Source organism: Cinclus cinclus, chromosome 23 (genome assembly GCF_963662255.1).
Source record: "Cinclus cinclus chromosome 23, bCinCin1.1, whole genome shotgun sequence".
NCBI classification, from domain to species: domain Eukaryota; kingdom Metazoa; phylum Chordata; class Aves; order Passeriformes; family Cinclidae; genus Cinclus; species Cinclus cinclus.
Genome location: NC_085068.1, coordinates 6537539 through 6658985, shown reverse-complemented (window position 1 = coordinate 6658985; position 121447 = coordinate 6537539). Strand labels below are relative to the sequence as shown.

General features: G+C 42.1%; 3 protein-coding genes across 5 annotated transcripts in view; all 3 read left to right on the top strand.

Moving 5' to 3' along the window:
* Nucleotides 1-2932: 2932 nt before the first annotated feature.
* GABRD (gamma-aminobutyric acid type A receptor subunit delta) lies at nt 2933-15855 on the top strand. The gene is made up of 9 exons (XM_062507540.1): nt 2933-3000; nt 9751-9863; nt 10417-10484; nt 10842-11062; nt 11858-11940; nt 13263-13400; nt 14310-14465; nt 15034-15245; nt 15556-15855. The coding sequence occupies exons 1-9, from the start codon at nt 2933-2935 to the stop codon at nt 15853-15855; spliced, it is 1359 nt and encodes a 452-aa protein (XP_062363524.1).
* An 11307-nt stretch (nt 15856-27162) lies between these two features.
* PRKCZ (protein kinase C zeta) lies at nt 27163-66975 on the top strand. Of its 2 annotated transcripts, none has more exons than XM_062507796.1 (18): nt 27163-27334; nt 30894-31015; nt 32864-32953; nt 33310-33360; nt 45863-45948; nt 48735-48866; nt 50034-50094; nt 50278-50330; nt 52350-52538; nt 54974-55071; nt 58028-58114; nt 58749-58884; nt 59361-59448; nt 59891-60010; nt 60494-60573; nt 61122-61211; nt 64025-64140; nt 64352-66975. In XM_062507796.1, exons 1-18 carry the CDS (start codon nt 27264-27266, stop codon nt 64437-64439), a joined length of 1758 nt encoding a protein of 585 aa, XP_062363780.1. In that variant the 5' UTR covers nt 27163-27263; the 3' UTR covers nt 64440-66975. The 2 variants fall into 2 exon arrangements, with proteins under 2 accessions (XP_062363780.1, XP_062363779.1); XM_062507795.1 differs by having other exon boundaries at nt 27164-27334; nt 50013-50094.
* Nucleotides 66976-102795: 35820 nt separating this feature from the next.
* SKI (SKI proto-oncogene) overlaps nt 102796-121447 on the top strand; it is a 94347-nt gene continuing 75695 nt past the window's right edge. The window contains exons 1-2 of one of the 2 annotated variants that reach the window (XM_062507760.1): nt 102796-103707; nt 104278-104279. In XM_062507760.1, the coding sequence (XP_062363744.1) occupies nt 102796-103707; nt 104278-104279 (914 nt within the window). The remainder of the gene's footprint in view (nt 103708-104277; nt 104280-121447) is intronic. The other variant, XM_062507761.1, reaches the window with a different exon arrangement.

Sequence of the window (121447 nt, the reverse complement as noted above, 5' to 3'; positions counted from 1 at the left end):
AAGGACCCTGCTGAGCCCCACGTGCCTGGTCAGAGCGTGGGATGGAGATTTCCATGGAAGCTGGTGTCTGGTCAGAGCATGGGATGGACACTTCCATGGAAGCTGGTGCCTGGTCAGAGCGTGGGATGGACACTTCCATGGAAGCTGGTGCCTGATCAGAGCATGGGATGGACATTTCCATGGAAGCTGGTGCCTGGTCAGAGCATGGGATGGACACTTCCATGGAAGCTGATGCCTGGTCAGAGCATGGGATGGACACTTCCATGGAAGCTGGTGCCTGGTCAGAGCATGGGATGGACACTTCCATGGAAGCTGATGCCTGGTCAGAGCGTGGGATGGACATTTCCATGGAAGCTGGTGCCTGCAGCCACAGGGGTTAAGGAGAAGCAGCAGCCTGTTAGAGTGAAAAAAAGGCTTAGCAAACACTGAGTATCATGGACCATCTTTTAAAGACTATTTGACGGTTCCCAGCCAGTAGCTAAAGCTAAAGGAAAGCTTTAATTATTTTCAGGAGGATTAGATGAGAATGATTTGGAGAGCTTATTTTGTTTTGTTTTGATGCTTTAATGGCGATTTTAATAGTTTCTTAATCTATGTCTTAGCAATTTTAATCTGTCATTGACTGTAATGAGTTTGGGATATTTAGCTAGAACTGTAGGAAATTAAATGTATTGTTGATCTTTATTATTTTATCTCCTCTCATCAATTTTATCTTCTTCCCTTTGGCAATAAGAGTTATTTCTTTTGAGTGGGCTGTGCATATATGTGTGTGTATATATAGATGTACCAGTCTACTTTAAAAGTAAAACCAACTAAATCCAAGGATGAATGACCAAACATTTGCTCTTTTTCTTTATAATAAAAGGACATATTCAAGGCCCTTGTAGATAAAATATAACTCGTTCATCTGAGAGAACATTTACATGTCTTTTAGGATTGCCATTGCACTTTTACTTGTGTCATTGGTCACTTTGGTAGCAAGGTCTGTCCTTTCAGAACATGTGTTACTATGGTGTGCTTATATCAACCCACAAATGCACACATGAAACACTCATATGTGTCATCCACACATAAAATCCATTCAGACACAATCTGAATGTACAAAGTGCCTCTGTGGATTTTTTGGCTATTTTTACACATACGTGCTGAAGACATGGAAAACTGTTCTTTTTTACTAGTAAAATAGGTGACAGCTGTCCAGTCAGAGGAGAGCAGCACCGAGGAATTCTCAGCATAGGTGTGTAGCCCACTGGACCATCAGCCTTAAGAGTAGCAAAAATATGAAAATATCACAACTGAAAATATCCCAAAAGGTGTGAATATGTTCTGCTATTTGGAGAGACAAAAATCATTCTCTTCCGTGTGCCACCAGGCAAATTCCATTAAAAACCTTTTAGTTTACCTCCTAAACAAAAAAAATTAATGTAATAATTCAACTCCTTGAGTTAAAAGTTGTGTCTTTTACTCCTTTTTGGATGTTAGCTGCAGGATTGCCATTGAAAGAGGCAGAGGGAGGAAAAGATCAGAAAGAAAATAATCCCTTACATCATTGTCACAGGTTTATGACATGCTTGTTTGTTGTATTACATTTGTGTGTGTATTGTGTACATCTGTTCTCCTGGATCTCACGGGGCTGTTATTCCCCTCACCCACCACCCCTCAGTAGCCATTTGAAATGTTGGTACTAAATAACAATGCAGAACTAAGAAGACAAAAAGACGAATCCAACATTTTACTCCCTGTGTCTCCGTTCATTACCTTAAGGTACCTGCACAATCATTTTTGTTTTATGATATTATTTCTTGAAAATGTCTCCTTTACACTGTTTCCTTTGTGGGTTGGTTTTAAAATTGTCATTCGAGATTGAACAGCACCAAAAAACCGAGGAGGCGGAGGAGGAGAGAAGGAAAGAGCGAATATGGAGGAGAAAACCGAGTTTGACCTGCAAGTCAAGATGCACCCCAGGTCCCGAGGATCCCCGTGGCCGGGTCCCCGCTGCCCCCGCGCCTGGCGGGGGTCCCGGGAGTTCGCGAGCCACAAGAGGTGGAAGCTGGACGATGGCAGCCCGAGCAGCCCGGGATGGAGCAGTGAACTGCTCCGAGCGTTTCACTGTAGAGAAGCCCCTCAGGAGCCCGAGAGCGGCGAGGCAGAAGTTTGTGTTGCGGGCTCTGCCCCTCTCGGTGGTACCGCCGGGCCGGGACAGCGCGCAGGCAGCGGAGAGGCGGCATTTCCCTGGGCATGGTCCCCGGCTCCATCGGCGCTCAGCTCGGAGCGATGCTGGAAGCCGGGCTGCAGCTGCGGTGCCCGGGTGCCGCCGGGATTTACCGGGAGCTCGGGGGGGGCGGCGGGGGGCGGCGGTGCCTGCGGTTCACATGCCCCGTGCGGAGCGGGCACAGCGGCTCCGCGCCCCCGAGCGCCCCGGGACCGGCCGCCCCTGCCCTCGGCTCGGGCTGCAGCTCCTCCTGCTCCTCCCCGGCACGATGCGCGCAGGACATTAGTGGCTCCGGAGCACTTTGAGTTGCTCCCACCCCGCTCCGTGGGATTAATCTATCCTTTTGGAGGTTATTTTCGGCAATCAGCCTCGCAGGCGGGCAGAGCGGCCGGAGGAAGAGCCCGCGGCAGGGGAGGGATGCGGGAGCAGGGCAGCGGAGCCGGGCGGGACTGAGCCACCCGCAGAGGAGAGGAGGAGAGGGAAGGAGAAGAGAGGAGAGCAGAGGAGAGCTGCCCTGCTCCCGTGCCGGGCTGCCTGCATGGCTCCCGGGCATTGTGGAGATTGTGGGGGCTGCTGCTGCTGAGCAACCATCCATCGCTTTAAACTCAGCCTCAACTTAGCGCAGCAGGCAAGAATGGCAAAGCCACTGGAGCTCTGGAGCTGCCAGGAGAGCCAGGGAACCTGGGTTTTGGTCGCTGCTGTCTAATAAATGGGAGTAAAATGGAATTTCTTACCTGGGTTTTTCCTGCCTTGATTCTACTGTGCATCCAACAGCACAGGTGTATCAGGTAAGAAAACATCTTATCATTCTTTCTTAGGCTGGCTGGCCTCAGGCAGCCGTTCTCTCGGTGTGGCTGGAGTGAGTGATGCCAGCTCTGGTGGGGCTCCCACTTTTGCCCAGGGATGTTTTCGGCACTTACGGGCCACGACTGCTTTGAGTGAGTGCTCAGGAGAAAAAGGGTCCTTGACTGAAGAGTTTCTTTAATGTGCCTCATCTGTTTCAGTTTTTTCTTTTTTCATTCCCTAGCTGAGAATGCACTTCTGTCAGTTGAGCAGCAGTTTCTTGGTTTAGTCAGGGGCTGTGTTTTTAACAGGATGCTGCTGGAAGCCTTTTCCTGAGGGCACTTACTTTAAATTGGGGGCAATCATTTTTGTAAGGCATGCAATGTCCCAGCTCAGCCTCAGCCCCTCCAGCAGCTCTGCAGGGGCCTGCTTGAACCTGAAACTCTTCCATAAACCTCAGCACAACCAGTGGGGTGTGAGCTGAATAGCTTTGCTTAGGGCCTCTGTAGGTACCTTTAAAACCCCAAAATACAACCATCCCTTTCTAATGCATTCATCAAGTCTCCTCAACTTGGATTAGCAGGAAGAGACTGTCAGAGACCTTAGGGGAAAAAGTGTTTGGAGAACGCAAACCATTTATTAAAATAATAAATTTTAAATAAAGATATATATTTGCAGCTCTCAGTCACATTCCCTCCGAAGGTGTTAGCTAGGCAACCAGCAATGGTCTCAGTATATTCTTATTCTCCCCAGATCTGGAGGCTGGATGTGGAGAAAGCTTTGCCATGATTACGCAATGAAAATAGAGGGGGGTGTAAAAAAGAACTTGCTGCATGTACGAACATGCCTACACCCCCCAGAGCAGGGGTGGTTGTGGCATTAAAGGGGTCTTGCATCTTCTGCTTCACAGACATCCTTAATAGCTTCAGAGGAGTGGAAGAGGCAAAGTGAGGACTGTAGTAAAACATAACATTGTTGTTACAGGTTTTAGAATTAATCAGGGACAGCTGATTTTTTTCACTGGGAAGGAAAAGAATCTTGCTTAGAGAAAGTGTCAAGTCAACTGCTCTTAGTCAGGATTGACAGAATGATTTCTCCTCTGACCTTGAATCTGTTATCCAGGGTCAGATCCTGACATCCTCAGACTCTGAAGCAATCCAGTGTTACACTGAAGGCAGAGGAAACACTGTTTATTACCTAAGGGCATCCAGATCTTCCCCAGCATTTCAATGATCCCATTTCTCCCTCTACAACTGGGCTACGATTGAAGCTGTGGGTTGAAAAGTGATGTTGGAGTACATAAGACCAAAACAAGAGAATTTTAAGGAAGAGTCAGTCTTCTCAGCCTCCATCTCCAAGGTCTGCTCCTAGGCACAGCAACTGCCAGGATATGTGTTTGTTGGATACAGTATTTATTTTATTATTAATTACCTAATTGACTTTCTTTCTCCAGTTACACAATAGTGATGAATTGTTTGGTAGGAATACATCTACTCATGGCAGACTCAGACAAGGCAAATTCTAACTTCTGAAATTCCAACTGTTCAGGTTGTAGTTTTCCAAATATCTCAAAGTGTGAGACATTCCATGGTCATCTGTTTGGATTCAGTATTTAAAGTGGCTAGGGCAGGACACTGTTTAATCTTGTAAAAAGGGAGTAACCTCGCTTGCATGTGTACTTTGGATCTGTTAAACAGAACTACAGTGAAATTTTATCCTTGCATTAGTAAAAATATTTTTGGTACAAGATGCTTTTATGAATAGCAGCATATTAATGGGCAAAACTGCCAATGACTTCATTTTAAAGCTCTGATTTTGTTTTCTAAATGCAGTGTGATTTGAAATTTTGATGATAGAGGCCATCCAACACCCCTAAATTCTCGCTCCTGAGTTCTGTGCAGTGTATATTGGAAAAGAACATATTTCAAAACGGAAGAATATTTTGGTGATTTCAAATTCACCAGTAAGACAAAAGAGACAAAAGTGAAAACAGTGTTGTGGTTTGGCAGAGGAGGGAAGTGGGGGATATATGCATGCTGCTTCCTCAGAGCATTTCTGAATACCTTCCAGGGTGCTTTAGCCATGTGTGAAGCAATTTCCCTGTCATGTGTGTTATTTGACTGAAGTGAATGAGCCAAATTCAACCTAAGTCAGCACATTTTTGTCAGGTAAACATTTTTTTAAAAATTAATGGTTTTTGGTCTGCTTAAGACAGCGATTAGTGGCAAGGAATTTGGCATTTAAATGTTTGACAGGCATTTGGGACAAAGACTGTGGCTTCCACTATTTTAACAGGGTTTGAGATACTGTGGATGCTGCAATAATAAATGTGCCACAGTGAATGAGATCATCTGCAGAAAGACACTTGGGGAAATATTTCTTCATCTGCATGGGGAAAGAGCACTTCTGAGAGGAGTTTTGGGGTGTGTGTCTGTACTTTGTAATTCCTCACTGAAAGAGGTTTTAATTCTCTAATTAAAATAGGTGTATATTTTATATTTAAGTTTCCACTCTCTTAAGTGACTTTTATACTCTTGCATTTAATTGTCATTCTGCTGCGTGTCTCCCTGTGTGTCTTTTACTTCTATTTGTGGAAAGAGAGCAGCTTTAACACGTGAATGTATGCAAAGAGTGGTCCCTTTTCTGTAGCTTAAAACTGCCAGAGAGGCTTTGATGTTCTAAAGGTTGCCATGAATTAAGCCTAATGCTTTTTCAATTACATTTCAAAATACAAAACATATTTACAGTGAGCTTCCCTCAGAGTGAGGAATGGCAGATGGGAAGGATATACATATTGCTCTGGATAATCCTGGAGTTTGGCAGAGGTCAGATTGTTCACTGACCTTGCAGGATATTCCTTGTCTTTTTCCCAAGGAAAGGTTTTCTTCAGTGGTGGTGATATCAGGGACATCTGTCCCAAATGCTTATCAAAATGAAGTTTATTGATCCCAGTCCTCCAGTCAAATTGCTTTTTCCATCTACTAGGTTAAAAGATTAATAAAACAACGATGTTACAATCCCCAAGAGAATCAGTTTAGCAGATCTAAAGAAGAAACAGAAGATGCAAAAAGTTATTTTCTGCATCTTACTGCTCTGTGAATTTTTCAGAAGATCAGTGCACCCTCCTGACCAGTGTGGCCTCAAATCAGTGTTTCACTGGCCACTGACTTAAAGATTCTGAGCTTTTTTGCACTGATCCCAGAGATTTGGCACTGCTGGGCAAAAATGAAATTGCTAATACTATCCCTTGCTCAGCTGCTGGTGTGCTCTCATTCACATGGAACTTACAGATTGCCTCTTGCTTTGGTGTGATTTAAATACCAGATATTTTCTACTAATATTGAACTTCTAGCAAGTGTTTTCAAGGAGTGTTCTGGAAGAGAGCAAAGACATGCTAATGCCTCAGTTGTCTGACAAGCCCTTTAAAGATGTGCTGTCCAAATTGATTGATGTTTCTCCCCCAGCTCACTCCACATTAGTAGGACACCCTGGTCCTGCAGCAGCTGGGAGGGAGATGTCAGCTTGGTTAGGAAGGATTTTGGGATATGTGTACTTTTGATTCTAGAACTGCTAGTACTTAGCTCTGAAAGAGATATTTCTTTGCTCTGTCATGTGACATTCATCGCTTGGAGTTGCTTTCCCTAACCTGTATCAATATTAGGGAAGGAGGAACTCCACAGGCTGGTGCAGTTTACCCATGGGGGTTTCCTTTCCCTTTGTCTATGCAGGAGAGCTCACTATTGCTTTCATGGCTTGGACAGAAGTAATCCATTTTCAATGAGTTCAGCTGAAGTTCTCCAATGCTCCAGATATGGACAAATGCAAATATATTCTCAAAAATATCTACTTGAAATGAGATGCATACAGAGTCAGAGTGTGGATCATTCTTCTTCAGCTTTAGAGTTGGGAATGACTTCCAGAGGGACAGAAGTCCCCAGGACTGTTTCCACTCAGCCAGCGAGGCCCTGTACTCTGGCCTGGTGCAAACCACAGAGAAGCTTTTCAGGAGCTCTTTTACCCCTTGGATTTGACAAATCAATACCTTGATTTCACAAAGTCCTTTTTCTTACTGAAACAAGCTTTACAGCAGCTTACATTGGGAAGTGAAGTTGCTGAATCAACTAATGATAGTTACCTTTCTTTTCATCCTTACTGCTTACCCTATGAAAAGTTAATCCCTTCCAATGCATCTTTTCTATGCTGGTCTTCCTTTTTCAGGTACAACAATGAATAATATTTTAGGCCATATATAATCCCAACTGCTAATCAAGGATGAAGGAAATTCTCCCACCATCCTTCTTGTAACTTTAAAGCACTGGATGTGATGTGCAGAAGTCTAGAGGAATGACTCAAAGGAGTTATCATCACATGGTAAATCGAGCCATAAAATTATTTCAGCTGTAATATTTTAATAAGCCTCCTGGTATTAAGTGCATATAGCTCCACTAACTCCAGCACATTTGTTACACTGATGATCTGACCCTAAGGCTTTATTAATAATAGAAACAAGATTTATTTTAATTGTGTCATGGATATTTAAGTAAAACTCCCTCTAGATTGTAATCTGCTTAAAACACATGGCAGGTTATAGCCCTCAGTCTTTAACCCAACTCTCATCATTTTAACTTCCTTTGAGCTCCATGGCTTTCCTTAATGCCATTAAAAAAGAATTCTGACACAGGAGAACAGCTGTACTCCAAGTGCTTTGTAAAAACAGGATCAGGCACATGAGATACATCACTCCAGTGCTGTCACCTCTGACTTGAATTCTGTTTTCAAAACACTTTACTGAACTTGGCTGCTGTTTTAGCAACAGAAGCTGAAAAGCATCACCTTCTATTGAGAAGGCAAAGAGATTTTAGGCAGATGTATTCATTCAAGTGTACTGTTGTTATTTACTCTGATTAGGAAAAGACATTGAGTACCATTCTTTACATGCAAAAGGATCTCTGACATTTTATGTATTAGAAACACCTTTCCATGTCTATGGCTGAGGCTTGTGAGTTACAAATAAATATGTCTTTAAACAAACTTATTATAAAGCAAAATTTCACTAAAGTAAATAATGATGGTTGGATGATTGAAAGACCAGCAGTCTGATAGAAAGAAGCGTTGATATAGTTGATGAGACCCAACAAAGAAGGAAAAAACCTCTGTCAACGTTGGTTATAAATCTTCAAAGCCCTTGTCTAAATCAATTATGTTATTCCAATTTATGAAGCTGAAAACATGTCTTGGAGTGTTTCAAGATCCTTCCTCAGAAGAGATAGAGGGACCTGAGAAATAGCTGGGATAGTAATTTGAGATGAGCACACAACAGTGTGCTCAGGGCAAGGAAATCTTACAAATGCAGTTTAACACAACACTTTGCTGGGAACTAACAAAGCTGCACTTGGAGCAGTGTCCCTGTGCTGAGAGGTCACAGAAGAATTGACAGGTCTGCTAATGCAAGTCTTTAGTGTCTCTGCTGCTCAAAACTTAGATTTACACATTGTAATCCCAGAACTCCTTCCTTATATAATTGTGTCCAGACAAGAATTTTAAGACCTGGGCAATCAAAGGTTTTCCTTTCAGTCTCCTGTGAAAAGAGTTGGTTATTGTAGGATACTCTGCTCCTGTGCTGGCAATAATTGCTTGTGCTAAGCTGAATGCCCAGGCTGGCACATTTTGGAGAGAAAAACCATGTGCTTTATGTGGGTCAATGTCACATGAACACTCTGAGAAAGTTATGTAAGTTATATACCAAGGCAGAACATATTTGTGGTGTATTACACTGAAGCCTTCCATGAATCTTTAACAATTTCTCTCCTGTTACAAGTCTTAGGTACCTGTCCAATGCCACATTTATAGCTGGGATCAGTGGAAGATGCTAAACCAGTGCTCAGGCAGCTTTGATCCAGTACTTGCATTCAGTTACGGGCCCTCTCAAACCACTGGCAATCCTTCTCTTTGCAAATGGTGGTGGCAGATGTTTTCTCAGCCCTGCCAATCACAGTGCAGCAAGAGGAGCAATATGAGCAGGCACAGATCTTCAACTGGAGCCTGCCAGGTTTCCCAGATAATGAAGACAACACGACCTTTCCTTTGTTTGTAAGAGACGGTGGAAAATCCACATCACTGCTTTTCCAGGGCCGGGGGGCTGCAAATGGCTACCAAACCCTGGGCTAAAATCTTCAAGGAGCATCACTGGCCTGGCAAGAAAAGGCACCTGAGAGAGGGAGCCTGATTGCTGGGATGGGCTGTGCCATGAGCACTAATCCCACAGCAACACATCTTCTCCCAACCAAAACCTGCTGCTTGCTATCCAAATTCCAGATGTGCAGTTTTTCCTGTTTTCCTGTCACATTTGACAGTGCACCAGCCTTCTTGATCTCAGCTGTTCCACAGTAAGAAGTTGTCACAGCTGCATTTCAGTGTTCACAGATGCATTTTAGGCAGTATACAAAGTATCTTAATTTCCCTCATGCTTTTTCTAAGTTTCTAAATCTATTTTTTCTACTTTTTTTTTTTAAGAAAGAAAGAAAGAAACTTTAAAAAGTATGTGCTTATACTTAAAGATGCTACAGTCTTGCCTGAAATTTATTTTGATTTAAACAGGAATATCTGAAATGGTTTTCCTACCAATAAAAATCTCCAGCATAGCTGATTCTGCTGTAGGTGGTCTCTGGTGTAAAATAAGTTAATAACTTCCATTTTCTGTCATTCTTCTGTTTGTAAACACGGGAAATTTTAAGATACTTATTCTCTTTACCCAGAGCTATGAGCGACATTGGAGATTACGTAGGTTCCAACATTGAAATCTCCTGGTTGCCCAACCTGGATGATTTGATGAAAGGGTATGCACGAAATTTCAGACCTGGAATTGGAGGTGAGACTTGGAGAATAAATAATGTCTCTTTGGTTCTTGCAATCCTTCTGATGTTTATGTGAAATTCATACTTTGAATGATTAAAAAGTTGTGATTATCTTTCACTTGGGTGCTGGAAAAAATAACAATCAACAATTTGCATGATTTTGACAAGAGTTAGACTGTTCAACAGCAACTCAGGCTTCTGATGCAGTTCTTAAATCATTGACATCTAAGTTGAAGGAATTTTGTATTTCATTAAATGGTGATATTTTCTGCATCTGCTTGAAGTCATGCTGTCTTAAGCTAGATAATGTGATTTCCAGAAAGGATTCTATAATTTTCAGTAGTTGTGATTTTATCTTGTGTCCCTTATCACTGAAATGATGTGTGCTGTTGGAAATTGAGGGCACAATCAGTAAAAGAGTTAAAACTCTTGCTTTAAGAATGTACTTTATAATAGAAAACACTTCAGTAAACTCACTCGGTACGAAAGAATTAATAGTCTGGGGTCACTGATATTTTTATAGGTACTATGATGATATAAATCACCCATTCAAACATTTTTTCTCAGGTCCTCCCGTTAACGTTGCTCTGGCAATTGAAGTAGCCAGCATTGACCACATCTCAGAAGTGAACATGGTACAGTATCAGATTTTTTAGTTTTGCTTTAAAAAAGAAAAGGTTCAAAACCAGAAGTTGTATTTGTTGAGCTGTATAAACTGATTTTCTTCATCAAGACCTATGCAATTCTTGCAATGTGTTATATATAACATTGATATTGAATTGCTTTTTCATATCTTGTGCTTGTCCATAGTAGGAACATGTGACTGAAATTCAAATGCTTGGGCAGCTCCCTGGTTGACTAAGTATACAAAAATATGTATTTGCACTGAAAGCAAATGATATATTTCTAGGCTAAGACATGGATTTTTGGCTAAGTTCCAAGACATTATCATTGTCAGCATCACTTCTTAATTAGGATTTCTCTTGTCACAGGAATACACCATGACAGTATTTTTGCACCAGAGCTGGCGAGACGATCGTCTGTCTTACAACCACACCAACGAAACTCTGGGCTTGGACAGCAGGTTTGTGGACAAGCTCTGGTTGCCAGATACTTTCATAGTCAATGCAAAGTCTGCCTGGTTCCATGATGTGACTGTGGAAAACAAACTTATCAGGCTCCAGCCAGATGGAGTCATTTTATACAGCATCAGGTGAGTGACAAACAGTACAAGTGTACTCTGTTATGTGTTAACTTTTTGAACATCTATAATTACTCAGCATTCCTAGGAGGATTTCCTAAAATAATTCTTAGTTAAAAACTGAAGAAAAGCTCCTATCCCCTATCCTTTTCTTTATAAGGAGAAGTCAGGAAGGAGTCTTTGGCAACACTAACACATTGTGCACTGCCCACTCACTGATCATGTCCAGAATGCCCTCGGTGGGAGAGAAGCCTCTCGTGACTTTGGTCACCAGGCAAGGAGGTGCTGAATACAGAGCAAAGATTCTGTTCTCCACTCTCTCACTATTTTCCAAGGGAACTGTGAGCCTGATTTAGGCTCAGCTTCCCCATCTTTCCCACAGACAAAGTAGCATTTCTCACTTTGGAAGAGGGCTGTGGCTGCAACTCAGTAACTATAATGACAGTGAATTGTGTAATGTTCTGAAAAATAATGAATGTACACCTTTGAAACTGTAAGTCCAAAGTCCCCCTTAAGGCATTGCTAGTGATCCTGGGGACAGTGAAAGGGAGGAGACTGAACCAGAAAATTCCTTTTAATCATCATCAGGAGCTTCAGAATCCTCTGACATTAGACGAGTCATTTGACCTTTTTTCAATTCCCTCTGCCTCTGGGTTTCCCACAGACTCAGGCAGCAGCCAGCAGGACTTTGAAAACAATTTCCTTTGCTAGTATTAAGGTTTCAAAGTTTTCCACTCAGCCTTTTGAGTTGTGAGGAAAAGGCTCTGTCTGAATGCAACTAACTGGTGTTCACATTGCTCCCATCAGGATTACCTCAACAGTGGCCTGTGACATGGACCTTTCCAAGTATCCAATGGATGAGCAGGAATGCATGCTGGATTTGGAGAGCTGTAAGGGCTGAGTACCTCTGTGTTTTGTGTAAAGCCTGCACTGAGGTAGCTGAACGTGGCTGGGATGATTCTGCTTTAGTCAGTGGAATGTAAGGGGTGCCTTGGGGTTTAGAGTGAACAGAAATCTCTTCATTCCCTGTGTTGGGCATTAGACTGTGGCCTTTTCTATACCAGTTCAATCCTGGTCCAATCCAGATCTCTAGGGTTTTATTTAGGGATGATGAACAATGTACAGTCCTGCTGACAAATGTCTGGAACTTTGTGCTTCATGTGAAACCTTGTGCAGTTGTTACAGTCACTGGCATTGCTGAGGTTTGTATCAAATCCAGTGAGAACAAGTAGAAAAGCCCACAGGCAAAATGTGATGTTCTATATTTAATTTATGAGAAGATAGGAAAAAGAAAGATTTCCCTGCTTTTAATGAATGCCATTGTGACCAGCCTTCACATAGCTCTTTAACTTGCCTTGGCATTTGTGTATCTGTTATACAGAAATCCATCAGAATACTGCATGGATGGGCTTAATTCATTTGTACTCACAAAGGAGGGTGAATAATGGATTTATAATTTATCCAACTTGTATTTCATCTATGATCAGCATGTAATTCCCATGAGCATTAATACTTCTGAATGAAAATCACCACTGACACAAGCAGGGACCACCCAGTCAGGGAAAATGGATGTGGTTTTTAGATCAAGGAGCTTACAGGTCCTGAGAATTCTAGAGATCTGGGAATAGCAGATCCTGAGCTGATCCCTTGGCCTGTTGATGCAAGTTTCTAGTTTTCTTTTTGTCACTGACTTTGTTTTCTAGGCTGTTAACCACAATACCATTTTATCCTGTCAAAAATAGCAATCTACAGTTTTACTTATGTAATCACCAAATGCAGAAGCAGCAGACAGTACCCTAGCAATTCATTCCCTCTCCCAGAGAATTCTGCAGGGAGTTTTGGTGGGGGTTGAAGGTTTTTAATTGAATTTGAGGGCTTTCATTTCAGTGAAACAAACAGAAATAAAGTCTCTTTAAAGAAATGGATGCTATAGTAGCAAGATGTCAATGAACAGCCAAACTAGGAGAGATTAATTTCCTGTGGATTTGCATATTACATAAATCCTCTCTTTCATATCCCCTCTTTCTGTCATGGCCCTGGTTCCCTGCACCTACCAAAAGCAGAGAGAAGTATCCAGACTGAATCTCAGCATGTTTGAAACACGTCTGGAGGAAATCAGCATAGCAGAGGAATTAGAGAACTTCTACAATGAATTCTCTAAGCTCTGAATTTCTCCCTTGAACTTTGTGTTTATTCAGCTTTCTTTTGGCAGATGGCTACTCTTCAGAGGACATTGTCTACCACTGGTCAGAAAACCAGGAGGAGATCCATGGGCTGGATAAGCTGCAGCTTGCTCAATTCACAATTACCAATTACCAGTTCACAACAGAAATTATGAACTTCAAATCTGGTAACAGAATCTTTCTTCAATTCAGGGACAGTATCTGACTTTTTCCCTCAGAGAGAAACTTCCTCTATCTATAATAGAAAATCCTTCTTCTTAAGTAACTAATTTAAGAACCTGTCAGGTTTCTGATGAGTTTCCTTCATCTTCCACTTGTAACAAGTGCCCTTCTTTGCTGAGCATCCAGGTAGCCAGTGTAGCGTGTTCTGTCCTTTAGCTCTCTTTGCTTGACAAAATACTGCGTGGAGTAGCCAGACAGCACTTGATAAAAAGCACTTGAGGTATAGCTCACACTTTCTTGACCTAATTTGCAACTTCAGAGCAAGAAAAATTTCCATTAGCCCTGATGTCATGAAGCTTATGACGTACAGTCAGAGCAGTCTAATTCTACCCCGTAGAAGTCAGTGGTGTGTATGTCTATCACTGGGCTTATTGCAATGTTTGTACAAGATTGGAGTCATTTCTTTCCTGCTGATTTTTCATCCTCTTTCATGTATTCAGATTCTCATTTATGCTGCACATCTCCTCTAAGCTCTTTTTTGAGTTTGAAATTAACTTGGCCTTTTAAAAAATCTAAATTTAGTATCTGGAGGACTTTCTACAGCAGATGATAAGACAGTACACATTTTGAAGCAATACTGTTATTTGAGAAGACTCATGATTTTATTTTCAGATCTGGCATTGATATGACCTGAGACAAATCATTTGACCTATTCTTAGCTGATGAAAGCTGCAGTACCTCGTGCAGGGTTTATGAAGCATCAATTGAACAGAATTCAAAAAAGCTTTTTGTGACCCTTGTCCAGAAGATGTTAAAGAATGTAGCTCTGTGCCATTACAGGAAATGTCATTTTTAATATCAGTTTAAGTGTAATTCACGCAGCCAGAATCTCTTCTGCCTGCTCTCTTTTCCAGCAGGTCAGTTTCCCAGGCTCAGTCTCCACTTCCACCTTCGACGAAATCGAGGAGTTTACATCATCCAGTCTTATGTCCCTTCCATCCTACTGGTGGCCATGTCGTGGGTGTCCTTCTGGATCAGCCAGTCAGCTGTGCCTGCCAGGGTGTCACTAGGTAAAACAGATGGCTTGGGACTCAGGGGAAGAGAATGCTCAAGTGGTAATTGTGCTCTCTGATAATCCTCATTAAGGTGCGTTTACGACCACTGTGTTTACATTTGCAGAAAGGAGGGTTCTTTGAAAGATTTCTCTCCTGGTTTAATTTCTGTTGTGTTAGCAGGGCAGCTGCCTCAGTAAGGAACAGCAAATAACCACCTAGGGAGGGTTAAAAGCAGTAATGGCTGTGAAAGAAATGAAAGAATTGATTTGAAGGAACTGGGACAGTGACAAAAAAATTGTTCCTGGAGCTTGTGGGCCTGTTTGTCTGACTAAGGGCTGCCAGTCCAGATGTAAAGGTGTTTGAGTTCTGGGTTTTGTTTCTCTTGATCTAGGACAAAACAAGGATAACCTGTTCAAAGCTGCCTTAGTCATAAAAAATGCAGTTTCTTACAAGTTCCCCTGTTTTGAAAAACAGAAGCCACAGTATTGCAGGGCTTTTACTGTGAAAATAATCCTCAGCCTCATATTGATAAATATATTTATACATATTAGTGCATATATTTCTCTCTCATGCTACCCTGCAGGTATCACCACTGTTCTTACCATGACCACATTGATGGTCAGTGCCCGATCCTCACTCCCACGAGCCTCTGCCATCAAGGCACTGGATGTTTACTTCTGGATCTGCTATGTGTTTGTCTTTGCTGCACTGGTGGAATATGCCTTTGCACATTTCAATGCTGACTACATGAAAAAGCAGAAGAACAAGATCAAGGCGAGAAGGCAGAGTGCAGAGGTCAGTAACTGTGATACTTTGCCAAAGCAATCACCCTACTCCATGACTTTTACTACAAATTCTTCCTAGGAAGAAAGGCTTTGAGAATGTTCTTGATGGTGCCTCAGGAATTCAGAGCATGTAAAACCATAAGCAGAATTATAAGTGGTAGAACAGAGTCTTCCATCAGTTCTGCCAAAGCTGGGGCTAAATCTTGTTCACCACATATGGATCCCATGGGTGTTTCACCATGCTGGTACCATGGATAGCTTGGATGAATGACACTGTCCTTGCCCTATCAATTGCCATTATTCTCCTCTTTCCTTTGCAGATCAACGTGAAGAATGCCATTGTTCTGTTTTCCCTCTCCATAGCTGGTGTGAACCAGGAACTGGCTGTTTCCAACAGGCAGCACCGAATTCCCAGAAGTCTGCCTGGATCATATGGCACAATAGAAATAGAAACTGGGGAGACAAAACAGCAGCAGGGAATGAAACTGGACAAAAAGACTGGCCTGAAGGCCCTCTTTAAGCCCATTGATGCTGACACCATTGACATTTATGCCAGAGCTGTGTTCCCAGCAGCCTTTGCAGCAGTCAATGTTATATATTGGGTTGCATACACGATGTAAAGACAACAAAAAAAGGAAAATTATTCCCAAGACCTACAAACTGAACAATACCCACAGGCTAAAAAGCTCTCACTGAAACTGAATTGAGGCACCTCTTCTCAAAATATTTTTCAACGAGTTCAAGACGCTTCCAAAGTCAAGAAGGTCCTACTATGAATTCCTACTTAAAGCAGCAATTTACTGCTGACCTGATTTGATACAGTAAGACTGTATTCTGCCAAACAATTCCAGCTCTTTCTTTCCTGTAATACCATGAGACAACTTTTCATATGTACATATTTGTAGCAAAAATTTAAATCTTAAATGACCGTGGTTTTCCTCTACTTCGAGGGTTGATCAGTAATGAAGATTTGGCTTTTCACACTCAGATGATTTCCTTTTTATTTGTACTGAAAGAGCTCATTCCTCACTTCTGCACGAGTGGTCTTCTGCATCTGTAGGCTGATTAGGTTTAAAAGTAGTGCTAAAGATGGAGGTTTTAATCAGACAAATCTCATGAAAAAAGCAAAAGGGAATAGAGGGGAGTGGAGGTTTTTTCTTAAAATATTATTTGTCTTGGATAAAGTATTGAAAAATTTCAATGCTCTTAGTCACAGCATGAAATAAAATATACTACATAAAATTCTACTGAATTGTTAATAATGACTGTATTACATTTCAGATCTAAGCTAATGAAAGTTTAAACACCCTAATACAGAAATATTTATTCTTTTAATAGGCCTCAAAATAGGTAAAATTATTTAGAACCACAGAGAAATCTCAGGCTTCCTGTGTTGGATTAGGAAAAATTTGAAAGGTGCTTGATAATGGAGGAAGTCAGACTCTATTTGCAGGAAGGACTTTAGAATTTGTTCTGTTAATTTTCATTGATAATCTACCATGTATGCCTCTGAAAATATCAATTTTTGAATCTGTCCCTAAATAGCTGAGGGAAGTTAAAAAAAAAAAATCATCATAACTCTTTTTTAAGTTACTCGGTTGCTTTGGATATTTTTGCTGTTTTTATTCAGAGGTTGACCTAATCTCTTAGGCCTCTTCGCTTTCATTATTCAGAAGTGAAATTTATGGGTCCTCATACACACTGCTTAATTCAGGATTAGATCTCTCACCCAGCTCATGCAAAATAACACTTTGTTCTGTAAATAATCTCAGTGAGTTCAGCAAGTGAACACAGTACTCACAACAAACTAGTTTCACAATTATTCTTTAAAACATCCACAGCAAATATATTGGAATATGGATTAAAACAACTGAAATATTGTTTGTGTAGGAAGCCAATGTAAGACACTACAAAAGCGAAATTTATTTTGAGGGTATTGTTGCCTTGAAAGTGAGAGGTTGTTTTAAAAATAGAGACCGACACAAAAGAAAAGATGAAATGAGAGAGAGGGAAAGAAGGAAGCAAAGCAAGAAGCTGAAAGCTGCAGTGGAAAGGAGCATGGAGAGAGACTAAGCCAGAAGCTGTAGGTGAGAGAAGAGTTTTGCTGGCATTTAAGATGGGGCTCTTGGACATGTGGCTGACAATTAATAGTTGCAATAAGGGTGAAAGGAGGATTTCATCCTGGTGGAACATGCACATTCCTTCTGCCTTAACTCAGTTCTGATTTATGGTTTGATTTCATATAACCAGCACTGAAGATAAAACATTTTAGCACTGATTTATAACTTAGAATAAGATTTGTTCAATATCAGTGAAGTAAGAGAATGTTTTGAAGAAAAAAATAAAGATCTTGAACTGGGATGTAATAGAAAATATGCTCCACTGTAGGTCTTAGGTTCACCTCAATCTTTAGTTTCTGTTATCATGGAAAAGCTATCAGCCAACAGAGTGCTGGAAAACCCCAATTACATCAAGTTGTGATTGTTCCACAAAGCCCTCACCAACCTGACCTTTCACTGAGACACCTGGATTCTGCTCCCACATCTCACCACTGACCTGCTGGGGAATATCAGTCACGACCTTCCACTGCATCGTCTGAAAAATTGCTATAATGGTTTCTTTCCTATATCTTTGAGTTTTACAGAAGAAAAGGCCTTCAGGAGAGGCAGGAGCTCTTACCCTCCAGCTAGGTAAGTGCATTCAACTGGTACTTGGTACCAGTACTATTTACTATAGTTTCTGAGACTCACAAGCTGAATTAAGGCAAAGTATCACTCAAATCTCCCCTTACCCAGAGAGCCAATGAAAATCTGCATCTCCTTCAATATATCCAGGTGATCAAGCTTCTTTTCTTTTCCTCCTGTTTCTCCTCTTTCTAATTTATTTTTCGCATAGTTTGTTCCTGATGTTGATGGAATGCTACATTTCAGAAATACACTATTTTTTTCCCTAAGTGTGTTTTTTTGTCATAATCACTTACTTTCCAAGGGAACTTAACCTCTTCTGTCTTCTTCTGAATCAATCCTACTTCTTTATATAATGATTCAATGCAGAGTGGAATAAAAGCAGCAGAAGCATGACATTACAATGCCTTTATCTTACTAAGCTGCTGCTCTTTCCATGATCCATTGCCACAAAAATACCTCATCCTTTAGAAAGACCGCAGTGCCACCGCCTTCTCTGTTACACTTGCAAAAATCAGAAATAATCTTCAGTTTAAATTCAGATTAAGTTCTCCTGGGAAAGCAAAATCCAGCCTTTTTGTTTCCCACTGGTTTGTCCAGCTATTAGTTTATTATGTAGCCTGTCAATGTCAGTAGCTTGTGCTAAGAGTGAAATTATTGACTAAACCCAGCTGAAGGAATATTCACAGCAAGTTCCTGAGGAATGCAAATCATTAGAAAGTAATCCATGATTTTGGAATTAAAGTTATTAAAGACTAGAGAAGGAAGCACGGCCCTAGTCCCTCTAGTGAGCAATGTCTGGTTATTGAGAGTATTTAGCAAGAAGGTGGCTGCAGATATTATAAAGGCAATGTCTAATCTAATTACTTCAGCAGTAGTAGTTTGTAATTGTGCACCTGACATAACTCCTTACACTGCAGCCAACTGACTGATCACATGGGGTTATTGGACAAAATTAGTTGCTTCTCCATCTGGGAGAGAGTCACAGGCTGCATGTCCTGCTGACTGCTCCAGAAGATTTATTCAGTGATTTTTTTTCTCCAGTTTGACTGCAGATCTTCAAGGTGCACAGCTCAGTGTAACTGATCAAAGTCAAAGGTGGCAGCAATCTCCTCAAAAATACCCCAAAGCCAGAATGCCAGATTACCTACAGTGATGTAGACAGAAGCCTAAATAAAAGGCAAAAAATATCCTGAGACGGTTGCAGGGAGTCAGAAAAGTACCCTAGGAGCACACATATGGCACCGTGTCCATCCCAGAACAAGAGGATCTGAGGGAAGAACAGGAATTTCACCTGCTGTTGATGCATTTGCATGAGTAGCACAAGACAAAACACCTCCATCAACAAGAGGGAGATTTTCTTAAATTGGTTTCCAGAGCCAGAAACAGAAAATTCAGATGCCATTCAAACTTTCTAGGAGACATTTCAGTACAGGAGGGTGAATTTATTGGAGTTCTGCATAGATTTGAATCTTCTATATTTTTGTCTGTGGTTCACTTCTTTTTTTTTTTTTATTTGAAATCATTGTATTTAAAAATCCCCAGACATTATTACTTTAGACCTATTAACATCTAAAGACAATTTCCTATTCAACTCTAATTTCATGATGCCTTTAATAAAGTGAAATAAGCCAGATTTAATGTCAATTGAATGCTGACTTTGGATGGGTTGTACTAGTGCCATAAAAAAAAAGTATGTGACAGATGAGAAGGCACTTTTTCTGTGCTGCACCTGAAAGCATTTGTGTTCCTTTCAGCAATTTATAGTACTGCTCTACGGACTGGCGTGTCTGTGAGAAAAAGAGTGGGATATGTGTTAATGTAATCATTCTAAATGTGAAGTGTTAATAAAATGTAGATATACAGAAATTGGAACTCCTATAAACGGACAAAATAGGCATTCCAGCTATTGAACTGGAAGATAAAATGCATTAGAAGGAAAATCAGAATGACTCTGGAGATTTCAGCCCGTAATGACATCCCGCCTTTTCAGTGCCCAAGGGTTTGCAAAACTCTCCTTTGGCCTTGACAACAGAAGAGAAAGTGCCATTGTGTGTTCATGAGAGCTTTCTGGGGGGCACTTATGCACACTGCTGTACTGATATGAAAAAATAGCTACTGCTGCCTCACGAGGTTGAAAAGAATCAGAAAGCACAAGATGAAGAAGAGCAAGATACTGCATTTTTTTGAAAGTAATGCTGGCATTAATAGTGACAGCACTATGAAGAGGTTAAAAACCAGAAATGTCTGTTCTGTTTCTGGGTAAAACTGAAAGCATTTATCCCAGTTAAAACATCAGTTTTTAACTGGTTTGCTAATCCAATAGACAATGTAGCGAAACCAATTTAGCTCAATGAGGCTTCTGCTGTTGAGACAACAAAACACTTAATACGATTGCTCTGATTTTAAATACTCCCAGTGATTACCCTGGAAAAGCACTTCTCGTTAGGAGCAAAACAGCACCCTGTGTATTTGTCTCTGAAGCAGAACAGATGACAAAAAGCTTATTGAAAGTTTCTGAGAATATTTTTGCTTAAGAAAAAAATCTGAAGCAACTTCCTCCTGCCCTGTTTATTACAGCAGCTTAAACCACTTGCCATGGTTGAAAGCCTGTCTGATATTAAAATAACATTGTGTACAATATATGTTACAAACATAAAGATTCTTCCTGATGAAAACTGATTGCAAATTTGGCAATGAATATGATTTTTTGGATGGATTTGGTAGATAGATGAGAAAGGCATTGTGTCTTAAGTATAATTAATTTGAGGATCTAAGCCCCTCATTACATAATGCATCAGGAATCTGCTCTCTTCTTATACCAGCTTTGTGCCACAGCTATTTCTTTTACTAAGTTCTGCACAGTAAAAACAAATCTGAGAAGACAGTCAAGCCCAGACTGTCAGAAAATATAGCATGAACAGAACTAATCAGATGTTATTGGGAGCTCACTGTTCCATGAAAAGATTGGTCCAAAAAAATAAATCCAAATATCCTGCATTTCTGAGACACTGGAAACCTCTGGAAACTTACCCCTTTCTTTAACTCTTGCAATACCTCGATTTCACTTGATCGTCAGTTCACTTTCCCTTTTTTTTTTTTTTTTTTTTTTTTTTTTTTTTACATTTGGAAAGGGAAAAAGAAGAGGAAATTTTCTTTCTCTTTGGCACAAGAAAACTAGGAAGACTGAAAATCTCAATTGAGAAACCTTCGTATCTTCCAATAATTATTAGATAAAACACAAGAAACTCAACCCTGTGATAATTAAGCAGCACACTCCCCTACAAACACACTTTCTCCCTGTGTCACTCTCTTACACTGCACACTACTGACCCCATACATACAATAGAAAGAAAAAAGATAGTTTAAGTCATGCCTCAAATTCTCCACACTCTTAAAGGAGCTCTTCTTCCTGATTTTGGCCCAAACATCTTTAACACAGTTACTGGGTAATGTAAATTACTAGCAAATCCATGTTGCATTAGTTGTTTGTTGGGTAAGTACTCTCAGTGAGAGCAGCATAAATATCACAAAACTCGATTTTCAATCATAGGGTTACCAAGTGGCGTAGGGAGAACACTTTTCTTTCCACACTAATAAATAATTGGCCAGCTTTGGCCAATTGGAACAGGCAGAGCTAGAAATACCAAACAATATATAGGCCATTGAGCTATTCCAGTATTACAATTACTACAGTCTTAAGATTAAATAAAGACTGAATGATGAAATACAGAGTAATCTGTAAAACATCTGGTATAATGCTCCATCCCGACTGTTCCTCCTTCATTGCTGCATTTCTTCTAGCTTTAAACAAATACAAAATATCTTTTTCTGTACATCTTTAGCTACCTTTTTTACAGATACATTTAAGATTATCCTACCCTCATCTTGGTGGGTGAAACTTTTACATATACTAGCTGGTATGTGCAAACATATAAAGGACAGGAGGTTCTACATTTTCTTTATCAATTACAGTGCACATAGTATTGTAAAATCAAACAAGTTGTTTAAATATCCTGAAAAAGTAAATACAGAAGCACAAAAGTTTGGGTTTAGTGGCTTTTAAAGATGTATAATTTGGGTTACTCATACAATTCTTTCTCCTCCTGGCTAATGAGGTGTCAACAAGAGAGTCAGCTTCTGGTTGCTTCTATCTTATATAAGACAGACAAGTAAGGGAGGTGTTGGCTTAAAATAGTCTTGAAACATTATTCATTTTGTCTATTTTAACACAGACTGGAAAAACACTAATATTCAAGCCAGCAAGAAAATCTACAAAGAATTGCCATGGTGATTTCTGATATTATGTAGACTATCTGCTTTACTCCTGTTTATGTTCAAATATATTAATGCTTTGCCTTATTATTTTTATCCAAACTTTGTGGCATCTGGCCCAAATTCATTTCCAATGCACCCAAGAATTTCACTGCCAGTTATTTCAATGGAAACAATATCCAGTCTCTTCCTTGGCAAAAGGAGAGAGTAAGTAGGCTGGAGAGCAGCCTGTGCATGCTGCTGGTTTGATCTGCTAAAGAGACATTCTATGGGGAGACATTTTTATTCTGAAGTGATACAGAACTGGTTACTCACACTTCACATGCATTTGGAGATGTGAGCTGTCTCTCTCAATTTCTTTGTTGTTTAGTTCATAGTGTGAAAGCATCATTCTAATCCCTATTAAATCTTTAAAACCTTGGAAACTTGAAAGGTCCTAATATAGCTGAAGATTTTGAATCATGAATTCAAGTACTAACAGGATGCCTGTCTTCTGCAGAGGTGAAATTAGTACCGATTGCCCCTTTTTTGCAACAATTGTCTTGAAGAAGTAGCTGTCATAATGATGTTTTCATTGGAGCTTTTGGGAGGGAGGAGATATTGGTCAACCTTGTCAGTACCTTGTACTGACGGCTCAAGCTGTACTTTAGATTAATGCCATCATTAACCCCAAGATATTTTTTTTTCCTTTAAAATTGATTTTTAAAGGACAGTCCTCAACACCCCGAAGCACTAAATTAAAGACATACGACTTGAAAGCACTGTCTGCACAACCGTGATTCCCAGAGACTTGCCTGGGAATCTCTTGCCATCTGCTGGAAACAGGGGGATGTACATCCTGAAAAGAATTGACAAGAGTGACAGGAAATAATGGAGAATATTCAGAAAGCAACACGTGGAGTGCTCAAAACTTTTAGTCAAAAAGACAATTCAAGAAGGAGGTAACATCAGACTCCCAGGCTGCAGCAGTTGGACTACGATAATTAGATTCTTTAATAAATCACATCTTTGCTGCTACAGTTAATCTGTGACATGATTGGATGCTGAGGTTGAATGTAGAATTTCTGAAATGAAATACTTGAAAATAAAAGAAAAACCCTCTTAGCTTTCTATTTCTCAAACAAAATGCTTCAGATCACTGCTCTTAAAAGATCTGATATGAAAAGATTCTAGTATTCATTTTTAAAAGAAATAAAATTTTAGATATCTCATTTACAACTGGAATTAAATTAAATTAAATTACCTGTAAAAGCCTGTCAGATCTTCAAATCTAGATGTAGTAGATAGAAATAGTGCAACCTTTAAGTTGAGGATGGCTTGGTAGAAGAGAAAAGTGCAATGCCTGCCATCTGGAAAAATAAAGGGGGAAAAAGGTCAGGAATACACTCAGGATTTACAGCTTGTTGTGTTTCAAACCAATTACAACCTTGTCAGCTAATGCACAGAGCAGACCCAAGGTCCTCTCCAAAAACTGCCATCTGCCCAGAAGTGGGAAGCATCTATTGAGAAATTCAACTTTTTAAACAGTCTTGTAATTTTAGAAAATACAATCCAACCCAAAACAAGACTTCTAAAACAACAGCACAGATACTAAATGAACAACTACAAAAAACTTCTGTGAGATGTAAAAATATTATGGTTGAGATTTTTTCATCAAGCACTGAAAATGTACCTGAGCTTTTCTCCTTGGTAAGTTGTGCTAGAAGAACAAACAGCAGTAAACCACACAAAACTTCAGATCACAGTTCTGAAGAACCTTTTATCTCCCAATCCAACAGCTCAAGGAGCTGAAGCATTTAATTGACATGACATGGAGATCAAAGTGTACCTTGACCTGAAAGAATTATGTTTGTAGACCTACCTTACATAATACTCTCCATTTTAAGCAGAGAAATTTGGAACACATTAAGATTTAAGGGCCCACTTTGAAACCAAATTAAAAGTTCCCAATAAGAGAAAATTAGCAGTGGACACAAGTAATTCAATTAAAGACTGATAAATGAAGCCATGGAGTGCATTTCTTTGGTCTCAGAGAAAACATCTCGACTGATGGGAATACATTTTCCCACTTTACTGCTTATTAAACTAGTGCCAACTATTATTTATTTGTATTTTGGAAGACTGTAGAAACACCAAAAGAAGTCTCAGAGCTACACTAGTGCAAAAGCCCCACAAAGGTGCTGAGCAAGTGTTGAATGTGCCTGAAAATCCTTGATGTAGGTGTACACATGGAATAGCAGGAGACGAAGGACTGATTATTTTTTTCCATTTCAAAACACAAATTATGACCACTCAACTCCAGGCAGTCAAAAAAAAAAAAAATCTGACAATTGTGGTTAATCTAACTTGTTTTGGTTTATTTTTCGAATGTGGTGGGTTATGTTGACCAATGGTGGATATAAATACATCAAGAAAAGCCCCAAAGCAACCCTTTTGCTTAGATAGCTTATTTGCTTAAGAAAGTTTTAAAATACACAAGGAAACCAGCTGTTTGGGCAGGATGAGCAGCATTTCCACTAGAGGACTCTCTGAGTTCACCATGCCAGTTTTCTGTGAGGAATGCACAGGAGATCCTGATTCAGACACAGAGGATTCACAGTTTGGAAGCAAAATATCAAAGCATCATTAAGGAAATACATCAAAACCCAACTTTATAAAGAGAAGGCCATTAAACATATCACTGGCTGCCTCTTGTGGAACTCTGGTTGCTCCACCACTAATAGATTTTTTTTCTCTCTGGTCTGGCCAGTCTGATATTATTCCCTCTTTATGATCTCAGCTGTGATTTTCCTGCTTTAGCCACTCTGAGCAGTCCCTCCCCGGGCTGGATGCTGGATTGACACTCACAGGACATCACTGCTGGGGCTTCCTGTTGAGATTTCCTGGGAAGCAGCTCTGGGGGAGGCAGGCAGGGCCTGTCCCTTCACACCTGACCTTTATCCCCTCAGCACCTCTCCCCTCAGAACATGTCTCCTCCAACTCTGCCCCCTCACAACTGTCCCCTGTCCCCTCAGGACCTCTCCTCTGCCCCCACATCAGTCCTTCCCCATCTGTCCCCTCACACCAGTCCCCTTCCATCAGTGTCCTGTCACACTTGTCCCCTTCACACCAGTCCCCTCACACATGTCCCCTGTCCCCTCAGCACTGTCTTCTATCCCTCACTCCAGTCCCCTCACACCTGTCCTCCCTTACATATGTCCCCTATCCCCTCACACCTGTTCTCTGTCCCCTCAGCACTGTCCTCTATCCCTCACATCTGTCTTCCCTTACATGTCCCCCAACTCTCCACAGCAATTCCCTGACACTCGTCCCCTCAGCACTGTCCCCTCAGCGCAGTCCCTTCGCACCTGTTCCCTCAGCACTGTCCCCCTCACACCTTTCCCCCCCCACACCTTTCCCCTCAGCACTGTCCCCCTCACACCTTTCCCCTCAGCACTGTCCCCCTCACACCTTTCCCCCCACACCTTTCCCCTCAGCACTGTCCCCCACACCTTTCCCCTCAGCACTGTCCCCCACACCTTTCCCCTCAGCACTATCCCCCTCAGCACTGTCCCCCTCACACCCTTCCCCCCACACCCTTCCCCTCAGCACTGTCCCCCTCACACCTTTCCCCTCAGCACTGTCCCCCACACCTTCCCCCTCATACCTGCCCCCCGCCCGCTCCCTCAGCCGCCTCTCCCTGCAGCGCCGCGCTCCCATTGGCTGCAGGTGTTCCCCGCCGCCCCCCAGCCCGCTCTGATTGGCCAGGACGCTGCCGCTCCCCAGGTAACGGTTCCAGCGCTGCGATTGGCGGCGGAGGCGGTGAGACTCGGGCGGGGATTGGCTCCCCATTGGCTGCGGCTCCCGCCCTCGGGCCGCCATGTTGCCGCGGGCGCGGGGCGCTGAGCCTGGACAGCGGCTGAGGGGCGCCGGGGGCACCTGGACCGGGACTTGAGGGGGCACCTGAGGGACACTGCGGCTCCTCCGCCGCCGCTGCCGCCGCCGCCGCTGTTGCTTTCCGCCGGGGCACCGCCGGCAGCGAGGCAAAGTCCACTTCGAAACTTCCTTGCGGGACTTTGAGCAACTTGCGGCCGCGGAGGTGTAGCCGAGCGCGGCTCAGGGAGCAGCCCCTGCTCCCGCGGAGCCTCGCTGTGTGGGCTGGGACCGCCGCGGTCGGAGCAGGTAGGAGTCTGGACGGTGCCGGTCGGGAGGCCGGGCAGAGCCAGCTCCGTCCGGGGAGGTGCCGCCGCCACCTCGTCCCGAGCGACGGTGTCGCGTCCCGGCCGCTCCCCGCAGGCCGGGGCTGAGGGGGGGACCCCGGGTGGGCGGAAGGGGCCGCGTATTCCCCTGAGCCCCCTGCGAGGGTCGGGTCGAGAGGTCCGAGTTTCCGCTCCCTCGGTACCTGTGGCCCGGCCTGCCCGGACGGCGGGGTTAGGGAGATGTCTGGATACAGGCATTCATGTGTGAGATGGTAATTTGGAATAAACAGGATGTTTGTCAGGCTCCAATCATAAAGGTATTTGCTAAATTGCCCTTCGGAGTTCCCTCTGCTGTTTCTCTTGGGTAAATTTGTAACTGATAGTAATTGACTACAATGTTTTATTTACAGAAAAAAGTATTTTTAGTTACTTGTTTCTTTGAACGAAAAGAGTTAGATGCTGTGTTCATGAATAAGTAAGAACTTCTGTGGAGTATTTCAGCCAGGAGGGAGCTGTTGGATGGGTTTTTAAGAAAACATCCTCAAATGCTTGGGATATTTCTGTAAAGCTGGATTGTACAGGGTATTTTTAACCAAACTTATTTAATTTTTGTGCAGGTCAATGGTCTTACACATTTTCCTTTTGATTTGTTTCTTTTTGTGCTGTTCTATGTAAAGCTATTTGTGTTTCTAAAATTTGACACAACTCATTTGTTTAGCAGTGTATGTATATTCATCAGTGTTCTGCTTTTTTATCTGTGCAGCTGGATTAAGAATCATCTGGAGCAGAAACACATTTCACATGTGAAGGAAGCTCTTCACTTTAGAATCTGTTACCTGTCTTGAATCAACTTATTTGTGCACAATTTTATATAGCTGCTAAATACAGACCATGCCTAGCAGAATGGGCTCAAAAGTTGATCTGAACAAAGACTTCATCAGAGTAAAAACACACTACAACGGGTAAGTCAGTGTGTCCTTTCCTCTGGGTTGTGACCTGTCTATTTTTGAAGCATATTGAGCAGGAGTTGGTGGTCTGACCTAGTGATAGCGTAAACAGGGCATTGGTGGAATTGTAATTAATGTCAGATCAGGCAGGTAAACTTCTGAGCTATTAAAATACCAGTCAGACTCCTGCAGCTTGCTGATCAAGAAGAAAAGTTATTTTATTCTTCTCTCAGGAGGGGAGAAAACATACATAACTGACAAACCAGTGGTTATTGTGGGTTGATGGATTATTGATTCCCATAGTCACAGCCAGGTCTAGATCCATCTCCTGCATCCAGATACAGTTATTACATATTATCCTGTCTGTAATCAGAATGTCATGGTCCTTTATGACTTCGCTCTGTTGTGAGTAGAAACAGGAAGGTTTTATTGCAGCAACATGAAATTTGAATTTTCAGGTGTGTTCAGTCTAATTGGTTTGCTTCCACTCTGAGGATCTTGTAAAATAATGTCACGTTAGTCTCTCTCATCTTCCTTCAAGGCCTGAGTTTAAGGCATTTGAGGAGTTAAATATTTGGCCCAAGTAGATCCTTAAACTTGATTGGAAATATTTAGACTGAACTTGTTGACATTTAATAAGTGTCTTGAGTGATGTTTTCTGATGTTTTACTGCTAAGTAAATGTAGCTGCTACTGTGTAGAAAAATGCTGTTTTGAATTAAATGTGACACAGTTATGAAAGTTACTTCACAAATTTTATTGACAATGAAGTGCTTTCTTTTTAAACTTGCCTACTTACCAGTGCAATGCAGTTTGAGGTCCTGAATTTAGAGTTCCAAAGTAATTGAATTAATGTGGTAATGCAATAGGAGACCTGCCACAGCTCTGTGAGGGAAGGCACTACAAACACCAGTAGAACTGGGTGTAAATAATTTGGGGTGGCTTGCTGGCAGGTAGTGTTGATATAAAGTGAAAGGAGTGTGTCTGTGGAACTTGTCTTGCAGAACTGGGGGAGGTGATAATAATTGTGTCAATGTTAGAAGTCAAGTAATTATTATTGCCATGTTTTACAATTAACTACTGTAGTTTTTCCTGCAACACTACATTCAGTCTTTGCATTAGCTGTGAAGTCTGTATAGGTCAGTTTACAAACAAGAGTTCCAAGCTCTATGAATTTTGTTTTTTTTTTCTGCTGATCAAATTGTGTGAGGTAAAACTGACTTTTTGGCATTGCAGCCTCTACAGCTGATCCTCTCAGTATCTCCATTGCAGTACTGCACTCAGCTTTTGAACAAGTTTGACAGACTGCAGGAAATCATTGATGCTAGGCAACTTCAGAATTAGGGATTGAGTTGTTCAAGTAGCTGCTAAAATTAAAATAATAGTACAGATGCCATATTGAAATCTCTGTTAGAAATCTGAACATGAGGAAGTTTAAAGCATGACTATTGAGTGTATCTCTGGAGCTGAGTATCTCAGGTATTCCTGTTTCTGGGTGTGACAGAGTTCCTAACATAGCACAGCAGAAATCACTGCCAGAATAAATTACAAAAGAAAAACGAAGTAACTGCAATAATGAACCAAGAATTACACAAATTGCCTCTCTAGTTTATACCTGATTACTTGGAATCACTGAAACAGAGTAGTGATGCAGTCTGGTTTGCTGTGTGTTACCTTGGCTCTAAGAGGTGACATGTTTGATCTGTCACTGGAATTATTTCTCTTACTGTAGCTGCTTATGCAGAACTTACTGGTCATTAGCTCTTCATATTACTTTGTAGGGTCCAGGTTGAAATTATTTGTTTTTCAAAGTGTCCTGTGGGATTATTTAGTGTTAAACAAGGGATGGTTTTCACTTCCCTGTGCCCTGATTGCCTGATGTGGCTGTAGAGATGTTAAGATTAAGTACAGTAAATCTCAAAGGAACATGGACATGCAATTCATTAATTTACTTGTAGAGACACATCTATTATAATCGTTTTAACAATTCAAAGCTGATGATAAAGTTGCCAGCTTTATCTGGAATTTATAGTGTGTGTACTAGTGTTTTACAATGCGTTTTCAGTTTTTTAATATTATGTAGCTGCTTGGGAAAGTGTGATTGTCCAGGGTTGCCACATATCTACAGCTGCTTGAATTCATGAGTGGCTTGTGGTGGCAGGGCATTAAATAATGAGCTGCATTTATTGGTGACCTTGTCTTGGGGCAAGGCATTGCACCAGCCCTCAAACATTGCTGTGAGAACCAGTTTGGTCTCTTATTTTCATAAATGCATGGAACATGACTTCTTTGACAGGGAAATGTTCTTAAACTCAACCTCACCTGACAGCTCTCTGTTGTGGATGATATGGATTTACAGGTTGGTAGGCAGCGTAGGTATTTCTTTTGCTGTTGCTGTTATGAAGAATTATTAAGTTGCTGTTCTTTGAGAGCTCTACAAAGTCTAGATTAAAGATACACTTGAAAAGGTAGCAGTGCTTTTAATCTGAATTTGAAACAGTACAGTTCTTTAAGATGATTGTTTTAGAGTTTTGCTTATAGTAATTTTTCTGAGCAAAGGCAAAATGGCAAGTTATTAATGCATATAATTTAAAATGTAAGTTGTGGAGTTTAAGTTCCTTATTTCACTGTAGTGCTATTCAGCTGCTGGCTGAAAGACATAAGTAGGCAGAATATGTTGTATAACTTCTTCTAAGATGACTTGTCACATAGGATGGAAATAGGAAAATTTTCTCAGTCATGTTGGACAGCTTCTGATGTATTTGCTGTATTCAACTAAGAGGAGAAAGAATTACTCATGCCAGTAGCCATTAACTACAAAACAGTTTCCTGATTTTCCTCTGGAAGTTTTTGAAGTTCATTTCCTGTTTCTTTTTGCTCTTGTTTATAATTTATTTCCCAGAGTCAGTTATTAGAAAAATAATTTTTAAATAGTAGAAATAGTGATTTGATTAATCAGATTTGGTTTTGTGACAGGACTTGTGGACTTTCATTATATCAAAAGTTATTGTCACACATTCCTGAGATAATGTATAGTTTACATAGGGAGTTCAGTATGGGGTTCATGGTCTCTAAACACTACAAAGGTAGAGTGCAAGATGCAGAATTTGAGTAAGATTTATCTGAATTTTCCTGTAATTACATCTTTTGAGAATTCACCTAATCAATGCTTCGTCCCAAACAATATAGTGGATGTGAGGAAAAGTCTACAGCTTAAAAGGAATTTGCAATAATTCTATTTATCTCCTGATGGAACAAGCCCCCAAATTAAAAAAAAAAATATTACTAAAGCTTCTGGTTTGTTTTTTAACAGCACTTCAAACGCTGATAATTATAAGGGAGCCTAGCTCACCTGAGTAAACATGCATTAAAGATGAGTAATTAACACATTTATTTCCTCCATAGTGAAGTTTTTTTAAGTTAAGCACTGTGAGGTGTAATCCTGCTGGCATAGTGGGAGCGTTTTATATGAGGAATGCTCATCCTGTATGATTCTGCAGCTTGCTGTCCATAGATGGAACTGTTGGAATATGCAGGTATTTTCTGATAAAAGCTGATGCTTTCATCTTCTGCAGGGACATCCTGATAACAAACTTGGATGCATCAATGAGCTACGCTGAACTCTGTGATGAAGTGCGTGAAATGTGTAACTTGCAACAGGAGCAGCCAATTACCCTCAAGTGGATTGATGATGAAGGTATTGGACTGAAATACTTCTCAGGGTTTGTTGTTCATTGTTGTACAGAGGAGAGGCATTGAGGAACTTGTATGAACAAATAGTCCGTGAAGGTATTTTTTTCCTAAATACTGAACTACAGAACCCTGTCCTGGAGCAGGAAGCTTGGAGAAATAGGGCTCGAGAAATGGGGATTGATTGCAGTAGCTCTTGAATTCACTTCTACAGAAGCACCTTGTCAAAGCCAGGGCCTGCAGAACTAGAAATGAATACAGAAAGGTGGAAAAATACCAAACTGGTTTGGCTAATAGTTGTAATGGTGTGTTTTGGTTTTTTTAATAGCTCTCTTTGCTGATGGTGTTGTTTGAGTGAATGGGATTTCAAAGTACTAACCTTGGAAGGAGGTAGCTGGAGGTAGTCAGAGAGACTCAGCCCTTTTTAAGAGACCAAGGAGTAGTATTAACACATGTAAATTTTACTCTTTATCTTTTGAATACCAAGAAGGATGGGGCAACTGTACCAACCTCGGTTTAATGGTGGTGTAATAAAAAGTAACTTGATCAGAAGGACATGGAAGATAATTACATTGCCTGTGCTTAGCTGGTTGAACTGCATGCCTGCTAATAAAGGAAGATTATTGCAGGGAAGAAGAAAACCCCCTGAGTTTTGAGTTGGAGGATTCTAAGACACGAGCCCTGTTAAGTGTTTTTGTTGGGCTCTCTTTTGCATTGGCTTTTTGAAGCTTACTTAAATTAAAACAAATTTATTTAGTTTCTGTTCTATTAAGTCTTTTGCTCTTATCTTGGCTAAATACATACCTGTACAACCTTTTTCTGATTCCTGGGTCTGAGTTGTTGAGTTTCAGCCAATCTGCTGTGTTGGCTGTCCTCGATCCTCCGGGGTTTTGTGAATTATCCTATTTCTGCATGCAAGTGTTTCCACTTATTGCCACATGGAATTTAAGTTCATTTGACTGATTGCACAAACAGATGTTCTCTTTGAACTAACTAAAAGCAAACAATTGCCGATGGCTTAATGAATAAACAAAAGCTACCAAGAGATGAAGAAAATAGATTTTCTGTTGGGCTTTTATAATGTTTCCTTTTTTTGACAAGATCCAAAAATTTTGAACTATGAATAGCTCACTCATGATAAAATCCCATAAACATATAAGAAATATGTATTGTTGATTTGCAGTACATTATTCTTGCATTATTGCTGCATTTATAGATCATGAACAGCAGTAGCCTTCAAAGAGAGGTAGCTGGGCCCTGGATTCATCATTTTACAAAATAATAATGTTTTTTAAGACTAAGAAATAATAATTTATTATGTGGCTTGACACTGGTGTCATCACTTGGCCTGGATATCATAAGGTCACCTGTCACCCAAGGTGTGCTGCAGGAAGGTGGCTGTTCCACAAAGGGACAGGGGTTCAGAGTGGAACCCTTGCTTCTTTGCTTGCTCTCAGTGCATTGTGATGTACTGTACTTCACGTGTGTCTGCTTAAGTGGATTTATGGATTAATTATCCAGTTTTAACAAAAATAACCCTCCCAAGGTAATGCTGATAATGTGACCCCAGGCAGACAACAAGAAAATTGGGGGATCTTTAAGCATATCTGTTCACTTTTATTTTTTTGTTATCTTATAGGATAATTCTTCTACTCAGTTTTGATAAAATTGGAAGGAATAATTGTGTTGTTCCATTTTGCTTTGATCAAAATGCCAGCTTAATATCAGGTGATTAAAAGAAAGGCAATAGTTGAAGCTGGTACATTTTTTACTAATTGAAATTCATCATTAAATTCTTTAGTGGTAAATTTGCCTGTGTGTTGCTGTTTTTTTTCTTTTTTATTTATTTTGTTAGGTGACCCCTGTACCATCTCATCTCAGATGGAGCTGGAGGAAGCCTTTCGTTTGCATTGTCAGAACAGAAGTGAAGGCCTGATTATTCATGGCAAGTATTGCACACTTCAGGAACCCCTGTGTGTCTTATAATCCCAACAGCTGCTTAAGTGGGAGGTTGGAGTGACTCCCTTTCCTGTCAAGTATCCTGGAGTTTGATGCTGAGAAGAAACTGGAGCTCAAAGCTGAAACTGTGCAGGAGGCTTTGAGTTCAGCACTGCATGAACTCCAATTGTTCATGCTTTACTCCAGGATAAGCTCCTGCCAGTCTGGAACCTAATTTTGATTGCATCTTTTCTTGTGTAGAATTATTTAAAGGATTCCAGAAACTGTCTTTGTGAAAATATGTTAAAGGAAAAAGTATTACTGAGAATCTTTTACCTTAAAAATCTAATGTTTTTGTTTTAGTTTTCCCAAGTATTCCAGAGAAACCCGGCATGCCTTGTCCAGGAGAAGATCGTGAGTACTAAAATCTATCAAATCTATCAAATTCTAGCTAATTTTTTTTTCAGTCACAGGGCAAAGAAACATATTAAAAGATTTTCATAATCTAGTGCTACATATGTGTGTATCTGTTTTCCTCAAAGAATGTAAGATGTTTAACATTTTGTCAACAAAGAAATTGCATAAATCAGTGTTGTAGCAGTGTTTGAATGTTTCTGAGGATTCAAGATGGTTTTTGTAGTTGATACATTCAGAGGAAGAGACAACAGGATTTTAGATGCATATTTGAATGTAGGCCTTTGCTTTTTTTGTTTCTTTTGGTTTTTTTAACTTTCAGGGAAAAGAACTGATGTACTGAAGAGGAAGATAGAGCCATTTTAATAAAGAGGTTATTAATCTGTATAAAAATAATCCTGTGAGAGGTAGATAAACCTCCAGAGGAAGGACACATAATTGATATGGTTTACCTATATTTCAATAGCCTGAACTGCACAGGGATAAAAGGATTAAATAAGTGTATAGTCAGCTCTCATTACAGAGTGATGGCATCAGAACTTTAGTTCATATCTTGGTAAATGTTAGGGAAAGGAATGGGAATAATTGGGTGCCAAAGGTAGCAGATGATGCTTGGCTGCTCACAGGAGTATAAAGAAAAGCTGACTGAAGAATTTGAAGGACCTTTGCTCTTCTCTTTGAGAAATGTAAGGGGAGATAAAATTAATTGCTTATAAGAACAATTATAAGTAAGTAATGCATACTAGGAGAGAAGTACTTGGTTGATGAGGATTTACATTGACAGACTGGCTAAAGATGAGCAGTGTAGTGGTAATAGTTGTGAATGCTATTTTTAATCCGAAATAATGCTAATATGCTGATAATTACTTTACTGACAACTTCTATGAAGATGGAGAGAGGTGAAATAAATACCAAAAAAGTTAAGAGTCCAAATATGATTTTCTACATTTAAACTACAGTAGATGAAAGGTTGACTGTAAAAACCAGGTAAGTTTTCATGTTGACTGGGTTTTAAAATAGTTTTTTAGAAAGGAAAAAAATAAAGTAAATGTGCAACATTAATTTCTCTGGTTTGCTGAACAAGGACAACTCTACTATGATTAGAAGAGTTGAAGAAATTGTCCCTGAGACACCTAATTTAATGAACTCATTAAAGGTGTGGATATTCTAGTAGTAAAGTTTTTTGTGTTAATTTGTTAGCAGTTTTAGTTCTCTCAGGCCATGAGATGAAGTGCAGAAAGCCCAGCTGAGTGTGGCTCAGCTGACCTGGTTATTGTGTCTGTAGGGTATTTCTCCCTGTATGGTTTTACAGGTCACGTTGAATCACACTCAGATTGTTTAAAAAGCCTGTTTAGTTGGATGTGCTTGATAAGGGATCTCTGCTCAGGTTTCTCATTGTTTCATTAATTAATTTGATGCACATTACCCATTGCATCTGTGGGGCCTGCATGGAAATTGGGCCTTGTGTCCTAGGTATAACTATTTTTTTGCAACAGCACTATTAAATCGTATTTAAATTGGAATTTAGCATAGACTGATGCATTTGGTGTTGTGGCTTGTTAGCCAAAGGCCCACAACAAACACCTGCATTGCACTTGAACTGTATGGAAATGTTACTGGTATTGGTAGTAGAGTTTATTTCAAGGACTGTTTATTTTGTCAGGACTGAAATATTGTCCTTGGTTCAGAAAATATTCATCCTGTTTTCAATACTTATTTTGTCTTTATTGCTGTGGTTATATTAATAGGAAATCCTTTTAAGAGTGAGTGTTATGTAATAGATGTATATGTTTTCTGGAGCATCACGTTTGTACTATAAAGGAGCTTATGAGTTTGCCTCAGGTTTTTTCCAGAGACAAATGAACAGTGAAGTAGTTGGTCTATCCAAAAATGAGCTTCTACTTAAATTAACAGTTCTAAATGTGGATTACTGGTTTGTGACAGAACTACAGACAGTTTGAAATGGAGTTTTTAAATAAAACTTTTCAGTTGTGAAATAAGTGCATTTCCAATCTTTCGCTTAGGTGTGTCCATGTTAGGTCATGGAGTGGCTCTTTCCAATAGTTTGTGATCTTCTGAAGTGCAAGTTTGTATTTCTGTAGGATTGTAGGGTTTTTCTTTCCAGCTCCCTCAGAACAAGAGTCCTTTGGAAGAAGAATGCAGGAATACAGACTGGAGGGTTTGCATTTATGTTGAAATTTAACGATAGAGTTGCTGCCTATCCTCACCTTCCTTAAATTGATATGGTTTTGAGATTGTACCAGCCCAGCAAAGCTTGAAATAAAAGCCTGTAATCCATTAATGAAATAAACCACACGACTAATACTTCAATTCCATTTGCATCACTTTAGGAAATTTATTTCTGTGCTTGAAGAACCTTTGTTCTTATATTGATGTGATGCTGTCTGAGAGACAGAATTTGCACAGTCTCCAGCATCTGCACTTGTATTGTCTCTATTCCTTTGCTCCTGGATTTCTGTGCTGTTTATTGGAGCCAGCCCCAGCTCCCAGTGTAAGTGCACAGCTGTGGTTACAAGCGGCTCCTTTCCCTGAGCTAACTGCTGGCAGTGCTGCTGTGAGGTGACAGCGTGGCTGAGACATCTCCCATCCCTTCCCAGACATTGAATGTGACCTCTCCCAGGCATTCTCAGCATCTGCTGGACTGGAGCCTTGGGTGCTTGACCACTGTTTCCTGATAAAGATGGCAGACTTTTAGCCCGGTCTTGCGTTTCACTTTTACTTTTTCAGTAGATGAGCAGTTCCTTTGGAAGTGAATAAAACAAGGTTGTTTCAGAGGCATTTGGTGTGTTCTCTCCTGTGCCCTGAGGTGCCAGCGCTCCTGACAGCGCGTGTGGATCCCAGCAGCTGATTGGCAGCTTTATAACTTAGTTATTGGAGTCTCAGCTTATTTACCCTGACAGATCTTGATCTGATTTATCACTCTTGGTGCTGCAGTGCATTGTGTAACACAACACATCCAGCTGAACAATTCCCATCGATCTGTAGGACTTCCCTAACGGAATTGCTGGGTTTATCAGAGAAATGCTTGTTTTGGTGACATCAGCTCCTTGACATCCATGCCATGTTTTAGTTGTGCCTCAGCTGCTAGCTACAGCCTCTCAAGGGAGCCAGTACCACCCGTGCCTGGATACATGAGGCAGAGATGTGAAAGGGAGAGACGGGGGTAACCAGTCTTCCATTAAATATTTGCTCTTAATGTTCGAGCTGATCCTGCCTATTGTCCTCGGTGTCTAATGGTATTCACGCAGCAGCATCCGTGGGATAAAGGGAAAATGTTTCATTTCATACCTACTACATTGTAAAGAATTACATGCTGAAGAGGCTAAAGAATAAAACCCAGTGAGTAATGCATGCTTTTTCTGTAGATTTTGTGTCATCATTGTGGTTGCTGTTGCGAGCGGCGGGCACTGACGCGGGCTGTGTGTACGTGTGCTGCAGGAGAGAAGAGAACTCAGCATTTTGGTTATGGTACAGTCGCTGTGCCTGCCACCCTCCTTTGCAGCCATGGATTGTTACAAATGCAGAGATTCCTGCTGCCTCTGTGCGTAGGGATATGGCTGAGAGACCTCCTGGAAATGCTGATAAAATTACATTGAAAGGACTCCTGGGGAATGTATTTTAGGAGGAAAGGAACGGAAGAGTGAGTGATGCTGCTGCTGCTAATGCTGGAGATTAATGAAAGAAATGTATCCCAAAAACCCTGACGGTATGTGCTCGGGGCCTGTTTATTGTAGGATTGCTGATGTAAAGGCTAATCATTTAGGAGCATCATTTTCTGAGGCCTTTTTGTTTAATTCTGCTTAGTGGATTGTCATAGATGGCTGTTTTTTAATTGTGAAATACTTGTTTTGAAGTAAGGGTTACTTAGTTTCTAATTTGTTAGAACCAGCTGTGCTAGTTCACTTCTGCTTAACAAATAGATCTGTGTATTTAATATTAAAATTCATCTTGGGTTTGGCTAGCTAGTGCCAGCAAATTTTAGGGTTGTTTTGCTGTTGGCTTCGTTAAATAGAAGAATGCAGACCGGGAAACCTTTAAATCAATTAACAAAAGAGCATGAATATGTTTGTAGTGTTTTAGTACTTATGACATTAGTGTGATAGTTTTTATTATCTAATATTTCTGGCTGATTTTGCTACCTTATTTTTTTTGGCAATGATTACACTGTTGTGCATATTTCCTGTGTTCTTTGTTTATCTGCTCAGTATTTTAGCATTAGGTGTTTGGACTTCATTTTCCCACCAAGCCATCTTTCTTGAAAATTTCATCATAGGCTTGAGTAAAGGTATCTTAGTAACCTAATTGTTGTTGTGGGCTTCTTATTTTGCATACAGATATTTGATTTTGCCTTATGTCCTGCCTGATGCTGCAAAATAGCTTTAAAAGGCTTCTTGCAGGAGTAGTGTGGCCTGTAAATATTTTTCTAGCTCATAAGGCAGGTTTTTCCCTTCATTTGTTACTGTATTGGCAGCAGTGATTAGGTTATTCAGAGCACGTGAACCAATTTAATCCCCCAATGAAGAAAAGAACTATTGCCACCATAGAGACTGTTCTGAAGATGTAGATTGGATTGCACTGGATAATTAGGCAATTTTGAAACTGCTAGTAACCCTCTCCTGGATTTTAGTAATTGAACTGGGGGGAGGGAGGGACTGTACTATTTTAATGTAAGATATTTTTGCTTTGGATTTGAAAATAGCTGTGTCATAGTTTCTCAAGAATACTTGAAATCTCTTCCTCTGTCTTAACTGCACCACGTCTGTATGATATGTGACATTTGAAAAAGACAGATTGTGAGGCAGTATAAGTTATTGAGAGCAGAATTGTAGTTAAAGGTCTGATTTGCTTATAATAATGTCATGATTTTTAATTTTAAATTATCTCAACACTTTTCTTAGCTGTGGAACATCCAATAAAGAATAAAGGGGCTGGACCTCCCTTTTTATAATGCAGGCATAAAATTATGAAGTGCAAGTCTGATTGTGGGATTTGAGATCTGCCCTTAATTAAAGGTATTGGGTGTCTTAGCAGATGTTTGTGTTCCAATTTATAAACTATAGACTAAAAGTACAACAGACTAAGGAATGCATGGGCTGGTTTTTAAGGTGTCATAGCGAATGATGTGTTCTTTTTTCTTTATTCCACTTCCACTCTCCTAGCTCTTACTCAGAATGTAGTATATTAAATGCAGAAGGGATGTCACCTGGTTTCAGAAAGCTTCTCTTTGATGTACTGTCTAGTTCCTCTCTCTGTCTTATGTCTCATATCTGCTTATAAGTTGGAAAATCCACTCTTGATAATCAGGCACTTGGGTAACAAAATGGACAAGGCAGTGATGAAGCTTTTTGATTTTGCTGGAATTAGTGCACGTTTGTGGGCCTGCTAAACCTGAGTTAGGCCTGTGTGTTTCAGTAGCTTGGAAGAGCTGTTTAATACGTAACCTCCTCATTTATACATCTGAGGTTAATTATATATTATTATACTTGGGTTCTGTGTAATCCTTTTGGAAATTAGTTGCTCTGTGCAAGTTATATTTTTTTTTTTTTTTTAATATACTGAACTGAGCCACGGAATTCACAGCAGAGGCCTGCAGGGCAGGTATATGGGCTCTTCCAACATTGATCTCCTGGATTTTGGAGTTGCTGTGAGAAACCAGACTGTGTGTGTGATTGTTTGGAGTGGAGAGCACCAGGAGCAAACCTTGGGAGGCTCTGATAGCAGTTGTCGCCTCTGAGGGCTTGCAGTACAAGTCTGGGTGGTAAATAAAGCAAAAGGCAGCAAACTTGAGGCTTGCTGACAGGGTGGCTCCCAGGAGAGGCACTGGAGAGCCCTGATCACTGTCAGGGAGAGAAGGGTGAGCAGATTGTGCAGTTCATCCTGAAACCACACGGGGAAGGAGCTGCCTCGGGGAGTGGAAAAAGGAAAAACTGATCTTCTCAATAGTGACCAGAAAGTGTCTTATTTGTAACTCGAGTTCTGTTGCTATTTCTTCTGCAGCTGTTAGGGCTTGTCCTTGAATTGTTAGTATGGGACATGTTTAAAAGGAAACCAGAAACTCTTTGAAGGCAGTACTTCAGGATTTTAGGATGGCATTTATTTTTAAAGTAAATTACTACTACTACTAATGCTATTCTGTGCTTCTTCCAATAATTTAGGTTCTCATCCAGTGCTCTTCAGTAAAGCAGTGCAGGTGCCCTGTGACCAGCACAAGACTCCCTGCTCTTTACTTTGTCAACTCTGATAAAAAGTTACCTAACTTTAATTTCAGGTTTATTCCAAGCACATGTTCTGAAAACTTTTGGTAGTTCTGTGATGATCAGCTTCATGTGCAGTAGCACTTGGCAATGCAAGTAGAATTGTCCAGGTAACTCTGAAATGAGTGGGAAAATGGATATATGGGACAGGCCACAACAAGTGGAATGTTTCAATGCAAGGAGACAAGACTAGGACTTCAACTTAGAAAAAGACAATTTATCAAATATGCTAAAATTAATTTTAAAATCATGTTTGGCACAGCATAAGATAAATTAGCTGTTTTCTAAAGGACAAGAAGCTGGGGAAATGGGACTCTTAGAGGGAAATCTTCTAAAATGTTTTGTCATGGATTGGTCACTAGTTAGCATTTTGTTTTTCCTTTGATAGTCTCAATTTATGTGTCATAATTTGCTTTTTAAGATTAAAAAAGTAAGACTCAATGAAAACTAGATCTGGCCAAGTTTTAACTGGTGACACTTGAACAATGTGGATTCAGTTCCTTCTGATCGCTCTCTCACTCAGGCACAAGAATTGAACTTCTCCCCACTTTCGGTTACCCATAGATATGAATTACATGTGCTCAAAGGATGAAAATTTTCTTGAAAATGTATGCTGTCAAGTCTAGGGTAAGACTTCCTGCAAGTCTTAAATCATGCAGACTGCTGCTGAGATACAGCAGAACCAAATTCCTACAGCAAACTTCATTAGGTTGCTCCTCATTTTTGGTTGCTTTCTTCACTGATCCCGGAGTATATAAAAGACAGACTTTCTGTTATCAGGCTTTTATTTATAACAGAAAGTATTGCTTCATGGATGTACTAAGACATAGAGGTTTGTTTAAGAACAAAATAGTGGCCTGGAAGTGGATGCAGATGCTACAGATTGCTTAAATATTCAGAACTTCATTTTGCTTTACTTCTGTCCTAAGTTAGCTAAATTAAAGAAAGAAATAATTTAAATAAGTACCGGCTCAGTACTCTTTCAGCTTGATCAAACATTCTAATGCAGCTCCTGAATGATGCTAATAGAACATTAAATTCACTTTTCATTGCAGTAAATCTTTTAATGAAAGTGGTTTTTATTTTGGGAGAATTAATGATTCAATCATCAAAAGAAGCCTTTGGACTTATTATTAACCATGCAATGCAAGTTTGATTTTGGGGTTCATGTGACCACTGACTTTGTAACCAGAGGAGCCAACTGCACATCATGAAAGGGTGTGAATTGAAAATTACTTACAGGGCTTAGTTAGAGAAGGGAAAATATGAACCTTTTTTCTTTCCTAAACAAAAATGTTAATCACCTTCAGAAGCATGGATCCACCACCAGTTGTCTTCTGGCCCTTCTCATAACATTCTTGCAAATTGGAGCAGCAAATAGAGCAGCATTTGATCCTGTGTCTGGGACAGCCTTGTGAACAGCAGGAGCGTCAGCACAAGAGGCTGAGGAGGGAAGGGCGTGAGCAGGTGGTGATCTCTGATCACAGTGTCTGATCTCTGATGTGCCCAGAGATGCTCAGAACCAGCACATGGTCACTGCTGGGGCAGCAGCCGCTGACTGGACTTAGTGACAATTTCTTGAGTAACTCTTGGTATATTTTGTTATTAAGTACATCAGATAATTTGCACATAAAATCAGACTTGTGAGTCAGAGACTCGCTCCAAATGAGCTGTTAGTGCTGTTGTATTTGTGGCATTGTCTTTGGAGGTGTGACTTCCTCACCTTGCCGGGCCACAGAGCCATTTTAGCAGCAGGATTTGAAGGTGAGCATCCAGGAGCTCAGGCACGAGGGAGCACTGGGGATGTGTGCAGTGCAGGTGGGACTCAGCTGCCCCTTCTAAAGCAGGGGGAAGGATGTTCACCCAGCTGAGCTGCAATAAATCCTGGGTAAATGCTGCTACTCTGTGGGACATTTGTTTCCCTGTTGGTTCTCCACTGATCCTACACTTCCTTGGTCATTGTTGCTGTCTTAACTGTGCTTTTTCTTCACAGAGGTTGATCTGACTTTGTAGTTAATTTTAGTGTCTGTTGGAAAAGAAAAGGATGGGGAGATGGTTTCCAAAGTGCTAATCGGCCTTAAATCAAATTTTAAAAAGCTATCTTCTGGCCATTTAATATTTTGCAATAACTGCAAGAGGTCAAAGCACTTAATACCTCCATATTGTTAAGGATGCTCTTTTCATTTTCCAACTTCAATTGTACATAGCAGCTTATTCATAATAAAAAAAAGAGCCAGTTAACATTCAATGTATGCCTTACAATTGCTTTCTGAGGCATGTTAATAGTTTCAATGTAGCTATTTGTAGGAAATTAAATAACAGATGTTGAGCAATGTACTGTCACAGTGTACTTTAGAATTTAGCGTCCCAAAAAATGTGTTCTACCTTTATATGTAATTTATCAAGTCCAATCTATCTGAAATGCCAGTATCAATTTCCCCCTTGTAATTCATGAGTTGGTTTTGAAAGAATGCTCACTTGTGTGCTCAGCACAACATTAAAAGAACAAAACAAAAACTGGGCGTTCTGGTAGTGTCCAGCTGGCAGGCCGGGTAATTGGCCTGTAAACAAGTTGTATTAATCTCTGAGAAGTGATTTGCAGCAATAGCAAATTACCTCTGTGCTCAGGATAGGAGCAGAATTCATTAGAGCTGCATCACATAAAAGCCAACTTCAGAATTGCATTTGGAAATCCAGATGAAGAGGGAATAATTTCTATGGCCATCTTACTGCCCTTCATTGGTGCAAATCAACTGTGTTGTCATTTGGAAAGTAATAGTACATCCTTCTATTTTTCCCCACTTTTCCAAGTTACTTTTTTCAAGGCAAAATTCTCATCCTTTCTGTGAAGCTCTGCAGGCCTCCTTATGGAATTGGGGAGTATCTTCTGTAGAGAAATTCATTTGAAATTAACACTGAACAGTAGACATTGCTTGTCCATTTATATAAACAGTTAAATTTTGTGTGTTCATGTTTTTCCTTAGAACGTTTTTCTACAATATTTTTTAAAAGATGAGGAAAGAAGCCTGAACCCAGTCCTAGAAAATGTCATTGGAAATTCAATATTAATTCTATATTCAGGGTATCCTGTGCATCACTGTTAGTGATGTAGTTGCACAGTTTGACAACAGAGGGAAGAATTGCACAGCAGCAACAGCCAGTTGTTCCCTGCTGCTTTTTAGATAGAGGCAGCTGTTTAATTTTATTTTGAGTGTTTTTATTTCCCTTGTACTCTTATTTGAAAAAGCCTGCATTTTTTTTCTTTCAATTTTCCAATCTTGGAAGTGGATAAAGTTCTGTTACCTTCATTGTATTCAAAATAGGTATTTGTGTTCCCCAATTAAAAATTATCCCTTCTAAGAGCTTAAAATGTATTTGATTTTTTTTCTCTAAACCTTTTCAAATACAAAATAAGGGTTCAAAATAACTTTTTTTTTGGTTAGGTAATGTCTTGTGTTCAATATTAATCATCAAGAAAAGATTACTTCACTTAATTAGGGGTATATCATCTCCTTCAGCCTGCAAGCAGCCAACTCGAACTCCTTAATGAGTTAACTGATGTGTACTGCGAAATAAATTTAAAAATAGCCCTTTTCATTAAGCTCAGTAATTAAATAATCAGACTTGTGTGGTGGCATTCCTCCTTCTAGGTAGCTGGGATTAATCCTGTAAAAACTTAGTTTAGTTCTTGGTTACCAAGAATCATGGAATCAATTTCTTGTTTCATTCTGAAGTGTTCTAGAAACATGTCCCTGAAAATGTTGTTTGGGTTCATTTTGCCATGTGAAGGGATGAGATGCAAAGTCAGATGAGAGCTTTGTTCACACAACACTGACAATAAATTGTTTCTTAACTTAAAGTATGCAATTGCTGCCATTTTATGAGTCTGATTATGGTTCAAGGTGGTTTCTTTGAGCTGGTAGAGCTCCAGTTGGGACTTGTAGGTGATAATGCTTCAAAATAACAATGATCTTGAAAACCCAAACTGCTTTTTATAGCCTGGCATTATCCTTGGGGGAGTTTCTGGGAGGATGTCCCCTTTCATAAGGTTCCTGCCTGCTCAGTTTTCCAGGGGTTGAGGTCTCTGGGAGTACAACTGTGTGGTGCATCAATCACTTGTCCCAGTTTTAGATCCTCAGTGAACAAGTGTGTTTTATTCTCTCAGAGAAATTTAATCCTAATGTGGAGTAATAATAGAACGTGTGCTATAAAGGTGTGTCTTGCAGGAGTTGCTGTTTTCTCATTTTTTACCTTGGCCCCTTTTGGAGCCAGGGAATAGGGATTGATTTGCCTCTGCACTGAACTACAGCAGTCCTGGGGGTCAATCATAGGGGTTCCTGCTTTTTAAAGCTAGTCTATATTAAGCTTAGTTTTTGTTAGACTGTTGCCTCACAAGTACATCACATAAAACCCTGCCTTTGATTTAATATTTATATCATTAATTAGGGAGGTGACTTGCTCCTCTATTTACAGACTTCATCAGTGCAAGCTGCTCATTGACTTATCATTCACTTAATATTCTTCATGTCAGTGATAAGCTAATGTTCAGCTCACAGATGTATTGCGTTGACTCCATATGGTGCTTTGTCTAATGAATTAATTAACTATTTTGGAAAAAATTCCTTGTGGAGATTCTTTCCTCTTGGTGAAAAGTCACCCTAGAAATGGTGGAAGGGTTTTCCATTGGTGTTTGTGTTTGAGCACATTTTAAAGACTTTGCAGTCATTTTGCCAGGTTCTCATTTTAATTTTCTTTGCACTTGGGAAAAGTTTGCTCTGAATTGACATTTGGCAGTTTTTGAAGAGTTGTTTGAGTCAAATGGCCTTATCCAGTCTACATCTCTGTATCTTTGCCGCTTTTGGTGTGCAGTCTTTTAGCTGCTTTGAGAAGCTGGTTGGTTTTCTTTTCCCAAATTATTAACAATTAATTTAATAGTGCACTATCTGTTTCAAATGCTTGCACGGTAAACATTTGCACATGCAAATAGAAGTAGGTATGAATGTTTGGAGATTTGGCACTGTAGATATGTGGAATCACAGAAACTTCAGTGCTTTCTTTGGAAGGGTAAAAATAGAGAATCTAAAATCAGACCCAGTATTGCAGCCAGTGTTCACACATTGCGCGTCAGTAGCCTGTGAGTTTTGGCTTGCTCAGTATAATGTTAAAATAATTTCTTGACAAAGAAACTTTTTACTACTTGTGTTATCATTTGACACAGACAATGTCTCTCTGTTTTTCTATTAAAGTCTTCGTCTTTGAAGTGTGAATGTTTGAAATTTGAAAGTAACATTAAAGATGAAAATGTAAGATGCTTTTTTATTAATTCCTGAGGATTATAATGTACGGTCTGCTTCATTCTGTCAAAATATCAATTATGAAGTCAGTCAGTGTTAAACCTCCCTGTACCCCACAGTACCCACCTGTACCAGCTCTGGGAAGCTGCTGACCCTGGTGGTGTGCAGGGCTTGGCTGTGTCACCCTTACAGCTGTGAGCAGCTCTAAAAGGGACCCCTGTGGCACAATGCTTGATATTAAATATCAATTCTCTAATTAGCCATTCACACAGAAACTGCTCATCTGCATGTAAACAGCGACAATGAAAGTAACTCAGAGTAGATGCTGGGTTTGGCTTAAACAGATCAAATGATTTCTTCTTATGTTTAGGATATATTAAAATTAATCATGGACCTGCACTAGACCTGCCCGGACAAAAGAACTATTTTGGGTGGTGTTTACTATAAAGGTAAAAAGGAAGTGAAATAATGTAACTCCGCAGACGTGTAACATGTTGAACGTTGCACGTGTGAGGTGTTATCAGTACCGAGCACGTCTCACGCTATCGGTCCCGGCCATCCTTTGTGCGTGTCCGTGGAGGTGGCAGGGCGACAGCAGCAGCGCCATTTCCCCGAGGAGCTGTTCCTTTAACAGCTCTGCCCCTCTCACCTGAGGCAGAGCAGGCACGGAACTGTAACGGGATTATGATCATGTGAAGGAAAAAGAGACAGGGCTGCAGGGAAGGGAGAGGCAGCGCTGAAAGCACATCCTGCCCCAGCCGTCACTCACGGCCGCCTTAAAAAAAAAATAAATCCAAATCCCCAGGGATTGTAGCTGTGCGTTGATATTTAGGAAAGCAAGATTGTTCTGAGTCACAACTTGCTTACCCTGCTGTGCGTGGAGCTGCTGGGCTGCCATGCTGCTGCTTTACACCTTTCTGGTTTCTTCCCTAGAATCCATCTACCGCCGGGGAGCCCGAAGATGGAGGAAGCTGTACCGAGTGAATGGGCATTTGTTTCAAGCCAAACGTTTTAACAGAGTGAGTACTGTTGCATGAAACGTTGGGGTTTGCTCATGTTCTGTGCTCATTGTTCGCCTCAGTCTGTGCTTTTTCTGTGTTGGAGTGTTGGAAAGAAAGGAAAAAGCAGGATGCTTGTTGATGTGACATTTCGTCTCTGCGGTGTTATTGGAGTCATAACGAGCAGGAAAAACTTGGCAGCGTTTGAATTTGAGTTAATACAGGATTGGTGGAAATTATTTATTTTTAAAGTCTCTAAAATGCTTAATTTGTGACTGTTTAAGCTGATACATCCTTGGAGCAGTTTCTCCCCTCTCCATTCCTCCTGTGATTTTGGTTGCTTGTTAGCAAAATCTTTTATCTTCAGAACACTTTGCCATTTGTAAAAGTTACAGCTGCTGCCGTGACCTTTAACTGTTTAGAATCTGGAGTACTATGCAGTCTAAGAATTTTTAAAAATTTAAAAAGATTTTTTTATTGAGCTAAAATACAGCTGCATTTTGAGAGCCTGATTTAATCCCCCTAAGCAAGTGAATGTGGCTTTAAGGCTGAGACACCTCCTTCACTTATCCCATTATTCCTGAGTATTGCAGCATATATACAACTGTACTTGGGGGAATTCCACACAAAACCGAGTGCACTCAGAAGAGTTTCCTTCAGCAGGGACATTTTTTCCTAGGAATTGAAATAAAAGTTTTTTCTAAAATTTCCCACCCCAAAAATCCACTGAAAGAAGGAAAAACCCCTTAAAACTCAGCATTATATCACTAAATATATTCAAGATATCACATCTGAATTATCACGTGAATTTGTATATATGCTACAGGAATTCAATTTTGAAAATTTTACTTTTTATGTTTATTTGCTACATAGTAACAACGTATTTCCTTTGAAACACTATGATGCATACTGCCACATTAACAATCAATAATGTTATAGCTAATATTTTAATTGCAATGAGGTAAATAGTGAATATACACAGATTTTGATACCTCATTAGGACACCTGCATTAGGATGTCACAATCCAAAACAAGACTGCTTTTATACCTGAATACAAATGACATCATACAAAGCCAGAACACAAATCACATCCAGGTGAAGATAGTAAGGAGGTTGACATAAACTGTAAAATGTCATGTTAAAATGGATAAATTAATGAGAAATTATGGTCATGTCTGTATTACTGAATTCAATACGAAATTTTAGTGTTGGTGGGAATTTTAACACTGGAGTATTGCCTTAAGAATTCATTCCTGTTTCAGGGTAACCTTTTGCAACTTTTTCAGATCATAAAGGTAAATGAACACATGCAAAAATTTAAACTTTAATCTTGTTGAACATAACATAAAGGTCTGATATGGCTTTGACTGCATGTATTTTGGGGTGGTATGAAAGGGTTACCTGAATTTCTGATGGAATTTGGGACCTGCCCCTACTTCCAGGGCCTGACAAATTTTATTTAGTCTTAATACTACTGCTGCAAAATCTATAAAAGGATACTGAAGGAAGTCTGGTGGGCCAGGAATTTTGGAAGAGGTGGCAATAGATGTCCCAGGCTTCCTCTCATCAGGCAGTTTTTGGGTTGTTTTTCTTTCCTTTGGGCAGTGCAGTTTGGGTTTCTCCTGATCGAGGAGGACTGGCTGCACAGATGGTGGGGGATGGAATTAAGTCTTGTTTTCCACAGCTACCAAAATACAACAAGAGCAATATAAAAACTTGTTTGAAGAAATGCTCCATTCTTTGATCATTAGTTTTAACTATTCTAGCACTACTAGCAGGGATTTTCAGGAGCTGATTTTTGGGCAGGAGTTTGTGTGACTCACTGCTGCGAGCATCTGCGTGACCGCAGTGGAAGGGGCAGTGCCAGGGAGGAACAGACTGGCACTGTGGCTGTGGCACAGAGCTTTGGGACGTCTGTCTGAGCTGGGGTGGCAGCAGCAGGGCTCCTGTGCAGCTGCAGGGTGATGGGCAATGCCTCAGCCTGCTACAGGAATTACTGGAGAGCATTGGCAGCCAGGGGATAACCAGTGAGTTTTATGTTGGCATTGTGAGGAGGGATCACTGGGCCTGGGTGACTTTTTTGGTGTGGAAGGATCTCAGATTGTTGTTTGGCACTTTGGGTAGAGTGGATAAAGTGACCATAGCAACATAAACTGGAACAATGATTTTAAAACCTCTGCTGTTAAAGTCAGCAGCAGGATGTCTGGCTTCTTCATTTACCCTCATTTTGATTTAATTCACTTACATGTTCTTTTGTTATGTATGTAAAAACACCATAGATTTTTTTGATGCTTAGTGCAACACAGAAGCTTGATATCAGACATGATTAATGGGGTTTAATTATGCAAAGTTTCTACCATTGTTAAAATGTATAGGTGCAGATGTGGAGCACTTTTTATACGTTGTCTGCTTAACATATTGTGCTAATGTTCTCCAACATAGTCACTTTGGGTGCTTTTTATACATAATTGTGTAGTACAGACTTTTGGCAGTTTTGTTTGGGTGACCTCTGTCAAAACCTGAGATTCTAAATAGACTTATTCTCTAAAAATTATTTGCTAATGTCACACTGTAATGTATTCCATATGCTTGAGGTATTTGTTTTCCTAACATTCATTTAAAAAGAGCTGCATTTAGCTGAATTCTGGGTGTGAAGTGTAACCTTCAGCTATTATTGTAATTCTGGGTATTCTAAAATTATTACTGAACATCTGTTAGGTGGCTGGGATGGGCTTTTGCTGCTAGAGAGCTGCTACTTCCAGCAGGGATTGATCCTGGAATTGATCATGTGCCTTGTGGCTTGCAGAGAGCGTACTGTGGCCAGTGCAGTGAAAGGATATGGGGAATCTCAAGGCAAGGCTACAAGTGTATCAACTGCAAGCTGTTGGTCCATAAACGTTGTCACATCCTTGTCCCACTGACCTGCAAAAGGCATATGGTGAGTGTGTGCTGTGGCCAGGGCTGAGGGGTGCCACCCTGGCCCCTCATCTACCCCTACCACATCAGGTAGATGTGTCCTGAGTAATGAAATGTGGGCATGGCTATGGATTTGTAACTCTTGGGAGTGTCTGAGTTTCAGTTTCTGTGGAGGACAAGCCTTTGGATTGTGAGCAGAGAGAAAGGGAAAAAGAAAGCTTGTGACACGACTTCAGTGTGCTCAAGCTTGAATTTGACTTCTCCATTGGACGCTGACAATCTCAGAAGTTATTCCTTTTAGCCTCTGGGAATGTTTTAAGAACTAAGACACTGATAGAATTTCTGTACTGCTCTTTTCAGAAATGCTTATTGCTTTCCTGTTCCTGCCATCTCAGTTTCTCCAGTACTGTTTTTTTTCCCTCTCCATCACCCTTATTCCAGTGCCAATGCTGGTGTCTTTCCTAGGCTTTAATCATCAAGACATATAAACATCTGTGTATCTGAATTTTAGCCTATTCCTCTATTCATCCCCAGTATTTCACTGGTGGTTGTTTCATGGTTTTTTGTGACTCAAAACTTAAACCAGTATTTTTCTTTGCTGGTATTGTATGTGACTTGCCTTGACATTACCAATTCTTTGCCAGTTAATTTCTGCATGCTGCTGTACTTCCTGGAATAGTCCTACTTGTCTTGGGGATGAGCCCAGAGTCCAAATGCAGTATAAAATATCTGTTATTGTGATCTTCACAAATTGATGCATAATGAGCAGCAATTCATGTTTTTATTAAGCAGTAAAGGAATTTGTCAGTGCTCTAAATGGAGTGTGTAACATCATGCTGAAGTGTTTACTTGGTTGTAGTTCCATGTGAAACACTCAGAGGTCTTTAAGTAGAATAAAAGTTCGAATTTGGCTGCAAAATCCCCCACTCTTTTAGAAGACAGCCAAGCATCTGTCATAGCTGCAGAGAAAGGCTAATGTAGCATTTAGATCTTGGTAGTCTGGTTTTATCATGCATTACAAGATGGTAACATTTGGACACACAGTCTCCAAAATCCAGTTTTCACAGTGGGAGATGTGGGGGTCTCAGGGAGCTGGAGTTTGAGGCAGGGCACTGCCAGGCTGCATGCCCAGTGTGGTTGCTCTGTGTGTGACCTGTGTGTTTGGCAGGATTCGGTCATGCCTTCCCAGGAACCTCGCTTAGGTGACAAAAACGATGAGGCTGATCTCCCTTCAGAAGACGCTGATGGAAGTGAGTACTTTGTTACTTTAGAATCCCTCTTTTTCCTCTTCCTGTTTACAAAAGTGGAAAAATATGTCCAGTAACATTTAAAGCAAAGTGGCCATAAGCTACTAAATATCTTTGTGTTTATTGATTTTTAAAGCTATTTCAATGAAGGTCTTTATAACCCCATTACATTGATTTGTTTTCCAGTTCCCTACATTCCTTCAAACCGGAAACATGACACCATTAAAGATGACTCTGAGGTACGTTCTTAAAATATTTTTGCAATTTGTATTTATGTACTCCAAATCACAGAATTAACTAGGTTAGAAAAGACCTTTGAGATCATAGAGTCCAACCAAATCATTCAACTTTTTATAAAATAGCTGATTACTTGTTCTGGGCTTTCTGCTGCCCTTTTCAAAAGTCTGTTTTGTTTTTTTTTCCCCTAAAAGTTCATTATTTTTTTTAAAGCATTTTTATTGGATTTTTTTCAGATTTCTTCTGTGTTCAGCTGTTGTCATTCCACTCATGATCCAAGATACCTTTCAACATTTTTGTTTTCTCACTTCCATTTGTTGGAATAACAGTGATTTAGCAGAGGGTTTGACTTTTATGGTCCTTTCAACAAATGGTGGCTCTGCCATGGCCTTGTCTAATGTCCCTAATGGATGCTCACCCTTTCTCACCCTCAGGCCATTGCTGTGGAACTTGGTTCAGTCTGGTAATCCATTAACTACCCAGCTGTCTGAGAGGGGTCGTATAAATAATACCTAAACATTTATAGACAGGTCCTGTGGAAACACAAGCAGAATAACATACACTTAAACTCTTTTTTCTTGTCTTCTGTAGGAGATCTGGCTCAATCTCTGCATATCAACAATGTTCCTTTAGAGCAGTCTGAAAAATCTGAATATGCTTCAGTTCTAAAGGGCTTAAAGACATTTCTTTTAAGAATGCTTCTGGCATGTTTAAAATAAGTAGGATGCACTCTGTAGAACACTGGCAGTTGGTCTGATGTTCCCCTCAGAGCAAGACTGCACCTTTTTCCTTTGCAACAATTTCCTTTCCACTACAATACTTGTCACTACCATTCCTTTCACACTTGAGTGGCTCCTGTTCCTAGAGCCTTATTTTCAGTCATGTAGCTATAGTTTTTTATCTCAAATTCAGAAATGGAAGGGTAGAATTTAAAAGCACATCAGAGAATTTTAATTGCTCACTTTGGCTGGGGCCAGTGCTCAGGTTTGTGTTGAAATTTCGTAGATGCTGATTGCTCAACCATCTTGAATTATGCTGCTCTGATTGTCCCACCTTACCTTTGAGCTGTACTGAAATAATTTAAGGTATCCTGCAGAAAGGAGTTGGTGTTCTGGGAGCTTTGTCTAGAATCTTTAAGCTTAGAGCAATCTCTTCTAATAGCAGTCAATCCCAGATCAAGATTCTTTATATAAACACTTTCCACAGTTCTGCAGAATGCTGATCTGTCTGCAAGTACAGTAGTGAGGTCAGATAAAAATAGGCCACAGAAGTGTGTCAAAGCCTTGGGTATATTGGTAAAACCTGAAAGTCCAAGTACCTGCTGCATTTGTCTAGTTCAGCTGCTCCATCTTCAGTCCCATGTTTTCACATCTAATTCCAGCAAACAGCCAGGATGATAAAATTTCTCCTTTTTAAATAATGAATTTAAAAATAACATTCTTCATAGTGGAATATTTCCTGCAAATTCTCAGACTTGAGAAATTGAGATCTGCTTCTGTGTATTCCTGGGAACCTGTTAGAAATCTTTATTTTCATTGGAATTATAGTGAGCTGAACACAGACAGTTGTTGCCTAAACTGAAACCAAGACAGGTATATTCATTAGCAAATTAGTGTTTCCTTATTCATCTTATTTTTAGCTAGCCTTTATTAATTTGTGCTGTATTTGTCAGAATATGAACAATGCTCTTTACTTTGTACAAAGGATACAATGTACATGGCTTGAGGCTCAGGAATTTGGATAAACTTCATTTCTCAAGGCCTTCTGCTTTCCAGCAGGGAATATGAAAATGATTAGTTGGATGAACTACTGCCTTGAAAAAAACAGTAAATTTCAGTAAGAGCAAAGCCAATGGAAACCAAACATTTTTAAGCAAATGTGTTCCAATCAGCATCCAGCCCTGGGTGCCAGTGCCAAGCAAAGTCAGCAAATTCTGTCCAGTGCTTGAAGATCTCTCTCCTTTAATAGTTACTTGCTATGGAAATGTCTTCAGTTTCTAGCATCTGTTTCTTTTTATGCAGGATCTCAAACCAGTCATTGATGGAATGGATGGAATTAAGATTTCTCAGGGGCTTGGACTCCAGGACTTTGATTTAATCCGAGTTATCGGCCGTGGAAGTTATGCCAAAGTTCTTCTAGTTCGGTTAAAAAAGAATGATCAGATTTATGCTATGAAAGTAGTGAAAAAAGAACTGGTCCATGATGATGAGGTAAAAGTCTGTATTAATTGCATTCTCTTACATATTGTAGAAACTTACTATGCTTTAACAAAAACCATTGAACTGAGCAAGAAGCTCATGTTTCAGATAACTTTTCTGGCAGAGTTGTTTTTCTGACTTTTGAACTAATTTGTCTTTAACTCTCTATGAAGCACCAGGATAAAATCTGGGAGAAATGTCCCTTATTTTAATAACAACTAACAGTTACTAATAGTCTTGGTAGAAATCATGTATTAAGCATTCCAACCTGGATGTGCTAATCTGTAAGTGATGAGATAAATGGGGTGGAGTTTGTGCACTCAATTTTGAAAGAAAGCAAATGAATTTTCCAAAGCAAAAGTATTGTCTGTGTGTCAGAAAAGGAGCTGAAACTTTATTCTTACACTCATGTTGGCAGAGCCTATGTGCAAGTGACTCAGTATTCTGAAATACTTACTCCATGAATTCCAAAATTATGCTACTGCCATTTGAGATTCCAGTGGTTTTGTCTGCCACAGAAATCTGCTGCATTTGTCCATTATTTTCAAATTCCTTGAGGTTTTTTTTTTAAATACAGGATCTCAAATGCACAAGTTTAGGGAAAAAAAGAAAATTAAAAAGGGAAAAAACCAAAAACTCTTCATTTTTTTTTTTTCCTGTAATACACTTCTCTGAAAGTAGGATGTTGGGATGAAAACCACCCAAACACTATTTTAAGTACTCTTTGTGCTAACAGTTTCAATCAGTTGCCCTTGCTGTCATCTGTCATTATTCCAGAGGCTGGACTTAGTTCTCTTAAAATACTTTGGCTTTCTCATTTATTTGATGTTTCTTTTTATGAACCAAGATGAGGCTGTTGTGTGGTTTATTTACTGTTTCCTTTTTAACATATGTTTTTTTCCAAGAAGGTGGGAGCCAAAGCCAAGGCGAGTTTAATGAGTTGTGCAGCTGTTTGAGAACCAGAGGTAGATGAGGAAAAGTTTTCTGGAATTGTGGCTCTCATAATTACATAGAAGATAGAACTAATTGGTTTTTCTTTTCTCTAGGATAGGCTGTATAATGAAATTCTGGGAATTGACAGGAAATTCACTGAATTCTGTGAGTGCATGGCTATTGCAAGTAATGGAAATTTCACCTTAGAAGTGTTCCACAAAGAAAGAAAATCAATTCCATAGCAAGTATCAGCATGTTTAAATTAGCTGGTGCTTTCCAGGGTATGGCTGGTAGTAAAGAGAGGTGAGATGGAGGGAAATCAGCTACCTGGGCTTCTGTTCAGTTCTGCTAAGGTTAGTTTTGTTAAGTGGAACACTGATATAATCCTAATGCCATGTACACAAGTGCACTAATGAAGAGTTAATTTAAAGACTCTTAAAGAGAAGCTCATTTAGTTAAACCAAGAAGAAGGGGATGTATTTAGTGCTTTATTCAAAATTGGATTTTTGGCTCTGGATTTTGGTCTAGACTCAGTTTCACCCTTCCAAGGTGATGTATCTTCATGAGGGTCCACACACAAAACCTAACAGGTTTATTTAATTTGATGGTGACATTTCTTGGTTTCCCCTGAGACTTCAGTGTCAGCATCCATCCCTGACAGGAAGGGCTGATTTCTCAGTCTCTCTATTTATTGTCTCCAGATTGGTTGGGAAGCTGGGAGTATTTGTGGTAAATGGAGAATTTTTAGAACAATTACAGTTCTGTTACATTGGCAAGGTCCTGAGTGTTTGCAGGGTGGCACATGATCAGTGTGTTGCATGAAGGGTGAATATCTGCTGCTAAACCCAGCTGTCTGTGATGTTTAAATTTTGTATGGTATACAAAGTAAAGCTTAAATGCTTTGTTATCACAGCTCTGAATTTTGCAGCACTGTGCCAGTAATCATGCAGACTGTGGTAGGTTTTTATGATGTGGTTTTGCACTGGGTATTCAGGACTTCTCCCTGTTGAAGGATTAAAGATATCTGTGATGCTTTTAATGATTTTGGCTGGACCAACTAAGCAGGTTTTGGTAGTTTCATTGAATTAAATTTGAATTTCAGATGAGGAGATGAAGTTCAGTTCACTTGAACCTTTTAAAAGCTGGAGATTTACGTTGCTTGTGTTACTGGCATGAGTTGCTTCAGCAGCTTTGGGATCATTTATGTAAGAACTGAATTTATTTCCATGCAGCAGTGTGAGCAGTTTCTCAAATATTACAGATGTACGTTATTAACAATGGCTTAGATTTTTGTGCAGGCCTTCCTTGAATGTTTAAATGCCTTCTGAATATATAACTGAATTAGAATGTTTTATAATTTCTTCCAGATTTTGAAGGGTTTTTCCCTTTCTGAAGAACAAAGTAACAATGCCAGTGTGTGTAAGGCAGCACTGTGATGTTCACAGGTGTTTTTCTGGGAATACCCACAGTGGTTATCCAGCAGGAGTTCTGATTGTTCAATTACTCTATTTCAGGATATTGATTGGGTACAGACAGAGAAACATGTGTTTGAACAGGCATCCAGTAACCCATTCCTAGTTGGTTTACATTCATGCTTTCAAACAACAAGTCGGTAAGAAAGATCTGAAATTCTTTTTTTTTTTTTGTTTTTTCTTGAGAATCTTGATCATTGTGCTAAACTGCTTCTTCTAAAGGAAATGTAACCACTGCCATCACACAGCCAGGAATTTTTGGAAAGAAGCATTAGCATTGTCAGGGATTCACTGCTGCAACAAAGTCAGTTCCAGGGGGGGTAGCTCAGGCAGGGGTGTGGAGTTCTGGTGTTCTGGGTCAGACCTGAAGGGAGAGGGGGAATGAGGAAGAGGAGGAGCTGTCCTGCCTTCCTGAGCACAGCCCTGTGAAGTGGGGAACACAGAGCTTCCCAGCAGTTTCCAGCACCTTCTACTGAGGAGGCCAGATCAGTTCTCAGCAGTCCAGTGTTCCTCAAGAGCCTGAGAGTTGGGCTGTGCAGTAACAACCTTTTGATGATAATATAAACTCCTACCTGCACAGTGGTATTGTTACCTGTGAGGCTTAAAAGCCTTTAGCATGTATCAAAGCAGTGTGTGATTTTGAGGAAGTGCTTATTTAACTACTTAGAAATACAATTTCTTTGTCCCTGTGTGCCCAATCCAAACTGGATTATTTGCTGCTAATTTTGCTATTGGAATATGAAGAGAACAAGAACTTTCATGTCCATGCCTGAATATGGGGGAATTGGGATGTGTTTTGGTGATGGTTTGGGATATTTTTTTCACAGGCACCTAATTGTTATTACACTTTTAGAATGCCTCATGCAATATGTGTCATAATCAGAAAATTGTCATTCTATCCAACTTATTTGTAGTGTAGAGTGCAAAGTTGTAAAAAGTTTTCATGGATTATCCACTCATTTATCCTTAAGAATAATCACCTGTTTGTTGCAGTATGTATTGTCAAGTTTTAAAATACAAAGCCATGCACTGTACCTTTTCTTCAGTTCCCAAACGTTTACCTCCCTAATGGTCAGAGCCAGAGGAAATCTTCCTTGCAGGAAAAACAGAGATGAAGGAGGTAGAGGAGCTGTGTTAATGTTCTGAAGGTACAGGGACCAAGGAGTGTTTGGAAGCAGGGAGAAAGAAATAATGATCTCTAAAGGTCACTGAGTGAGGATTTGACCAAAACAAACTTGTCAGAAAAGTAAATAAATCTTCAGACAACTCACAAACTGTTGGGAAAGGCTCTTAAGTTAAAGCTATGTTCCTAAACACTTTCTCACCAAACATAAAGTAGAATTGTACACCTGATACAAGAATTCAAATGGTCAGGTAAGGTAAGGGATTGAGCAGGACATTTCTTGTAACTACTGAAACCCAGAAAAAGTCTGAGTCAGCAGCAGGATCCTGTGCATTCCTCTTTGGCAGCTACACTGATAGAGCTGAGGAGCAGAAATAGGGAAAAAACCTCATGCTGAACATAATCAAAGCTTTCTGTATTCCTGTTGTATCTTTGAGTCCTGCTTTTCCAGCCCAGCTGCTTCTTGCAGTGAAACTCTAGTTTTATGTTGGTAACTTCAGCCATTTGCCATGGATATAGCCATAATGTCATAAATTCACAATTTGATTATAGCTGTAATGTTACAGAATCATAATTATGACCTCATTTACATCAAGCAGGAAAAGCACAATACTGATTCTGAGTGAATAAATTCATCAACATCAGATTGTGTTAAGTGGCCCAAAGAAAATGAGTTGTAATAGAACAGGCTGTGACAAGGGTAGTAATGGGGGAAAGTTGCAAAAAATATTCTTTCTCTTGAATATAGTTTTAAATAAGTTTTTAGCTGAAATCTGTACCTAAATGTGAGACTAATTGATGCTGTATGTAGCTGTTCATTGTTTCAGATACTGATGGTGCTTGTTTCACTATTGTAATAAAGTGCATGCCTTGGACTTGCCCAGAATTGCCAGATAAGTGTCTTCCAAGGATGGCAACAACCTGAAACCTTCATCCAGCAATGCTGGTGGTGTTTCAGTAAATCCTTCTAAACCCAGCAAGGCCTGCCATTACTGACACACTTGAATATGACTTGACAAGGAACTTAAAATTGCAAATTCTGGATGGTGATTAAACACTGGGGACTCCTAAATAGGATAGAAAAGCTGGAAACAGAAAACATCAGGAGTGCTGTAATAAAATACTCATGGCATTGTTATGTATTTTGTTTGTTGCTTATTTAATTTCAGTTTAGCATTTATCTTCTTGTGGGGAGGCCACTCAGAATCCTGCCAGCTGGATTTTGTCCAGTAGATTTTCCTGGTTTAAGTTTTAACGCTTTATAAGTGTTTCAAATGAAGAATCCTTTTCCAAGGAACAAAACAATCACCAGCTAGAGTGAGTGATCTGAGAGACTGGAGCATGTGTTCTCCAAATGGAAGGTTTTCCAGTGAGTGGATGTGTGGAAAGGAGTTTTCAGCTCATGGAAAATGAGATGTACAAGGAAATGCTGCTCCCTGGGCCCAGCCCAACCTTCCCCAGAAGCTTTCCCTCAGCATGTTCCTATCCTGAGCTCTCTCTGACCTTGGCAGCCTTGCCTGGATCATATTTTCCCAAGCATGAAATGTTTCCTGCAGACTAACAGAAATCCTTCTATCTGCCCAGTTCCACCTGGATCTCTGTCCCCTACTGACTATTCCCTCCTCTGGAGCAGCCTGTTTCAAACACTCCTTCTCCAGAGGAGAAAATGAGCCCAGAGCTTCCATCTGGTGCCTGTGCTGTGTACAGTGTGACATTTGTTTAATTCACATAATTATAGCTTGTAATTAATTTATACAGATAAAAGTGGTATCATTTAAACAAAGGGAGTGTTCCTACACAATATGCATCAAATAAGTGCTCTCTTTTTTTCCTTCTTCAGTAGCTTCTGTAACTATAAGAAATCTAAAAGTCTGAATCAAGAGCGGAAGTGAAAATGGCTCAGATTGGAAAAATAAAAACAGCTTTTCTGGAGAGTTTCTTTGGAATGAATTAATTGTGTTCTGTAATTTCAGATTGTTCCTTGTCATAGAGTATGTGAATGGGGGAGACCTCATGTTCCATATGCAACGGCAGAGGAAGCTTCCTGAGGAACATGCAAGGTATTCCCTGCCACAGGGCACGTGTTTGCTTCTGCTCTGCTGCTTCATGGAATTGGATTCTTAAGTTTAGAATGTCCTGCCTGGGAAGAAATGTAAATTTTAGGTTTTTTGAAGGGTATGAGTATTTTTAGAGAGCAAGCAGTTCATCAGTAGTAGCAGTTATTCCAATTTACTCTTCTTTATTGCTTTATATTGAGGTGATGCCTCTTTGATCTGTTGATAGAACATGTAATATTCTGCCTAATTTGCTCTGATGTTGAAATAATACAGTGTTGGTGGGAGAAGATTAAAAATCCAGTTTGCAGGGCCCTGCACTACACAAAGGCTCACTGTCACTCTGAAGAAGAGGAAAAAGATTTCCCATCTGTCTATGTGGAATTTTCAGAAAAAAATCTGTGGAATAAAGAATAAATATTTTCTCAATTAGTAGAATGAAAAAAAAAAATCTCATTTTTGTTTAGGGAATGGTCTTGTAAGTGGTCAGTGTCTTTATGAATAAATGTAGCTTAGGTTTTTTATGCTATTGATACATAAAAGTTGGCTGTAAAATGATGTTTTAAGAACAAATATTTAAATTGCACCAGCTTTTGTACCATCTTAATGTTAATATGAATTTTCTCCTTCTTAATTTCAGGTTTTATGCTGCTGAAATTTGTATTGCTCTAAACTTCCTACATGAAAGAGGCATCATCTACAGAGATTTAAAACTGGACAATGTTCTCTTAGATGCAGAGGGTCATATCAAATTAACAGATTATGGCATGTGCAAGGTAGGATTTTCCTGACCTTCCTTCTGCCACTATTGGAGAACACTAAGAAAATTCATCTTTATATTAACATTGGTGTTACTGAGCCCAGAATTTGGTTATGGAATTGGAAGTTTATTCTGAAAAAACTTAACTGTTGAATAGAACCACATTTGGAACTGAATTGTAATAGAAGTTGTTTTGTTTTTATTTCCCCCAACATTTATTTGAAAGGGACTTCAAATTGTGTAACTGATTTTTTTAAAGTATATCTGTAATTAGTAAGCAAAATATTGTTATCCACATGTTTTAGCTCACTTTTAATCAACTTTGCTGAAGGGGAGCTGTGGAGTCCTAGGCCATTTTGAGCACTATGAGTATTTATTCTGTGAAAGAAAGCTCTTTAAGCTCCATGAGTAACTTGGGTTTTAAGCCTACTTAAAGGAAATACCCAGAAAAGGAGTTCAGCTTTTAATTTATGAACTGATTTCTGCATGTAGGAAGGTTTGGGCCCAGGTGACACTACAAGCACTTTCTGTGGGACACCAAATTATATTGCACCAGAGATCCTCCGAGGAGAAGAATATGGTAAGTCATGACTAAACCTATAATTACAATAAATATAGCTGTAGCTTGGTTCAAATACAATTAATTTTTTTACTTACACATTTGTGTTAATATATAATAAAACTTGTGTTCTTCTTGTACAGTTTAATTTTTGTCCTGAAATAAAGGTTTTTTTCTCTTCCAGTCACTAATTTCAGCTTATTTTAAATCATACTTGGCCTGAAAAAAATTTATTAAATTATATTATAGGAAAATATTTCAACTGCAGCTTTGCTGCCTGCAGACACCTCTGAGTTCCCCTCCATTTGTCATACCAATTGAGAAAACTCAGACTCATCCAGTGATGATGTAAATCATGTCAGTGATTTCAGTACTAAAACCAGGCCATCAGTGTTGATTTGGGTGAGAGAGGAGATGCAGATCCAAGGAGTGCTGGCTGAGAGAGCTGTGTGTGCCATTGCAGGGTTCAGTGTGGACTGGTGGGCACTGGGGGTGCTGATGTTCGAGATGATGGCGGGGAGGTCCCCGTTCGACATCATCACTGACAATCCAGACATGAACACTGAAGATTACCTCTTCCAAGGTACAGCCTTTGGGGTTTGGGCTGCTTCTTTTGGGGGGTACTGTCATGGGCAGTTTGCATGGCACGAGTTGGGATTTCCTTTCCCACTGTTACCCCAAGCCCAGTGTGAAATTGCCAACTCCACAACAGGCAGAACTTCTTTAAAGCAGTTCCTACAGTTCTGTCGTGCTTTTCTTGAAGGGCTGATACAAAATCAATTTCTGTTTAAAAATCACACACTGAGGACTGAAAGTTTTATTTCCTGTGTAGACAACAAATAATAGCAGAAGGTAATGAAGGTAACATATCCCTTGGGAAATCTTGCAAAGTCAGTTGAACAATGCCTTGAATTCCTTTAGCTCCTTCTGTTTGCATGGTTTTAAATAATTTCTTTATCTTCCATTTTTAACTGGTGCCATGCTGAATTAATAAGTGTTTGCATTGAAATCATGGTCAGTGTCACAAACCAAAAGCCAATACTTGCTGTTTTTAAACCTGTCACAGTTATTCTGGAGAAGCCAATCCGGATTCCAAGGTTTCTTTCTGTCAAGGCTTCCCATGTGTTAAAAGGATTTTTAAACAAGGTAAATAACGTTCTCTTATTTTTAGCATCTGCAAGCTGGAAGTCAGAGCTTCCTGTTGAAAGTGATACAGTTAAGAAGTTAATCTGCTTACTACTAAGAAAGTCTATAAAACCTTGGTATCCTCTATGTGAAAAACCCCACTTAGTTTCGAAATTACTGAGGGAATTCTACAGCATAGGCTTGATGTTCAACTAGGTGCAGGCTTTTAAAAAATAATTCTAGCTTTGTTTATGAACTCCTTTCTGTAATACTTATTACTCAGTTAAGCTGACTGAAATCTGAGGAACCATTTGAATGGAAAAAAGGTTATGAACTGCACATTGCTAAATAAATCCCTTATTTTAAGAAGTTGTAAAAGATAATTTAAAAATTAAATTTCAAACAAATTTTATTAAAAAAATATTAAACGTTCCTTGTAGCCATAGTGTGTTTATCCCAGCAGAGTTTGCACAGTCATGGGAATGCTGGAGTCATCTCTGTGGGCTTTTGGCAAACGTGGGCTGTAAGAGGCTTGGAGTGTGTAATTCCAGTGTCTGTGTTTTCCACAGGATCCCAAAGAAAGGCTTGGCTGTCAGCCCCAGACAGGATTTGCTGATATCAAGTCTCACACGTTTTTCCGCAGCATAGACTGGGATCTGGTAAAAATCAGTCCTTGTGTTTCTGGGTGTTCAAAAGGAATAATTCAGTAATTTATTACTTGTGTGCATAGGAACAACCCTGTTGCAAACAGGGAAAATGAATTCTAGAAGTGTAAAAGTAGTGGTGACAGTGCATAAAAACCCAGCTGAATGTACCAATTCTATGACTCCGAAAATGAGGAGGATTATTCAGGTGGTGTCAGGGTTTTAGTGACCTGAGGAGGAGTGAACAGGATCAGTCCCTTTTGGTAAGGATGTGGCAGGAGAGCAGTGGGGTTATTTATAAAGGGGCTTTGCTTACAGTTTGCAGGTTTTCTTTAGTGCTGCTGAGATGAGGGAGGGTTTTGTTTGTGGTGAAAAAGCAGTGGGTTTGCAAGCGTAAAATTGTACCAAAATTGGGTTTTTAAATCTTCTGCTACTTGGTAATTGTGTTACCTTCTGTCTCCAGTGTGGAAACCATCCCAGAAATGCCATAGTAACATTGACACTTGAGCAATAAAGCTGTAAAGTCTGGAGCACCTCCCTATCAGCATTACATTTTTAATAGGTAGTTAAGAATTGAAAAGTGTGTCTGTAGTATTTCCATAGTCTGGGAAGGCTGCAGGAAGTGTAGGAAGAGGCAGCACTAACATGAAAGAGTTCAGATGAGAGAAAGCTGCACAGTTTCATTTTCCCTTTGAAGCTGCTGCTCTGAATTTCATTGTAACATTCTTGAGAGAACACAGTGCAGAAAGAGCCCCTGCTTTAAAAGACCTGGTGTTTACAAAATTATCCCTGTAATGAGGCCTCTCTGTAATTTTGTCAGACATCCCTTGGAGTTTTCCCTTCAACCTGAGTGCATTTGATTTGGGGTTTTTTAATTTTTTAAGTTTTGTTTTTTTAAAAAAAAAGGTTTATTTTTTTATGGTTTGTTTTTCCTTTGTTTCTTGTGGGTTTTTTTGGGTTTTTATTTTGTTGGGGTATTTTGGGGTTTTTTTCTTTTTCTATCTTGTGGTGCCCTAGTGCAGCTCACCTGGGGGTGTGGAACAGAACATCATGTCCTGCAGTTTGTTCTGCTCTGCAGTTTTTTTGAGAGAGAGGGGAAAAAGACAACTGTTGGATTTGTATTTTGTTTATTTATAGAAAAAAAACCTCTTCATCGAAATTTGTACTTATTGGTCAACATTTGTGCTGATTTAATTTTTACATTTTCTAACATTTTTATGGCTGAAAGCTTTAATATTAAATCCCTATTTTTTAAAAAGGGGGAAGATTTAGGTTATCTGTTTCATGATATGATTAGGACAGTACTGGTCAGCAGGATCGAAGTCAGATAAATTTGAGGTTAAATTTCTAATAAGTTTTGGCAAATGTACTCAGGAAATAAATGAGAAAATACTTGGAAAGCTTTTTTAGTTATTAGAATCTTCTACTCATCACCTGCATTTCAAAGAAACCATTTGGACTTAAAAGCTTTTCCAATTCTTTTCAAGTTGTAACCTAAGGAAATGAGTCAAACACTGATTTAAAACTTGTTCTGTGTGAAGCTTGAGCTAAATGGAAAAATAAGTACAGGGAAAGTGAGCACACAGTCCAAGAACATTTTTCCTGGTGTTAGTCATCCAAGTGTGTGGCACAGCCCAGAACACTTCAGATTGCTCACTCTGGTGTAGGATGGCTCAGCAGCATCCAGGGCAGTTCCTTTTTGGATTGTTTTGAGATTTTCAGTCTATTCCTATCTCAGTGCCTGTTTTTTTTTGTGTATTTAACCATTATATGCTGGAGCAAGAACTACAAAGCCATAGCTCCTGTTTGCAGTGAGGTATTTTCTAGAGCTGCACTACCTATTTTTTTCCCTTATTTTCTCAAGTTAAAGGCTGAAACTTCTCTCTATGGCTGATTTAAGAGGGCTTTTATGCTTTACTGAGTGTAACAAAGGAGGAAATGTGATGTTTAACCCCTTGTGGAATAATGCCTGGCTGTTGGATGTGAGTGTGTGGCAACAGCTCACAGGGAGAGACAGTCCTGCCACCCTCCTTCAGGTTTTAAATATTCATTTTGCTGATTCCTTCACGTTGCCATTCTTGTTTGGGAGGAGCTGATTATTTCTTCCTCAAAACTTTGTTTTCCTGGTGCTGTCTCACACCTGATCATCGATGGGATGTTGATGTGTTAGTGTGACAGTTTCACAATTTTCTCCTATCTCCATCTATACTTCCTGTGCTCTTGTCTGAAACCTGAAATCCAAGATTTTTCTCTGATTTTTTTCCCTGTTTTGTTTGCTCTGTACCAAGCATCATGAGAGATCCTGGCCTTAAAATCAGTAATACAAGCGATCATTTTGGTCAGTGGTTACTCCTCACTCTCATCACATTTACCTGTCCTAAGTTAGATTGTGGAGGTTTGTAGCCTAGACAGTTTTGTAACTGAATATGAATGTTGGAATTACAGTGTTGGTGTCTGTGCTACTATAAATTGGACTATGTGACAGATTGCACACAAATGCAGGAAGAAAAGTAGGTAGATTTCTCAGGAACAAAAGTAAATATATTGTGCTAACTGCTTTATTGCAGCACTGTGGGAATTTATCAGTCCTGAGGCAAATCTACCAATTTAGAGAAAACTTAAAAGGCTGAATAATTTGTGGATTTTTATTTTAAAATGCAGAGCAGTAACTGTATTTGTGTCCGTTACCTGGCGTGTAGGGTGTACTACTTGGTATTTTGATGTTCCTTTCCAATAGCATTTACAGCAGTTAGATTTGAGTTTCCTGAGGGGTGCTGTAACTCTTGCACACCGTAATTTTTTCCTTTTCCCCCCCATATTTTGTGTAGCTGGAGAAGAAGCAGACGACGCCCCCGTTCCAGCCGCAGATCACGGACGATTATGGGTTGGATAACTTCGACACGCAGTTCACCAGCGAGCCCGTGCAGCTCACCCCAGATGATGAGTACGTGCTGCTTCGCTAGAAATTATCATTCAGAAATAATCAGAATAACTCAGAAATTATCTGCAAATCACTAAGAGGCGCTGTGCTTGCCGTTAGAACATTGTCACGTTACAGTAAATGTGAAATTCTTTATATCTTGCATAATTTCTTAGATGATAGAAGACTGCTCAGTGTTCTGATAAACTAAACGCTGCTCTCATTTGTTTTTCAGAGATATAATAAAGCGAATAGATCAGTCAGAATTTGAAGGATTTGAATATATTAATCCATTGTTGCTGTCAACAGAAGAAACAGTATGAAGGAATGACCTCGTTGGGGACAGTGTGAATGACATTAATTTATCCTTAACTACAGTATATGCATGCAAGGCTGGGGACTGGTCACTGGATGGAGACCAATGATCTAAAAACAAATTTGCTGCTGAAAATCAAAGAAGAGAATAATGATTTTGGTGAGTGTCCTCTGCCACTTAGTGATTCTTAAGTTCTGGGCACTGACACAACTGGCTTCATTAATGAAGGAATTTGCATTTTGTGCCTGTATCATGAAGGATTGAAACTTTCATTGCATTCCTGCAAAAGGAGATCATGAGAAACTTTGAGATCCACACACTTTCTACAAACATTTGATGCAATGAGCTCCCAGTTGAAGAGTATTACAGTGTAACATCCTGAAGAATAAAATATATTATGGTGGTGTTGAAGCTTATTTTTGATGCCTTTTTTCACAAGTGGTACCTGTCTAAACATCTCAGATATATTTAAAAGGAGTTGTGTTTTATTAGCAATCAAAACATAAATTTGGGTACAAGATTTAAGTGCCTAAATGGATAAACTGCATTGAAGGATTATTGCGTATTTGGGACGTTCTTACACCTGGTAAGTTCTGCTTGTTAATATTAAATAACATTTCCATCTGAAACATACAGTTCACAGCTGCAGCCTGATGTTTAGTTGAATTTCCACAGAATTTGGAATGCAGAGTGATTCAGTGAGATTAATTCCAAATTAGAATTTACTGTATCAATTTCAGAATCTGTTGTCTTAAACTCCAAATTTACCAAAATGTAGAGATTGAAGAAAACTAAATTTGCACACAAAGGATTTCTAAACATACTGAAGCAGTGCCTACACCTACAATGATATTGTGTTGTATATTAGATTTTTGAAAAGTATTTTTATCAACAATACAAATATCCAAATGTAGAACAAAAGCATAGTAAAGCATAGCCTTAAAGTTTAAGTAGTAAATCTAGAATAACCATAAGATAAAATCCACTTTCCTGATAAAGCACACCTCCTATTATGATAAACTGTCTGCTTACAGTTGCTCAGTGTACATTAATAACTAATCATTCTGCAGCAGAGAATGGGCTCTTTCAGTGAAATGATTTGCATCAAAGTAGTACAATTCTTTTAATGGAAGAACAACGAATACCTAAGAAATTGGAAGAAGCAAAAGACAGCTATGGAATCCCTTCTGGAGGGAGCTGGGAGGTGCCAGGGGCAGGGGAGGGCTCAGGAGCTGGCAAAGCCTGCGGGAGGGGCTGGAGCCGTGCCGGGCCCGGGGCTCAGCCCTGGGACAGCAGCGAGCCCCTGCTGCCTCCAGGCCGCTGTGGGAAGGGAAAACAAACCCTGTGCTGGGGCATCTCACCTGACTGGGTGTAAAACACAGGATAAATTGTGACACTTTCACTTTCTTTACATTAACCTATGGTTTTCTCAGGGTACAGCATTGCATTAGGTGCTGAACATGACATCTTTGGGACTCACATCCAAGTCATGAGGTGCTAGGACCAGACTGCCAAAACATTGTTTGAAGTATTCAATTAATCATTGATTAACAATCTAGGTTTTTTATCCCCTCCTTAGCCACGATTTTGCAGACCTGTGGTTGTTTAGTTCTATGAATCCCATTCAGGTTTCAGTTGTGGTTTCTCTGTTGGACTGTAGCTTTTCATATTCAGCAAAATGTGTTTTAATCAGCACTAAATAATTTAACTAGTAAAACAGTACTTGCCTCAAATGCCTGGACTTTAGATACTTTATTATCTACTAAAGGCAACATTACCTTTTAAATGTAATCTGACACTTTAATTGCTCCTTTTTCCCCTTTTCCCTCTTATTTTGTTTTCCCTGAAATGTTTTCAACTCCCCTGGTACTAAAGCTAATCAGTAGTGATCAGAGTGACTGCAGGCAGCTCATGAGGAACTGTGACAGGTTAAAGCTGTCCTTTGACATGCCAGGGCATGGAACTTTAAACTGGAAATATTAGAAATGTGGGTTGGGGTTTTTTTTAACCTTTTTTCTAGGTTTCAGAACATTTTGGGAGGGAGGGAAGGAAGACTAGAAAGACACATTTTGCTAATCAAACATTGTAAAGACTATTTGATTTTTATTTAAGAATTTACAGGCATTTACAATGTTGCTGTGTTGCCAAATAGTTTGCTGGGTACAAGTTTGGTTGCTCATGTGCAAGTGTTTGAATAATGTTCTGTTCATGACGAAGGGGAAATTTTTTATATGAAGTACTTGTTTTATAAATAAAAGAAAATGAAGGATGTAATTAAATGTGTGGTTTGGAAAAAAAATCCTAATATATTACAAATGGATCTGGTAATGATATATAGTTGTCTTATTTGAAATAGTAAATGAAAATTCTAGCTAATTTAATGATTGTAAAACAGTAAATATGTTCTTGTAGTTTTGTATAATTAATTAGTTGGGATCTTTGCTGACCAGTTTTAATTGTGCAGAAGATGGTATACTAATCCATAACAGCTGAGATCATTTATATTCTTGCACATCTATTAAAGACTTTAATGAAAAAGTTAATAGACTGTTATTATTTATCAGTGAACTGGGCTGTGTCCAACCTCTGAACCAGACCCCAGATGTAAATTCAATCTATAGGCACCTCCCTGGATTTTTATACTGTACTCTGTTCATTCTGTACCTGAATCCCAGCTCAGCTGCAGGTTGAGCTCCAGGGCACAGGGAGATAAACCAGAGCAGGTTGGTGCTCTCATCCCTTGCTTTGTGGTTACTGAACTGTCACTAAATGTTATTTATTGTCATTCCCAGGCTTAGCAAGTGTTCCCCTGCTCCTCTTGGGGAGTGACCAAAGAGCAGCTGAGCCTCCTGAGCCCCTCCCAGTCCCACCAAGCTCTGGCTGTTCCCTGCTCTCAGCCCTTGGTGGTGGCTGGGGGGGCTGTGTGGAACTGGTACAAAAATCACCTCTTTTGGCTCACTGTGTTAAATCTCACTGCAGCTCAGCATTGTGACAATGGCAGAAGTGTTCCTTCTGCAGCCTAATTAGCCCAGTCATATTAATCACCTGCTTAACACTGAGCCTGACTTGGAAGCCTGCACTGGAAGGTTTTGAATTTAGCTGGGCTCCTTCAGGAACATGAAAAATCCCAAACCCTTTATTTGGTCTGGACTTAATAGTTAGACTCCCAGGATCAATTGTACAATTGTACTTTCTTACTGAGGTATTAAAACAACCAAAAAAAGCCAAATTCAAATTACTTTTTAACTCAGTTTATTTTCATAGATGATCTGTTTAGAAAAAAAAAAAAAAGTAAAGTTTTGGATTTGACTAAGTATCAGTTGTCTTTTGTTCAGCTGCTTTCTTCTGTCCTGAGAGATTCAGAACTCTGGTGCATCAGCCAAAGTTCTAGGGATTTCCAGTAGTGCATTTTTCCAGGAGTATCAAGTCTGATTTCCCTGGGGGGTGGGTCTCTGGGACATCCCAGAGCACTGTTTTCAGAACTAGAGCTACTTTCTGTGCATTTGAGAGGCTTTAAAATAAAATTTAAAAAAAAAAAGGGGCAGGTGACATTTATCCTTCTATTGAGTTACTGGTTTATGTCAGACACAAGGATGTGCTTCCTTGACATGTTTTTTCTTTCCCTTTGTGAGAGCTTCATCCTTGGCCTTGTTCCTTTGCTCTCCACTCTTCTGGATTTACCACATGACATCATCTGCACTTTCAGACAAGCACTTGGCAAGGTGGCCATCGATGTCCAGCTGGGAGAGTCTGCAAACACAGGAACAGTCACATCCTTCTACTGAGTGCTCTTTACTCCCAGAAGTGTTCTGGTACCTTTAGTGGGGCAGTCACTCCTGTGCCCAAATCCTCCAAAACCTCCCACCCTTGCTGTTACTGCTGCTCGAACTGGAGCTGAGTGGCACAGACCTGAACATGGAGACCTGATGCATTTTAAGCCTTTCTGTCTAAGTCTCTTGACAGAATGACCAAAATCATCTAAATATTAATGTAGCCTGCAGGGTTAGAGGACCTGTGAAAAAGCACATTGTCAGCAACTCTGACAGCCTAAGTACTGTGAAACTGTGTTAACAGCTCTTACTGTAGAGCAGATATTCAACTTGTAAATGGGATTAAAGTAGGTAATGCTGACAGCTAAAAAGGACCTTATAGTAGAAGTTCTGTCTGCTTTTGTTATTCTGTATATAGAGGATGCATCTAGAACCTGCTGGGGTTCGTTTATGGGAAAGCTATGAAAAAAAAAAAAAAAACCCACAAACTTACCTTCCACTAAACTGCATCAGACACATTGGACAACTGTCAAGAGCTGAAGCTGCTTCATGCTGGTTTTCCATCTTCTCCTCAGGGCTCTCAGCCCCAGGAGTGCTCCTGAGCTGAGGCTTCTTTGCAGGCACCCCTGCTGGAAGATCCTCCTGACGTGTTTGGATTTGAGGCTTTTCCTCACCCCTTTCCTTCCTGTCTGCCCTGCTGTTCTGTACAGTGCCTGTGTGCTGCTGCTGAGGGCTCAAAGCTTCTGCAGGGTTTTGTAGCGAGGCTGAGGGCTGTGCTGAGCTGCTGTGCCCAGGGAGTTTACATGACTTAGGACTCTCATCCAGCTCTGAAACACCTTTTGTGTCTGCCCCAGATGCAGTTTTGGCTTGATCTGTACCGGTTCCCCTGCAGGTTTTCTCAGCTGTGGATGATAAGCTTTTCAGTTTATCTGCTTGGTCCTGTCCTTTATGTAATTCATTGCCCTGGCTCTTTGTTGGCTTCTGGGAGCTCAGGTCCTTGGGGTTCAGATATTCTTCTTTGTGAAAAGATGGGAATGATACCCACTGAAAGTCTTTTATTCCCACTGTAAAGACTTCCTGGTGTTCTGGACTCTTTTCCTGTTGTTTCTACAACACATACACACAGAATGTCTTTAGCAAATGTAGTTCAATCAATACCTAAACCCAGGCTTTGGGAACACATTGCAAATACTGAGAAAGCTGAACTACAAGGAAGAAAAGAACATTTTATTTATGTCCCTCCTCCAAGATTTTCCTGGAGCTGATGGAATATGAGCCTTCCCTGAGCATTTCTAAATGGATACTATGGGTTCTCATGTTCCAGAGAGACTAAGGATGAAAACAACAACCTGCTGCTGTTCAGGGGGAAAAAAAGTACTTTATAAGGACTGATTCTTTATGTTGTGATGTTGCCTAATGCCACTGGAGTGCTGTCAGGGTGGGTTCTGTGTAATTAACTCCTCCATTAACAATTTTCCAGTTTCATTCCCAAGGGAGATGCTGGTGTTTATGGCAGTCAGCATCCTTCCACAGGCTGCCTCTTCCCAGCAAAATGTTGGAAAGAATTTGCTGTACTGCCAAAAAAACCTCTTGTAGCTGTCCTTATGTAGCTGCCACACCATGCCCAGCCACACCACTGCACACAGCAATTAAAGAGCTGAAACCCCACATCTCTAAAAGCTATTTCAGGTTGTTTCCCATTAACCAGGCTGTCGCTATGGGATGCAGGACACGAAGTGCAGAAACAAGGATACAGCACACTACCTTTTCCAAGAACTCCGGAAAGCTGGGCACTGTGTCCCAGTTTGTGCAGTGTGAATCTTGACTGATGTCTTTCAGTAGTAAAAGCCAGGTTTTCTCACACTCATTTAATTCTTCCTTTTCAAACCAGGAACATCTGTCAGTCAATGGCCTGTAAAGACACAGTCCAGCAGTTTGAAGATGAAAGAGAAGAAAGAAAATACTCTTACACTGATACTAATTTGCCTCTTTTTCTGGAACACAAAGATATTATTGAGCCTGCAAACTATTTTTTGCAGCTTTATATGACTTAGGTAATTTGTACAGCTAGCAAAAATTGAATGTCTAAATGCTTTCCTTTCTGCTTGTGACAAATGAGCAGTAGGTATCTATCACTATCTTCACTTCCAAGTGAAACAGTTAAGTGCAGCCACTGTCTTGTCTTCTCAAATACCAAACTCAACACCTGCTGTGCACAGAAATCATGGAAGTGTTTGCACTGAGGGTGGCAATCACATCGGTTCCCATGTATGCCCAGACATTCCCACACTGCCATTTGAAATTACTGATTATCTTCCCAAACAATTCGATTTAATCGATCCTAGGAACAGTATAAAGACAATTCCAAGGGAAGGACGGATTGTTAATGTCACAATGGTATTTCCAGCATTCTTCCTGATGAGTTTTCTTGGGTTGCTGCCCAGGAATGAAGCTGCACGAGGAAGAAATTAGAAACAACTTGCCCTCAAAGAGCAGAGTGATCAACCTCTCACAGCCCATGGTGGGCTCGAACACAACCCGAACCGCTGCCTTCAGTCCTCCCGAAATCCAGGGCTGGGAAAAACAGGAAACATTTCTGAGCTCCTGTGAGCCGTATTCTGGACGAAATAAAACTGAGTTTTCATGCATTAACATTTCTCAGGCCCTGTCCTCGCCAGTGCTGTTCTGTGCCACAGAACGTGTGGAAAGCGTGGGGCCCGCTGTGCTTTATCCTGCAGTTTTATCTCTGTTTTTAGAAGGCGCTACGGGCGGTGTTTTATGATACAGCCTTTAACAGACAGATCTGACCGCGAAACAGCCGCGAGTCGCCGGGGCGGTGCACCCGGAGCCGAACCGATCCCCCGGGGCCCTTTCGGACCCCAGGACCGACCCGATCCCCCCGGTCCCGACTCACGGGGGCCGCGCCGGGGGCTCGGGGCCGGGGCTGCGCTCCCGGCCGAGGGCGGGCGGTGCCGTCCGGGGCTTCAGGCGCAGCTTGGCGGCTCCTTCCTCACACATGGCCGAGGCTGCCCGAGCCTCGCCGGGGGACGGCGCCGGCGGCCGCGGCAGGGCGGGGAGAGAGGGCGGCCGGGGCTTCCTCCTCCTCCTCCTCCTCCTCTTCCTCCTCCTGCCCCGGGCGCGCTGCCGGGGCTGGGACTCTCCGCCCTCAGAGCCGCCCTCAGAGCGCGGGGCGGCGGGAGCGGACGAGCGGCACTGAGGGCGCTGTGAGGAGGACTCGCCGCCCCCCCAGGTCCTGCATCCCTCAGCCGCCGGGGGCCTCGTCTGCTTCGAAAACGGCCCTTTAATTGTGTTGTTTTTACCCCTCAAAGTTTATGTTTTCGTAGGGTTTTGGTGTGTTGGGAAGGGCAGGGTCGGGGGCTGTTCTGGGTGGTCCCCGCGGCTGAGGGGAACAAGATGGCGGCGGGTGGGGCCTGGGCGGCCCCGCCCTGGGTCTGGAGCTGCTACGCGAGGCCAAGCCCAAGAGCTGTCCTTCCAAAAAACAAAATGCACTGGGACAGCAGCTCTGACCTAATTTCGCTTTTAGAGAAGAATCTGAAGTGATGCAGTTTGATGTTTTTGGCGGGAATGTCGGCGTGTGTCTTGAAATAAAGAAGGTGCTGGAGAGGGTTTAAACACGCCCCGGGCCGCAGCCTTGTCAGAAACAGACCTCAGAGGAATGGTGACAGACAATTCATCCTCCAACAGTACATGAAATGATCAGAAAGTAACTCTGCTGTTAAAACTCTTCTCAATTGATGCAAAAAATAACTATAAGGAAGTCCATCCAGTTTGATAACAGGTGTTTATGTGAGAGCACCAGCACAGAGGACTCTTTGCATAAAACCAATTTATCGGTCAAACATGAATCCAAGTCCACATTCTTCTTCTGTAACTGCATTTATGCATTGCTGGATGTCTGTGGACTGCACCATCCTTGGATTTTTCAGAGTAGAAAGGAGGCATCAGTATTTACTGTATTATATGTTACACCTGTGAATTACTGTGTTGGTCACACAGCCCAGCAAAAATGTATTAAGTAACAGTTGACATGATTTATAGGTGCTTTGAACATTGAAAGTGGGAGTCAGAGTTCAGAGACTGACATTTCACATAAATTTAAACCTGAGAGGTCCATTCAGCCCCATCCAGAGGTGTTTCAGCTGAGAACGATTCTGTCTGTGCAGAGATCTGGGATGCTCTGCCCAGCCTTCACCTTCCCTGTGTTAACTCGGGTGCTCTGTGTTTCTGTGAGTCCATAATGTCTTTATGTGATAATTATTTTTTTAACTTTAAAGCAGTATTAATAGGTTTCCTTTTGTGGATAAAAATCTTGGAAGTGAAAAGTGTTTGGTTGGTTGTGGGATCTGCATCAGTTTACGTAATAGATAGCCCAGCTGAAAAATAAAAATCATCAAAATGGTCACACTAGAGGGCCAGCATTTCAGCTGTGTGATGGGCAGAGTAAAACAAGAATGAAATCCAGGAAGAAAGAAACGACAGCGGAAAAGCCAACCCCTGTCGCACAGACTAACCTTTTCCTACATCAATATCTGTTACAGCTACTGCAGTGCCCAGGGAACACCCAAGGGACAGTCACAGGGTTCTGCCTGCCATTTTTGTTGCCATTTAGAAGCTGCTTCCTGGTGTGGTGAAAGGAGACCCCAGGAAATCGGCCCTCCTTTCCTTCTTTTTTGGAAAAGGCATTCCCCTAAAAGCTACAGGTGGAGTGAGGTAAGTGGAACAGAAGACAAGGGTGAGTCTGGATGTGGAGGTTTTAGGCTGCTGTGGAGAAGAAGGTGGTGGTGGCAGCAGAGACAGAGCAAAGAATATCAGGAGAAAGGGGGTGTAAATAAAACAAAAGTGTGAGTTGAAGAGGGGTTTGGCCGTGGAAATGGTGGGAAATGAGATGACAGAGGAGGGGTAGAAATCTGATTTCACAACCAGCTGAAGAAAAGTTCCTTGGGGAATTTTACTCAGGATCACTGTGAACTGTGGCCCAGCGCTGACTGTCACCACATGGAGGCAGCAAACTATGCAAAACCAGGGATTTAACGAAATCCTGGGGGCTGTGAAAGCACTCCGAGCATACTCCGGGGTGTACCTGTGCTAATGATCAGTGATGCCATGGGGTTTATTTTATTCCTGTGGTGTTTGGGTTAGTGCTTTATGTTTTAGGATCCCTTGGATACTCCTTGGACAATCATCGGCTGTTAAATCGTGCGTTGTACCCGTGGATTTTTGTTGTTAGATGAGACCTCTCCCAGAACAGCCATCAGGAGTGCAGCCTGTTCTTCATGCTGGAGGTGTTGCTGTGTGGTGCTGTGAGCACTTACAGCATTTGCAAAACTTTATTATGGGGGAACATAAAAATTGATTACTGTGCAGTAAGGGCCACAAATGAAAGAATATAATAAAAAGAATAGGGAAAGTTATTATTGTGTCTTCTGCTTGTAAAAAGCAAAAGGAGAATACCCTGCTTCTGTAGCAACTGTAGGTTGTAGGTGGGTTTGGATTTTGTGGATTGAACTGAAAATTCTAAATGTTTTTTTAATTGTTATCTGTTTAATGATACCCACTGTAACCATGTCATGAATGTTTTCATCCTTGCTCCATCTGCTTCTGTAACTACCTGCAGATTTCATATTAGAAATCTTTGTCCATTAAGGGCATTTAGTATTTTTCATCTGCATCTTTCTAGAATCAGTAATGTACTAAGAATAGGAAGGCCAAGTGTAGAATAGGACCTGTTCTTGAGCTTGCCCCTTTGCATAAGATCGTAACTTCTGTTTCCTCCACTGCATGGAAATCCTATTACTTCTTGCTTGATTTTGCATCTTGCTAATTTAATAATTAGAATGTTTAGTGGTCTTAGGAAAAAAGTTCTCCTAGAAATGCAGAGAGTCATCTTTATCATAATCAGCCTTGACTGGATTTGAGCCAACGGTCAAGGGATTTGAGCTCGTGGAAGCCAGAATGCTCCTACAGATTATCTGCAGGGATTTCCTTGTAAATGGAGTGCCAGCATGTGTAGTTATCTCTTCCCTGTTGAGTCTCATCAAGCTGCACGCGCTTAATCTTTACTTACATGGTCCCTGATTCTTGCTGTAAAGTGGGCCTCAGTTTTAACTTTTGCTCTCAGGAAGAATGGGCTATTATTACAAATTCTAATCCTTTTGCAGTTCCACAATCACTAAAGCCTATAAATTGCCTGCCAAACAAACCAAGTGATCTTTTCCTGGGTTGAGGGAAAGAGGAGAGTGTAAAACGCAGGTGCCAGCATTTGCTGGGGAAGAACTGGTACATTATCAGCTAATCCGCCTTCTGCTATTTCTGATTTCCTCCCCAACAGCTGCAGCATTGAATGAGAGCTTCTGCATTTGGGAAGAATTAGAAAGCCTGGTAATGCAGGGTCTCTATTACAGATACAACAGCTCACAGACAGGGAGGAGATTTTTTGCTGCCGGTGTAGAATTTGGAGTGCTAGGCATTTTATAGCCTGGAAAAATTGTAATTTTCAGCTGTTGTTATGGAGTAATCAATGAAGAAGAGGTGCCACAGTTTCTGCTGGGTTTCTCTCAAAGCCTGATGTCATTGCATGCAGGAGCTATTATTTTTTTTTAATGTGCCACTTTGTGGCTGAAGCACATGCAGTTTTTATTAAAACTTTTTTATTTTATGACTGGTGCTCGCTGGTAGTTTTAGACCTTCTGAAATATCTTTGCTTCTGTAGTGATAGCTCTGTATCAGATATAAATGTTCAGAAGAAATTGTTTCTTGCTAGACCACTGAAATATTATTGTATTTTATTTATTTTATCTAATCAGTGCTTAGCTTGGGAGTACATGTTGATATTTTTTTGTCCTTGTTAAATAGTCTGTGATTTCACTCAAAGATGAGAGTAGCCATTCTGCTAAATGTAATAAAGGACAATGTCCCCAAAGAGACCACAATGTACAGAGCAGAGCAGCAGGGAAAGCTGCTGCAGCAAATATTCCCCAGCTGAATAGCTCTGCTCTGATGTCACAAGGTGTCCCCTGAATGCAGACCTGGAAAGAGTAACTCAGCCAAACTGACCCACTCAGTCCAGTGCTAATCACTGGCTGTGGTGAAATGGGAAAGTCTGACTCTTCTCATTAATATGATGTGTTAAAATTAAACCACAAAATGAGGAGAACTGGGTAAGACTGGCTTAGTCAGGAGAATAAAGATGACATGCATTTCAGTTTGAGAAGTGCAGGTTCATTGCTGCTTCCAGAGAAAGTCAGTTGAGTGGAGACAGTTTGTGGGCTCTCCTTAATTTTAGTTGCAGGAGACATTCTCACAAAAAAATCACTGCCTTTGGAACCTGCTCCCTCTGGTAGAGCACCAAAGCTGAATTTGTCAACGTACAGCAGCCAGTGCACGACTCATCTCTTCATTTCAGTCTTTCCAGGTGCAAGGGCAGATCAGTGCCTGTGTGGCTGGAGATGGAAAACCCAGCCTTGTGACATTTATATGCCAACATGGGAAGACCTAAAAAGAGGACCAGGGAGACTAGCATGGCATTTGCGGGTACCAGGTTGCCAAGGAGGCATATTGTATTGAAACAGTTGCCTGGGAAACATTTAAAAATACATTGAATGGAAAAACATATGTGATGTGCCCACAAGTGTTCTGTGTGAATGAAATGCCATGGCTGATGATGGCACCAAGAGACTGTTACTATTACATGTAAAAATGCTGCAAGTGATGTGTGTTTTTTTTTCCTTTTTGTGGTGTTTTCCTACCCTGTTTGCAGGAGGTGCATCGAGGGAAGGTTGTTTTGCTCTTGGCTGATGGATTAAAGTGGATGTGGGGAAGGTGGAACACACAGGCAGCAGCAGCTGGGGATGGCAGCAGCAATTTGGCTTCATTTAGGCAACCTAAACCAATTGAGCCTGCACAGTTCCCCCTCAAAAATAATAACAGCACTGCTCAAACTCCTACAGTATAAAGATAAATGGTTCTCTGAGCATTGCTACTTTGACTGGTGCTAGAATGGGTATTGGGAAGCTCTGATGTCATTGCAGTGGGACTTACATGTAAACATCATGGAAAATGCAGGGGTTTTGATCAAAGGTTGAACAACATATTATGAAAAAGTCTCTCAGTGACCTTATTTTTTGTTTAGGGCACTGAACCAGAGGGCGATGATGGGAGAAAGTTAACTGTCTTCTGAAACTGCTCTAGTCCTTCCTCAGATCAGTTACTGAGAGATGGTGCTGACAAAAAAGAATGATGTCACTGGCACCAAAACAAGCAATAATATCCACTCTTTGTCTCACAGAAAAAAACCCCTTATTTTCCTATGCAGCAAAGAAACAAGGGAGCTAGAAATTGTAATCTTTGGTATCCTACCTTGGACAAAGAGGTTCATCTGCTAGCAACTTCCAGATGCTAAAAAACATCTCTCCTTCACTAAGAATAAGTGGCAGGTGTGAGGCTGGTTAGCATTATGGTTACCTTGCCTAATCCTTCTTTGGAGATTTAGAAACAAATAGCCTACTCTTGGTTTGCTAGAGGCTTAAGGAGCCTGTTTGGGAGCCAGCAGATTTAGCTTGGTCCAGGCTTTATGTGGTACAGTAAATTTTTTGGATGAGATACAGTGGAGAAGAGTTCATTTGGGTAAGAAGGAAGGTCTGGAGGCCTTTTTGTTGGTGGTAGCTCTGCAGAGAGTTGCCTTACAGGGAGGGGCACCATAACCTTGGATCCTGGAAGATGTTGCCTGTTTGGGGCTGGGAGGTTGCTGCCTGTCTGGTGAGTGCAGTTCCGCAGGGAGGAGGAGACTCTGCTGACTTTGCTGTTGGTTTGGCCAATGAGGAGAAGCTTTTTGGCATTCTGGTTATCTCCTCATTTCAGCACAATCTGCTCAGGGGTCTGAGGTGTTGCAATGATCACGTTGGAAAACCATGAATCAGATGAAGTCTCCTTGGTGTCAGTCAAGTCCCAGTATCACTCATCATTTTTCTGGCCCAGTGTGTGTTTGGTTAAATCAAGTCCTGCTGTTTCTAGGCCCTGGGGTTAGTGTGAGAGAGGAGGAGAATCTGCCTTTCATCCTCTCCGAATTTTGCAATGTGACTGAAAACTTGGAGAGAATGTGTCAGATCTCAGACAAAGATTAGGTTTGATGGCACAGAGCCCTGGGTTCTGTGGCCCAGCCCAGAATTCTGCTGAGGGAGTTGTATCATCTCCCCATGCTTTAAAGGATTTAGACTCTGAGTTTAAGATGAAATATGACTTGAGGTTTTCATATTTATTTCTTGCTTGCTTTCTTGCTTTTTGATTTTTTTTCTTTCTTTTTTTTTTGTTTTTATTTCATTCTAAGTGTATCTCACAAATTATAGCCTATAGTAGTCTGAATTCCTCTTCTTTGCTGTGTATCATTCCTTCATTTGAAATCAACATATTAAGGAGCTCCACAAAAAAAAAAAATCCATAAATCACTTGTTTATGGGCATGAAACCACAAAACAGTGGGACAAAATTACCATACTAGTTAATGTGGTGTGATTTTATCCATAACTACAATGGTGTATAAAAGCAACATAAAATAGAATGTAATTCAACAGATAAGTATGTATTTATTGCTTCAACAAATGTGGGTAGTAGGTTTAGTTAGTTTTGCAATTTTTCTAAGGCCTGACTAGTGTTTTAGAAAGAAAATAGGGTAAGTCTGAATAATCAAAGCTGTGGAGGCAAATATAAATTTTTTCACTGAGGAGGGTGTATTTTCATATTCATCCTCCCTTTGTCGTTAATGCTTTGGTAAAAGAAATATAAAATGGGATTAATTTAGAATCCTGACAGTAAAATAAATACAGGAGAATTCTAGTTTCTTTTTTCCAGGTGTCATTTATTTAATTGTATCAGACATAGGCTGAATTTGGTTTATTTACATTGTCTTAACACCCAGTGAAGTGAAACTCCATTGAGACGCTGTCAGTGTGGAGGTCGCTGTGCCTGGATCGTCCCCTGTTGTGAGCACACCCAGTCCGAGGTGCAGGACAGGCTGTGCCTGCCTTTGCTGTCACTCTGCAGCCCCCAGCAGCCGTCAGTCAAATCCATTCTGTCCACTTCAGCAAAAGAAAGCTGATGCCTTCCTGCCACATCCCAAAACTGCTGTTAACAAAGGGAAGCTTCATGCTACTGGTCCTTTCATGAGTGAGTTTGGAATTGGACTGATTTTGGAGGATTTTCCCCAACAGAACCTCTCCTGCTCTCCAAATCCATTTTTCTGTTCCTTCAATCCAACTGTCCTGCTCTGATAGAAATCTTTGGTTGTTCCCTTTTGATCAGTGGGAAGTCCTCTGAGGGAGATGTGTGGTAGCTAAACCAAGATGTTGTGGTGCTGGCTGAGGACAGGAAACATGTTCAGTTAGCTGCAGTGCTTGCTCTGGTTTGTACCACAGTCTGGTTCCATCATTAGCCTGTTTTTATGAGTCTGTCCTCCCATACTGGAATCAGATGTTTTATCAGAGCACTCTGAGGAAAAGCAGCAGCCTCAAAGCTCTCTGTGACTGTGCTGTACCCTGCAGAAAATGAGTTGTTTAACTTAAAGCCACATCCCACCAGGCAAGAAGCAACATCACAAAGAGCTGAAAAAATATTGGCACCATCAAACCTCAATATCAAAGGAAGAGATGAATCCGGGTCCTTCCAAGAAGCTGTTTGATCCTAACTGGGTTGGCTGGGCATGATGAGATGCAGTCTATGACCAGTGCAGCTTTGTAGGCAGAAATGTCAAATACAGATGCATTTAAGTGAGAGCTGCCTCCTATTCCCTCTCCAGGCAAATGAGATTTGGAGGAGCCTGCTCGCTGCAGGGTTCAAAGGACAACAGAGATCAGCAGGGAATTGTTGTCAGTGTTTCTGGGAGTGGGGTTTGAGTTTTGCAATTACAGAGAAACTAGAATTGACATCCTCATTTGCTGGTCCCATTATTTAGTGAGGGATGGTTGTTTTTCTGAAATGTTTACCTGTTCAGTGATGATTTAATTTAGGAATTAATTCAGGGAATTTCTACTGCCTGTAGTGTGGTGCAGGAAGTCAGAATACTTCATTATGACATGCCCTCTGCCTTAAAGTAGCCCTTTCTTACCTAATTTCATACTTATACCTGTTTATGAGATGGAACATGGGTGCATAAAAATTAGGGATATTGCCTGTGATAACACAAGACCTGGTAACTGAACTCTGGCCTGTTCACTGGGTCTCTGCATAGCCATAAGACTGATCTTCCTTTCAAGCCCTGTTTTACTCCCAAGGGCTTCCAACACACTGTCTTTCATCAGCTTTGAGTTCACTAGAAAGAAATAAAAAACTGGGACACCTTTCTGAAAGTCTCTGCCTAATGGCTCATGTTTTCCAGAGTATTGATAAACCCCATTGCAAATCCTGAGCCTCCCCTGCCCCAGAGACGTGCTCTGGCTTCAGTACCACACTTAATGACAAACAGTCACCTAGTTTACCATATGCATTCTTTTATCTTAGCTGCTCTCCGTGCATGCTAGGAGATTTATTTCTCCTCCTAATGCATTTCATGTGTGTTAGTTGTAAATATTGTGCTCATAAATCAGCCTGGAGCATCCAGCCCCAAGGATGGAGACAGCTCACAATAGGTCTGTCTGCTTCACATTGTGAGCCTGAGCTCGCTCTCTGCTTTTTCCATTGCTGGGCTCTGTGAGTGGCCTGTTGCCAGTCTCCTGCCTCACATTAACAGGAATACTATATATTACTAAATTCAAAGTGTTTTTCCTTCAGGACTAGAAGAATGTAATGGAGCATGCATCTGGCAGCAGGACACTGTGCCTGTGGTGTGCAGGGAATCACCCCCAGGGCTCCCTGCTCCAGTCATCCAGGCTGGGGACACCTTATGGCAGGGACTGCATGCAGATAGACACAGTGTGTTGAGAAAAACTGTTTCTTCTCCCTTAGCTTCGCCAGATTCTCTAAATTCAATACCACAAAATTAGCAAATCTGGTGTGTAATCCCTAGAACTCCTTTTTTTTTTTTTTCATGCCACTTCTGGAGCCAGTTCCATCTGTATTCACACCCACTGACCTCACTTTTTTCATCTGGGAGATGGAAACTTTTTTTCCTTGTCTCATAAGAAGTTTTTTTGAGAATGAATTAGTTTGTTATATATATGCATGAGGACATGAAGTGCATACCAAACTGCCCCAAAACTGGGGTTATTACTCCCTATTTTTGGCTAGTATCATTTGGCTTCCTCTCCATCTGTCCTTTTGTTGGGAAGTTTGTCTGCCTTGTGGAACTGCAAGTACTTTGTGCAGAGCTCCTGATAAATTACTGCCCTTTTACTGATTTTAAGGATGTTGTGCTCTGAAAATTCCTGTGTTTACATGAATCAAGGCTGCATTAAATTGCATGGTCTAAAGCAATCAATATTCAATAAGCTTTTGGTGTTTTAATGGGCTTGTATTTGGAAGTCTGAAATGGGCTGAGCTGCAGGACTAAAACTAAAGAGTCTGTCACACCAAAAATATTCAGAAGGAGTGTATTTCATGGTAGTGCAGCTGAAAACACCCCGTTTACTGTAATTAGTTCATCTCACTCTTGTGACTAGGCTTCCCACCTAATTTATACATATTCAAATATGTTTCTAGGTATCTGATTCTTGGAGACCGTGTTAAACCAATGCTTTCTGTTGGTTAATCTGGTCTAGGAAGATTTTTGATTTGTCTCATGCAGTACATCCCAAAGCTACAACCCTTGATTTGCCTCACACAGTACATCCCAGAACTCTGACCCTACATGAAGAAACTGTTCCCCAGAACAGTCTGTAACCATGATGCTCTCGATGCATTTCAGAAGAGCTGGAGAGGAGAATGGTGTCATCACCTGAGGGGAAACACAAAGCAGAAAGAAACGAGGAGGGGAAATTTTGGTGCTTATTTTTAGACTCCGTGGGTGAGTATTATTTTCAGCCTTATCTCTATTAATTTCTGCAGAACACTGTGTTAACGTGTGATTAGGCTACCTATGAAGAAAGCGTTGTAGTTTCTAGCTCAGGCTAAAGTAATCCCTCCTTGGCGATCCCTGCGGAGTCAATGCACCCCTTTGTACCAGGGTAAGGCAGCAAAGACATGGCTACAGACGTGGATGTGTCTGAGACAGCTCTAAGCTGTTCAGAAATAAACCTTACACGTGCATTTATGCTTACTGAGTTCACAAAAATTGCCCCTGACACTGGGTCAGTCCTCCCTGTAGCTGAAAACACTGTCAGTGAATTGGTTTAAAGCTAAATTTCAATATGTTGATGGGGAGCTGTTCTCACACTCATCATCACATACCTTCAGCATCTTCTGTATTTAGCACAAGACTACACACTCATACGTTTCATTGAAGAACATGCTGCCTGTTAATCAGCACTTTATTGTCTCAGTATGCTTAAAATAAGCATTTTGTCACTTTCAAGAAGAAGGAACTTTATTGGTTTGCCTTCTGGCACCCTGCTCCATGTTGTCAAGTGCTGTCAGTTGGCTTCTTTCTGTAACTTATGAGATTGAAACATTCTGGTAACAATTTTCATCAGATACATATTGGATGTGTTAGAGAAGTATCTCTAATGTTCCAGAGAAAAGAGATTTAGTGGGTAACGGTTTGATCTGGAGTGCCAAAGGTCCCCTTTAGAGCCTCTAATTGCTGTGTGGGACAGGGAACACAAAACTGAAATTCCCCTGTTGAACAGAGAATGCAGTGAGAGGAAGGAAAGAAGATAACATCTTATCAAGGCATCTTCTTGTTTCCTTTATGAACTGCTAAGAAGCAGCATTAGCCCTTCCCTCACTCAGTATTAAGCAGAGGACCTTTGAGAGAACAGTGGCTGCCAGGCTACCAAAATTCAGCTTGACTGTCTGAGACTGTGTTTGAGGAGCAGTAAAAGCTCATACTGCCTTCAAGCCAGATGTTTTGAGTTGGGCTGCAATGCTGTCTTTTAATTTGGTGCGGAGCAGAAAAGTACAATGGAGTCTGATCTTTGCTTTGAGAGACCTGTCAGTAGCCCTGAGCCTTTCAGCCAGCTCTGAGCCATTTCAGCTCTGCAGCACTCCCAGTTCAGCACCAGCACGAGGAGCAGGGTTGTTCTTGACACAAGGAATGCCTCATCTTGTTTGACAAGATTAGATCTTGTCATTAAATTAGTTCACTGTCATTAAATTTAATAATTTGCAGAATTGTCCATTGCTTATGTTCTAAGTGCAGCATCAGAAAAGGCAGCAGAGACTGAATGGAGACAGGGAGAGCCAAACCCTGATGTGATAAACTCATAATGCCCCAACAAGTCTGTGGAACTATAAAGCATATTAATTCCTAAATTCCAATAATCTGTGAAAACTTTTGAGGCTTGACTGTGGAAAAAGAGACCAGAAGTTTGGGAAGAATTGAGTTGAGCAATGTCCTCTGCAGAAGGCCACAAGTAGCTTTAGAAAAGGCTTGTGTAAGCCTATTAAATCTGCTTAGGTTCTTGGATATTTCCTGTTGTAAATAGATATGCTTGAGGCCTTTATTCAAGGCTATATGTAAGAGAATCTAATTATAATTATATCTTTTAGTCTGTTACAAAGCTTCGTAGCTCTTTTTGAGGAAAAAAATAAAGCAAAAAAACCAAAGCAAAGCAACATTTCTTAGAGCAGGTGAGCACAAAATAAATGCATGAGATTTTTGTCTTCGAAAATGCAGCAGATGGCAGCTAACCTTGAACTCTCTTATTAGAAAGAAAAGCTGTGAAAACTTAACAAAATGCTATAATTATCCATATTTTAAATGGGGTTCTTTGGGTTATTGAGTTTTATTGTGCAACAACTTTTCCAGAAATCATGGGGAGCATGATCTTTTCCAGGAGCGTAGCATTAAAGTCTTGTTTTGAATCACCCAACTGAGAAAAAAAATCTAGAATTTTTTTTTACTTTATTACAAAATGTAAGAAGCATATTGATATAATTATCCTTTAAAGGAGATACTATAGGAAATAGGATGGGTTAAGTTATTACTAACATTCATGGAGTAAACACACTATTAAAGCATTACAAAATTCAAACAACCAGGGACCCAAAAGTGTAAAAACATCACTCTGGAAATGAATATTTTCCCAATAAATGTTTCCAGTAAGAACCTGGGAAACTGCACTTTTTTCTTGTGGATGAAAAAAAGTCACATTCCAACTTTAAAGGGACAGTGCTTCTGGAGAGTTTAGACTCAGGATGTTCTCTATCTCCATAAGAACTCTGAAAAAAGAAGTTTAAGGGCATCATCTGGGTTTTTTTCCCAGTGTATGACCGTCAGTCTTTTTGTGTGTTTTTCCATGTGGATGGTAAAAGTAGACAGGACAATTTCACAACTGCTTCCATTTCTTTTTCTGACTCCTGGGTACTTGTGGCATTGCTGCTAGTGGAAAATCCTAATAAAATCCCTCTGGGGAGCAGAGTGCCCAGCATATTTTGGTGACATTTATGGTGCCCTGGGTAACCCTTTCCCTCCCCCAGCTCTGTGAGCCTGTTCTCAGGGAGGGCTGTGATTTGCTCACTGGCTCTCTGCTAAGGAAACCAGAAACTTTGATTGCATTTCAAATCCAGTCCATGCCAGTAGCAGCTCCCTGGTTGTTTTCCATAGGGTTATTTTCAAGTGGCCCATAAATAAAGAGGACATGGTCCCCGATGTGTTCTGGCCTAAATGACGAATGCGATTGATCTTAATTGGTTTCCTTGGTAGTTCTCAGAAAGAGCTCTCAAAAAGAGAGAACCTTGACTGCTTATTTAGCCTCAATATTGCTCATTCCTGACTTTGCTGGTGGTTCCTGGAAGTTTCTCAAGGCATTGTTGATTGAAATATACTGCTGAAACTGTGTCCAAGAGAAGTGCCAGCCTCCCGCTGTCAGAACTGGACCTTTTGTGGAGACAAAGGGCTGCAGACTCCAGGCCTGTCATGTCTGATATCCTTCACTGGGAACAAATGCACAGGGAAAGGGAGAGAGCAGAGGCAGACCCTGCTTTAGCTCCGTTCTGTGTGGAGGCACAGGCTTGAGCTTGTAACATGTACCGTGAAGCATAAATACATATATTTATGTCTATATTTTTAACTGTGTACTGCTGGCTGTGCAGCTGAGAGTGTGGAAGGATTCAGGAATGATGGGATATTTGTATGGTGCAACCCCCCCCCCCCCCCCATTTGTTACAGTAATGATCTTTAAAGCAAAATACAGCAGAGAGGGAACAAGAGAACCGTTTTTAACTCCTGCTGGAGAAGGATGGACTTCTTTTTTTTGGATTGGTATCTCTTGAAGTGTCTTAAAGTTTTGTGTGAAGCAGGTTTTCATAGCCAGGGAAAGGATAGTGGGCACTGCATGGGATCCATTGCAGCAATTCCAGTGCTGAAAATAACACCAACAGTATTTGGTGTCAAGAAACAAAGGCTTGGTCTCAAAATTGTTGTGGGTCAGAGGAGTAAGCTTTTGAGAATGGAATGAAAAAGGGGGGGGGAAAAAAAGGAAAATAAGGCCTGATTAAAGACTTTTAAAAAATGCTTTTTCCTGTGGGATTTTTGAGAGTGTCATTCTATCATCATAAATTAATTCTAATCCAGCAGTGGCCATCCTCCTCACTGCCTCTTTTTCATCTTTTTTTTTCTTTTGGCTTAGCTTAATGAACAAATTACTCAGTTTTCCTGTGTAAAAATTCAAACGCAGAAAAAATAATCCAATCCCTGGATTTCTAAATTCAAGCAGCTTTCAAATCAGAAATAGTTTTGAGGCAAGAACAATAATTTTTCTGGTAGTGGGTGGCATAAAAAGACTGTTTTTTTCCATTCAAGGCTTTTTCTTTTAAATTTATTTGATTTAGGTTGATTTAGCCTGGTGTGGGAATTGAAAGTCTGACTGAAACTTCCTGTTCTGAGGTGTGGCTTGTGTGAGTGGCTGGGTGAAGGTGTTGGAGCAGCCCTGTATCCTCTCTCTTGCATAATGATCCTTGGTTCTGATGAGTTTCCATCACCTGCGTGGGCTTGATGAGGCAGAGCCCTCATGACTGGTTAAAAGCACAGGAAATCTGTGCTTCTCTCCAGACCTCCTCTGTTTTTTTGAGAGAATTGATTCATGCTTTTCTCTTGCCTCGGTTTGTTAGTACAGTGTAATTTTTCTAAGTGCTCTGAAACCCTGTGGAGGACTTGTTGAAGTCCTTGGGTGGAGGTTACACATGATATTCCACAGGTACTTCTTTACTGAGGTGCTAAATAACCTCAGCACTGTCAGTGGAAATAGTCCAACTTGCCTTTCCTTCTTAAAACCCACTTCCTAGTTCTTTCAGTCAATTGGTACTTTTCCTGTTTCCAATACTTGTTTAACGATTTTGTGGAATGTTGTAGGATGTTTGTGCTCAGACCTTGTGCTGCTCACTGAGAGCAGAGCAGGCTGGCACCAGAGCTTTCCGCTGAGTTAAGGCACGTGGGGAGCAGTTCTGTCTTTCCAGGCTGTGCAGGGAAAGCCTTTAAGTTACAGCAACACCTACAGATGTTTCCCCTCTACTGACTACTCCTGTCAACAGGAAATGGCCAAAAAGCAGAGTGGCTTCCAAACTGCAAACTCCTGCAGGAGGTACAGACAGAGGTGGGAATGATGGTGCTCTCCAGCTCAGGGAGAGGTTCCTGGGCTCTGGAGCTTCCTGGTGCGTGGACACACCCCTGACCTTGTGCAGGGTTTTGATGTTGTGAGCCACAGCCCATTCCCACAGGGCATTTTGTGCTCATCATCCTGTCCTAGAGGTGGGTCACTCAGTGCTGTGCTCATGTACTGGGGCCATGTGGCATGAAACACTTCTTCAGAAGAGCTCAGACCCTTTGGGTTGGTAGCACAGACCTGTGCTCAGGATCTGGAATGTAAGAGAGAATTGGTAATTTCTGTTGATTGTATGATCCCATTCACAGAAGGTTGTGTATTGAAGTCCATGTCCTAAATGTTTCTAGGTTTTTTAAATGCTCAGCTGATTCCTTACTTACACTGAACAGTTACTACTTTCTTTCTTATGTTTTTTTTTTGGGAAATTTTCTCCTTCTTTCCCTGCATCAATTAATATAAACTGGAGGTCAGAGCAGCTCTTCATTATAAAAATGTGCTAGTTTTAATCTGTTCTGTGACTCATTTCTCGTGAAGAAAATCAAGAAGGAAAGAGTCTTTGAATCTTTTAGTGTGATGAAAACTACATAAAAACGATTCCTTTATGTGCTTGAGTGTATGATGTTTTCAAGGTTCTGTTTTTGAAGAAAATTTTCAGAATCTTACTGATCATATTGACCTGCTGGATTTCTTTCTGCACTTCACATTTCTAGTGAGTGATACGTGGGAGCACTAAGTTGAAATCATTTGAGGCAAATCTTTGTGCTTTTCAAAGACTATAACTTGCTATCCAAATCCAGTGTCTGCAAAACACCATCTTAAAAATTCAAATGTCGATGATGACAATTAGCATGGGTTTAGTGAGTACAAAACTGAGCTCTGGAAGATAAAGGAGGTAACGTTTGGCTTACTACAGAGCATCAGCCACAGAGCCTGCTCAAGCACTGATGACACAAACCCTGAGGATAACTGTGTGTGGTTGGCTGTTTTGTGTCCATTTTGGCAATCCCTTGGAGTTAGGTGAGCAGCACCCCTGTGCAGTGCCACCTTTCCAGAGACTGTACATTCCCTCTGGGTACGTGGTGCCCAACCAGCCGGTTGTTTTCCTCCTTAGCCCTCCTTCCATGGCTGTGAAATATTTGCAGGACCTGTATTTCATGACTGGCCCAGTTACTGATTTATCTGCTGTACTGTTTATCCCACTGGGACCATGTTATTTTTTTTCGGAGCTGACCTCCCTTGCTCACAAACCACAGCTAATTTAGGTTTATTTCCCTCCCTGCCCCCCTCCTGGCATGCTTACAGTGATTCCAATTGGCTGTTAACTTTCACTCAGGAATTGTCCCCAGATCTTTCCAAGTTAAATCTTGCAAATGAAAATCACAATATGCTTGGCACTGTCTTCACTTGGAGGTGCAGTCTGCCCTTAGGAGGTGATGGTCGTTACCAGATGTCAGCTATGGGGAGATCCAGCAGATGGGAATGTTCTGGTTTAGATTAATTGCCCATGTATTTTGTTTAGACAGATTTAGGGGCATTTCTGCTGACTTTGGAAGCCAGAATTCCAGTGCAGAGCACTGGAAAGGAAGGGAAACATGGAGGTGGAAATAAGTGCTTGAGGTGCACATGAAATGCTTTCAAGTAACATTTTGAAATTGCACAGACAATGCATACTCCTGCTTGTTTCAACAGTGTGGCAGCAAAATCCATTAAAAATAAATCTGGATGGGCATTCCCTCAGGTGGCTGAGACCAGTGCATGCAGCTCATCTTATGGCCCATCTCTGGACAGCAGGAACAGAGTTGGGACACCAGGAACAACCTCCTGGACACAGGACAACCTCCTGGACACCAGGTACAAAGCTGGACACCAGGAACAATCTCCTGGACACCCCATTATTGATAAATGGCTGTGGGAACCAAGTGTCAGCAATAGTAGCTGAAGCTTTTTAGAAGTTTGCTTTTCTTGCTTGCTTTTCCTAGAATTAAAATAAAATAAAATGAGAACAGGATCTGTGGCCTGGCTGATCTCCAGAGAAATTTCATGGACTTTATTAATCAATTATATAAGGAAGATCGTTGGGCAACGGGAAGAAATGACAAAGCAGCTCTGTGAACTTGCTGAGTTTTTCTAAACAGCCCTTTTAAGGATCTCCTTGTTTTTTCCTGCTGAGGGAGAAGAGTCTCTCTTCACAGAGGCAATTTAAGGCAGTAGCTCCTTGTGATGAAAAGGAATGAAAGCATGGCATGAAAACCTGTTTTTGGTAGGTAACACAGTAGGTCATGACAAAGTTGTCTCATTCCTGATGCTAAACATGACCCACTCCACTGTTTCCTCATGTAGCACACTGCTCTTGGTATAGCCCATGTACAGCTCTACTAAAGGAAGTCATGGTTGCTTGACTTGCTAAAAATGGCTGTTCCAACCTGGGGAAGAACCAAGGATTCTGTTCTGAACTTTCACAAATCCATCATTCCACGTGTCTTTGTAATTGTAACTGATCAAAATATCAATGATCTGTGTAGAGTAAGCAGGGAAGGTGGGCATGAAAAAGATTAAACATGGGTAAACTGCAGGTGTATTCTAAACATACACAGTTTCAGTGTGGGTAAGACTGAAAATCTAAAAGAAACATTGATATTGTTAGTCATGGAGCTTTTCTAAGTATGAGCAAAAATGAAAGGCAGCACAAATGTGTGTCACACACCTCTCATTTACATGTCTTCTTTAACCTGCATGTGTTCCCCATGGAGCTTCTAGGCTAGCCCAAAATAATCTGCATGGATCCAAACAGACTTAATTTTCTGTGTGTAAGGAGACTGAACTTAGCATTTCTGAATCTTACTAAGCTTTTCTTTTTAGGCTTAAACACAGGAAAGACTTCAAACCTCATTTCTCAGCTTATCGTGCAAATAATATTCTGAATCTTACAGGATCATAACTTTTTGTATAAAGCTTTCCAGCTGTTTTCTGTTGATAAAAGGCTTTAGCTGGGCACCAAGAGATAAGACTGTAGGACTGAGAAATTGCTGACTTAGTCTTGTAATCTTCCAGCCTGGCATTCCCATAGGGAAGTTATGGATAGGTGTAACTCTGCACAAGTTAATGTTCTAATCCCTGAATCCCACTCAATGACTGGATTTGATGGAAATTCTGGGCACCTGACACATTTCAGCATTCAGTTTTGTACAGAGACTTTCAATTGCTGGCAGATTGTCAGTGTGGAGCTCAAACTGATTCACTTGGGGCTGTTCCTCTGGATTTGAGAATGTCATGTTCTGAGAGCAAACCTGGCTGGGAACTTCAGTGACACCCTTTGGAAGGACTCTGAACTTCCAGGCTCCAGATCAGGAAAAACTGTCAGGATCAAACATGATTTATAGCATGAAGAACTTTATTTATTGCCAGCAGAGAATGGCAGTGGAGTTTGGAATAGCTTAGAGCTTATGTTCTTTGCTTCTGACAGCAAATAGAAATAGACTGTCCATCCCTCTGCTGGGACAAAGGCTTGTCTTGATGTTCCAGATAACTCTAATTATATAGACAGGGAGATAAAATTAAGACAAATAAACTGAAGATGAAAAATTAGTTAGACAAATGGAAAAAATGCATGCAGATGGTTAGGAACACCTAAAATCCCACATGGTGCAGTGACTGCTAAGTCAGCCAGCATTTTTTTATGAATGAGAAATCTAATAAGGGGGAGAAACCAGTTAAAATTTGCCCTGGAGCAATTGTAACTTCTGCACCTCTTTTTTTGGTTCATAAAGACCTCTGTTGCCTGCAAAAAATACTTGTGAAGATGCTTTTTAATATGGTTTGCTAAGTTTTGTTGCTTGACTTCATTGTTCCTGCAAATCAGCAAATGAATTCCATTCGCAGTTCAATTTTTTTTCCTGAGACAAGGAATGTTCATGCCAGATTGCTGTTCCTACATTTTCCCTCCAAGCTCACACAGCACTGGAGCTCTGTGCCTTGCAGGAATACACAAGTGTAGGATCCATGTGGAAAGAGCCAGACTATGACAGGTATTTTGCAGTGCTAATCCATTAAGTAACTTGAGCCATACATTGAATGGCACTTTTATCTCACATTTAATGGGTAAATACAGGCAGTGAAATTGTTGGCTATGTCCTAGTCCCTTTGTCTCAGCTTTACATGGCAATCATTCTCTTCATTTCACTTGAGCTGTCCTGCAGCTGATTTATCCCCAACCCAGCAGATAAGACACTCAGAGAGTGACTGGAATCAAATCATTCCAATTTAATACCGATGCAAGACAAATCTGTATGTTTGAAATCAGATTTTTTCTTAGAGTAAGGAAGAGGAGAAGGTGTTCTCCTCAGCTGAGGCAGCTGGAAGGCAGCTTTGTTTGCTTGCTTATTCAGAAATTTATGACTTTTTAATATTCCGCTCTGTAGAGAATAGTGTAAAGTACATAAAATAAGAAGTCTAAAGCAGAAAAAATCCAAAAATCAGAGAAGGCTTTGGAGCTGGTGAGAAAATGAGAGGTGACATGAGAACAGGAAGGAAAGGGGAAGGTTATGTCATTAGAGGCTGGAATTCAATGTTTTGATGAAACTCCATGGATACAGGAAGGAGCAGGGCGGGTAAAAATAGCCAAATGAAAATGGTATGAGTTCCAAGAATTCAACTCTGAAAAGAAAAAAAGAAATATACGTTCTTGTTCAAAACCAGGTGGAAAAAGTTATGTATTCTTATGAAGTATTAGAAAGAATGAAGCAAAATTTGCTGTCTTCAATTTCTTTATTTTTTTTCTCCAATGAAAAGTTGAAATTTTGTGTTATTATACACATCTCTTCCAAATCCTCAGTGGCCTGGTTCCCAGGAGAGGGAACACTTTGTCAGAAAAGTCGTCTCATCAGAAGCCCTTGGACGCTGTTCAGATCTGAGGAGTTTTTGGGGCTGAGCACATGCAAAGGCTTACAGACACAAGAATTCTCTCCCTCCCTGACTGACAGGAACACTCCTGATTACTGCAGGAGGAAATGGCCATCACTGAGAGAACAGTTTACTTTGCAGGACATTGATTTGCGCAAAGCCAGCAAACAATTACACTGGAGTCTGTATTTTCTTGTACTGAACTCTATGTGCTCATAGCTCCCCTTGGAGATTCACTCTTATCTACAGAACAGAAAGCTCTTACTACAAGAAAAAGAAAGAAAGAAAATCAACCCATTTGCTTACTTTGATTTTGTTTTTGTTAATTTCTGAACAGATGGTAACATACCACAATGGAATTTTTATAAAAAATTCCATCTTTTGAGTGAGTGCAGGCCTGAAATTTTTCCCTGGTGAAAAAGTGTAGTGTGAGTCATTAAACAGGCTCTGTGCTATCTGCCTGGGATTTTCACTCTGCAGTCAGAAGGCTCGGAAAGCCCTTCCATTACAGTAACTACCTTTTTTTTCCCCCCTTCACCTGGGCAAATGGCCAATTCCATCATCTCAGGCTCAGTAAGAACAAGGAAGGTGCAGTCTGAGGAGGGATATAATGCACAGACAAGGGGAAAGGCATTGCTACAGGCCAAGAGCAGGAGTCCAGTTCTAGAGCTCAAACAATTGTCAAAAGGAGTGGCCTGATTTATGATTTCTCCAGTCCAGTCTGAATTCAGTAATTGAAAAGTTATGGGCTGGGTTTACAAGGGAGACGTTCTGTTGCCTGCAGAGTGCTCAGCACCTACTGAGCCTTGGCCCCAAATTATCATTATGGAGATAGAGAGTCTAAACTTAATCTTTGTTTGGACTCCGTTTGAAATTTGGCACTGATTGCTGTGGGACAAATAAGGCCCAGAGATGCTGAGTGTTCTTTTCTGCAGGTCTTCTGATGTGACCTTGGAGAGCTGGAGGAGTCCAAGCTCTCTGGTCTCCAGTGCTGTTCAGCTTAGTGAAGTTACAGAACTTTGCTGAGGGGGGTTGGACATAAAAAGAGGTTTTTACACTAAGGCTTTAGGGCATTTGTAAAACCCTTTGTGCCTCCCCAGGGCCCTGAATGCAGGCTCTAGTGCCCAGTCCTCACACACAGCATCTCCCTGAGCAGTGCAGCACTCACCAGCTTGTTCCTTGTCTCCTCTGTAGTGTCTATAGACAAAATCACCTCAGCAAAATCAAACCAGGGTCTGAAATTTGCATTTTGGACTTTCCTCTGTATCACATTGATGTGGTGCCTTCACCAGCTTTGGAGTGGAGATGTGACAAAGCTGCTGACAGTTAATGGGTGTGTTAGAAATGCAGAAGGATGGATGGATGGATGAATGGATGGATGGATGGATGGATGGATGGATGGATGGATGGATGGATGGATGGATGGATGGGTGGGTGGGTGGATGGATGGATGGATGGATGGATGGATGGATGGATGGATGGATGGATGGATGGATATATCAACCTTCAAGGTCTCTATCATTCAGGAAAAGATGAGTTAGTCCTTCTCAGTCTATGTGACAATTAATGACATGTACAAGGGAGGTGAATGGCATCTTGTTGCATAGCAAGGGTAATATAGAACACAATTTCCCCTGAAGAAATAGCTCACATACCTTATATAATGAATGAGCTCATTTTGCCTGTGTTTGCCAGAAACAATAAAAGTTAGAAAATGTCCCAGTAATTAAAATAAAGTGTTACCCAGATTTATGGTGAGAAATGTGAAATGTCAGGCAATTGAGTGCAGCTCCACACTCACAAATAAGCTTCACATTCGTTAGAACAGGTTGCATTCATTAGGAGGAACAGTGTGGGTCCAGTGCTGGCCCCAGAAGGCAAGGAATGGTTTCTCCTGCACAGGGAAAGAAAGCAGAGGGGAGGGAAAGGTGCCAGCTGGCACATTCCCTGATGGATCCTGGTCCTAGTGGTGATGCTGCAGCAAGCACGGGACAGACAGGATCATTGCTTCAAGATGGGCTTGGATTACATGATGGATGGTAGGGGGAGTGGAGAGAGAGTCCCACTGTCAGCCTGCCACGTGCAGGGAAGAAATCTAATAAAAATTTTTGAAGGGTGGAGATGAAAAGGGGAATCTGAGCACAGCCAGCCTTTCCTGCAGTCCTTCCTCTCACAGTCACTGTTCATTATTTTAATATAAATGCTGTACCCAGGAATAGTTTAGAAGTTTACTAGATATGAGCTCATCTCTTGCTTAAAATAATCTTAAACCCTAATTATTTTTTCTGTGCACCATTCTTTGTCAGAGGGCCACGTAAGTGAAGTGGGTTTAATCTACATAAATGCCATTCCTGTAGCCATAGGAAGCCCTGAAAGTGCAGAACTGCTGGACACAGAAGTGGAACTCTCTGAAAGTCTGGAGGAAGCTCATTTGAGCAGGTCCTGCTGGAAATCCCCAGTGCCTCTGTGCTCTGTGCAGCTGGAAGAGGGCAGGCTGTGGAAATGTCCTGCTGGGACACAGGGACTGGGACACTGGAAACCTGCTGCCCCACTGTCTCCTGTCATCAGCTTTTGTACTCCTCTCTTTTGACACAGCTAATTAAAAATTGAAGAGGCTTGAAATAAAAATGCTTTATGTAAAAGCTAGTCTGACAGTTGATGCTGTCTAGAAACAAAAATGTTCAATGCCTTTTTCCTGAAAAAGAGAACAGGGCAGTGTTAAATCAGGCACCTCAGTAAATACAAATCTTGTGGGGGACTTTCACTACCTGCTTCTACCAGACTGAAGTGTCAGATTCAAAACACAGCCTGTCTTGTCCATTGGAGTATGGAATAGGTCTTATTGACAAAAAAAAAAAAAAAAACCCAACAAAAATTCAAACAACCCCAGACCTCTTTGTTTTTCAGTGTTGGATTCTGTTATTGCATACCTTTGATCTGGGAGTAGTTCTAGGATTATCATGGAGTTTTGTTAGGAAAAAACCCAGTAATGAAGTTAAAAGTTGATTTTAACTTGGTAAAAGATTTGGCTTGTGATAAAGATCTGCAGGGTGGCCTTAAGCCACTTGTATATCTTCCCTGTTCTGCAGTTCCACATCTGTAAAATGACAGAATGAATTTGTTTCATTTTCATTACATGCTTGTAGGAAAAATCTCATTATGCTAATGAGCTGTGCATGTGCTTTAATCACAGGTTCATTCAGAAAGCTCATAAATGAAATAAATATGAGATCATTGCATAAGAATTTGTGAGAAAGGAGTAGAAATCCAGGATTTTTAGGACAGCACGTTCTGAATGAGTAAAGTGATGATGCAAGCACTGATCTCCACAGAGTGCCTGGTGCTTCATGTGTTATTTATAGGAGGCACAGGCCTCTACAATAAATTGCAGGTTCACCTGTCAGACCAGCAGACAGGGATCACTTTACAACGAGAGGGAAGAGGTCATAAATTTCAAGCAGACTCATTCCCTGCCATGATTTTGGACGTTGAGGTGCTGTAAAGGATGTACCAAAGGACATGAGGTGAGACACCAGGATCAGAAGCCGTGGTGATAAAAACCCAGAGAGCAGATCAGAAGATCTGACAGAGTCTTTGTAGTAAAGGCGCATTACGCTTATCAATATTATTTGCAAAATACAGATAGCTTGATGATGAGAAATGATCTCAAAGGTGGATGAGATTTTGGAAGAGGGAGGTGAATTCCCTGGAGTCTGTGAGAGGCTGTGGAGGGAGGCAATGCTTGGCCTGTGGGTTCTGGGTGAGGTGGGAGTGAGGCCATGTCACTGCTGCTGTCATAGGTGGGTCACACTGGCTGTGGAGCCCAGCTCTGCTGCCTTTACTCATCCCAGCACTGCAGCAGATCCAGCCAGCATTCCCAGACCTGGGAATGGCAGAGTGTGTGTGGGAGGGGAGGGAGGGCAGGTCACCCACCTTGTTTGCTGCAGCTCGGGTTTTGCTGATCAGGAGCTCCTGTAGGGCAAGGCTGGAACACTGCCTATAATGCTGATTGCTTTGGGATAAGCTATGGGAGAGACTTGCTTAAATCCACTTTGAAATGAGTTGATTTTTCTTCCCTAGGATGGTGATGGTGGCTCTGGGAGGAGCTGCTGAGGGTGGACAGCAGCAGTTCTGTGCACTATTGATAGGGACAAGGCATTGGCTTGGTGCTCCTGTCCCTGCCTGTGCTGGATGTGGATGCTCTGCCTTGTTTGCTTATTGGTGGCTACGCTGAAAAATGAAAGATTTGCTGTTAATGTAAATGGCAAAGAGTCTGTGCAGCCCTGACTCCCTACAGGCCTATTCTGTGAGCTCCTTTGGGAATCCCAAGAGTTCCAGCCTTATTCCCTTCTCTGACTCTGATTTTTCCCAGTGAATTCATTTTTTTATTGGTGGTAGCAAGCACTTTTTTTTTTTTTTTTTTTTTTTTTTTAATGAGGTGTTTGGCAGCGTCCACCGGGACATGTAGGTGCAGAGTGTGTGAGAGAGGGAGGGGTAGCCCTGAGCAACATACCAGGCAACTTGGGACAAAAAAATTCCAAAAAATGGAGAACTCTTTCCTGTGCTTTTAACAATCCCTCACCTCTCATTCTTCCTAGAATGCCTTATTATTTCCTGCAAATTAAATACGAATTTTAGGTGAGAGCAAGTCATGTTTTAAGTGGGTCATATGTTCATTACATGTATTCATAATGGATATATGGCCAACGGGCCATGACCAAGGGGTTCTGTACTTGGGAAGGATATGGAAGATACAGGAGACAGGCCATGGAGCTGAGCTGAACAGAGCCAAGAATCTGGAAAAAGGTTAAGGAAATAATGATGAGTTCTGAATCCATGGGATTCTCTGGGAGAAACTGCTCCTGTGGTAAAATAAAATCAGTGAGCTGGACCAAAGCCCTAAAACACAGCCTTGCTACCATCACTGAAAAGTCCCAGCCACCTCTCTGAGCTCTTTGCCCTGAAAAGTGTGCTGTAAATAGTTGACTTTTCCATTCATTTAAAAAACAAAGACTGTTTTAGTTTAGTGAGTCTATTGCTGACCTTCTCAGACAGAGAAAATTTTTGTTTGTTTATCTTAAATATGACTGATTCTTGAAACTTTTTTTGGTGACTTTTTAGATGTCTTAAATTCACTTATTTCAGTGCATATCTCAGAGAAATAGGTACAGAAAGAAGTGGGTTTTTAAAATAAATGTTTCAAAATTAATTTTGGCCAAAAAGATAATTTAGTTCACATTTGTGAAGTAATTTTCAGTAAGCAGAATATGCGTGTTGATGAAAAATTGAAACATTTTAATGAAGAAAACTACTTGGCTCTCAGATAATGCTTTCCAACAGAGAGTTTGAAACCTTATTCCTCAGGTTCTGCATACTTTGGCATTCCCCAAATTCACTGTAATTGATCAGTGAAAACGATGACTTTGATAAACTATAATCTCTAAAGGAAAAGAGGGAAGGAAATATCCTGGCCATGCAGAAATTGTTTTACTTCTGCCACAATTAGCAATGAATATGTACAGTACAAGCATGGAGAAAGTGGAAATTGGCTGCTCCAAGGGCTGTGCTGTCTAATGTGAGCTGCAGCAGGAATTTTGACGTGTCGCATTCGCACCCACGCTCCCCCCCTTCCCTCTTCACAATCTTCACAATAGGCCCTTCCCAAACGTTTTGTGGAATAGCTGCAATATGCAGCGCAGCCCTTGCTAATCCCCAGCTCTCCCTGAGCAGGCAGGCAGTGAGAACCAGAGGGGGCTGGGGGGAACCCTCTCGGAACACACTTCTGCTCTGTGTGTACAAACATAGGCACAAACATCCCCCCAGCCCGGGGGACGTGCAAAAGGTGGGACCCGGTGCTGGGGAGAGGCACCGAGTGAAGGCGATGGGGAGGGAAGAGAGCTGCCTGTTAAATATGGAAAATGGAGTCTGCTTTTTGTTCTGGGCCTTTGGAATCTGTGGGTGGATTGGAACTGGCAGGCAGGGAGCAAACACCCACCCACCATAGGGCTGTGTGGTTCAGAAGTTTACAAGAGTGTTTGTGTTCCAGGAGCTGTTGGCCTTGAAGCCAATGGAGAGGGGGAGGAGAAGAGGGAGAGAGTGAGAAAAACACTGTGGTGTTAGGGCCCTTCCTCGGAGATATTTTTCCCCACTCCTTTCTCCAGTTCCAGGGCTTTGGAACTGGAGCAAGACAAGCAGTGACTGGGGGACAGATTATTCTGATTTTAAGATGTGGCACTCACTTGAGAAGCCACTGCCATCTTAATGCCACATGATGGCTCCTTTTGCTCCCCCTTCTCCTGCCCTGCTGCTGGTTAGTTCTGCAGAGTCTGTGGGATGTAAAAACGTGCAAGTTTTGCTGTGTTGTTACTGCAGGAGTTGAAGATGTCCCGTTATGGTTTTCAGTTTGGAAGCTGCCACTCCAATTGCTCACTGCTGGACTATTGCAGATACAGAAACTGAGGCACAGAGAGACTGAGCAACTTGCCCAAGGCAACAGGAAATCTGTGGGAGATCTGGGAATAGACCCCAGATGTCCTGAGTTTTCTGTCTTAACCACAAGACCATCCTTCCTGTCTCTTTCGTAGTCCCCTCTGCTTCAGGAATTCCATTTACGAATTCCACCCATAAACAATCTGTTGCACCATCCAGTGATTTACTTGCATTAAAAGTCATTTGGAAGAGAAAATGGCACCTCTCTTAAAATGAACTGTAACTACTGCTTGCTGTCCTTTCTTTCTAGGGGATGAAGGAGAGGGAGTGAAAAAAATAAAAACAGAGCTGAGAAGCTTTTCCACTGCTGTCCAGACTTCCTGCAGGCATTAGTTTGGTTCTTTAAAAGAATCAGGAACTCCATATGTGATGTTTGAGTATATCTGGCCATTTAAATTTTAGTGGATTTAAAAAAAAATATGCCTGAAACTGCACTAAATCCATCTAGGGAGTGATCCTGCTGCTGGTCCCCATTGTATCCCAGTGTCTCTGATGACAGTCTGGTCAACTGCCACAGCCCTGGGGGAATTCACTGTGTGTCTGGTGCTTCTCCCTTGTCACAGTCACGGTCAGAGCTTCTCTAAGAGGACACTGAAGGTTGGGAGGGGCTTTCATTCTACCAAAGCACATCCTTCAGTTTGGAAATGGTGGATGTCCTTCATATTATCGAAAGGTACTGTATGTACCTTCTGAATAATATAATTTAAAAGTTATTCTTAACTAAAACCATTTAGATTATCATGTTACCCACTATGGAATATTCCAGGCCTGCTTTCTCTTTATGTAGTTACTTCTTTAGCATCAGGAATCAACAAGGACTGTATGGACTAAATTGTTAAATCCCATCTTTAGATCTTGGTATTATGGTAATATCTAAAAAATCCCACTCATGGATCAAATCCACGTGTGATGGATTGTAGAAACAGAAACTTCAAGGGTCCTTCTTGCTACCAGTGTCTTTCTATTAAAGCAATTCGGTGAAGATCCTCCAAGTGTCTTCTCTGAGCACATGAAGACACAGCTGCTGACCTGGACCAGTGTGTTTGGTTCCTGCCTCTTCTGAATCCATTTAGCACTTTGAGGATTGATGTCCAAGTTGGGTATGTGAGAGTGGCTTCCTCTAAGGGGAAATGCTGGCTTAGGGGCAAGGTCAAAGCTCTTATACAATTCTTACACCTTTTCCCTTTATTCTGAATGGGATTTCAGAATATAAAAGTACAAATAAAACACAAGAGCTTGGTGTGTGCCCTGCCCCATTACAATGAGTCTGAGTAAATCACAGCGGGTTTGTTTTCCAATTGCTCTTTTAAGCACTGTTTGGATATTTGTCTGTTTGCTCCTCCTCTTTAGTCCTGATGTGTTTTTTCTGTTGTTCCACTGCCTTGAACTCTTCCAGATGAGACTGTCCAAAATTCAGTGTCTGTGTCCCTCAGTCACACTCTATGGATGAGCAGTGCTTGAAGTCCTTGTTGCATTACAAACACTATTAACAATTGTGCTGGTGTGAAAGTGCTCCCCAGCCCTTTTTGGCACACAATTGACAGAGCTCTGTGATAACAGTGGAAACTTTTTCAGCTCGTTCCTTACGGTGATGCTAAGTGGTGGTTGAAATGTTTGTTAGAATTCTGGGCATGCAGTCCATGGAAAATGGGAGAAAACACAGTTTCTTTTCTTTGAAATTTAATCTTAGTAGAAAGTAAGAGCATCTGACTCCTGACTTGAATAATAAATCCATAATGGAGTTGGCAGTGCCATGTCTGTGCCCTGGGCAGTGGGTGTCTGTGCTGTGATCAGTTGGTGTCCATGCCATGGTTAGTGTGTGTCCATGCTATGGGTAGTGAATATCCATGCTATGGGGAGTAGGAGTCTGTGCCATGGCCAGTGTATGTCCATGCTATGGCCAGTGTGTGTCTGTGCTAGGGGCAGTGGATATATCAGTGCCCTAGGCAAGAGGTGTCTGTGCCATGGTCAGTGCATGTGTGTGCCCTGGGCAGTGGTCAGGGGTGTCTGTGCCACACACAGTGTATGTCCATGCCCTGATCAGTGATCAGTGATGTCCGTGCCCCGGTCAGTGGTCAGTGCTGTTCCAGCCCCTGTCAGTGGTCAGTGCTGTTCGTGCCCCGGTCAGTGGTCAGTGCTGTTCGTGCCCCGGTCAGTGGTCAGTGCTGTTCCAGCCCCTGTCAGTGGTCAGTGCTGTCCGTGCCCCGGTCAGTGGTCAGTGCTGTTCGTGCCCCGGTCAGTGGTCAGTGATGTTCCTGCCCGGTCAGTGGTCAGTGCTGTTCCTGCCCCGGTCAGTGATCAGTGATGTTCCTGCCCCGGTCAGTGATCAGTGATGTCCGTGCCCCGGTCAGTGGTCAGTGCTGTTCCAGCCCCGGTCAGTGATCAGTGATGTTCCTGCCCCGGTCAGTGATCAGTGATGTCCTTGCCCCGGTCAGTGGTCAGTGCTGTTCCTGCCCCGGTCAGTGGTCAGTGCTGTTCCTGCCCCGGTCAGTGATCAGTGATGTTCCTGCCCCGGTCAGTGATCAGTGATGTCCGTGCCCCGGTCAGTGGTCAGTGCTGTTCGTGCCCCGGTCAGTGGTCAGTGCTGTTCCAGCCCCGGTCAGTGGTCAGTGCTGTCCGTGCCCCGGTCAGTGGTCAGCGCTGTCCATGCCCCGGTCAGTGGTCAGTGCTGTCCATGCCCCGGTCAGTGGTCAGCGCTGTTCATGCCCCACTCAGTGGTCAGTGCTGTCCGTGCCACGGTCAGTGATCAGTGATGTTCCTGCCCTGGTCAGTGGTCAGTGCTGTTCCAGCCCCGGTCAGTGGTCAGTGCTGTCCGTGCCCCAGTCAGTGGTCAGTGCTGTCCGTGCCCCGGTCAGTGGTCAGTGCTGTCCGTGCCCCTGTCAGTGGTCAGTGATGTTCCTGCCCTGGTCAGTGGTCAGTGCTGTTCCAGCCCCGGTCAGTGGTCAGTGCTGTTCGTGCCCCGGTCAGTGGTCAGTGCTGTTCCAGCCCCGGTCAGTGGTCAGTGCTGTTCCTGCCCCGGTCAGTGGTCAGCGCTGTTCGTGCCCCGGTCAGTGGTCAGTGCTGTTCGTGCCCCGGTCAGTGGTCAGTGCTGTTCCTGCCCCGGTCAGTGGTCAGTGCTGTCCGTGCCCCAGTCAGTGGTCAGTGCTGTCCGTGCCCCGGTCAGTGGTCAGTGCTGTCCGTGCCCCTGTCAGTGGTCAGTGATGTTCCTGCCCTGGTCAGTGGTCAGTGCTGTTCCAGCCCCGGTCAGTGGTCAGTGCTGTTCCTGCCCCGGTCAGTGGTCAGCGCTGTTCGTGCCCCGGTCAGTGGTCAGTGCTGTTCCTGCCCCGGTCAGTGGTCAGTGCTGTCCGTGCCCCGGTCAGTGGTCAGCGCTGTTCGTGCCCCGGTCAGTGGTCAGTGCTGTCCGTGCCCCGGTCAGTGGTCAGTGCTGTTCCTGCCCCGGTCAGTGGTCAGCGCTGTTCCTGCCCCGGTCCCGCGGCTGTGCGGGGCGGTCGCGGTGATCTCTCATCGGTCGGTAGAGGGCGCCCGTCCCCGGCGCGCGGGGGCGCTCGGTGCCCCCGGGCACTCCGGACAGTCTCGGACACAGCGGACAGCCCCGGTCCCGCGGGCGGAGCCCAGGAGCTCCCTGTGTGCCACCAGCGTAGCCTTAGTGCTGCCTCTGCCTTCCTGCTCCATCGAGGGTTCAGACAGCCCGCAGCCCCTGCCCGCCCCTGGCCACCCGTGCTGCGGTTGCGCCTCTCGCTCCTTCCACGCGTTGAGCGTCGCCTGTGGGTGGAAGGAGCGTGTGACGTGTGCCGGGAGCGGGGAACACATATGTGTCGGAGAAAGGGAGCACACGTGTGTCGGGACAGAGAAGCACACGTGTGTCGCTCGCCGGTAGCGCTCAGTGGGTTCGGGGCTCCGGTGCCCCGTGGCGCCCCGAGGATGCTCTCCCGTCCCGCGCGGTTGTCGCCCATCAGTCGCGCTCTCACGCCTGTGATCGCTGTCGGCTCGGGGTGTGTGCCCGCAGTTGACGCCGGGCAGGGCGCCGTGAGCGCTCACACACGCTCCGTGCCCGTGCGAGCGCGGCCAGCGCCGCTCCCCGCGCCCGTTCCATTTCACCGCTGCCAGAAATCCAGCGGCGAGAGGGAAAAAGCCCTCGCCCTACCGCCCCTCCTTGGCGGCGCGGCGGTCCGTGAACCCAGCAGTTTATCCTCCCCCCGCTCCCTCCCTCCCTCGCCGGCGCTGCCGCCGGGGCTGCGCCGCGCGCCCGCCCGTGCAGCGGCTCGGCTCGGCTCGGCTGAGCTCGGCACGGCTCGGTTTGGCTCGACACCCCTCAGCAGAGCTCGGTTCGGCTCGACACCGCTCAGCACAGCTCGGTTCGGTTCGGCTCAATTGGACTCGGCACATCCCAGCTCGGTTCGGCTTGGCGCAGCTGGGGTTGGATCGGCTCGGTTGTGCTCGGCGCGGTCGGGCTCGGTTGCACTGGCTCGGCTCGGCCCGGGCCACCCGTGCAGCGGCTCGGCTCGGCTCGGCTCGGCTGATCCCGGCACATCCCGGCCGGTCTGGGCGCAGCGCGAAGGGGGAGGCGGGCGCTGTTCCTGGAAGAGCCCGGCCCGGGGAGTTGGTCACATTCTTGGCCGGGATTCAATGACTGAGGCAGACACCAACAAACAGAGGGGGGGAGGCGGAGGGCGGGAGGCTGAGCCCGCCTGCATTAGCTCAGCTCTCAGGCACTCTCAGTCACTGCTGGAAAGAGGAGCTGGGAGGATGTGCGCGCTCTCACCGCGGCTCCCCACGGCACAACGAGAGCACCGGCAGAAGTAGGGGAAGGAAGGCGAACCGAGAGCCGAGGAGCCCTCCCAGGCCGAGCAGAGGGATCACGAGGGGCAGCGGAGCTGCTCTTCGCCGGTGCGGAGCCCCCGCGCCGCCTTGGCAGTGCCGGAGATTTGGGCCTTTTCTCCTGCGTTGTTCCTTCCACAGACCGAGCGTTCTGCCTCCTCTTGCTTTTTACTTTCCTCCCCCGCGCCTTCCCTTGGTGGATATGGACAGAAGGGGGATCACTGCAGAGAAGCAGCAGCCGCCAGAACATATTTGAGCCCCGGGTGCTCGGAGCGTGGCACAGACTTTTTGTGTTTCTGTGGGTGGTGTGTGTGTGTGTGTGCGTGTGTGTGAGTGTGTGTGTGTGTGCGTGTGTGTGCGTGTGTGTGTGTGTGAGTGAGTGTGTGTTGGAGGTGTGGGAGGAGGGATTGGTTTGCCTGGGGGTTGGCTGAGGGGGTGAGTGCTCGGATGAAGACCTCTTTTCGCCGTGATTCTGTGCTCCATCGGGGCAGCTTGGAGACTTGGAGGGTTTGAAATTGTAACGCGAACCAAGAGAAAAGAAAGAAGATAGAGACACGCATACAAAAGGATTTATTTCCTCTCCGTTAGTGGATTGCTGAGTGAGAAGGAGGAAAAACACAAGGGTGGGTTGTTTTATTTTGTTCATATTTTTTCCTTAAAAAAAAATCCCTTAGGTGGATTTGCATCAGGGTGGAAGATAACTGGGGATTTTTGCTGTTTGTTTTGGGAATAGAAACTAAAAAATGGAGACTGTAAGTAGAAGCAGCTTCCAGCCTCATCCAGGACTGCAGAAGACCTTGGAACAGTTTCATCTGAGCTCTATGAGCTCCCTGGGTGGCCCTGCTGCTTTCTCAGCGCGATGGGCACAGGAGATGTACAAGAAAGACAATGGCAAAGACCCAGCGGAACCTGTACTGCATCTGCCCCCGATCCAGCCTCCTCCGGTCATGCCTGGTCCCTTCTTCATGCCCTCGGACAGATCCACGGAGAGGTGCGAGACCATCCTGGAAGGGGAAACCATCTCCTGCTTTGTGGTGGGCGGAGAGAAGCGGCTTTGCTTGCCCCAGATCCTGAACTCGGTGCTCAGGGACTTCTCCCTGCAGCAGATTAATTCGGTGTGTGATGAGCTACATATTTACTGCTCCAGATGCACTGCTGACCAGCTGGAAATCCTCAAAGTCATGGGCATCCTCCCCTTCTCCGCTCCTTCCTGCGGGCTCATCACGAAAACTGATGCTGAGAGGCTTTGTAACGCCTTGCTTTATGGTGGCACCTATCCTCCCCACTGCAAGAAGGAATTCTCTAGCACAATTGAGCTGGAGCTTACGGAGAAGAGCTTCAAGGTGTACCATGAGTGCTTTGGGAAGTGTAAGGGACTCCTGGTGCCAGAGCTTTACAGTAACCCCAGCGCAGCCTGCATCCAGTGCTTGGACTGCAGGCTCATGTACCCACCTCACAAATTTGTGGTCCACTCTCACAAATCGTTGGAAAACAGGACTTGCCACTGGGGCTTTGACTCTGCAAACTGGAGATCCTATATCCTCCTCAGCCAGGATTATGCTGGGAAAGAGGAGAAAGCTAGACTGGGCCAGCTCTTAGACGAAATGAAAGAAAAATTTGACTATAACAACAAATACAAGAGGAAAGCCCCCCGGGTAAGTGATGCCTGTAATTTTAAAGGGGGCGGGGGGAATTTCGGTAACGTTCATCGATATACCCAAATTGTTACCAGCTGCTTTTCCTCGGAGTCATTTAGCAATTTTACTCGTGTTTTCTATTCTACCCGCGTGTGTGTCACTGTGGAGGAGCAGTGCTCGAGATGGCACCTTTATTTCTCTGGTTGTGTTCTGACCACGGTGGTTGGAGTTTGTTTAAATTACGTATGTGTATTTGTATATTTTACTATTTGTGGACCTTGATCTTGAGCTTTAAGCTCATCACACTGCCTCAGACTTTATCTGGCAGTGCGTGATTTCGGGGCTTCAAGGGCTTCTTCACTCAGGGGTCAAGGCAAGAAAGAAGCAAGAAAAAAGGAGCAGGTACTGATGGCTCCAGACACAAGTCCACGCACTTTTTTGGTCGACTGAGTGTCGCCAGGGATGGAGGTGCGGGCTGAATGCTCTAAATGCTTTTATGGAAATAAAGTGTGCCTGTTGTGAAAAAAAATTTGTGCCGGTAGTGCAGGTTATTGGTTTATAGATGAAGTGTTCGGAACGCGAATGGAGAAGTCCCTGCTTTTAGAGTATCCCTGTGGAGCCTAAATTTCCCCAGCAGACAGACTTTTGTATATTGGATTATGTATACATCCAGCAAATGACTCTGTCTAGGGCCAGCTGCAGCAGCTCCTTAAGGTATTCCATGCCGTGCTGTGCTGAGCCAGACAGCTAAAGCACATTTTTTTAGGTGCCACTTGTTTTTCTTTCAGTCTGAGCTGCCTTTAGATCCCAGAATCCTTGGTGTGTGGGTGGGAGGCTGCCTTGGCATCTGGCAGCGGTCCTGCTCCATGGGCAGCAGTGCCACAAGGCCTTGGGGAGTCGCAGACACCGGGATGTCTGTTTGTCTGTATGTCTGTATATCTGTCTGTCTGGCTCCTGGGATGGTGCAACTGGCTGGGGATGAGCAATTCTGCTTCCCGCTCCTTCCCCCCGGTGCAAGGGGAAAGCAAACTCCTGCCTCCCGAGTTCTGCCCTGCAGGTTTGGTGGCTGGGCTCTGCCTCACTGTCAGAGATTTCCAGACTCTGGGGTTTTGTGTCTGGAGTGGAGGGGCAATACACAAGCCTGGAAAAGAGAAGCGATGTTTAAAGCCTACTGTGAAAACTCTGTATTAACTTACCAAATACCTGTTTAAAGCGGCAGGCACACTCAGACTAAGGTAGAGCTTTTGTTTATAAAAAAAACCAACAAAAATACATAGGCAGAACCCAGATTAAAGAAAAAAAAATGCTGTGCCAACAGTACAGTAATTCCACAACCAGACTAGGAGGCCCAGTGAGCCCATTTGACCGGGCTGCCACACTTCTGGATTAGGGAGCAGGGTCTCACTCTTGCAGTTCCAGTTTCTCTCCTGGCCCCTGGCTCAATCCTTGTCCTCACCCCTCCTTTTCCTCCCCGGAGTGTCAGGACGCTGTGACAAAGCTGGGCTGTAATGAGGCACATTATCCCCGTGGTTGGAGGTGGATGTGTTTTTAATGGCTTGTCTATTCCCCGTCAGTCATGTGCTCAGATGGAATGGTGGGATAGATCTACATGGATGTGAGAGGAGAATATGGCTTTCAAACAGGAGACATTTTTCATGCTGGGAAAGGAATTTTCTAGGGCATGTTTCATTTGGGAAGTAAAATGAAGAAATCTCCACATTTTTGTTGTACATAGGTCCTGTTCCCCTGGCTTGGTCATTTCCAGAGTCTAATTAAAATGAGTGTTCATAGAGAAGTGCTTTCTTTTTCTTGCAAGGCTTTCTCAGTGTTCTCTCCAACTGCATCATTTATCCTCCACCCCAGGCGAGGCTGCAGAAGGAGAGCAAGAAAAGGTTACTAAACCTTGGCTGTGCCTCAGGATTTTTGGGGACCCTTTCATAGGTCCTAATTCAGAACATGAGAAGCACTCTTCCCTCACCGTCCAAAATCTGCCTGGAGTGCAGCACTTCTCACAGAGTGAATTGAAGAGATCTAATAGTGAATGCCAAAAATTGTGTGAGGAAGTGGTGGCCATCTATTTTTTGGAAAACTTTGCCAGAAATCCATCATGATGAAATTCTAAGTCTGCTGCATAAATTCATCTGGAAGGCAGCAAGGAATGAGGTGGGAAAGAATAAAGTGGTGTGTGCTCAGATGATGGGGCAGGGAAAACAATGTTTTATCTAATATTAAGTCTCAAGGCTTTCAAGACTCTTCTGTTAAAACTGTGCAGTCCTGAGGAGACCCTGACGGTGCTGGCAGAGTTTTGTACACTTATCCTTCCTTTTCCTCAAGTCTTTTTCTATTTGGCTTAGCCAACGGATATCATATGCTAAGGCCATTTATGTTGTAGCAGTGTGTGTGGATAATTATGGAGAGATTTAATCGGACTGTAAGACTGGTAGGCTGTGGCCAGGGGCAAGTAACATTGGAGTAAAGTTGGGTGCCTAGTGAAGAAATGACAGGATGGTCCCATTCCATGTGTGTTAAATCCTGTATGGGTTTTGTGTGTGTGTGTGGCTCTCTGGCTGTCTTGGGGATGAAAGGGTGAAGCACATGTGTCTTTGTGGTGGGCTTCCTTTTTGATGTAGATCTCAGCTTTGCTTTGTTCTGTTTCATGCAGAGGTGTTTTTGTGCGTGATGTGCTGTAAGCTGCTGTGTCAGATATTGGGCTTTCTGCTTTCAGGAGTGGCCTTTTCTTCAGTCTCTCAATTTATTTATTTCTCTGTGTGTGCAGATACATTGCTTTGTGTGTTGTGTTTTCCCTGGGGCTCTGGTAGTATGTTGGTAGCATGGGATGCATATGACCAATTTTATGGCTGTTTAAGCAGCAGTGAGTGTTTTGACCTTTTCATGTGTCTCCATGAGGTTTCTGTGATGAGGTCTGGAGATTCTGCCAGCACAGCTCTGCCTTTTAAGGGTCTGACTTAAATGGAGGAGCTGGGTTGGCACAAGCCCCTGGTGCAGATTCAGCGTAGTGGAAGAACTGCCTTTTTTTCCTCCTTTTTTCCCCCCCTTTCCCTTTTTTTTCCTTGGCGTGGTTTTAAAGCTTTGCTACAAGGCGTAGCTTTTCATAGATATTTCATTCCCAGTGCATATTTCTCTGTACATCAAGTATCTGTAGTGCATATCCATCCTTCTGTACCAGGAGATGGATGTTTAGGTGCAGAAATCTCTCTGTCAGCCGTGTTGGTTGAACGAGCTTCCTGTTACCTGGTCTTGCCACTTGCAGAAGAACCCTTTGTAAAGTCAGCAAAGGGTCTTAACCAAAAGCTGGAGGGAGTTGTGACAACTGGAGCCCCCCACTTGAGCAGGGACCATAAAGGCCTCAGTCATATTCCTTTCCCTCTTCTAAAATTTTGGTTTTTATATACTCCTTATTCATGCTTGGATAAGTAACTGACCTCCCATAAGGTCTTTCACCTTGCTGCCACTTCCAAAAACTCCTTTTTTCTTGAACGTATAACTTCTCCATTTTACTTGTTTTGTGTCCTTCATTGGGTGTTCCACCTTCCCATTCAGGGTTTGTTGTGCTTTGCTTTCTCTCTGCACCAACACAGCTTTTACTTGTGTGGGCGTCTTGTTTCTTTACCTGTCTCATCTCATCTCATCTCATCTCATCCACCATTACTGGTGTGGAGCACAGCCATTACATTCTGGGGTATTTCTAGAAATTAAAAATGTGAATAACCTGGCAGCATTGCAAAACAGGGTCCTAGAAATCCACCATCAGTGCCAAAGCTTTTTCTTGGGCTCAGCTCCTGGTGGCTGGTGTGTGCTCTCCTGTGGGACCGATGTGTGTCTGTGGCACTGCTCTCCACTCCCTGCTTGCCTCACATCAGGATGCTCCACTCACACAGAATTAGTTCAGACACAGCCCTGAAGGCTTTGTTAGTTGCTATTTCCAGAAGCGGAGGGTGGGTTCATGTGTCTATTTCGAACCCTTTTTCTCCAATACTGAACGGAGCAATATTTGACGGCATTTTGAGATTCCCCACCTGTGTGCCAGACGAGTACCCTGAGCAGAGCTGGCTGTGAGCAGGACCCAGCAGAGGCAGAGCTGTCCTTGCACGCGTGTGAGCACACCCACACACCCAGCGCTGCCGTGTTCCCACGGTTCAAGTCCCAGCAGCACTTCTATGAAGTAGCTGGAAGCCAGAAGCAGCATTCTGGGTACTGACACATAAATGAGCACATGAGGCCTCCCACTTTATTTCACAATGCCTCCCAACCCAGCGCTGCCACAACATGCAGCTCGCTCAGCTGGAGGAAGGTTTAGCCAGGTCAAGTGTGCAGCGGAATCAAAGAACCCAAATTGCTGTGAGCGGAGCAGCACGGCGCTGGTGTGGATGGAGGGAGGATGTGGGCTTTTAGGTGCTGCCCAGTGTGCTGTGCTGTGCTTTATGGCCACCTGAAAGGCTGCAGGAGTAGAGCTGGAATTTGTATCTTATCCTAAAGTTCTGCCTTCTGGCAGTAGTAACCTTTATTTGTTAATAGGTGTATTCTGTGGTGGGTGTAGCAGAGAGGTTCTGAGTTTATTCCCTGGCAGTGATGTTCAGATGGCAGGATGAATCTATTCCTCTTGGTAGAAACTGGCATAAAAAATATTGTTGCAATTTTTTTTTGCCCAAGAGCTAAGGGTTCAGTTGTTTTCCCGTGGCATGTTGAAGTCATGTCTTCTACCTGATATTCAAGAACTGTTTTAGAGATTCTCCAGTAAAAACTTAGAAGTCCCTAAAAACACAAACATTGACATCTTGGGGCAGTAGTTTAATTCAGAAGCCTTTTACAGCTTTAAAGTTGAACTTCGAAAGTGACACCAGCTTGAAGGAAATTCTGTGTACCCAGGGAGAGGACAGTGTTTAAGCAAACATCAGCAATTTTTCCCAGGCGTACAAACAGTTTTACAGATGTTGTAGATGAGAACAAAGTAGCAGGTACGTGCATGTGTGTTGGAGAAAGAGTTTGCTGCCAATGATCTCATGATGTTGAGTCAACTATGGCTCTCTCTTGCTCCAGAAGAGTTCCTAAGTTCCTCAAGTCAGTTCTGTTGAATTAGGGTGAGAATTATATGCAATTTCTGCTTTTGAAAATCGCTGCCCAAAATATTTAAACCTCTGCCTCTCCCTCCATTGTCTGGGCTGTCTTGCTTGCCTCTCCATTTCTGTGGTTTCGGGCTTGGGCGTGTGCTCTGCCCAAACAGTAGCACGCTTTGAAGATGCGTGTAAACACCACTTATTTTTTGGATGTGCTGGGAGCCTGACACCTGGTCCCTGGCAGGCTGCGAGCCCACAGTTATCGCTGGCTGGGGCTGGCTGACCCGGGAGGGTGTGTTTGCACTTGCTGAGAGGCGCCTTTGCATCGGTGTTGTAAAAGCATCTGGAGGCGTCTGCGCCAGGCTGCTCCGAGCGTGTCCGGGCAGCGCAGCAGCGCAGGGCTGGAGCCTCTCGTTCCTTATCTGCACCCCCAGCAGCAGCACTGCCAGAGCAGGGGGGCTCCAGGACCACAGCCACGGCCTCTGGGTGTCTACAGTAGAGATGCAGTGTCCGGTCTTACAAATAACTCACCTTACGTTCATCTACTGGCAGAGTAATTTAAGCGAAGGGTTTGAATGTCCCCAGTGCAGTAAGGAGTGGGCTGGTGCTTACTGGGGATCGCTGGTGATTGAACTCACATTGCTGGCTCAGCTGGCCGGACTGCTTTGCCATCTCACGAGGAGCTGTGTCTCCATGAGAGCAATATTATGACACAGATTTATTTTTTTTAATATTTGGCTTGGTTTAGTTGTTCTGGTTTTATTTTAAGGCACGCTTCGGACTCGACTCTGTAATTCTTATTTAAGAGGGAACTGTCATGAAAGAGTTACACCAAAACCAGTAGGGGGATCTCGGAAAAAAAATTAGACAAAAATGACTTATACTGCATTTTTGAGAATCTATTGATAGAATGCTGTCAATTACTAGACTGATCTATTTTAGCTGAGTGGCTGTAGAGCACTTAATTCAAATTGATCTTCACATACAGGAAGCATTACTTTAAAAACTATGAATATAGCGTGTTTTTGTTTGAAATCTGTCAATTAGAGCATGTGTGTTAATGATACATTTTCTTAGATAATATCTACTTTGCATATGTTTTGTGTGTTTGGGTAATGTGTATTGTGAATTAATAATTCAGCACCAATTTTTTAATGCTATTCTGCTCTGTCTCTAATACAGGCAGTGTACATTCTTGGAAAATAATTTCAGAGAAGCAAGTTCGCTCTGAAACAATGTGCTCTGGTCCCTTCCTTTCCCTTTACACCTTGTGCAGTCTTGTATGCCTTAAATTTCATTGTCAGCATAGAGGTTCAGACTCAGATCATCACTGAAATCACCTGCTCTGGATCTTCTGGAACACAGCGGGTTAATCCGAAGCTTTGGGGCCGGTTCGACAGCTCCCACTCAAGCGATCAGCCCATAGTAATTGGAACCAGTTCACCCACAAACCACAGCAGACTCGTGTATCAGACTCCTTCCTGTGTGTTGGCTGGCAGACACCAGGGGCAGATCTGAACCAGAATGTCCCAGTGCTGAGGCAGAGTGGCTTCACTAAGTTTATGGCCTTAGCTGATATTGACTGTGCTGACCCTGAGACCCTGTAGTTCTGCTACTGCAGTATTTTCATTCTGCTCATTAATGAGGATTTGGTTTAGTAGACATTTGGTGCTCTGATCCTGGTGGATCTCCCTGAATGGGGCAACTGGGAACTGGCTTCAGACTGAAAGGGTCTTGTCTGCTGGTCACTACACGCAAGATTTGGTTTTAAGGTTGTGGTAGAGATCTACCACAGAGATCTTCTCTTCCTGTATTTAGGATTTGTCAGTTTTTAATTTTTACTAATGAAGAAGTATATCTAAGGTTAGGATAAGGACTAGCCTTTTCTGCTGATGCAAATTCAAGGACCATAAGCTTGGCCTCAGAGTTAAATGAGGAGCAGATGATTGAGTGTGCAGCTTTCCTTGGCATTGGGGAATCCTGCTGGCTGATAGCGACTGGCCCCTCTGCACTGAGATAACGATTTTCCTTTGACTTTTGGTTGGATGAGGTGACGAAAACACTGATACTAATTTGAGCTCTGATCCTGTCAGTGTGTGATGGACAGAGCTCTTCTGGGAGCCAATGGGAATTCCCATGCGTGGAGCTCTTATTGTCACCTCCATCTATGGTTTGGTTGCTATCACTTAAAATTAGGCTTCTCTAAGCAGTGGATGCATATTAACACAACCTGATAAGCTGCACAGACATATGTTCTGGGAAGTAAGGCAGGTCCATCCTAACTCAGTCTTGTTCTAACAGACCTGTTTAAAGAGTCAGGGAAAACGTACGTGAGGCTGGAGATTCTGTGTGTATGTAAAAATTGCAGCATCATTCTGTATGCTGGAGGTAAACAGCAAAGGAGCTAATCAATAACCTGGGTTCTGGCTTTGTTGTTTATTGATTTATGTACAGTTACCTTTGCACATGCTTTGTAGAAAATGGGAGTTTTATGTTTGGTTTTCTGTAGTTTTTTCTTAAAAAAAATGGAAGCTGTTTCTGTTTTGGTATGAGAATCAGTGTGCCTGGAAGCACAAGGACTGCTCAGGCTTTAAGGATTAAAAGACAGCAGCATTATCAACAAGGTAAGGTAGAGCCTGGTGCTTGTCTTTTCCTGGAGAAGATTCCAGTGATGGATTCAGGAGCTGTGGTACCCTGTGCTTTGTTCCTCGCCTGCTGTTCACTCAGTGGTATAGTTTTGTAGAATAAGGTCACTGGCTTGGATGGCTTCTTGGTTTCTCAACCCTGTTCACCAGCCAGTTTGTGTAATGTCTGTCTGAAGCATTGAGTAAGGGCATTGAAATAGCAGACAGGATATCAAGTGTTCGGAAGTCTGGGTTAAGTATAACAGACAGTTCTGGCTGGCGAAAGGGGAGCAGCCCCTGGAGCTCGCTCACAGCTCAGTCTCTGTGGAAACACCAGACTCGGGGCTCTGCATCTCTGTTCCAGCTCTTCCCCTCTGTTCCCTCCACACCCATATAATTAATCGTGTGTGGGTGCACCTCTTTTCTAGATATGTCTTCCTTGTTTCTTAGTGGCACAGAATTGTATGTAATAATGTCTCTTTCTAAGGATTACATAAGTTGAAGATGATTTCTCCACTGGGAGAATTATGCAAGTTTAAACTGAAATGTATTTAGAAAGCTTTTATGTGTGTGTTTTCTGACTTGCAATGCAGAGGGTGATTTATTTGCATCCTTAATTGAACAACATCTGTTGGGGTTGGAAGAAAAACCATTTCATATCTTTTCACTGTCATATCCTGCATTTTTTATGGAGTCCTCTACCCCCTTTACTTCTCACATTACCTGTGTTACAGGTGCTGGTTTTTGTCCAGGTAGATCAGCCAGGCAATCCTGTGGGATGTTTTGGGCTCTGCAGCACAGTTGATGCGTATCTCCTGTAGTGTTTTCTTTCACTTGCTGGTTTTCACAGAATCATACAATCATTGATGCTGGAAAAGACCTCTGAGATCCTTGAGCCTGGCCACTGATCACCACCCTGTCCGCAGACACTTGAGTGCTGTGTAAGAAGTCTGTCCTTTATTACCATTAAAAAGTCTGAAATACCTCTGTAATGCTGCTCTTGGTATGCTTTGGTTTAGTAAGGGATTTCCTGCTGCCCTTGAGCAAAATCAAGGTCTGTGTCCCAGGAGAAGAAAGCACTGCACTCAAGAGTGTTTATTGAACTTGAAGAGGGCGAAACAACTTCTTGTTTGAGTGTGAATTTCTGTGTGAGGCTCTGTGTATGACCTGTACCCATTTCAGAGGGTGCACAGGTCTGGAGAGCTGTTTCTGCAGTTCCAGTGGCTTTGAGAGTCACTTTCCCTGCCTGTGGAATACTGGAGTGCTGCACTCGTGGTGCTGTTTGCAGGATTGAGCTCACAAAATTAATTCTGCTGAGTAATAAAAAATACAAGTTGCACAGGCATCCTGCTGCTTACCCAGACAGAGGTTGCAGTAGTACCAATTAGAAGCAGTGAATTACTTTAAATAATTAAGAAATTAAGTATTAAATTTTTCTAGGTTCCATGTTTATTCGCCCTACAAAATCTTCAAGATTGTTCAGGTTTACCTGTTCATAGCAGGAAAATAAGTTTTATAGCTTTCATACAGAGTAGTGGTATTAAAAAAGGCAGAAAATGAACAATATTAAGGCTAAAATATGGTGTGATTTCAGTAAACTTAACTGATGTAACGAATTTCAGATTTATACTTTCTTTATTAAGAATTATATGTTAAACAGGCTTTTCTGAAGCATCATCATTCCACAGTTGGAAAACTTATCTGAGTTGAAAGATAACAGTGTCATTAAAAAAAAAAAAAAAAAATTGCCATTCTTAACTCCCCACTGGCAGTTCCAGTTTATTCAGTGAATTATCTCACCCATGCTGGTATAATTTAGAAATACTTATTTGAAATATCTGTGTTTAGAGTGGTGCAGAGCTGCTGGAAGAAGTAAATCAGGCTCAGAGCAGCACAGACTGCAGCATCAGGTCCATCATTGATATTTCTTTGCTCCCATTTTAGTCACTAATAAGAAACGTGCCATGCAATGAGTCCTTGCACTTATATAGCCAAATATTTAGTTTTATTTGGCTTTTTGCCCTTTTTTTTTGCCACAATAGTGTAGTTCCTGTGAAACCAGTGGAGCCAAATAACCTTTGGGCCATTTTCAGTGATAGAAGTGAAGTGCTCTATTTTACTATCAGTGAATATGCACAACTACTACTCAAAGGTCTTGGCCCTCACAGCCTGCAAATTAGGTGCTCCTTTTCTAAATCCTTAATTTCTGAAAACATTTCTGTGAAAATCTTATTTTATAATGGTTACATTGATAATTCTTTTGCCCTGTTGATTCTAGAGCAAAGGTCTTGTGTTGAAGACTACTGAGTTCTGAAGGTAAAAATTAAATTACATTTTTATTATTATATAGTTTTGCACTTTTATAATATAAAATTATGTCTACAAAATAAATCAGTAATTTTGGTACAAAATAAAAGTAAATCAGTAATTTTGAGGGGAGAAGGTGGGAGAGGGAGTTGGCAGTGCCTTAACTACTATTTACTTGTATTTGTTTGTATGACTTGCTTCATTATTTGTAGCATTAACTTTTTCGTGTGTCTTTTAAGTAAATTTGATCTTTTTGCAGTTTTTGAGCAATTAACCTAGCTGTGATGAGGCTTGAAAGAATATCATCTGCACACCTGTTTAATGTTGAAGATGAGGCATTCAGTGCTTTGTGGCTTTAGCTTGAAATTCAAGTTGCTTTGAGTCATCCCTTTAGTCTTTTGTTTGGGTGGAAAAAAGGAGTGGCAGCAAAGGGCCTGCAGCTAAGAAATGAAAGAGTTGAATTAGGTTTTAGAAATGTTAGTCTTGGCATTTGGGCCATTTGCATTTGTAGAGATCGTCACGGCTTTAGTTGGGGTTGAGCAGTTTGGGGATGGAGAATGTTCCACATCTGTCCCAGTTACTCCTCAGGGGCACTGGGACAGCGGGAGGAGCTGGACTGGGAGCTGTGGGCTCACGTTTCCACCACCTTCCCTCCCGGGGATTATTGCTCCACCTGTATTTCCATGCTGTGGTGCACAACTAAGTCATGTTTTTCCTGACAGCAGCTTCTAATTCTGTGACCCAGAGGACTCTCCATTCTTAAATCACAAACAGAGTCACAAACACGGGGCAGAAACTGCTACCAAAGAATCGCAGAGTTCTCTTTGTTTTCCTTGTTTTGGGTTATTTTGTGAAGCTTCATCAGTTCCTGCAGCTCCAGGAGAAGCTGCAGTGGCACAGAGGGGACAGCGTGGAGGTTCCCAGCAGGAACATCTTCCCTGGAATCATTGCTGGGAATTGTGAACAGCCCGAGCTGGTGTAACATCAGTGCACCGCTTAGTGCATGGTGCGCTCATGGTGAGCTTTAACTCCTGCCATGAGAGATAAGAGAATATCCTAAATCCCTGTGCTCCAGACCTTGAGGGTCTTTACTCAGATCTCCTGGTCTGGAATGCAGCCAGGATAATCCATGTGATATCAGTCAGGGAAACCCTGCCAGGGACTGAAAGGGAAGAAATTGGAGCTTCCCTGCCCCAGACCCTGCCATGGAGCCCTGGCTGCCCCAGTGCCTCACTCCAGCCTCCGTGGCTTGACTCCACTGAGATCACTGGACTTGATCAAGATTCATTAAAATGTGGAAATCACTCCCAAATGTGGCCAGGTTTTCCCCACTGGCAATAATTTGTGGATCACATTTTGCTGAGATGTCACAAGTAAAAATTTCAGTGGAGATTTTCTTTTCAGATGTCTATTTCAACACTGGAATTCTGCTCTTATAAATACACATGCAAATTTATAATATAGGTTCCTAAAAAAATTTATCAAATTCTCCCTCGTTAGCTGGACTAATTTATTAGTGCAGTTTTCTCTTATTATAACATGATTTGATTTCAGTAGAGTCACACAAAACTCCATATATTCCTTTGTTTCTAAGAGGGATGCTCATTCATGTGCTTGTAAAAGAGCAGCTGGATCCCATCTTGGCAGATGTGAAACCCTTAACATTGAAATTGCTGTAATTTTTGTATGTAGGGTTTTTTTCCTTTAAAAAATCTCTTATTAATTAGATTTTCCTCACTTTTGAACTTTTTCGCTCCCTCAGCCAAAATCTTAATCCCCTGTGACATCAGAATTAACTGCTTCAGACAATTGTGATGTCACAAAGTCTCAGGGAAGAGAAATATGGAGACACACAGATCCCGCTCAAACCAATTTCTTAATTTAGAAAAGCTGGGGGTTTTTTGCTTGGTTTTTGTTTTTGTTTTAAAGCCAGAAACAAGTTTTACCTCAGATTATCATGGCAAAGTAACTGTTGAGTTGGTCCAAAATCATTTTAAGCCGTCATGTAAAGGCTTCTCCAATCTGTGATTCCTGCTGGGGCAGGGGAGAGCTGCAGCTCTGGGCTGTGTCACTGTAGGGCCAAAAGAGAATTACAGCCCTGAAAAATTTGGTAAAGATCAGCAGGGCAGAGCCATGTCCCAAAGGAGAAGTTTGCAGAAGTAAATTCATAATTACCAGCTCTGTTACTCCTCTTCCTGCTGGTTTGGACACACTTGGTAGCTTTTTCGTTTCTTTTTTTTTTTTTCCTGTTTTTTTTTTTTTTTTTTTTTTTTTTTTTTTTTTTTTTTTTGGTGGGGGGGGGCGGGTGGTGGAGTTTTTGTTGTTAGGTTTGTTGGTTTGGGTTTTTTCTCCAAGCTCCTTCTCTAGGCTCTGTGCCCGAGTGCATCTCGGGATTTCCCTTTTGCTGAATGAGCTGCTTGTTTGAGAGGGAGGAAGTAAGGTCCCTTCTGGATTAGGAGGGAATGGGGGTGGAGGGTGGGGAAATGTCCTGTTTCATATGCAAAGCACACTGAACTGAAAAAACCCCACATGAAAACCTTTTAACAAAACCATCCATGTCACAGACTGGCAGAGCAGCTGTTGGCTTTGTTAGGGAGAATATTAATGTTTCAAAGACTTACAGAACCTTTTTAAAAATTAGATAAAGAATTGATTTTTTTTTTAAGATACAAGCTGTGGTAAAAAACTAAAAATTCTTCTTATCAATATCTGTGAATGGAATGTGCAATCAACTGATGTGACACGAACTTCTCACACAATGTGGTGAGATGTTATGATCTACACTCTTCTTTTGGAGACTGGAATGCCAGAATGGCCCTGATTCTTGAGGTGCTCATGTGTACACTGGTGTAAGAACTCTCACTTGAAAAGCAGATTATTGAAAGGAACTCCTAGAACGGCTTTTGCAATGAGGGGAAGTTGTGTTCCTGACTCTGAGTCTTTAGCCACTTTAAAAAACATCATCTGCCCTCCTTGGAGCAGGGCTCCTGCCAGGCTGGGTTCATGCTGCACACCTTGGGTTGTTTGGGAATCATGGGAATGGGAGATAATTACACATTTTCCTTGTCTCTGGTTTATCTTAAGAGTCAAACTGTTTCTTTGCTGCTAAAGTCTGGAAATTTGCTCAAACCTTCCTTAAATTCACATTGAGTTTAGTGGCAGAGAGGGACAGACATAGATTTTTTTTTTTCCCCTCTGGTTATTGAAGTGAAGGTATTGGGGTTTTCCAAGTAGAAACGGATTGTCTGGGATGTAAACTCATTTTTGGTATAGGTGAGCAGACAGTGATCATGGGTTAAACAGTAAGGAAATGGAACAGATATAAAACATTTGCTGTAGTTCTGGATTTTACTATTGGAGTAGTAACTGCAGTGAGTTCTGGTCTAATGTTCCTCACAAAACTGTGTTGAAAATCTCTACTGAAAATTTGTATTTCATTCAGAAACTGGCATTGTTTTTGTCTTATAACTTAGTTTATGTTACTGAGCTGCCTTCCTGTACAAGGAAGTGCTTGTGTAATGCCCAAGCCATTCCCATTCCTCACTGAATGATATGCAAATCTAGTCAATTAAGCAGGGGGGATTTAATTAGCAGTTTAAGTTCATGTGTGAAGTGTCTTGCCTTAATTACTTAACAGTTTTGTTGCAAATTTGCTAAGGTTTTTTTTTTCCCACAGAACTATCAAAACTGTGATTATATTTATTTATTTATTTTAATCTTTTTGGTAACATTTTCCAGTCCTGAACATTGTCCAGTGCCCTTAACACTCTGTGTGTGTGTCCCCTCTTCTGCAGCTCTTCTCAAAACTGGGGGCACACGGCAGAACTATGGTTATTATCTCAGAGCAGAACAACACATACTGAAAAAATCGTCAGGAATTTTGGAGTGAAAAACCATTTATTTGTTGGGTTTTTTTTGCAGCTAGGTGACACCATTATAGTAACATCAGTAGCAGCCTCATGTGTTTGTCATGATTATAGTAAATGGTGGCTTTTATTTTATGTTCTGCCTGGCCAAGGTGCTTTTCTGCAGCTCTGCAGAAGCTCAGGCTGTGGCTGTGTCAGGGGGCTGCAGTGCTGCAGGTCACTCAGCATTGATAGGAGATTTTTGTGCTGATACCAGACCTGGTGGGTTTTAATTTCACATCTCCTCCTGTGGAATACCTGGGCAGGTGAGGCTGGCACCAGCAGCTGGGGGATGTGCAGGTCCCTGCGTTGTGGTTTGTGTCAGGAGGTGCTGGCTGCTGGCCTTGGCTGTGGTGTAAGGGTGGGAAACTGCCATGGTTTTGATGTGGCATCACCTGCTCTGCTCTGACCACTCATATCTACATCAAAGCTTTAGAATCATGGGTGGCTGGAGCTTCGTGCTTTGTTCCTGCTCTGTTTGACACCGAGGGCTGGTTTGTGTTGGTGACCCCAGGACAGGAGGAGTTTGTTTGAGGCAGTCCCAGGAGTGCCCCAGGACAGTCCCAGTATCCAGGAGGCCCAGGCTGGGAGTGCTCAGTGATCCCCACGCTCCTTCTGGCGCTCCACTACTCCTTCTGCAGCTGAATATGCCACAGGAGGACACCTTGGGAAGTGAGGGAAGAGGGTGTTGGGTGTCAGGAGCAGGGCAGAGATGGCCTGAAGGATCCCTCAGGACAACATCTGGTACTCTGTGACTTCACCAGAGGTCCCTTAGAGGGGTGGCTGCTGTGGCTTTCTAGCCCAAGGGTTTGATTGCAGCCTGACCCAGGCTGTGGGATGGAGCCATCCTGAAGTCTGATCCCTTGAAGAGCCCTTCTTGGACTGAAGGTGTCCATCTGTATCTCATGGCAATGTACCAGTTATGGTCCTTTTATTTCTCCAGTTTTGGATCTCTGATGTGCATGCATGGAGAGACTGGTGAGGAACAAGAACAGCACTTTCACATCCAGGGCACTGCATCAGATTTACAGGTGTGATCCAGTGATTGTTTTAAAGGGTCTCTTCTTTAGGATTGACATCACTCTTCGATTCCCCATCAGTACCTTGTGAGATTTTGTCCTCCACAGTGCACAAACTGCCTTGAACTTCTCTGTGTAGTTGGTGGTGTAGTAGTGACATCTTGGGTTTAGAACTTTTGAAAATGGGGTTTCTACCAAGCAGGAATTTGAAACACATGGGTAGGAAAGTACTGCATTAGTTCTGGTGACTAATTCTCACATCTGGGCATCTTGTAGAGAACAGATTTTAAATAATTCAGCGCACAGATTGAATTGTCTGCAGTAGGAGCGTTGTTAGAATCCCTTCAGTCAGCAGACATCCAGTCTGGGCAAAAGGCTGGGCTGCTCATGTTACTTTCAGGTCCTTGGGTTAAAGGATCCTGTTTAAAGATTTACTGTCGCAGCCTATGATGGGAAATTCACCCTATTAATAATTCTCTTTATGAAGACAGGAATCCTCATTTCATGTAACTGCTCTTTGTAAATTGCTTTTGTGAAACAAAGTGATCAGAAAGAAAGAATAAAGCCACTACACTTCTTACAAGCAGAGACTGAAATCCTGAGTTATCTCCACCACCCCAACCCCCAGTATTAGTGGAAATGTCAAAGAATACTGTAATACAAAGCGCTTGTCCCTCTCCACAGACTTGCAGCACATTTCATATTGGCCTATTTGGGTCTTGCTTCCTAAGCACAGTGTAAGGGGCTCAAGAAAGCAAAAGTTACCAAAAAACATAGAGTGACCCGACATATTTGGTTTCCAAAGAGAGGTATAAATGCTGTGATTCAGAATTTTCATTTTGCTTTGACGTTTCATACCACTTCTAAAAATAGAATAATATAAAATACCCACTTTTAATTGGATGTGTTCATTCCTTCATTTTTTTCTATGCTTTCCCAAGCTGCATTCTGGAGGCATTTTCTGCAAATATATTATTATTACTAATCTTATTAAGATCCTGCGTTGGTGCCAGGATATTGTTAAAGAGAATTTCTTTCCAGTTCAGCCAGGGCAACCCCTTTGTTGAACCTTCTTTTGGATAGTGTTCCCATGTGCTGCAAGGGCACTGACACATGACCTCGTTACACATAGAAAATCCTAAATGTCCTGCCCCTTGCCAAACCTATCACAAAACTACCCATCACCCCCTTTTCAGGATCCCAGATGGTAAATAGCAGCAGGAGGTGAAAGGGGAGCTTTGTCTCCATTCTGAGGCCTGTTTTAAGTATTCTGTGTCTGTCTATATCCCTCTGCTTTTCCCACTCTGCCCATAAATTAGCAAGCCAGCTTTTCTGACGAGGGAAGACAAAATGTCCATAAGCTGCACAAATATCACCTACTCAAGAGAACGGTTTTGAACAGTTCCATTTATTTGATTGTGATTTCTCTTCGTTTGGGAAGAACCTCTGCCTGCCCTCCCCACTGCAGCACTGAGGGAAAGGCAGCTTTTCCCAAATACCAGGCTGCAGTTTATAATCTCTGTGCCACACTGGAATTTACCTACAAACAAAAAATCCCCAAGCCCAGAAAAAAGAAAACCCTACAAAGATCTGCTTGTCTGGTTCCAGTGTTTTTATTAAGCCAAAGTGGCAGGAGGAGCAGCAGTTCCTGCTGGATGGGGAGTGCTGGGAGCAGCTGGGAGCTGAGTTAGGAGGGGATTTCTCAGGCAGGCAGAGAGGAGCAGTGCTATGGGCAGGGGACAAAGCAGCAAATCTGGGACCATTTTGAGAAGCTGTGGGGATGCACCAAGCAGGATATTGTCTCTGCACACTTCCCATGGAGTTCCCCTCGCTGGCAACAATTTCCTGTCCTTAGTGCAGGAAAGTTGATGTTGATTTTTGCACAGGGGGGATTGTGTGGTGCGAGCTGTGCTGGCTGGAACAGCCTTGGCAGGGTCTGTGTGGAGGCAATAGCTGGGCACTCTCCGTGGGTTTGGGCTGGCAGGGGTGAAGGACGTGTGGAATTCACACTTGAGCATCTCTCAAAGCCAGATATCAAACTGACCTAGACATGCAAACACAGGAGGCTGGGTGGTTTCTGTGGCCTGCTCTGTGCAGGTTTCACAGAGTGGCTCCTGCTCAGTAACACTCATTTATGCTGCCCGAGTACATGTCCTTGTTTGTTGGCACAGGTTGTTTGTTTTTCCTTAATTAAGATACTGCATTCTACTTATTCTCCCTTATAATTCCCCAACCACCCTGCATTCATCCTGAGCCTGCAATCTGGCAGCTTTGTCAGTCTGAGATTAGTCTTTCCTCTGACCTGGGCTGTAGCTGAAGTAATGACTTTCCAGTTTCAGCTGACTGGAAATCACAGACTAGTGAACTGAAATACTGAGGGCTTAATGAATTCCCTGGATTCCCTGTGGTTTTTTTGGTACATCTTTATTTTAAACTGTTGAATATTAATAAGGAAAGGGGAGTGGGAGTGTAAGGCCTGTTTACTGTCTGGTACTTGAAAGAGATATTATTTTTTATTTGTTTGTTTCATTTTACGTTGCAAATATTGTTGTAGAAATCTTGCATGTTTGCCAAGTTCCTACCTAGTCTTTGGATGCCAAGCTGTTGTCAGCTGGGAAGCTGCTGGGAGGGATTTAAAGCAATATTACCTTTTTTGCAAATGTGGCTCTTAAACCATGAGTGAGTCCACCTTTGACCATTTTTTAATGAGCCTTTATTTTTAAGGTATGAGGAGAATTATGAAGAAGAGAGAGAACAGTTCAGGTGTCATTTGCTCCTTTTTTTCTGGCTAAGATTACTCAGTTTTTCACATTGTAAGTTTGATCAGC

Bases quoted from the DNA above. Each gene is read 5' to 3' on its own strand.
- GABRD (XM_062507540.1), top strand. From the start codon at position 2,933: ATGGAATTTCTTACCTGGGTTTTTCCTGCCTTGATTCTACTGTGCATC. The intron at 14,466-15,033 runs GTAAAACAGATG...GCTACCCTGCAG, and splicing joins GCCTGCCAGGGTGTCACTAG to GTATCACCACTGTTCTTACC. The intron at 15,246-15,555 runs GTCAGTAACTGT...TTTCCTTTGCAG, and splicing joins CGAGAAGGCAGAGTGCAGAG to ATCAACGTGAAGAATGCCAT.
- PRKCZ (XM_062507795.1), top strand. From the start codon at position 27,264: ATGCCTAGCAGAATGGGCTCAAAAGTTGATCTGAACAAAGACTTCATC. The intron at 31,016-32,863 runs GTATTGGACTGA...TTATTTTGTTAG, and splicing joins CAAGTGGATTGATGATGAAG to GTGACCCCTGTACCATCTCA. The intron at 50,331-52,349 runs GTACGTTCTTAA...CTTTTTATGCAG, and splicing joins CCATTAAAGATGACTCTGAG to GATCTCAAACCAGTCATTGA.